We start from the raw sequence: 144,179 nt of genomic DNA, 5'->3' as shown, positions 1-144,179 counted from the left end.
ATAAAGAGAGATGGAATTTCTTCCAGATTCTTAGAGGGGTGAAATTAAAGAAGTGAAACCAGCTTTCCTATATGACTTGAGAAATCATTCTTATTACTTAATAGTCACATTTTCTATGTGCCGCAATGCATTGCTCTCCTGTAGAGAAACTAATGGAAAAGGAAGGTTACTGGCAAATGACAAAACAGGTAACATCTGGTAGAAAACTCATTCATCCACTTTTCATGATAAGCTGTTCCATGAGATCAGTTTTATGCTTATATAAAATGAACAAAACTGACCATTTGCCATCTTGTGTGCTTTCAGGTCAGTGCCGCCATTCACATTCCTCTGGCCAAAACCAGGGTAACTCACCAGGGAAAGGAACATGGCTCTCACTTTCCCCAGGCTCGTCATCACCTTCCATTCTTGAGGGGATCTATTTGGAAGGAAGACATCCTTCATCTTCCAAAGAGAGGACAACACCCAGCAAAGGAGACAAACTTCTAGACTTTGACTTAACTGATATTCCCAGGAAAAGGCTTAGGACAATAGGAAATGGCAAAGCAGTAAGAAACATGCAATTTAAAAATAAGATGGATAATTCTCTGGGATTTTATCAACAGGATTTGTCTAAAGAACACAAATGTTTGAACTTTCCTGAAACAATTAAATAAGTTATTCTGAATATTATGGGGATGGTCTTTTAAGGGCCACCTAATAATTTTGTCTCATTTACCATTTTTCAGACAGAAGTACAATCCATGAAGCCAGTGGGGTCAAGTCTATAAGTTTGACTTCTAGAATGATTATATAATACATTTACTTTGACTGAGCTAACTGGTCACATAGTCATATTCACATGTTTGTATTTATATGTATTCTACAAACTCAATTACAAAATAAATTATGTTTACTTATTAAGGAATGCAGAGAATTAGCAGATTGTTTATAGTTATAGACCTCCTCTGATTTTTTAAAAAATTCTGTTAAATTTGTTGGGTTTAACATGTCTTTCTATTAGAAAGACATTTATTTCTTTTTATTTTTTTCAAGCCCAAGTAAGATTTAAATTTTGAGTTTTTCCTAGTTGTATAATGGGAAGAGTACTATATTTGAAGACAGAGGATCTAGGCTCAAACTCATTCTGATACTACATGGATGATCTTAAGCAAATCAGTTACTTCCTGTGGACCTCAGTTACATCATCCTTCAAATAAGACAGCTAGACTATCTAATTTCTAATGACCCCTATCATTCTAATGCTCTGATAATAGTTATTGTCTTAACCAACTATTATATGCAACTGGAAAGAAAAATCTAATCTTATTTTACTATCTGTTCTATTAGGTTCATCCATCATCTGTTTATAGAAATGGAACAGATATTATTTTTAGGGTAAGAATTCTCTGAAAAAATTATTTTATTCTACACTTGGTTATATGTCATATGTGATGATATGTACTTGGGATTGCAATGATCATGTATTTTCATTTGAAGATTTTTTTTTTATTTTAGCTTTATCTTATAGTGTTCAGGACTCAGAATTTTTAAATGACTATTTTTGTTGTTTTTAACCAAACAAAAAGTAGATCTTTTTTTGTCTTGTCTTAATTTTATTGTTTCTGTTTTGATATAAAGTATCATGGTATGGTTGCTCTAAGAGCAGAGGAGGACAGATCTACAATAAATATGGAGAAGGCCAAAGTATCTGTCATTAAACAGAGATCACAAAAGAAAAACAGGAAAATAGAACCACCACAGGCAGATAAGATGGAACAAATGCCCTATTTATACTCCCCCAACCAGGTAAGAATCATTTGTGACTTTGCATTAAGCTTTCAAAAAACTATTTGTCAAGTCATTGACACCTCTAAGTTTCTAGACTGGTTCTAAGATTTGGGGTAATTTGTTTAGTATAAAAGCATACAACCTAGACAAGGATGACTGATGTCTTATGGTCATTTAAAATAACAGTTTTAAGAGTTAAGTCCATTTCCCCTTCTTTTGTCATCATAGGAGGATTCACCATCTTTTCCAAAGAACTGCACGTTAGCATTAAAGGGACTCTTTCATTTTGAGGAAAACCTCCAAAAATTATATCACTGCAATGGAACTTCCTGGAATCCTTGGAGTCCAAAACCCAAGGTGGGATGCATAAATTTAGCTAAAGAATGTTCTTGCTTATACCTGCTGGAGATGCCTGTGCTTGAGGTGGTGGGTGGGGAGGGCAGGAAGGACATTAATATGATAAACAATATCAACATTAGTATCAAAGATTATGTGACCATTCAAATCATTTAACAAAAACTCACCATATGCCAAGAACTGTCTTAGGCACTGGGGAAGACATGAAGGTTAAATGAAGTATAATTCCTGCCCTCCTGGTACTTAGAGAAAGAATAAAATGCAAATACAATTATAAAGAACACTCTTACATGAACAGTATGTCAAATTCAGAACAAATGTTCTATGAGACCCATAATCTCATTGCCCTAGCAGGTTTTTTAAGAAAGTTGTGTGCAAGATGTAATATTTGAGTTTTACTCTGTATAATATATAGAAATTGATGGGAAAAATATTTCCCAAACATTTTTTCAGTAATTCACTCATTAATTGATTAAAAACATATTTAAACTTCTATATTGGTGATAAAAACCAGAGGAGAAAAGCTATAACCTATAAGATACTATCAAGTTAGATATTGCTGTTGCAGAAAACCACTCTTTCTAAAAGTGAGGAATTTGCATACTCTATACTATTTAATTAACTAAATGAGCAGGGGGCTTTCCTCCTGCTGGCAATGCCAGTAGACTAGAAAGGGCATGACTGTGTGAACATTGACCACTTCATTTCAGGAAGGGGATGAAAGAACCTGTCCCACTGGATGGAGCCATCAAAACAACCACTGCTACTCCTTGATTACAGAGCAAAAGGTCACCTGGAATGCAGCTGCTCGAACTTGCAGGGAACAGTAAGAGATCCTCTTGTTTTTTTTTTATTTTCATTAGGGTAGGAGGTCTATGTTTTCTTTCACAACTTAACTTTCATGGAAATGTTATGTATAACTTCACATGTGGCTTCTTAATTGTGGGTGGGTGGGATAAAGCAGAGGACCTAGAACTCAAAAAGCTTTAAAAAAAACAATTTTAAAAAATCATTTTAAATGTAACTAGGGAAAAGTATTAAATAAATAAATAACTGATTTTTAAAAAGAGATCCTCTTTTACTTTTTGACTTACAAATTCTTTATTCAGTTTTCCTTTTATGTATCATTCATGTGCTTATATGTGATGAAATATTTAGTCATGGATTTTATGGGGGAGGTAGTGGATACAAATGGATGGAGGTCATAACCTTCCTTTTGCTCTCAGAGGACTTCTGAATTCCCATCTCTGTGATGATCTAAGAATTGATTGGGTGTGATCTGACCCTCAGGTTCACGTACTCAGCTACCAGCCCTGGCCTTTCTTGGCAGTCCCTCCTCTCTGACAACCTTTATTCCTTACCACCTCCACTCTTGGCAAGTGGGGACAAAAGGAGATTTTTCTAGGTCATCAGTCTTATAGACTCCTGTTTTACTAGATAGGACTCAAGGCAATTTGATTTGAAAATAACATCAGGTGATAAATGAAAGACTTGTAGTATCAAGCTTGTGGCAGTGCAGAAAGCAGAAAGCAGAAAGCTAATGTTACTGAAATAAGAATGCTATAGAACATCATAAAGAGCCCTGACTAGTCTGCTATGGGATTACTATGATGATTACCCCCAGTAAGTTTCTTTATGAAATAAGGAGGTTGAAGTTAGTGGCTCCTGAGAACCTTCTCAGCTCTAGATAAATAATTCTATGACCCGCAGATGATGGGTTTTTTATGTTTAAGGAATGCAAAATTGTTTCAGCGCCATTGAGAACTCTCTATGAAAGTATCCTTCCTTAGCCATTTCTGATATTCTGTGGCATGGAGAGTAACTCTGGGTTCAAAAGCTTTAGAAGTAAAATGCAAACCCTGGTCTATTTGCATAGCAACTCTTAAAGGATTGTGATCTTCACCAGAAAAGGGAATGCTCACACCTCCAAAACCACAGAGATTTAGAAGAATGAAGTGTTACTGGCTCTCTTGTCCACTCCTGACACTCTGAGAACAGGGTCAGTGGAATGCAGCCAGATCCTCATCCTATTAACTGTGACTTCTGGGAATGATTGGGTAGAATGAACAGACTTGCCCCTCATTAAATTTTCTTTCATGTCCTACCTATCAGCCAAACCCCAGCAAAAGGAGGCTTAGGCTTCTGAATTGCCTTGTTACTGCCAAGGAGGTAGATTGAAGTGAACCCAAAAATGTTTAAAATATATATCCTTCTGGCACTTGTTGCTAAAAGAGGAATAAAACATTAATTTTATTTTCCATTTATAAATAGGGAGGAAACATGTCATAGCTTTTTTTCCTCACCTCATCAAACTCAATGGACCATTTTCTCTGAAAAATCGGAAAACTGCCTTAAATTTTCTAGAAGAGCCCCTTTCCACTTTCCTGGTCTTTTACACCTTCCTTCTTTCCATTTAATCTGTAAAGGAGCAACACTGGTCTTCTTGCTGTTCCTTGCTCATGATACTCTCTCTTCACATATTTTCGCTGGCTGTTTCCCCTCAATTCTTGGGGCAAATGGTAGTTACTTATGATTTCTCTCCTCTAGGTATACCCTTTTCCCCCATCTCTGGTTATGGAAATAGTGCTTATCTTTTTAGACTTACATAAGGTCCAAGAAGTTTTCTTACATGAAACCTTCTCCAATAATCCTAGCTGAAAGTGCCTTTTCCTTCAGTAAATGTCTCTAGTTCTCTATTCTTTTCTCGAAGAACTCATTACATACTGCCTTGTATTTGAGATTATACATACTCTCTCTCTCTCTCTCTCTCTCTCTCTCTCTCTCTCTCTCTCTCTCTCTCTCTCTGTCTCTGTCTCTCTGTCTCTGTCTCTCTGTCTCTGTCTCTCTCTCTCTCTCTCTCTCTCTCTCTCTCTCTCTTTCTCTCTCTCTCTGTCTCTGTCTCTCTCTCTGTCTCTCTGTCTCTCTCTCTTAGTAGACTAAAAAGCCATGGGCAAGTGGCTCATTCATTCTTTATACCTCAGAATGTTTATTATCAGACCTTGTACATACTCAATAAATATTTAAGAGTAAAACAAAGCTAAGTGGGTAGAACACTGTCAGGAACTCAAGAAGACCCCAGTTCAAATTTGGTCTTAGGTACTTTACACTTACTTGCTGTGTGACACTGGGAAAACCATTAGTCCCAATTGCCTTGCCAAAAAAAAAAAGAAAGAAAGATTCAAATCATAAATTTGTAATTTACTTGCTCATGTTATATATTAACATTCTCCAAAATCCTGTGGCAAATATACATCATTTAATGGTCCCAGTCTTCCACTGACCCAGGATTCTGTGAAGGTAAATAAATATCAGATCTCAAATCTTAGGTCAGCTAGAAAGTCTTGTAAAACTAGAGAGCCTTTGAAGACTGCCCAAGTAGACAGTGGATGGCTGTTATCTGAGGATCAACCTAAGTCAGATTGGAAAGACTTGCTACAAGACACTGAATCATTTAATCTCCACAACTCCCAAATGTGGTCTGTTAAGTTTTAGCAGGAGGGTTATGCTGAAGCTATCTCATAGGGCTCATGTCTATTGGTAAATAATGTAAGCATTTCTTCAAAAACCAGTAAATAAAAACCAGAGCTTATGTATTATTTTGTTTATTGGCTAGACATGAGAAAGTAATGGAAAAAACTTAATAATACAGATTGTACTTAAAAATTATACCATGAGTATATATATTATATATATATGCATCTATATGTTTATATATATATAGATATAGATATAGATATATGTACATCTATCTATCTGTCTTATCTATCTACCTTCCCCTTGTCCTCAGAACTGGTTGTTTAATGGTTATCAGCAAAATCTTACTTAGAGAAGTTGTGATTTTTATTTGTTCAAAGAATACTCATACTTAACTCACAGGTCCTTGAAATATTGAACAAAGTTATGAAATAATTTTCTCAATTGCCCTGCTAACCTAATTATATCCTGAGGATTGGAAAGACCATCTGTCAACTTCATTGTAATAAAATTTGTATATAAGGAGCTAGATGTCAGAGTGGATAAATAGATTATTGGACTTGCAGTAAGAAACACTTGATTTTAAATCCTGTGACCTTGGGTAAATTGTTTAACTTGCTTCAGATTTCAGTCTTTATCTGTGAAATGAAGGTATTAGACTACATAACTTCTAAGACCCTTCCAACTAGAAATATATAATATTGCAACTGTCTTTTTCAAATAGTAGAGTATATCTATCTCAAGATACTGGTTCACTGGAAATTTTTAAGTATAGGAATGCATTTCTTCTGAATTTCTTTGTCATAAGATGTGGGTACTTGGAGAGCCTTGTCTAGAGAGGTCATGTAATGCTCAAGTTTCGTCAGAACAGGAAGCCCAATTTTAACCTTTGACCCTAATCAATTTGTTAATTCAATTCAACCCTTGACTTCTACTATATTTTCTCCCCATTTCAGTTTCTTAATGTATTTTTATATCAGATGGGAAGGATACTGGAGACAGAATTCTGAATTTGGAATTGCTTGGATTTATGTACTATAATCTTATCTGGTCATTTCCTATAAGTCTATTTTAGGACTAGAGTTAATCTGATTATTAACCCATCATCTATAAAATTTTATTTATTTATTTATTTTTTACAAATAACTGCTTTGCTATCTAGAGAGCAATAGATTGATAATAGTTTTCCATTATCTTTATTAACATGGTTTTGATTGACTTATGTCAAAACATCATTCATCCTAACAGCATGAGTTGTCCCTCCACCAATGCATATTGCAACCTCTCTATGCTTTAGTGGATGGTCACTGAGAATTACCAAAGCCACAATTATTTATTACTCTGTGGCTAAGGCAATGATAAGCTTCCTTGGCTCATCACGTTACAAGGTATGGGGAATTTTTCTGAATCTAGGTGATCTTCCCACCGGAAGCTCATAGTCCATTCATGGACCTTTTTTGAAATCATTCCAATTTGGCATCATGTGCTGGATCAGGCCTTCCATGGCCGTAGCATTCAGTGATCTGTGCTTGCCTCCAAATTTTAAAAAATGAGGCATGCGAGTTCAGAGCATTGTAGTTCAACCTTCAAAGGCATCTTTCAGTGTCCTCATTTTTATAACTCAGGAAATTGCAATCTAGAAAGGTATACTTAAGTGAAGGCTTGTGATTTTTTTTCTGCACTTAATAAGTAGGCCATCATCATCATCATTAGAGCAATAACTTGCATTGACATTTTTTCTTGCTTGGATACTATAATGTAGAAACCTTGCATATGTAGAAATGTCTAAAATGATGTTTTTATCTGGGTCTGTATTTAAACACTGAAACTCAAAAGAAAAGAGTCCCTCACGATGGTGATGTCCTCCAGGTTAGGAATGACATTGTACTGACTGCATCAAATCCTGGAATAGTGGGGGACTTCCTTACTGAAATCCATTGTAACTCAAAAGGTCAGCCAATGATCCATTGAAGAAAATGAAAGAAAAATGTCCAAAATACAAACTATAGTAGTCAGTTGTATAGCTAGTCCATTAAGTTTATATATCATTACATGTATCTTGGACATTTATCTTGCTATAGAGGCTCAAATTTGTCTTAGAAATGATTAGAATGAAGTGAATTGCATTTGCTAATTGTGTACTGCGCTGTTAGTGAATTGTATAGGATGAAAAGATATGAGTCTCTATCAGAAGAGAAAATCCCGTATCACTGATATCATGGTCCACTGAAATAAACACAAAGTAATACCTAATTTTTGCAGAATTTAAAAAATCCAGCAATATCTTTTACTTAAGACACAGAGAGAACCAGAAAACAATTTTTTAAAAAAGCTTTGGAGCACCCCACATAGGAATCACAAAGTTCTTATTCACAAATTCATACATTTTATTTATAGGAAAATACCCTTTCCCTGGACCTTTTTGCCTTCACTTTAGACACAATTCTAGTAAACATAGATACTGACTTTCGGATCTCAGAGTAGATAAGAAGAGGAAATTAGAAGAGTGATACTATATACAACTTCAAGAAGTGACATCAGATATATTGACAGGAAGGATGTACAAAAACTACAAAAAAGAATTTAGAGAATATAATTATCTACTGCAGAGGTTTCTAACTGATCCCCAGGGTTTTCAGAAATTAGATGGGGGAAATTTTTTAATAGCTCTTTATTTTTCCAACTACATGCAAAGATAGTTTTCAATATACACCTTTGTAAAACCTTGTGATCCCCATTTTTCTTCTCCCTTTCCCCCCTTCCATAGACAGCAAGCAATTCAATATAGGTTAATTGTGCAATTTTTCTAAACATATTTCCATATTTTTCATGCTGTGCAAGAAAAATCAGATCAAAAGGAGGAAAAAACACAAGGAAAAAAAAAGCACTTTGATCCACATTCAGTTTCCATAGTTTTTTCTCTGGATGTGGATGGCTCTTTCCATCACACAGAGTATTGGAGATGCTTTTAATCACCTCATTGTTGAAAAGAGTCAAGTGATGGGGGGAAATTTCATCTTTATTTAATATAATTGGCTTCCTTTTAATTATATGAATTTTATTTTATATGTTTAAAAACATTCCAAGAAAAGGTCTATAGACTACACTAGATTGCCAAAGGGGTCCACAACATAAAAAAGACTAGGAACTCCTAATCTAGAGCCATTTAGAGTAGTGTTAAGAGACCTAAACACTTTGCTAGTCTGATGTCATTTCTGTATTACATAATAGTTAAATAATTAATGTTTATAAAAATGAGCTTGATTCATTGAGAGAAAGTTAACATGCATTAATATATTCTATTTAAGAAACAGACATGTCTAATATATTTTCAAAAGGCTCCCATCCAAAATGGTTAAATTAAAAAATATTTTGGCACTTAAATAGGTATATCCTCAGTTCTTCAAAATTGTTCCTTACCCTAGAGATCCAGATAGTTGAGGTTTTATGTGGAAATGAGGGCTTGTAATCTCAAACAGAAAATAAAGGTTTGTTTGGGGCTTTGTTTATATGGGATCAATGGCACTGGAAATTTGACAGTTATTCAATTAATGTGATAGATATAAATAATAAAATTGCACATTTAGAGCCCAAAGAGATTTTCTTTTTGGTAAGGATAATGGGAGAGGAATCTTAATAGTTCGGTCTGGTTTTGAAATTGGTCAGACTAACTGAACAATGGCCAATTCACCATTTCGATTTGCTGATGAATTTCTAAGATAAGTAGTATTGTCTTACCTTTAAATAATTAATGTAACCATGAAGTTTCTGGTTTCTGATTTTCCAGAGATTTTAAAAGAATCTGTTGAACAGTCATTTTATTGTAAAGGCACAGATTCAATAATAAAATATATTAAATGTGAGGACCTCATCCCTGTCACCACCACAGCTGGAAAGACTATTTAATATTAAAACACCTGGAAAGAGCTTTGAGTTGATTTTTTTTCTATCACTTTCACTCACATATTCCATGTTAACAGAAATATGTCTTTTCCCTAAGAAATGTTTTTTCTTTGATTCTGATTCTTTTATTTCCTTTTGTTTGAATCTAGACATCAAGGCAACCTAGCAAGTGTGTTTACAAAACAGCATATGCAGTGGTTATGGGACTTCAGTGGAAGAAAGTCATTTTGGATAGGCAAGTATCCATGGGTTCTTTTAAAATGGATTGAAACTGTATTAAGTGCTGTAATATAATATTACATCTTAATATGTAGAGAAGGAAAAAAACACCATTGGTGGACAAACTTATGTAATTTGTGGCTTATAACTAGCTCATTTCTTTCTCCTGATCAGAAAAGTAGAATAATTGTCTTTATTAAATTCTTTGGGGAAAGTATGATTTCCACAGAACAAAAGATGTAACATTTCCCTCCAGAGATTTACCAGTTGGGGAAGTGGAAAGGGTATTGGAACTTACTGGCAAAGGCATCATTCAAGGTGAGAAAGCTGAGAGGAATGACCAAGAAGGAAGTGTGATGACCCTGGGTTTCTGCCAGTTCTGCCATTAACTCATCATGTAATCTAGGATAAGGAATTTTGATTTTCTGGGCCTTGGTTTCCTCTCCTGTAAAATTATCTCTAAGGGCCAAGGTTCTTCTTCTTCTGGTTCTAAGGAACTTCAAAAGATTCTTTTAATGCTAAAATTCTTCATGAACTTATACAATTCTCCTTGTATAAGGACAGACAGTCAAAAACTGAGAAATTCTCACATCTATTAAAGTGAAAATTTAGTAAATCAAAATGGTCTCCCATCTCTGAATTCTACTAACTATAATCAACATGTGTCAAGTGATATAGGTTTATAAAATACTTCCTTTACAACCCAATTGGATATTTAATGCAAATACTATTACCTCTATTTTGCTGAGGTGGAAACTTAGACTCCCAAAGGTAAAGGAATTATTCATGGTTACAGAACTAATAAATGGGAGACCTGGGGCTTGAATCCAAAATTGGGGGGACATCAGTATGAGAAAAGAATTCAAAGTGTAAACAAAAAAGATATTACATATCACTTTTCATTTGAGATATAAAACCAAGACTACCATTCATAAGTAAAATGGAAGAAAACCAAACATAAATTCTATGTGCTATATGCAATGAAGAAAATGTTTCCAATAGAGTATAAGAAGTACCTTTTGTCTGTGGTTCAGGGCTCAACATAATTTTTTAATACATAATCTATACAATAAACAATGGTCTTGAAAAGCATCTGTTCCAAAAAGAATAAACAAATTTGACATATTTCTTTGTTTTGTGTTAGGCTTGAATGACCAAGAGAATGCTGGTCGTTGGGAATGGGATGGAGGTGAACCTGTAACCTTCACAAACTGGAGGAGAGGACCTCCCCCACATTTAAGGAAGAGAAAGAACTGTGTTTTGGTGAAAAAAAGGGGAAAGTGGCAAGCTAAAGACTGCAGGAAGGGTAAAGCTCACAACTATGTATGTGCCAAGAAACTATAAACATAAGTGACATTGGAGACATCCACCGGAGCTCCCTCACAAACTGATTTTTTTTCATGTATAATTTGTAGTGTTTTTGAATTTATATGTTTAAAAAATCAATGGCCAAGATTTAGGTAAATTTATTTCCTGCGGACTTTGAAAGATTTCTGTAAAAATGAATTGTGACTGCAAAGTTTGGTCAATAAGTTTCCTTCTTACCTACCCCCATCTTCCACAAGAAAAATCCCAACAACTTTGAACCTTATCTTGTACTCATATCCTTCCCATCCCACTCAAACAAAAGATCAAAATCTTATAAGATATAGAATTTTGTTAATTTAAGTAGAAACTACCCCAGCCTTCAGTCATTTCTGGCTCCTTACCCTTCTGCTGTCTGGCTTATGGTTTCATTGCCCAACTTGGGAAAGACTACTATGAAACCTGTATTGCAAGTTTCTTCAAATAGATCTGTCTCTCTACCAATTCAGCTCCAGTAAAAACCAATTACACCACATAGACAAAAATTGAATAACAAGGAGAGAATTGGATACTTTTATCACCTTAAAGGGTGAGGTTGAGAGTAGGGGAACAATAGGTTAAAAAATGGTAGTTCTCAGAGTAATGAGTAATAGTTGAAAAGAAAGATTGTAAATGTTTGAGTCATGGTGTATGTGCTTCTCTGAAAAATCAGAGTTATTTTGATCCTGGCTATGAGCTCATATAAGAATATAGGTGTCAATGGACTAGTCTGCCAATTCTTGGGAGGACTGTGCATCATGTATCAAGCAAACAGATCAGTTTTCTGAAAGAAGTGTTAGTTTTGGTTCATTCCAAGGTAATAGTTTGGTTTCCCTATGCAGAGCTATAATGAAATTGAACCCACATAGACTTCTCTTTTTTGATAGTTGTGCCAATGATTGGCTTGTCTCAAAAATATACATGGTCTTTGAATAGACAAAAAAGCTGTTTCTTCAAAAATAATAGATGACCATATGATTGGTCAAAGATCCTACTTGAACACAATTCTCTTATAAATCACATTGCCAATTACCCATGATCTCTGAAGGAATCTTGATGCAATGATGAATCCAAAACGTTCTGACCTGGTTCTAGATATGCTATTGGATAGGATTTACCTACATGTAAGTACTATAGCCTCAAAGTGAAACATGTCAATGATGATAGACTAAGTAGAATTCTTAACAAACCACATTCTTTTATTCCCAAGATTCTAAAAGAAGTTTCAAATCATGAAAATTTTGCCTCTAAATGTTTTTTTTCCTTTTTATCTTTTCATAATTACTACAAAATATGTGATTTGCCAAAGTAGTATAATTTTGATATCAACATTTTTTAAATTTAAATTTAAATCATACTATAACATAAATTTTATAAGAGCAATGAATCAATTAAACTGATAATTCTTAGATCAGGCCCAAGCCCTATTTGTGCCCATAGAAATATCATTTTAACAACTAGAAATTTTGCACTATTTTCATAATTTGCCAAAAAAGATACCAGATCCTCTATTTTAACTCCTAGACAATGCTATGGCTCAACTCTCTCGACTAATTTTCATCTGAAACAATGGTATTAATTTGAGTTGTTATAAGAAAAAGAATCTGGTCAAACTTGGATCTGACAAGTACCATTCCCTGGTCCATGATCTTCTAATACATGAGAAATAATGACTGTGAAACAAAGAATATAAGGATTTTTTTATGTAAAGGGTCAAATAGTTGGAAGGACTATATACACATGAAGAGAAGTGAATGTTCAGTGTGAACATCTCCGCATATCTATCCCAGAATTCATGAGCTGTTTACTTGGAATTAAAGAATTATTGCTGGGAAAGAATTTAGAAAACAAGGTACAAACTGTATGGTCAACAAAGTTTCTTTGTTAAATTTCTATTGCACATATATCAAATAATTATTTTAAAAGATATTTAATGAAAATGTGAATGTTTTCAAAGTGATACAATGTGCTGGTTTTTAATAATATCCATAAAAAGTAGAATGATTTTGAAAAATCTAAATTCTTTCTTGTGCCTGTTAAACTTTTTGGTTACCAGACATTTAATTTAGTGATCATAAAAAGATTTTCATTTCTTGTTTAAATTATTTAAATGCAATTAATTCAAACCCAGTGAATAAAAAGAAATCTCACTATAAGGTCATAAATTTAGACCTGGAAAGGACTTCAGGAGCCATCTAGTCTATGCTGCTCATTTTGAGATACGGAAAGAGAATTTAAGTGATATTCCAAAAGCTCCCAAAGAGTAGAAGAGCTAACATGGGGTAATAAGATTTGGAAGAAAAGGGAAAACTAAGTGTAGATCATCATTCATTTATTCCTCAGAATGGGCTTGAGATAGGGAGAAGGTAGGAATATTTGACCCTCTACCCCATTCTTTATGAAATATGTTCTCTTAACTACCATAGTAGCCACTCTTGGCTTGGGGAGATCTTGAGGGAAAGGAGAGAGAGTAGTAGAAAAAACAGAGTAAAGTATTAAGAAGGAAAAGAGAAATGTAGCAATTACTAGAGTATCCAGGGGGAGTTTCAGGAAAATTTAACAGATAATTCAGACTTTAATTTGAATTAAAGCCCCCTATGAAAGAACTCTTTCCAAACCCAAACACTGCCTCAGGAAAAATAAAAATGGACTTTGTCATTCTGTGTCAACCAGAAAAGAGATGTGACAGAGTGTTAAGAGAACTGGCCTTGGAACCTGGGAGACCTGACTTCTAATCTGGCCTCTGACATAGTCACTGGTTGTGTGTCACACAAGTTACTTAACTCTACAATACTCTAATCAAGTGTCTCAAGCTCTAATTTGCAATGATTCTGATGTAGATTGTAAAGAGAGTTTCCTTGTGCAAGAATTCCCAATACCAAGAAATCATAGATCCAGGCTCTTTCACTATCTTGTTTCTACAGAGAGAGAGAGATAATTTTTAGAGTTCTTTACTAATTTGGGGGAAAAACAACAACAACAGCACATTTTGGTTAAAAATAGACTTAGAAATATTTAATCACTGCTTTCACAAGGGTGCTGGAAAGGAATGAATTTATTTACATTTATCTTCATGTTTACACTTTTTTAATACAACAAATAAGGCAATGGGTTTACTTTCATGGATACTGATTCTAGATAACTGAAGTCACAGATTGGTGCTAATTCTATTTCTGTAATAAAGTAGCATGCTGTGTGTACTATATTTACTGTTATTCCAAAGCTAATAAAATCTATGTAATTAATGGTTATGGCTGATACTTCCTTTGACTTTTCATATTAATAAATTTTTTTCTGCAATCCCATATGTTAAGACAGAAGAGCTTCTATCCCTAATGACCGCATTTAGGACTCAGTGTATAAGGAACACAGCATATCCTTTGGTCATTTTTTTTTCTATTTAGAACAAATTTGAATTGTATTTGATGCAAATATGACATAGTACCATAATACCAAGTGCTGAATACTTATGGGAAGGTGAACTGGTTTCTCAGACCTCAGTTTCCCATTATTATTTGTCTAAACTGAGAAAAAAGTATTGCACCTCGTTCTTCCACCAGACTTATTGCCATTGCCACTTTCATTTCCCACCATTTACCTCCTTCCTTAAGGAATTGAGAAATTGGTCTCAGTTTCTCAAAGAATTAAATAACAATGACAGCAGCAACAGATACCAAATGTTTTTTGCCTCATGAGGCTTGGGAGCAACTAGGTATTTTAAACTGTAGATTCTCTGCAGTCCACTAGCTGAAATGTTTTCAAACAAGTCTGGATTGACTTGAGAAGGTGGTAAAGAAATTGATGTCCACTCCCTATAAGATCTGATTCAAGGAATTAGAAGAGTTTAGCCTGAAGAAGAAAAAACTTAAGTGAAGCTAATTATTATTTTAAGTACTTGGAGGGCTATCATGTCTAAGAGAGATAAATCTTGTTCTTTTCAACTTCAAAGGATAATAGAAGTTGCAGAGATATAAGTTTCAAAAGGATAAGAGGAAAATATTCCTAATATTGTTGTTTTTCGGTTGTTTTCCTCATGACTCTATTTGAGATTTTCTTAGCAAAGATACTGGAGTAATTTATGATTTCCTTTTCCAGCTCATTTTACAAATGAGAAAACTGAGGCAAACAAAGTGAAGTGACTTGCTCGACATCAAACAGCTAGTAAGTGTCTGAGATAAAATTTTAACTCATTAAGATGAGTTTTACTGATTCCAGGACTGGTACTTTATCCACTGGACCACCTAGCTGCTAATAGTTAAGGTAATGCAATAAGGTAATTAAGGTAATGTGGTACAGAATGCATTAGAAAGAAATGAGGTCCTATTACTGGAGGCTGAAAAAGCAGCTGTTATCCTAATTTCAGAAAGAATTACTGCTTTGATTTGAGTTTGTCTAGATATCAGAGATTCCTGCTAGCACTGAAATTTCATGATTCTATGATTGTAATTTATCATTCATTCAATTCAATTCATTCAATAAGTATCTATTGATCATCTTTACTCCTTTGCTAAGTATTAGAATACTTCTGGATTACAAAGATGAACCATTCCATTCAACAAACGTTTGGTAAGTGCCTACTATGTGTAAGGAACTAAGGAAGGCAGAGACAAAAATAAGAGACTCTCCCTTCATGCAACTTATTTTCTACTGAGAAAATACACCATAAGTATACATATACAACAATCTCAAGAAGCTCTAGCATCAACTGGAACCATCTAAAAAGGCTTCTCACGTGAAATGGTAACCAGGCTATTCAAAAGCACTAGGGATTCTAAGAGGCAAAGATGAGGATGAGATATATTACAGACACAGCATGGAGCTGGAAGGTAGTATATGTTGTAATTCCTGTATCTGGTCAGAAAGTCAGCTGAATTTTAATCCAAGTCTGACCACAAATTAGCTTATGCGTCCTAAGTAATAATGATAATAATAAATGATATCACACATAAGGCTATACCATTTGCACAGCGTTTTCTACAAATTATCTTATTTAATAATTTGGGTAAGTCACAATTTCTCTAGACTGAGTTTTCTCATCTGTAAAATATGAAGTAGGTTATATCTTAAGTCTTTTCCAAATGTATGATTCCATGACTTTAGAACAGGAAATGAATATGGTAGCTTCATAACTTCCACAGACCTTACTTTTTATTCTCTAAGTATGTGTTTTATGGATCTTATATTCAGCTTAGCAATAAAACTTAGTCTATTTTAATAAGACAGAAAGGAATAAAATTCAACCAACACTTTTTGTACAGGGCTTGTGATAGTGACATTTTCCCAAACCATGTAATAAGCTTTTATTGTCTCTTTTGTTTCAGAATCAATTAACCAATGCATAGACAGCACCTACTATATGCCAGAAACAGGGCAAGATGGTGGGGATACAAAAGGAAAAAGGAAAAGAACAATCTCTACTGATAGAACTTCACTTTCTGTCAAGAAGAGACAACGTATACATATATAAGTGTATGTATGATAAATGTATACAAAAAAATCAAAGAAATACAAGATAATTGAATAAAAGGGAAAAGTGCCCCTTGAGAGGGAATAAATTCTAAATAGTCTCTAAGCATTTATTAAGCACTTATTATTTTTTCAGGCACTGTGCTAAGTATCATCATAAAAATAAAGACAAAAATATAGTCCTGCTTTTCCTGAGAGAACAAGGGAAAAAACATGCAAATAAATAGATGCATACAACATATATGCAGAGTAGATAGAAGGTGATCTCATAGGTATTAGCAGATTAAAAAGTTAAGGAAGATGAAATCTGAGTTAAGATTTAAAGAAAGCTAGAAAAACTAAAAAGTGAATATGAGGAAGAACATTCCAAACATAGTGTTCACTACAAAATCATCCAAATAGGAGATGTTTCCTGTATGTACAGGGCAAAGATCAGGCCAATGGAACACATAGAGGAGTTCAGACATATTTTATCCCATTTTATTGCTTTCTGAACACTCTGCATATTTGTTTTGTCTCCTTTTAATAGTCTCAAATGTGTATGATTCTATGGTTTCACTCACCTCTTTCCTATATCTAGAATGTCCTAACTCTCTGTTTTCTACTCACAGAATTCTGAAAGACCACTAGATTAGAAAGATTAGAACTAGAGGCCATAGGTTCCAATTCCAGATCTGACATTTTTCTAGCTAGTTAATATTGGACAAGTAATTTAAATTCTTTGAACTTTAGTTTACTCACCTGTAAAATAAAGGGATTGGACTAAAAACATTTTAAGATTTTTGGTCGTATAACTATGTTACTATAATCTATAAACCCAAATAAAATATTACTTCATCCAGGATGTTTTTCCTGATCATCCTCAGGTTTTTCTCTCTTAGAGCCCAGATGGCCCTTAGTTGACATTACAATAAAACCTTTCCTTAGAATCAAAGAAGCTCAAAGTTGGAAGGATACCTAGCAACTAGATAATACAATGGGTAGCAGGCTAGATATGGACTCAGGAAGAGCTGAGTTCAAATTCAGCCTTGGATACTTTACCAGCTGTGTGATCATGGGCAATTCTGCCCCAGTTTCTCATCTCTACAATAGACAAAGATAGTATCTGCCTCCCAAGGCTGTTATGAGGCTGAAAAAAAAAAGATTTGTAAATTTCCTTATAAATTCTTTTACTTCACTACAATGCATTTATCTTTTGATATTATATTCCCTGACTTGCCTATACTTTCTATGAGGGCTCAACTTTGTTTTTCCCTAGTGCTTAAAAGTGTTCTGTACAGAATAAGCATTTAATAAGTGTGCTGACTGTATGATTGAGCAAATGAATGAATGAATGACTTTGAATGACTGAGGATTTTCAAGATAGATATACTAACAAGGAACTGTGATTAGTATTGAGGAAAATGTCTTCCTTACCTGGAGATTTTATGGTTCATACGATCCACTGGGATCTGTTTGTGGTAATTCTCAGCAAATGGAAGCTTTCTTAGAATCTCACATTTGTACCAAACTGATCCAAACTTCCTCAAATATGGCTGCAGGTTCACTAACTCTGAGCTAAATTTCAGGTTTACAGAAGAAGCCAAAGTTAACTGGAAAGTTTTGCTTTGCTTTCAAATTTCCTTCAATGTTTTTCATAGCTTGTCTCCTACCACATTATTTTTAAAAATTCTACACCTTAAGTGAAGGAAATATATAATATGTTAATATTTACATTATAGAAACTTTAATAATATTCATTTCTGCATGAGCATTGCCAGGATAGTCAAGCCAACTTTTTATTTATAAAGACTTGAAGATATAAATCTGAATGAAAATGCTTCATAAAATGACATATTAATATTTTTTTACTTAGCTCATTGAATTATTATAAGAGTTCACAATATGGTTTTTCTAGCATCTTTTGAGTGCTTTGGAGAAAGGCTTATCAAGGTAAATACAAAGAATGATTATTTCTAGCTGTTCCCCATTACTTCCTTGCCCTCCCCCATCTGCCCTCTATTTTGGCATATTTTCCTAACATTCTGTCCTGCATTTGGCCCTGAATCAGTTGAAAGCTGTGCAAGTTGTTCTCTCATTCCCATCTGAATTTTAGTTTAGCTGTGGAACTGTTTTCCATGTGCTCTTAATCATTTGTCCATGTGTTACAAGATTAAAGGGACAATGTATTTTGCCTGAACAGGCTTCCTTGTACATGCATGGGCCTGATGAAGTAGTGGAGGTCTTTGGGGGTCCAGTGGGAAAGCCATGTAGAGACAGGTGCCCCTGAACTCATGACAACTGAGAACACTGCACTTCCATCAAAGAAGTGACAGAAGTTTTTCAGCTACAAAAAGCTATGGTATCATTACCTTACATTTCAAAGGACAGTAATATTTGGCAGGATGCTACCAGGATGGTATCAGTTCATTGACTTAAGTGGGACAATGTTACCAGTTTCAGAAATGGAGCCTCTTAATATTTAAATAATTCAATTAAATGGATATTTATTAAGTACCTATTATGGGCAAGGTACTATGCTAGATAATGAAAGAGATTTTATATCTATCAATTTCAATAATTATATTTTTATTATTTTATTAATATTTGTATTTTAATTAAATTAAATATTTAATAAAAATTTTATATTATTTATATAATAATAATTTTCTATATCTGTCTATATGTCTTTATATTTATCTATCATCTATCTATCTACCTATTTATCCTTTAAAATCCAAAACAGGTGCTACTTTTCCCAGCAATTTTTTCTGATCTCATAGTCAATAGCTATTTACCCCTTGAACCTCATTATTTGTCTCATGAACTTTTATATTACTTTTAATCCTACTGTGTATTTGTAATATTCCCACCAACCTCTCCATGAGAGAATAATATATATCTTACCTAAATTTTGTATTTATTTCCATGACCCAGAACAATATTTTGTCCAGTGATTATTTAATAAATGTTAGTTGAATTGAATTGGAAACTAAGGCAAATACGGCATAGTCCCTAGCTTAAGGGGAACTTATAACCTAATGGAAAATTGTTCTGAGACCTTAGCTCAATAATAATTTTAAAATTGAATGCATATCCTTTGATGAACTATTGCTAACTGACACTACTAATGATATAACAATTAAGCCTGCATCCCAGAGAGGTCTAAGAAAAAAAGAAAAAACCCTACATATTTAAACCAGCTCTTTTTGTGGTGCTAGGATTGGATAGTGAGAGGGTACCCATCAATTATAGAATAGCAGAATAAATTATAATATGTGAATGTAACTGAATATTATTGTTTTATGAGAAATGATAAAAAGATAGTTTCAGAAAAACCTGGGAAGAATTATATAAACTGATATAGATCAAAATAATCAGAACCAAGAGAACAATGTATACCATAATAATATTGTAAAGACAAAAACCTTTGAAATATTAGGAACTCTATTCAACACAATGACCACCCACAATTTCAGAGGAGTCATCAGTTCCTGATGGGTCCATACCTATTGAATTAACAGGACACTACATAGAAGTGATGATGAAGATATAATATCTATCTATCTATCTATCTATCTATCTATCTATCTATCTATCTATCTATATGTATGTGTATATATATTTTTGTATGTATAGTAGACTTTAATGTTTTCCTCATATTTATCCTTGATCTTTTATATTCAATTTTCTAGTGAGTCCTGGTCTTTATGTTACAGATACTGAAAATGTTTTGTTTTGCCAAATGTTCATTTTTTCATGACTTTGCTGAATAATTATCTCATTGATCCTTGAGACTCAAGTGAAGTGTAAGAAATTTGATTTGAGATAGAAGAATGGAAGGATCATTTGAGGCAGAAGTTCAGAAATAGGGCAGTCATTTTTAATGAATAAGTAGGATATATAGAATCCTACTTACTGACTCCCACCTCAAAGGTAACACACTAGGAAGATTTCTCTATCTGTAATGAAAAACCTCAGAACTCATCTGGAAGAACTGCTCTTCAGTAGCATCATCACAGAATTCAGCAGCCCACAAGCACCAACCATGGAGGTGGTAGGAAAGAAAAATGGGTAGATATGACTGTCTATAGACTACCAGATCCTGAACAAAGGAATTAAGATAGATCAGATCAACACGCTTTCTCTATTAGGCAGTCCTTGGGTTCATAAGCAATATAGTGGATATATTCTTGGATAATCTCAGAAATTGCCAAATTACAGTATCACTAATCCATTCAATATCTTCCCCTAAGTAAAGTTTTCCCATGAGCTAATTCCCTGCTCTCAATTTTCAACTATAAACTCATCATTTTTAATGCCATATAATTTCTTAGGAGAATCAAATATATAAATAAAATAAAGAAATGTAAACACTTAAGACAAAGCATAGAAGTTGCAGTGGGTTCATGATAACCTTTATTTTTGAGAAAGCAGGGCTGCTAACAGTACTTCCTTAACCTCCACTGTAAATAGTCACAATTGCTGGTTTAGCCTGATCATAACTCTAATCCACTGCTCTGCTACATGTTCATATTCTCTGTTATTTCTCTATGGTTCACATACTCAAAAGCTTGCATTTTACTCTAGCCTCTTAGTCTTCTAAAATGGAACCTCCATGTTAAGGACCATGCCTAAGTGAAGGGGCAGGTGGATTCTCTGAGAGCCTCCACAGCTGTGAATCATAAAATCGGAAGGGGTTGCAAAGAAGCCTTCGAAGATGTTCCTTGTGGATGGGGAATGAAATAAGTTGGAGGCAGAGGGAAGAGGAGGGAGGTCAGAAAGCGCAATTGCTTCTCATTCTCCTTGTGTTATCATCATCCTCTCACATGAAGAGATCCATTCTACAGGTCTGAGTCAGACCTCCAGCAACCACTGGCAGGTGGCTCCCATATCACAACACCTCCATACTTGGGAAAAAATAATGGAACCTTAAAACAAACTGAACTCTCCAGAATTATCCAAGTTTTCTTTAGGATGTTTGTTAACAAAGTAAAACCATGGATTCTCTCTTCTTCAGAAAAATCTTTCAAGATCTCCATGGTAATCTTAAAATTACAACATCAATGTCCAAAGTCACTGAAATATTGGTATTTGATTGGTCATTGATAATTTCAAATGGTTTTTGGCATGTTGAATGGAATTATGAAAGAACAAGAATATGAGTCAAAGAATATAGGTAGATGTGGATGGCTCACTACATGCATCATGAGAAGGACTTTTTACCTCAATTAGATCATAGGATCATCATAGTATCAAAATGATGTAAGACGTTACTATAGTGCTTGAAGGTTTGCAAAATGCTTTCCTTACCAGCTTATGAAATAAACACAAGAATCCTTATCACCATTTGACAGTTAAAAAAATCAAAGAGACAGCTAGGTGAATGGAACTTAATCAAACTTAATTAGATAGTAATCATTAAACCTCAATTTGAACTCAGTCATACATTTTTTGTCAGAAGATAATATATTGAATGAAACTCACTAGATAATGACATGCATCATAGATAAAAAATTTAATGTGTTTGTTGAATTAAATGATTTGGAATTGCTTGGACATGTAGGGGAGGGGAGTGCAGTGCGTTCCAGAAGTTAGAATCAAGGCAGACTTAGAATAAAATTTGAATTGGGGAGGAGGGGCAACAAAGGGGAAGGTGGGACAGGAGGAGTTAACATGAAAACACTAGAAGCCTGAGTCAGTATTTAGTCATGAAAATAAAGTGAGAGGGTGCCAAAGTGAATGTCAATGACTTCACAATTTTGCATAAGTTATTTGAGTTTACAGTAACTAAGCTATTCAAGCATCAGTCATTTGTTCCTGAAGTGTAATAATAGATGTACATAACTTAGGCACACCCCTAAATGAAGTGACACTCAAGGAATATTTGATATTTGAGAAGACATTCTTATAGAACAATGGGAGATCATCTCACTGCTCCATTTAAAATCTCAAGAATTTCAAACTAATTTAGGGTACCTAAACTACAAAGAATTAAATTAAGTGGGAAGTGTTTGAGGTCAATCAAACTATTGTGGTATAGTTTTTAATCTTTACTTCTTGTTGACTTATTATGTGCCTTGTTTTCTTTGAGTAGTTGTTAAAACACATTATAGAACTATTTCTTAGGATATATATGTGTGTGAGAGAATGTATATATAATATATATATATGTATATATATATACATATAAAAGATACACATAGTATAATATACACATATGTAGAGCTAAATTATAACTATGAATGACAAAATACTTTACATAGATTATCTCATTTGACAATCATTTGTAATTTCATATCACATAATTTGCATATATTTGATTTCTAACAAGCTGTAAAGAAAACACTATTGCTATGATTAAATTTTATTTATATTAATATATTAAATATGTGCAGATATGTGACTTATTACATGCTCATATTTATACATATATATGTATATACAGATATATATATACATATATATGTATGTATAAGTATATGTTTCTATCTATATCTATCTATCTATCTATGTGCAAACACACACTTTACTTTCCAGAATTGTATACTTGCTAACTTCACAAATCATGTTTCATCTTCAGATTTCTAGTCTCAATGCTGTGCAAGCTTCCCCACAGAAATGTAATGCGCTTCTTTCTTATTTCTGTCTCTTAGGGTCTTTAGCTTCCTTCAAAACTTAGCTCAAATGCCATTTCCTCCATGAAATCTTTCCTAATCTCTTCAAAACTGAGTTGCGGGTGGGGGAGAGGCAACAAATGACAGTATTTATTTTCTGTATATTTCATACCTACTCCATAGAATCTAAGCTTTTTGAGGGCAGAGACTGATTTGCTTTTATCTTTTTATCTGTAACACCTAGCACATAGTTTCTGATGCAGATTGTAATCCACAATACCTACTCATCACATGCCATTCTCATCTATGTTGTCCCCTAAGTTCACACAGGGAGTCTACCAAAAGTGCTAAATTCTTTCTTTACCTTTTCCTGCCATCAAAAATAAAATTCCAATGAGTATGAACCACTACATAGCATTTCCAATCCCTCTGTTTTTGTCCACTGCATTTTTTATTTCCTTCACAAGTTAATTGTACATTATTTCAAAGTCCAATTCTTCTTGTGCAGCAAAATAACTGTATGGATATGTATACATATATTGTATTTAATATATACTTTACCACATTTAACATGTTTTGGTCTACCTGTCATCTGGGGGAGGGAGTGGGGGGAAGAAAGGGAAAAGTTAGAACAGAAGGTTTTGCAAGGGTCAATGCTGAAAAATTACCCATGCATATATTTTGTAAATAAAAAGCTATAATAAAAAAAGAAATTGAAAAAATAATAAAAATAAAATTCCAGTGGAGCTCAGGAGATGTCATTCTCCCTGCCCATCTAATTACCCATAATATATTCTGCTTCTCAGTTCTTTAGATGTAATATGTTGTATAGTTTAATATATTTAACATATATGGGACTACCTTCCATCTAGGGGAGGAGGTAGGGGGAAGGAGGGAAAAAGTTGGAACAGAAGGTTTTGCAAGGGTCAATGTTGAAAACTTACCCATGCATATAATAAATACTATAATAAAAAATAAAATTTAATTTAAAAAGATGTAATATGTTGGAGCCTGTGCATACTCATCATGCTTCTTTTCATTGCTTTTCATATGACATTAATTTTCATTTCTTTAGAGATGAGTGTATAATAGACTATTAAAATATTGGTGTTAAAAATTTGGACTTTAGTTTCTAGTAGATGGTTGGTGCTATTAACTTTGTGAATAGTCACTTTACATTTTTCCTATCTAGAATTTCTCATTAAAAAAGTTGCCTACCAAAGATTTTATTGCTCACCAAATTGAAAATCCTAAAAATTAAATGTAAGATTAATAAAATTGAATGTAAGAAAACCATTGAATTAATAAATAAAACTAGAAGTTGGATTTATGGGGAAAAACCTAATAAAATAGAAAAATATTGATTAATATGATCAAAAAAGTGAGAGGAAAATCAAATTACTATCACCCAAAATGAAAAGGATGAATATAGCCCTTATGAAGAAGAAATCAAAGCAATTATTAGGAGTTGTTTTGCATAATTATATGCCAATACATTTAACAGTTTAAGTGAAATGGAAGAATATTTATAAAAATATAAACTATCCAGATTATCAAAAGAAGAAATAGAATATCTAACCTATTTTAGAAAAAAAAATTGAACAAGCCATAAATGAGTTTCCTAAGAAAAAAGAATCAATAGCAGACTTACAGATGAATCCTACCACAATTTAAAAATCAACTAAGTTTAATAAATTAGTTGGAATAATAGGCAAAATATTCTTACCAAATTCCTTTTATGAAAATAATATAGTGTTGATACCTTAACCAAGAAGAGCAAAAACAGAGAAAGAAAAGTATAGACTATTAATGAATAATGATTGCAAAAGTTCTAATTAATATGCTCTGAGACTATAACAATGTGTCATAAAGATGACATGGTGATGAAGTGAGATTTATACCAGGAATGCAGGGAAGGTTTAACATAATGAAAATTATTACTACAATTGATTATCAATATCAAAAGTAATAAAATCATATGATCATATCAATAGATGTAGAAAAGACTTTTGATACAATACAACACTCATCCCTTTAAAAAATACTAAAGGGACAGTGGATAGAGCACCAGCCCTGAATTCAGGAGGACCCAAGTTCAAATCTGATCTCAGACATTTAACACTTCCTAGCTGTGTGACCCTGGGCAAGTCACACACACACACACACACACACACACACACACACACACACACACACATACTAAAAAGAATTGTTATGTATGGATTTTCCCCTTCAAATGATAAGAACTAGAAATCTCAATTAAATCAAAAGAGAAAATAAAAGTGTCCATCATCACACCAGTGTTATTCAGTATTTACTAGAAATGCTGACAATAGCAATAAGAGAAGAAAAAGAAATTGAAGGAATCAGAATAGGCAATGAGGTAATAAAACTATCTCTTTGCAGATGCTGAGATGATATACTTGGAAAATCCTTGAGATTCTAATTAGCTAAAACAACAGTTTTAACAAAGTGTCAAGATATAAAACAAACCACATAAATCATCAGCATTTCTATGCATCACCAACAAAACCCTGGAAGAGAAATAATTCTAGACATATAAATGGGAGTATATGCAACAAGAAAACCTCAGAAATGACATGGATATAATTACAAAATATTTTTATACAATTGAAATCAGATTTAAATAATTGGAGAAATACTAATTGTTCATGGGTGGGCAGAGCCAATAAGTTAAAAATGACAATTCTATCTGAATTAACCTATTTATTCAATACCATCCCAATTAAACTACCAAAAATAATTTATTGGACTAGAAAAAAATGATAATAAAATTGATATGGAAGAACAAAAGGTCAAGAATATCAAAGGAATTAATTTTAAAAACATAAAGGAAAGAGTATTAGTAGTACCAGATCTTAAACAGTAATTATTAAAACTATCTGGTACTGAGTCAGTGGAAGAGAATAAGCGTAAAATATATGCTAGTAAATATTTATAGTTACCTTGTGTTTGAGTAGGGCAAAGATTTATACTTTCAAGATAAGAACTCACTATTTAGTAAAAAAAAAATTTTGGGGAAAATTGGAAAGTAGTTTGGCAGAAATTTGGCATAGATCAATATCTCACACCATTTGCCAAGAGGATCAAAATGGATATGACTAGATATAAAGGGAGATATCTTAAGAAAACTGAAAGACCATGGAACACATTACCCAACAGATTTGTGGGTAAGAGTAGGGCAAAGATTTATACTATCCCTTCTTATTCATATAACAAATTCTATTCCTGGCCTTTATTTTATGCCTTTGTGAATCTGTCATTTTTGTAATATTTTTGGAAAGCAACATATCATTGAATTCAAAATTTTAATCTGCTGTCAGTTTCCCTTTTATTGGTGAATTTGTTTTATTCACATTGTAAACAATAATTACTTGTATATTTTCCTTCTTCCTTTTTTCCCCTCATTATCCTTTTTACCCTATCCTTATCTTTCCTCACTCCTCTACTTTATTTCTACCTGATTCTTTGCTCTCCTATTCCTTAACCTGCTTACCCCTCCTTTATCCTCTCCCTCCATCTTATCCTCTTTCCCTCTTATTACTTTCTGAATTTTATTTTATTATTATTTATTATTATAGATTTATTTTACCCTTCTAGAACTGCTTGATTCTAGAGCTCTATGAAAAACATGGAAATTTTTGTATGAAATAATGAAGAGAACAGAACCAAGAAAACACAGTATACAGTAATAGCCATATTATTTAAAGAATAATTGTGAAAATCAAGTTATTCTGAGCATTATAAATACTCAAAACAACTATAAAGGGTCTGTGAAGATGCTATTCACCCCCAAAGAAAGAACTGATAAATAGAAGTACACATACTATGTTTTATAGATATGTTTATATATCTTCATCAAATGGTGTCTCTAGTGTGGGATGTTGAAGGAGGGAGAGAAACAGCTCAAAGCCTAAAATGGAAGAAAAAAATAATTGAAAATTTTTTAAATCCAGATTTTATTGTTATTGGAATGTAGGTTTTAAAAAAAACTCTACATAACTTTATTTTTCCTCTTATAAAAAAGGCATAGGGTGAGAAAAAGTTTGGAGAAAAGATTGATCTTAAATCTTTTGTTTAGATAAAACATTTCTTAATCACTTATGAAGTAGTAGGAAATATGAAAACCAGGAGCAAAATTGTGACTGGGCTAGCAGTGACGTAGGGAGGGCTTGCTTAGTCTTGTGGCAACTTCAAGGAATGAAGAAGGTAGGGTTCATAGATAGAATGGAAGGGAAGAAGGATTGAAACCCCATCTGTTCTTAATTCTTCCACCCCTCTGAGAAGAAAAAAAATGAAGGATACTAGGAATTCCCTGTGAGCTTTAGTTTGGGGAAAATCCAAGTGGCAATTGCTCTGAAATCTACTGGTTTTCTCCTGAAAACTTCTCAATCTGACTTCCTTTCTATATTGATGGAACTCCAAATTTCTTTATGCCTTATTCCTTCCCACACTGGAAGCCCCTTTTAGAGACTCACTCCGTTCAGGAATTTATCAGTACTCGCTCTATGTCTATGATTTTTTTGACTGTGATTCATTTTTTAACTTTAAAAATCACAACTCCCTAAATTAACTATATCATAAGGATGGCTTTTGTTAAAGCATAACTCTTTTCTAAGTTATTATATGATTTTAATTTTTGTTGTTTTATTCTTACAGTTGTAAATCATGTAAATGCAAATTATTAGGGGAGCTCCTCATTGCTCAGCTCCAAAATAACCAAGTTAGTACAGCTCTTGAAACTGTTTCTTTTATAATCACATTTTCCTAGTTTTAAATAAAGGATCTTTGATTCTTTGTAACATGAAATTGCTCTTAGCACTAGCAAAGGCATTATTCTACCATAACAAAGATTCAAGTCACCAAATCTGTTCAACAGATGATTTTACCTCCCTAATAGTGTACACATATTTTAGCAGTTTATATTAAAAGTTATTTTTCTACTCATACTAAGTGTCAAAACGTTCATCTATAGTAGTAGCAATAGCTACTTCCTTTGAGAATAGAATTTTTTTCCTTTATATCAAATCACTTTTCCCTTGCCATTTTCATCATTAGCAGCTACTTAGCCAAAGAGTCTTAAAGAGACAGATTACTTCACACCTAATTTGCAAGGTTGATATGATAATCAAATGAGATTACCAAATGAATGCACTTTGGAAATGAAAGTGTTATAATCCTGATTTTGTCTTCTGCTGTCCTCTATATTTGTTCAGCTGTGTATATATGTTTATGTATATTGTTGTGCTTTGTCAAAGAAGTGGATGATGTCCAGGTGTATGGAGTTGTAGGCTTCTCTTCTTATTGGCACCTGTGAGTACTGAATAGACTTTCAAATATCGACCTATAAAAGATGTAAATTAAACGGGGCTGGGAATAAGGACTATGAATTTCAGATGTACTGAGCTCTATTGTTCACTTTTATCCTTCCTATTAAATGTTATCCTTTTCAGCCTTCCTTCTAGGAGAGAACCAATGACATTGAGAGGATAATGCTTTGACTTTTATGTGAATTAGATTTTTAAGTGAGAGATAATTGCACAAAGTTGTCAACTTCACTCTTTGATGGCTCTTTGAGGTCAAGGACAGTAATTCATTTTTTCTTTGCTTCCTTAACTTCCAGCACAGAATCTTGTGTATTACAGTAGTTGCTTAATAGTACTTATTGAATTGGATTGGATTGGACAAGTGGACTCTTCTTAATTTGAATTCTTTAAGAAAAGGCTTAATCATTCCTTAGCATATTGTAGTATATTCTTGTTCAGGTACATATTGGATTAGCTGGCCTCTGAAATTATGTAAAAGTGGAGAAATCGTTCTTTTGAATTGCTTTAATAAATTACATTCTAGTCAGAGTTTCTGATTACATTATATCTAAATGTATATATGCAATGTATATACAAGTTATGTATATATGTATTATATATACAGGTATATATTATATGTGTATATTTTACTTATATATGCATTTTATACATATGTATAATTACGTGGGTATATGTTAGTCTGTATAGATGCATAATTATATTAGTGGATATGTATAATACATGTGTATATTAGTTTATATATACATATATATCTTTATCCTTTTATTGGTATTAGAAAGATAAATTCTTGAATATATACACAAACTCTATATATGGATATATAGATATATATTATGTATATATGTTTATATATTTATTTTATACAGATCTACATAATGTGTATGTATGACTATAATCAGTTAAGTGTGTTGAACCTGCAGTCAGGAAGACCTGAATTCAAATTCAGCCTCAAAAACATATTAGCTGTATGTAATTCTTGGCAAGCCACTTAACCTCTGTTTGCCACAGTTTCTTCATCTATAAAATGGAGATAATATTAGCACTTATCTCTAAGAGTTGCTGTGGGGATCCAAAGAAGCAATAATGTAGAATGCTATGTACAATGATCATTTTTTATGAGCAAGGAGCAAGCAGACAGCAAAGGGGAAGGAGCACTGCAATTAGACCAAGAAACCTGAGTTCCAGTCAATTTCCTGGCCTTGGAATGGATCTTTTCCATCTCAGAGCTTTAGTTTTTCCATTTGTAAAATGAGAGAATTGAAGAATAAAATGCCTAAATCCCCTTCTAGCTCTAAGATTTTATTTCATTATTTCCTGCAGGCACAAAAGCCGGAGAAGCAGTTGCCTTGTTGTGCTACTGTCATATTATGGTTGTTGTTCATTTGTTTCAGACTACTGAAAACCCCATTTCAGGTTTTCTGGACAAAGTTGCCATTTGCTTCTCCAGTTATTTTGAGGAAACTGAGGTGAGTAGATTAATTGACTTATCCAGGGTCACATGGCTAGTATGAGTCTGGATTTGAACTCAGCTTCTTCTGAGTCCACTCTCTAACCACTGTACCACTTCTCTGTTTACTATTGGTATAAAACCACTACCAATACAGAATATCAGGGCCTCTCTTCTCTGTCCTTAATGTGCAGCTTGGTGCCTAATTTCAAATGAATTAAAAATGAAAAAAAATGAATTAAAATTACCTTTGATTTGAGATCTTTGTGGGAGTGTGTATATGTATGAGCCTTTGGATTTTGTGATATTCCTCAGAAATAATAGAAGTTATCTTAGGGTTTTTCAAAATCAGTGTCAGGAAGTACTGCAAAAATGAATGAGACAGATTAGTGCTGATTGTGAGTAATCCTAAAGCAAGATGAATTATGAAACCGATGCTTTCTAAACTCTGTTGCTAGTCCAGGAAGCAGGTTTATTAGGCTTATTATTATCAGGGCTTCTTTACTCTGGAGCATCAAGTACTAATTGCTCTAACATTTGTGTTATTCTTTTGGCCCTAATAACTTCTTTGATGTTTTCAGATGCTTCTCCCCTCCCCCTTCCATTTGCTTTTACTAAATTGGAAAAAATCTTAATGTCCATTAACTATGGATCTGGGAGCTGATTTTTTTTCTCTTTTAGGGAACTACAAAATCGTTGTTCCATTTTCTTGGATAATTAATAATAAACACATTCAAGTGAATTTATTAACATGAGATGGATATAGTAATGAAGAATGATCTCTCTTTAGCAGTACAATATTGGTTGAAAATGTATTTTTTTAATATTTTGTTGTTGTAGTCAAAGAAACTTGATCCTTTAGAGTAAAGATGTCAAACAAGCCACCTGTGGCTTACAATGCTTCTGAGGACATGGAGATTAAAATGTTCCCTCCAGAAGGGCACCAATTTGTGATACAAAATACATGACTGCAACATATAATCCTTGTTTTCAAACCTGAACAATATGTTCCAAATGGACTTGCTAAGTTGGTTTTCAGTATTGAAAAATGAGACCAACTTCTGGAATTAAATTGAATTTAAATCATATGTAAGTCATAAAAATATCATTTTTAATTTATCATAAAATTTAAATATTTAAATCATAAAAATTTAATTAACATACATTTATATTACATAGAGAATACTGTACTTGGCTTTGTGGGAGGTATAAAACTTAAGTAAAACTTTGAGAGGTGCCATGACATTGAGCTGGTTTCAGAATCAGAAAGACTAGCTTACACTGGTAGTTCCATCTTGGACAAGTCACTTAACTTCTCAATTCCCCAAGTAGCTCTCTAAAAGGGATCCATTGGAAATCAGAGAACCTGAGTTCAAATATGAACCTTGCTATTTGTTACCCTCTATGACCTTGGAAGAATTGCTTAATATATTAAGCCTTAGTTTCTTCAGCTGTCAAATAAGGAGTTTGAATTAGGTAACTCCAAAGTTCTTTCCACCTAAAATATATGCCCCTATGATCATCATGAAGTTTACCAGGGATATAACCACAATATATAATATTATACAAAGTTCATTTGAGAGCTAAGGAAGACAACTCAATAATTTATTATGCACCCACGGTATGCATAGAACTATGCTGGTGGGACAGAGATAAGTGACAAAGATCATGCTCTCAAGGGAGTTACAACCTATGGGGGAAATGACAAATACGTAAGAAGCTATAATATCTTTCAGCATAAGGGAAAGTATTTTAGTTCTCGTTTTTATTAATAACTTCCTGAAAAGATACATAGGAAAAAATTATCTCCACAATGAAAGTGGATGCTGAATTATCATGATAAAAAAGGAAATGATCTGTTGTATGACAATGGTAAAACATGGTAATAGAAAGGAAGAAGGAGAAAGTCAATTTGTGGAATTTATTTTAATGTGTAAATCTGTTTGTCATTGGTGAAGATGAAGGGATTCAACCTTCAGCAGTCTGGCATCCAACCGGACCACCTCACTGAATTTTATTCTCTCCAAGATTACCAATGATCTCAGCTCTTAAATCTGATGATTTTTCTCTCAGTCTTCATCTGCTTCAAGCTCTTGGCAGCTTTTGGCAAAGAAAACATCTTTCCTTAGTTTCCATAACAATGCTCTTTTCTGATTCTTTTTTTGGTCTAACACCTGCTTTACTGTGTCTTTTGCTGGAACATCATTCATCTCATTCCCTAATCAGAACCAAGTCTACCAAGGCTCTGTCCTGAGGCTTATTCTCTTTTTTTTCTATTATTTATTCTTTTGGGAATCTCATTCACTCTTATATGTTAATAGCAAACTTTCAAACTCAGAACTAGCCCTAATATCTCTCCTAAAACATAATCTTGTATTAAATAGCTATTACTGAAAATCTATACCTGGATAACTCATAGATATCTCAAGCTCAACACGTCCCAAGATGAACTCAATATTTTACCCTCCCACAAACTTTTCCTTCATTCAAACTTTCTTATTTCTATTGAGAGTATTATCATCCTTCCAGGTCCCCAGACTTGTAAACTTGGGAGTCGTTTTTAGTTCTTCTTTTCTCTTTACCTCCCATATCCTATCAGTTGTCACATTTTATTGATTCTACACTTACAGCATCTCGTGAATCTATCTCCTTCTCTCTATTCATATTATCATCAACTTATCAGAACTCATCACCTCTCACCTAGACTATTGCAAAAATCTTTTTCTAATGATCTCTCTAATTTTCAATGCATAATCCACCCATCTGTTAAAAATAATCTTCCTGAAGCAGACAGGCCATGTCATTCCCTGTTTAACAATTATCCAGCAATCGTCCATTGCCTCTAAAATAAAATACAATCTGGTTTTGACCAACTTTCTCAGGTTAATTCCAAGTAGTCTACGCTCTGAAAAACTACTTTGCTCTTTTTTTGAACACAGTATTCCATTTCATAGATCCATTTCTTAGTACATGCTATCCTCCATGTCTGGAATTCATGTTCATCTCACCTCTCCATCTTAGAATCCTTAACATCCTTCAATGCTCAGCTCAGCTGCCATTCCTTAAGGCACAAGATTTTAGCTTTTTAAAAATTATTATTTTTAATGTCAAAGCCCCTTCCAGAAGTTTGGTGAAGCTTGTTGATCACTTCTTAGGAAAATTATTTTAAATATATATAATAAAATACAAAGAAAGCTATTACATTGAAATACAGTTATCACAATATTTTAAAACAAGTTCCAAGTCCTTCCTGCCTTAAAAAAGCTTTTATCTGATGTTCTGAATTATTAGTGATTTCTTATTTTTAAATCATTGTGTATTTTCTTAACTATTTCTTACATTCAAAGAATCTAGAAGGTTGTTTTTTGCTTTTATCTTTGTGTGCCTAATGCTTAGCCCTATACTTTGGATATAACAGATGCTTAAAAAGGATTTATTGAATAAATTGTCAAATAGGAGAGAATGGTCGAGGAAAGAAAGAGAACCGGAGACTTGAAGCAAAGTTTGACAGGCAGAGATAGGAAGAGAGGCATGGATAATGTTCATAGGGTCGAAGAGAAGGAGAGGAAATTAAGAAACAGCCTGTATTTTCATTTGGGTTAAATGTAGTGTGAAGGCAAGTAACAGAAGAAAAATCTGGGAAGACAGATTAGAGCCAGATTATGGAAGAACACACACAATTTGGTGATATTGTTATGTCTGATCCCATGGGTATTACTATTCATGGGATTTTCTTGGCAAAAATGCTAGAGTGGTTTTCCATTTCCCTCCTCCAGTGGATTAAAGCAAAACCAGACTAATAGCTAATAAGTGTCAGAGGGTAGATTTGAACTCAGGCCTTCTAAATTCAGACCCAATGCTATATCTACTGAGCCACCTAAATGCATCCTGGACAAAGACCTTGGTTTGCCTAAGGTTATACAGTTAATAAGCATCTGAAATTAGATCAATCCCATGCCCCCTCTCTCTGTCTCTCTGTCTCTGTCTCTTTTTCCCTCTACATACACACACACACACACACACACACACACACACACCTATATGTGTGTATATACATACATATATATGTATGTTAGAGGAGTTTATATTTTTATCCTAGAGGCAATAAGACTACAGGAATTGATTGAGTAGGAAAGTCAGATAGTCAAATCTGCTCTCAAAGAAAGTACTTTATTGGAGAAAGTCTTTAGGCAACAATAGACACTCAATTAAGAGTCTGTTTCAATAATCCAAGAAAGAGATTATAAGGGACTAGGGTAAAGTAGTAACTTTTTTGAGGAGAGAAATGTAAAACTTTGGCAATTGATTAAATTTATAAAGCAAGAAAAATGAGTTAAGGGTAATGCTTAAATTATAAAACTTGGAGAATGGTGGTGACAGAAATAAGGAAGTTTGAAGGAGATCAGGGTTAGGGGGAAAGATGATCAGTTTATTTTTGTACATGTTCAATTTATCTTTGGGACGTCCATTTCCAACTATCAGGCAAATAAAGCTCAGCAAAGAGAATAGGACTAGTTGCATAGATCTGGGAGTTATCTGCACAGAGATGGTAATGAAACCCATGGGAGCTGATGCTGTTGCCAAGGAGAATACAGGGAGAAGAGAAATGTTAGTAAAATACTCTTTCTTCAATATCACAATAATATATTTAGATATGTCTGGTATTTTCATGATTAAAAAATTCTAATTTTCTCTCTCTCCCTTCAAGTTGTTTTAAAAATGTAAAAACATTCATTCAAAAAGCCCACCTTGCAAAGTGTTTCCTGAGAAAAAGATAATTGATTCTTGAGCTAGTTCTCAACACAGTCAATACGTAACCAACCAGCTGTTGGTAACACTTCTTGTTTATAGTATGGAAAATAAAGCCCAACAATCAGTTAATTGAGCCAATAAACATTTTAGAAATTCCCTTAGTTCCTAGACAATAGCTAAACAATGCATTGAAACTCTTCAGCTAATTACCCCCTAGGTAATAGGCTTTCACTAGGGTCTTCAAAAATACACAAACCACTAGAAAAAAAGCAGGAAGCCATTAGCACTTCATAATTGAAGTCAACAAGAAATCTGTTTATTTTGCTAGACACTAGGCCACCTGCTTTCCCACTATCACCGAGGAAGGATTATATATAGCCACTTCCTCTTTCTAGTCAAAATCCACTGGACTGTCTGAGTCTTTCCTTTTCTCTTTGCTGTCTCAGAGATTAGAAAAATAACTTGAAGGAAAAGCATGTATCTCTTGCTGCTTCAGCTGCTGGTGATGTCAGGTCTGGGAGAGTCAAGGCAACAAATGCTGCAAAACCGGAAGAAGAGAAGTCAGGATCCTTCCCATGCTTCGAGTGATCAGGGTCTTATAGCACTATCAACAGATGTTTCAGAGGAGGCCCAAGAAAAGCCAGATTTGTTTGTCGCCATACCCCACCTTATAGACCCTGAACTGACAGAGGCTCCCAGAGATCAAAGAGAGATGTTATTCAGGTTCATGTATACTTCTGAGAAACAGAAGCCAGAAAGACATCTGGAAACAAGAGATCCTGCTAGAGAGGCCTTCAAACCGAGGATCCCAGCAAATGCTGAGCCTGATGGCAGAGAAATCGAGAAATCCCATCTCCAAGAAGAAGCACAAAAATTCTGGCACTACTTCTTGTTCAGAAATAGCTCAGCTACACAGGAGGTCATCTTGCCCATCAAAAGCAACGAAGTTTACCAGGAGACCTGTAGAACAGTGCCCTTCTCCCAGGTAAGTACTAGAATGAAATAGAGGATCTTAGAATTGAGTTTACCTGGCCCCCACATGCTTGCTTCCTTCTGAGCTCATAACTTAGATCCTTACTCTTAAACCGAAGTCTCTTTTAAAACAGTGACTATATATGTGTATGTGTATGTATACATATGTATAGATAGATAGTACCAGAAGCACTCTGTAACTATAAACTCTACATAAATGAAAATTGTTACTGATACTATTATTTGTTATTAATACTATTCTCTCATCAATTTTCTCAGATACTTTCCAGCCTCATTTAATGCAGGACTAATTGTATAGTGATAGAAGTGACAATGGTGCCAAAAATGTTAATAATTAGCATTATTAGAAATGGATTTGATTCCCTGAGCTCTTTATTTTGGTCCTCAATCATAAATCGAAATCTATTTTAAAATGACAACTTTGTTGAGACAATGCATATGAAATTCTTTTGTAACTATGAAACTATGTAAATGAAAACCATTACTATTATTATAATTATTCCTTTATCAATTTCCTCAGAGGCTTTCTAGTGTTATCTTGATACATGGCTAATGGTACAAAGGTAGAAATTACAATGGTACCAAAATACTAATAATTAAAATTATTGGAAATAGACTTGACTTTTCCTTTTGTGTCAAGAAGAGAGGAGAAAGGACTTCTATTTGTATAAAATAGCAGAATACCTCCATACTTCCAACAGCTCCTCATTCCTGTTATGTGAGCTAATTCATGGCTATCATTCCTAGTCGACATTATAAAGATAAAGTCAGTCTATTATCTTCTTCCTATTTGGGTGCCCTTATATAATGAATACTAAATTTAAAATGAGAAGTCTGAGTTACAGATGTGACAGGTTGGGAAGCAAGTTCTCAAAGGCAGGGATGCTGAACTGGAAGCAACACCATGCAGCTTAAAATTTTATAGTCTAGTAATGGTAGCCAATTAAGCAGACAGTATTACAAGGTAATTGACTGTAGAAGGCAGTTAAGCATTCTGCCTGAAAAGACAAGGGTATGTAACAATGACAAGTCAATTATGAAATAATAATGACTGCTTTGTTGCCTGTGTACAATTAGAAAAATTGCTCATAAGAAACAGGCAGTCGGATTCCCTTCTCAACTCTTATTTTGAATCTATTGCTAATTAAATTAAAATGAAAAGAATCCAATATTTCCATATTTTGAAGGACACATAAGGCCAGATAGACAGGATCATGTGGGGGCAAAATATTATCATCTCAGTGGGGATTTCCATGTATTTACAACATCTCTGCCACATGGTGAATTTACAAGCTCTTCAAAATAGAGGAAAATGAAGCTTGTTATTTTTTAAGCTTTAAAATTATGTTATAAATTAGATAATAGAATATTTTTGATTGGTACCCCCTTAAATAAAAAAAGTAAATTGTCTCAATATATTTAGTATTTCTGAATGTGTTAAAAAGACAAAGTAGTACATTTCTTTTATGTTAACTATCTTTCCAAAGGCTATTTTTTTAAAATTGTTAACTCAATGGAGAAAGCTTTTTTGAGCAATAAAGTGTAAGGGAAGTCTATTTGAAAGCTGACATGAAAGGCTTTTGAGATATGGGTCTTTATTTCTCTGTCTTATATCAAAAGAGTTTTTAAAGCACAGTGAAGCTATTGCTAGCTAGGAGATCTATGTTAAAATGAGTGAAATTAATCAGTAATTGAAACCCATTTGCCTTTTTAGACAATCCTACATGATGACTGTGAAAAAGTAGTCATTCAAAACAACTTATGCTTCGGGAAATGTCGGTCTCATCGTCTTTCTGAGGCTACGGCTCATCATCATGCCTTCTGCTCCCACTGTTCACCTACCAAATTCACCACAAAAGAATTATTGTTGAACTGCTCTGGACCCCACCCTGTGGTCAAGGTGGTGATGATTGTGGAGGAATGTCAGTGTAAAGTCAAGCAAGTTCAAGACGAGGATCATTTTCATTTTGACTCTCATGCATAAAAACACAAATGCAATTAATCTGTTCAAAGATTATTTCGCAAATTTGGAGCCAATACTCCCTCCTCTCAGAAGCCAAAAATGAAACAAACTGGCCTTTAACATCTGTAACAACAGGGAGAACCCACTTATATTTGGCTTTGTCAATTAACTTAATGTTTTCTTTCGTGGAGATGAGGAACTACTTGGTTGGTCTCTAGTTTGGGGTCCTTCCTATCTTAAGTTCTCAGTGTCTTCTTTGAGGAGACTTAGTTTGACTTTATGGTTTCATATTTCAACCAATATGATCTTTTGTGATTTGCAGTTCACACATTGCTGCTTGTGTACCAAAAGTAATTTGGTGTATATTTGTATATATGTCTCTGTTTACATAGTTCTGAACCTGGGGTCTTCAGACCATAGATTTCAGGGGGGTATGAACTTAGTTGGGAAAAATGCATTTTTGTTTTCATTAACTTTTGGTTTTCTTTGTAATCCTAGATGTTTCAATTATGCATTTAAAAACATGATTCTGAGAGGCGATCCATAGGATTCATCAGAAAGGATCTGACAAAAGAAAATTGAGAACTCTTGATTTTCAATTGTTCATTCCTGCTAATAAGTTATAAGCTCTTAGAGAGTTAGCTCTGTTTTGTATCTCTGGTGCTATCATACGGTAGGCATTTAGTAAATTCTTCTTGAATTTAATCAAATATTTAAATTACTAACTCTAGTTAGTGGCAACCATATGCCATAGGTAAATAAACAGTAAATCAGAGTAAATTTTTGGTTTTTAGAGGCAGCTATGTAGCTCAGTGGGTAGAGTTTTTGGACTGGAGTCAGGAAGATCTGAATTCAAATGCACAAATATATTTATTAGGTGTGTTAACCTGGGCAAATAGCTTTAACTCTGTTTGCCTTAATTCTTTGGAGAAGGAAATGGAATACTGCCCCAATAGCTTTGCCAAGAAAACCCATGGACAATATTGCTATGCTATTTATTATCCATGACTCATTGAGAGTCAGACTATTGAACAGCACCACATTTTTCCAGGTTTGGATGAATATTTTCTTCTACTGTAGAAAATCTAATCTGTGAATCATCGTTGTGAAGTGATACAATTATAAGTCATGTAAACCCAATAAAATTGGGAGAGGGGAAATGACCAGTATTGGAATCCGATGCATGTTGGAAAAATTTGTGACAAAATTTTAAGCTTCTCATTTTACCATTGTCTAAAATTGTTTCTTTTGAGATAAAAAGATCCCAAAATCCTTGAATTTAACTATCACATTTTTATAAATAATCAAACTGAAACTCATACAGGTATAATCAGGGCAGTATTTGAACACATTTATCCTGATTTTCTGTCCAAAGAGTAATTTCTCCAGTGTCTCAAGCTTATTGGCCCTGTCACATAAAACAGCATTTAAGTTCCAAATTCAGGAATTTTCCAGTAAACCATGCTACTTTTTCTGTGGCATTTGTAAAATAGTCCAAAACTATGTACTTAGTGCTATCATCCTGCACAAAAATTTTGACTTATCACTTTCTGTTCTTTCATATTTTATTTTTGCTCTTATCTCCCTCAGTCTGTTTTTTATGATATTGATGGCAACATGTATATATACTCTGTGTAATAATTTTTTGCTTTCTATAATATATACTTATTGTACAGCCATTCCCAGAGTACTGACTTGTCTTTGAATTTGAGAATGATTGTTTATATTTATATCTTAACGAATCTCTGATATCTTCAATGTGGGTATCCCTTTCATTACTACAGATCACAATGCAACCATGCCTTTTCATCTTATACAAATTTTTGTCCATGTTCTCCCACGAATACTCCATAGAGGATTATGCAGTGAAGACATTTCTTTATGTTTTTATATTTTGCAAATACTAAAGCAATACATGACTAGTTCCCTTCCTTTTCTTTTAGGTGGTCCCTCATGATATTCCTCACATAACAATTGCACATAGAACATAACCAGAAATTTGTTGTGGCCTGCTTCTATAGATCATGAATCTCATCATTGCTACTTAAAACACCCTTGATTTCAAATTTTTGAAGAATGTGGTTTTCTAAGAACCACATTGAAAAATGGCTTTTGTCTCAGGGAGCAACTTGGGTTTGTGGGAAGCCCTTTGCAATTTATCAAATCCAAAACAACATTTTCTTTCCCTTCTATTTAATTCTCCATCTTCCATGCTTGTTCCAGACATGTATTCATATATTTCAGTTAATACTGATGTACTAACTCAAAGGATTGTCTAACCATACTACTATAAGACACAGTTTGTACAATAGATAGTTTTTCATATATTAATTTTTTTCTTTGTAAATTATTAAGCCAAATTTTTTTTATTATTCATGGGTCTCACTGACTGTAGTATCCTAAGGCTTGGGGGATAATAACACAATGTCATCACAAACATGAATACTGAAGCATCCCAACATTAATGGAAAAACCTCTCTTCCAGTTTTCATCTATGCTTTTATCACTGACTTTATCTTGCCTTCATCTCATTTCTCAAAGAATTAATTTGATTATATAGATGTTTTTTGTAGGAACCTCAGGAATTAAATTGGCATAAATTATGATAAACTACCCTAGTATAATGGCTCATCAGTTATGTTTTGTTTTTATTTTTAAATAAATCAGTTTATACTTTTAGCCTAGTTACTTTGTAACTGAAAAACTAACAAGTCTTACAGAAAAAAGTCAGTGCAATCAGACAGAATATATTTTATAACACATTTGCATACGTATAATACTCACAACATGGCTATACATGTGACATTTATATCTGAAAATATTACACCCTTTGGTGTCCAAAGACAATTTAATTGGCCAAGATGTGATCATAAGGATAAAACTGTTCAGCGTTAATGACCTCCCAGCTGGTCAATATATTTTGGTGCCAAAAGCTATTGACCAGCTGTCCAGTCTTCTATTGACTGTGCCTGATAATATGGTCCATTCTCAGCCAATTGGATCATGCTTTTGGTTTCAAAGACCTCCACTCCTGCTTGCATATGTGTATATCTCTTTCACTAGCCTTGCAGATAGATTTTTGTCCCCCAATTTTATGCCATATTTGATTTTTCTTTTTTAATAGCATATCCTTCACTTGTATTTAAAAATCATAAAATGGTTTAAAAACAAATACATATTGATTGATTGCCAAAAGCAAGATAGTTTTGGGGATAAAGGATGAATTAAATACAGTTCTTGTTTTGATGTAGCACATAGTCTTATGAGAAAGAGATGAAACTAATTTACATAGCTATAATACAAAGAAAAATGGGATACTACAATGGTGAAATTTTGAGTTTAGAAGAAGGAGAAATTATTTCTGGCTTGTTAAAGATGGTTGCCTTTGAAAAGGTCCTCAAAATATATGTAAAAGGTAAGCATTTTAGGGGAAAAGGGCAATGTGAGCAATCACATAGAGGTTGGAAAGCTCATGATCCATTTGGGAAACAACAAAAAGAATCCAATTTGGCTACCAGGTAGAATAAATGTAAGGCAATAGCATGAAATACATCTGGAAAGAGAGAGACCTAAGTGCTAAGCTAAGGAGTTTGACTCTACTTTGTAAGCAGTAGGGAACAATGATATTTTTCAAGCAAGACACAATAGTACTATGCTTTCAACATTAGGGACACACAAGGGAGAAATAGAAGTAGTTTGAGCCTAGAAGACCTGAGTTTAATTACTCTGGCCCTAAAAAGTTACATACCAGGTAAATAAAAATAAAAATGGAAAACATTCCCCATTCCTCTCGTATTCCACTTATTTAAATTATAATTCTGACATTCAAAGCATCATCAAGCATTGGCCACCATATGCCTTCAGCATAGATCTGAGCATTAGGAAAGTTAATCTGGTTGCTGTTTAAAGAATGGACTGAAGAAATAAGAGTATGGTAGAAGTTCAATTAAGAAATTATTGCAATAATCTAAGTGTGTGACAATGAGGACCTGAATCGAGTGGTATGAAAAATGAGGAAAATACGATAAGCATTAGATATTAGGCAGAGGTTTAATTGATATGACTTGCTAACTAGTGGAATATGTACACAAGATTTATCAGAATTGATTTTGTAAGCAATAAGTACAGGGAATGTATATGGGAGTATGTTGTGGAGGTGAAAAGAACAAATCTTGGCAATGGATTGCAATATGGAATGAGGTAGCATGAGGAGTTGAGAATGACTTTAATATTGTAAACCTGGGTGGTTAAAGAATGGCAATGCCCTTAATAGAAATAGGAAAGTTCAGAGGAAGAGAACATTTTGGAGGAAAGATAATGAATTTTATTTTGGAAATGGTGAGTTTGGGCCACCTGGTAAAGAGACAGAAGAGAACCTACTAGATAGAGAAAGGGAAGAAAAGACATAACAACTTTGCAATTTGCTCAGTTAGGGTCATAAGAGAAGGTCTCCTAGAAAAGGACACATATACTAAACCTTAAAATGAATAGTATTTTATAAGGTAATCATAGGGAGGAGGGGGAAAGTGTTTTAACTATAGGAAATAGCATAAGGAAAAGGATGGAGAAAGGAAAACACAAAGTGTATATTAGTTTGGTTGAAATAAAGGGTTTATATATTGAGTAGTAGAGGGATAAGGTTGGGAAAATAGGGATCTGATTGTTTTTTTAAAATTTATTTTAATAGTTTTTATTTACCAGATATATGTATGCATGGGTAATTTTACAACATTGACAATTGCCAAACCTTTTGTTCTAATTTTTCCCCTTCTTCCCCCCCACAGATGGCAGATTGACCAATACGTGTTAAATATGTAAGAGTATAAATTAAATACAATATATGTATACATGACCAAACAGTTGTTTTGCTGTACAAAAAGAATCGGACTTTGAAATAGTGTACAATTAGCCTGTGAAGGAAATCCAAAATGCAGGCAGACAAAATTAGAGGGACTGGAAATTCTATGTAGTGGTTCATAGTCACCTCCCAGAGTTCTTTCACTGGGTAAAGCTGGTTCAGTTCATTACTGCTCTATTGGAACTGATTTGGTTCATCTCATTGTTGAAAATGGCCACATCCATCAGAATTGATCATCATATAGTATTGTTGTTGAAGTATATAATGATTTCCTGGTTCTGCTCATTTCACTCAGCATCGGTTCATGTAAGTCTCTCCAGGCCTCTCTGAAATCATCCTGTTGGTCATTTCTTACAGAACAATAATATTCCATAATATTCATATGCCACAATTTATTCAGCCAATCTCCAATTGATGGACATCCACTCTGTTTCCAGTTTCTGGCCACTACAAAGAGGGTTGCCACAAACATTGCACATACAGATAGGGAACTGATTATAAAAGTATGGCAATAAAAATATGATAAAGATATGGTAATATGGTAAAATATAATGGTAATTGTCTAACAATCACCTACAGGGCGGGGGTTGGGGAAGGAGGGAGGAGGGGGATATAAGCAGGATGAACTTTTAAGATCAATCTGCACTTTCTTAAATCTAGAAAATCTATAAAACAGTGTCAAGTCCAAGGTTTAAATGTTCACATTAAGCCAATTTAAGCTGGCTCCAACACATTCTTGCCTATAGGGAATGGAGAGCCATGGTAGATCCTTGAGCAGACAAATGACTAATAAAAAATATAGGTTTAGGGAAATGAATTGGCAGTGATTTGTTGTGCAGATTAAAGAGGGGTAAGGCTAGAGCCAATTGGGAGACTAAACTTTTTAAACATATAGTAGTGCTGAGGTAGTTAAGCTTTTTCTAATTTAGAACCTTAAGGTTAAGTGGAATAGCTGAGTAATAAAACTTTAAGTAAAGAAATGATCTGGTAACCTGTAATTCTTGTTCGCCAAAGGTGTGCCTCCCTAAATGTATCCCTACTCATCTACCCTTCTTCCCCGAGGGGACCAGAGATTTTCATTCCTTTGATTTTCCTCTTTCTTTCCTCTGACAGGAACAAGCTGCCAATGATGCATTCGTTGGTAGGAACATGAGCCAATATCCTTGAGGGAGTATTGCCCTTCCCTTTATACCAAACCATGGAAAGATCTGTTTTTTTACCCAACCTCCAAAGAACAAGAATTTCCAGTAAGTCCTTTTTATTTTTACTCATCATTACATCACTTTAAGAAATCCTGAATTCTGCCCATCCTTCAGGCAGAAAAAAGGGGACAAGCAGGCTCCAGTATTGATCCCTAAGTCACATCTGGGCTCACATTCTCTCTTCTCACATTCCCATTTCCCACAGAGAGATGCTCTGAAAGAGAAAGGATTTGGTTCCATGGCCTTTATTATACTAACTAGTATCCAAAAACAGGAATGAGTAACAATCCATACTTTGGGGGAGACAATGAGATAATGAGAATAATAATAATTATTAATATTATTACATTATTTGTATTTATATGGAGCTTTACAATGCATAATACTTTACTCACAGCAATCCTGGAAGGCAGTGTTCCATTCTTAGCAACAGATGGCAAGGATATAGTATTGAAGAAAGTTTCAAATCCAAGGATGTCAGAAACAAGTAATTCTATGTGTTCATTCACTCAATCATTTCCAAATATGGTTGTGGCTTCTAGTTTGCTTGCTGACAAAATTATTCAGTGGAAAAAGTTGATTTTGTTGTCCCCTTGCCCTGTTTTCAAACCTGCCCTGTTTCTCCTTGCTCCTTCTAATTCAGTGTCCTTACACCTGTAGCTGTGGAGGATTCTCTAGTATAAACTTTTCCTGACTTTCTTCCTTACTAACCCACATTTACCTCTTTTTTTCTTCCAAATCACTCAAGATTGTCTGCTAAACAATGAGTCAACCTGATATATAATGATGTTACTCTTCAGTTAATATATATAAAAAGATCTGGAATATTTAAACTGAGTGGTGGAAATTTCATGCAACATGGCAGGCTAGTGGAGAAGATATTTTGGGAAACAGATGGCACTTCTGACACTCCTCAAATCATATTTTGTAGGTAGGCAGGCTAGGGCAAGCCTAGGGTGGATTTCACAAAAGATGAAAGGCCTGGTTTTCATTTTGCAAGGAAGAAGGCACTCATTCCTTTTGGCTCACACAGGCTAAGGTAAAACAGACAGGTCATACAGCTTTCTTAGGGATCTCCCACGCATTCTTTAACTATGAGAAGGGTAAAATGTCCCTCCTTCCCATTGGACAACATCAAAGAAAACCATCCTGTCTCATTCTTACAATCCAAATTCCAGTGATTATTATGAGTGAAGAGAAAACACATCATTAACAATAAAAAAGGTTTGTGAAATAAGGTTTATCCCAGGAGTCAGTGATCAGTACCCTCCTGTCATAATTAAAGAGTTAAAATTAGAGCACAGCTCCATGCTTTAGGGGAGCTGTAAGAAATAAGAATCATGGGAGTTGTAGTGCAACACTTCTGTTGGCTTTCTAATATTGTCCTCATAAAATGGCATCAGCTGCTGCTACACATGGTCTGATTTTAGCATGCTGATTTAATATTTACAGGGTGCCAATAAAAGATTTTCATGATGACAGCTGGTGGCTCCCATGACAATTCATAAACAACAACACAACACAGTGCCCAGGATGCTCTAGGAAAGGGTCTGTCACAGAATATTTTTTCATAAGCCATGCAGACACACGGATTGTTTCCTGGCTACAGGTTTTCCCTTCTCCCCCAAACCTGGTTTCTACAATGCTTTCCTACTTGCATGCATAATCCCTGGCTGCCATAAATCCCTAGGTTCTTCATAGAACAGAAAATGGGAAAGGAGCAGAACGGAAAACAATCAGTCTGTTTGCAGGGAGAGAGCTAAGCTTAAGACTGGCATCTGTGGGAAATTACTGCAATGACAATGAACAAATCTACTTTATTCCACACTATTAGTCAAGGAGGAGAAAAACAGAAATTCAGTGTATTGGGGAATAGAAAGTCAAGACAGTAATAAAATCTAAAAAGCCATTCTTGTCTCAGAGGAAGTAGGGTCTTCTTCCCATGGGCCCAACTGGATTGTATCTTTATGTCAGAGAATTTTAGAACTAGAAGGACTCTTAGAGATAATTCTTAAACATTCTTGGTTTGTGACTCCTCCTCCTCCATTTTATATAGAGATGGAGGGATAGGGAAGGGCTCTGTCCAAGCTGACATGCTGAAGACCAGAATCCAGGTCTTTTGGTCCCATGCTCAGCCCCCTTTCTCCACACTACGCTGTGTCTACATTCATTGCTGCTTTTGTCTTCCATGGCACTTTGTCCTTTTCTTCTCCACAAATATTCTCAGAAATTAGTTTAGATTTATTGTTATTACTATTGTTAGAGTCAATTGAATTTAGGTGTCCTCATCTGTAAAAAGTGAATAGTCATAGTACCTACCTCATGATAGAAATACTATATATATAAAAATGAAAGCAGTTAATGCAATGACATATATAGATGCATGTACAATGTAATGTGCACACAGACATGTGTACACATAATACATACATGCATGCAAAACATATGCATGTATATACTCATCTCTGTGTACATAATGTAGTCATGTACCCATGGATATATATACATGTACAATATACATACATGTACAAATGTGTCGTTACACATGCATCTATATGTGTGTATGTATAGACATATATAGGAATGTATGTATATATCAAAATATATATGTAGAATACATACATACAGATAGATATACATACACACATACATACATACATACACAGATACACATGTTTGTGTGTATATACCAAGCAAGGCAATGGCTTCCAAATATGGAACCAAGTGACGTCAAAGGAAATTCATGGTGGCCTGTATTTGTCCATGTGTTATTCGTTAGGGGATAATATTACTTATGTACCCCCCAAGAGGGTAAGGTGAATTAGTACATTTGGAAACTAGCAGAAGTTAATTTGCTAAAGTGCTTTAGAATCATAAAACACAGCAATAAGTGCGGTGATTATTTCCTCTGGCACCTGGGTTTTTCTTGAAGTACACGTGCTGCCCTTTGAGGTTATTTTGCTCCCTTAGCAAACATTATCTCCACATGAGTGATGTGGGCTGTCTCAGTGGTTGTTCTTCCTTTCCACATCCTTTGCTCGCTCAGATCACTTTCCTATTGCCTTCCTTTTTGTGATAACTCAGCCAGGCTTGCCAATTCTTTTCTCCCTACGGCCTGTTGGCCTCTTTAGTAGTTTTTCCCAATATCCACTTCATGCCGTAGCCTTTGCCACATGATTCTGTTCCTTACTAAGGGGTCAGAGCAGAAAGGGCCTCTTTTCACACATTTATTGGCATTCAAGACTTTAGACTGGACCAAAACACCATTGTCAATGGAAGTTTTTGATTTTCATATAATAATATATAGAAATTATTTGATATAAAGAAAACATATAGAATATTATTATTAGAATATATATATACATATATATATGTATATATATATAATACAATATGGAACTTTATTTGATTTTTACATAGCAATATAACCCTAACCCTAACCCTACTAAATGCTAGGCTCTGTGCTAAGTGCTTTACAATAATAATCTCATTAGATCATCACAACCCAGTGAGGTAGGTGCTATTATTATCTTCATTTTACAGATAAGGCAATTGAGGCTAACAAAAAGAGTCCAATGACTTTCCCAGAGTCACACAGCTAATAAGGATCTGAGCCCAAATCTGAACTCCGATCTCCTTTATTCTAAGCTTAGCATTCTTATCTGTTGTACCATTTGGTTTCCTCTGACACTGGGGAGTGAGCTTTCCTTTTTTTATATTTCTTTAGAGTACTTTGGATCGTTTCCTTTGCCTCATCATACTCTAGCTTGTAATGTGTATGCGTATTTCATATTCCCCTTAGTGGACCATAGCCCTCTAGAAAGCAGGTAGAATGGCATCCTTCATCTTTGTATTCTCACTGTCTCATGTAGTTATTTGTACATAGTAGGTCATTAATAAATGTTTGTTGAATTGATTTTTTGGCTTTTAAAATTCTTCCTACATAACTGGCCTTTTCCTGACTTTCTAGTCTTCCTGATCTTTATATATAACTTGGTCTGTTGCTACCTTTCCATCCTTTTTACATCTTATTCTCCTTTGCAGATTCTGCTACTGAGTCTATTAGCCTCTTTGCTGTTCCTTGAACAACTGATGACAGTCCCAACTTTGAATGTTTTCACTGGCCATGCCATGTGATTGGAAAATCCTCTTTTCTGCTATCATCCTTGGCTTCCTTCAAGTGTCTCTTTTGTGGAGGCTTTATGATTCTTCCTCAATTTTAGTGCCTTCCATCTGTTAATTGTTCCTAGTTTGCCTGTATATCATGTTGCTACATGGTTGTTCGCATGTTGTCTCCCCCATGAGACTGGGAAGTTCTTGAGAACTACTTTGTCTTTCTTTCCATCTCCTTCCTGGAATATTAATTAATAAGTTCTGCTTAACTGAATGAACTGAATGGTCTTTTTTTTTTCCTGTCCCATTCTCACAGATTTGAGTAAGGGATAATTACCTCCTGTATTATCAAAATAGACTCTACCTGTTTATTTCTTTAAAAAAAAAAAAAAAAGGCTTCACATGTGCCTTGAAGTTCTGTCTTTTCTCATTATTTTCTCATTAATAAACTGCAATCATTGTCTTGTTCAATACTCTGTCCTGCTCCCTATACTTCAAAATGGTTTATTCATTCATTTGTATGTAAATTGTGTGGTATATTGGAAAGAACACTGAATTTGGAGTCAGATGACCTGAGTTATTTGATCCTACTTCAGACCCTTATATGTGACCTTAGGCAAGTCACTTAACCTAGTTCAGCCTCAGTTTCTTTACCTATCAAATGAGGGGAAAGCACACACCTAAGGGGGATTATTGCAAGGATTAAATCACTTGTGTACAGTGTTTTGCAGACCAGCTACTACTACAACTAACCTAACAGTAAATGACATAATGTATATGAATTGCTTGGCAATCATTAAAAGAGCTGTATAAACTTCACTTATTAATTAATCTAAGCTCCACTCAGTTGCTAATAATTTTCCTAAATTGTAGGTCTGTCCATATCCCTTTCCTCCTCCTCCTTCCTCTATAAATTACAATGGCTCTCAAATACTCTCAGGACGAATCTTTTTTTGAGTAGGAATTGTTTCATTTTCACCACCTAACACACTGCCTTACACACAGTAAGAAGTTAATACCTGTTAATTGCTTAGCATTTAAGTCTTTAATACCTGCCCCCTTCCCTGCTTTCTTTCCCTCTATATACCCAGCCACCATGGTACCCTTGCTGATTTCCTTGTACATATTTCATCTCCTTTCTCTTACCTTTTGCATTTATTGTCCCTTGTATCAGAAAATGGATCTGCTGTCTTACCTCTACCTCTTAACTTGTCTTCCTTTAGAACTGAGCTCAAATTCCACCTTCTGCAAAAAGTTTTCTCCAGTCTTTTCAGAAATAGTGCCATCCCCATTAAGAGTACCTATCATCTACTTTCTCTCTTCAATGTATGCAGTTATTTACATATTGTCTTCTCCATTGGAAGATCATTTTTTGCCTTTCTTTGCACCCTCATTACTTAGACCTGTGCCAGGCACATAGTAGGAAATTAATAAATGCTTATTGATATCTTCTTTTTTATTACTTAGAAGATTTATGATTTCATCAGTTTGGATAATCCTTTCACTGATGGAAAAAACTATCCTATACCTTACGAGATAGTCTTCACAATTGCTAAGGAAAATATTCTACATTTGTTGTCTGAGCTTCCAATCTTTTCCGTACTTAATTCTTCAGATAGTGGACAAACATTCTATTACTGAACCTGGGAGATATCTACCAAAAATGTGTGCTACATTGGCATACCCTTTCGAAAATTCAGGTTCTCCTCTACACTAATGTAAATATTTGGAGACCAACTTTAATAGAAGTATTTCACTTTTAGTCTTCTGGGGCAGTCCCTTGTAGTCTCTACATAATCTTCCAGTCTGCCCTTAATCTAATTTATGAAGTAGACTATTTCATTTTAGAAAGATAAAATGATTGATTAGAATGATTCATTTTCACTTACTTCCCCTGGACATTTATCAATTTATTTATTAAGATCTGATAAAGCTGTATCTATTTGACTGTACTCAAAAAAATCTAGAAATTAATATTTGCTTGTTTTTTAATTCTCTTTTCCATTTCACTTACTAGCAAAGGACAACTGATAGGGAATAGAAAGTTTGAGGGGTAGAGTGTCCTTTCTTCCAATGGAAATCCCTTTTCAGTCACTGATTCATACCCTGGAACTTTTGGAACTGCACCACTTTTGAAATCCCAAACTCTAAAATTTCCTACTTTGGTATTAGAATAATCCAAATGTTCTGTCTCTGCTACTCAATACCTCCATGACTGCAGGCAAGTTGCTTTACCTGCATGACATAGGTATTTTTGATTTGAAGATGAATCGGTTTGAACAAATAACTTCTGAAGTTTATTCTAGCTCTAAATTTATGGTCCTATGAAGTATCTTTTCACATTTATCAGTCCCTCACTGCTAGTGAAACTTGCTTTTCCTTCATTTCAAGCTCCAATTTATTGTCTCCCCACAGACTACTGGCTCTCATTCTGAGTCTCTACCAGGTGGTTCTCACAGTGGAACATTTCCCATTTTCTCTCCCATGAGAATATAAATTCTATAAGAAGTATTCTTCTTCTTCTTCTTTGAATCCTCAGCTCTTACTACACAAAAAGCATTGAATAGATATTTGTTGATTCATTTTTACTAATAGCATTGATTCTCTGCCTTCCTCCAAAGTAGATGATCTACCTTGCCAATGCTACACTTTGGATAAGCTCCACCATACTGTCCATGGCAACTAATCAATACTGATTAAACTTTGGACTGCCTTGATGTTAGACAACAGCAATAAACCAATTTCTCTCCAAACACCATGCAGGAGCACAGTAATTAAATTAATTTCTGGTTTGGGGCATAGGTTAAAGTTCCTCATTTAATTTATCAAGAATCAGAGTAGGAGGAAGTAGAAAACAATCTTGATTGCTCTTATTTTTTCTATTTCCGGGTAAATATTAATTTGTTAATAATCAGTTTGCAGTGAGTCACACACATCTTGAAATAGAAGGGAAATTTGGAAAAGTATGCATGTAAGAGACATATTCCTCTCCTATTTGGAGTTCTTTTTTAAAAAACACTTCTAATCATCATCTAGCCCTACTTATTGAATACATTTGATAAAACCCAAGACAAATATTATAAATAGGAAAGCTCCTTAAAGAACTGATTTATGTATGAGACAGGAGAGTATACAATAAAATGAATACTGGACTTCTGGTCAAAAGACATAGATCAAATCTCTGTCCTGTTTTCAGTTTCTCCTTCAATAAATGGAAGATTGAGAGGAATATAAACACATGCACTAATTCAGAGGGTACTTGTAAGTGTCCATTCATTGGAAGTCAGATATTAGTGATTCTCCATTTTTTTTCCCAGAAAGTAGATTTTCACCTTGCATAGGCTGAGACAAGAAAGCTATGTAAAATTCTTTAGAGAGAACCCCCCCTACAAATTGTCTCTCCTAATTCTTACAATCTACCCTCTGTTTATTATTTTATTTTTTTCTTTTAAGGCAAACTAAACTACAAATCCCCAGTTGCATAGTTTCATATATTTAGGATTGGGAGAAGCTTCATGAATCATTTAATTAAGATGAGACGGAAACTTAGAGAGATTAAGTTACTTCTCCATCACATAAGTCATAGAGCCACCACTTTATTAACTGTGTTAGGATCTTATTATGAAAGGCAGTCTTTCCAACAAAATGGAGTCTTTGAACAGGGTATGTATGAATGAGGGAGCTGAGAAATCAGTTTAGAATGTAACCAAACTCAGATTCAATCCATCCATCATTCAAATATTTACTGATTTCATCCTATATGTGTTGCTTCCACCACTTGTGTATAAGCTATTTGAGGATAGGGACTTATTCTATTTATTTCCCCAGTGCTTAGCACAGTCTGAAACACTTATTGTTTACTTGTTTTCAGGCCTCTCTGCCTCCCTGTGACCCTATTCAGGGTTTTCTTGGCAAAGATACAGGAGTAGTTTGCCGTTTCTTTCTCCAGCTCATTTTATTGATGAGGAAACTGAGGCAAACAGAGTTAATTGACTTACCCAGGGTCACACAGGAAAGCAACAAGTGCTTAACAAATGCTTCCTTCCTGCCCACTCCTATTCCACACCAGCCAAGATTCTCTGCTAAGCATAGTACATACAATTTTGGCCACATAAGAATTTTTAATTTATTAGCTAACTATAGTCATAACTTGGTGACTATTAAACTAAAATTATAAGTTCAAATGGATGTTTGAGAAAATAAGCATAGTACGAATTTAGGGAAGGAAGAAATTATTATGACTAGGTTAGCAGATAAATGCTTCAGGGAAAAGATGAAACGAGCTAAGCTCTGAGTTATAGGGAAGATTTGGATAAATAGAAAAGAAGTCGGGGCAGAGCATATATTTAGAGAAGAGTGCAACTTTAAAAAAAGCAAGAGGTGCAGCTAGATGGCGCAGTGGATAGAGCACCAGCCCTGAAATCAGGAGAACCTGAGTTCAAATTTGATCTCAGACACAACACTAACTTTGTGACCCTGGGCCAGTCACTAAACCCCAATTGCCTCAGAAAAAAAAAAGTCAGAAATATAAAAGGCAACATTGAATAAACTAGCCATCTACAGTGGAGGATTTATGTTAAAAGGTCAAGGATGGGAGAAAGGTTGGAGAAGTAGATTGAGAGTCAAAATGTTTCAAATTTATTATGCTTGTTATTTTCATCTACTACTGAAGTCTCTAAGGCTCAGCATTAGCTCAGATAGGTTCAACCTCCCTCCTAAAGTGGGATGGACCTTTCGAATGTCCAGTTTAGTTTAATGAAGATTGTACCAGATGAGAAGTGAAAAAAAATTTCAAATTTTAAAAGACTTTTGATTTCATTGAATGTGAATACCCTCACCATTGGTGCAAATACACTAATATATAATTTCCATGAGTTTTTGTAGCCAAACTAATTATCAACTTTCAGGTAATGAGGACTTCAGACTTGTCAAAGCCAGACGTCTATAACAGCTATGTAGTTCATCCTTAAGTGAAATTCAGATTTCTCGTTAGGAAAAAAAAAATCTAATAATGAAATTGCCCAAATATGGAAAGGACTATTTAAGGGGGCAGTTGGTTCTTTCTCATTGGAGGTCTTCAAGCAAATACTGATAACCATTTGTCCAGGGAATTAGAGAAGGGATTCTTTTGGTGATGTGTCTTGGATAACGGAACTGCCAAGATCCCTCAAAACTTTTGACATTCTGTGATTCAAAGCCTTTCTAGGTGGGTTCACCTGATGGAACTTTCACTTCCCTACCTTATCCATTCATAACCCACAGAGACTGCAATAAAATATACCCAAAGAGGTTATTAATGAAGGAACCAGAAACCCAGGAGAAACCACTCCTAAATCTCAGTGCCTTCCCTTCCCCCGATTTACCTTGCTTGTACATGGATATTTGCCCTTTGTCTCTCTATCGGATTATGAATTACTTGTATCGAGACTGAGAAACGAGAAAATCTGGGTGGAATAAGTTGTGAAGCTCGTGCTCTGAACTGGGAAAGATTCACTTCTTGGTATAGGGCAGAAGTGGAGTGGAAGAGTGGACGCTGTGTGATGTTGGGGAATGGAGCCAGGATTGGATTTAGCGGATCGAGCTCGATTTCGGACTCTGCTCTTTCCTCTCCTGTATGACCCAGACCAGGAGATGATGTCCTCTTCTGTAAAAGGAGGGGAGACGCACAAGGTCATCCCCGAGCTCCCTTCCAGGCCCAAATCCTGTGATGCTCTAAGTCTTAAGGAACAAGAAGCAAAAGAGGGTCCTGTAACTGGGTCCTTGGAGATGATCTAGTTTTTAAGTCATTTTACAGATTTATAAATGGAGGCACTGAAGTCCAATCAGGTACGCGTTTGAAGTGGAAGAGAAGCGATTTTCTCTCCAAATCCAAAACTCATCCCCATGCAAAATTTACCTCAAAATCCCTAGTGCCTAGTACCGTGGTCTGCACACCATAGGCGCTTAATTAATGTTTTTTGGATTGAATTACCCAAAGCAAAAGTTACTTTTCGGGAATGTAAATAGGGAGGGGGTGATTGTTGAATGTGAAGTTGGGGACATCAGAGGGGGGGTTGGAATGGTGGGAGAGGTAGGGTGGAAGGTCGATGGGGCTGGGGGCGCCTTTCCCTCTAGAATCGCGTTTCCTCTCATCTCAGGACTCTTGGCCCTTGGCGGACTCCGTCCCAGGCTCCCGGCTCGGAGCTCCGACGGTTGCGGCGGCGATAGCGGCGGCTGCGGCGGCGGCGCGGCTGAGGCACGGCCGTCCTGCTCCCCGAGCCGAGCGGCCGCGGCGGCCCGGTCACCTGCCGGCCCGGGGCAGGGCCTCGCGGAAGCGGAAGAGGGGTGTGGACGCGGCCAGGGCGGCGGCGGCTGCAGCAGCAGCAACAGCAGGAGGTAGACGACTGCGGAGAGCGGTAGGTGGCCGCAGGAGCTGCCGGAGAGGCTGCCCAGGCCGAGGGGACGCGGCCCCCGGTGCCCCCGGTGAGTGCGAGCTAGGCGACCGGGGAGGGGCGGGGACGAGCGGGAGATGGGGGAGGCTGCCTCTGCGCCTCCTCCCGCGCTCCCCCACCCCGCTTTGCCTCTGGGTCCCTGTTCTCTCTGCACCACCTGCCCTGTCTGCCCCCCGACTCTCCCCCCGCCGTCCTCTCTGCTCCCCAGTCCTCCTCCTGCCATCGTCCTCTCTGCTCCCCCACACAACCACCACCGTCCCAGCTGCCCCCCAACCCCCCCACTGCCCTTTGCTCCGCTCTGCAGTCCTCCCCCCGCCGTCCTCTCTGCGCCCCAATCCTCCCACTGCCCTTCTCTCCGCTCCGCAGTCCTCCCCCCGCCGTCCTCTCTGCGCCCCAATCCCCCCACTGCCCTGCTCTCCGCTCCGCAGTCCTCCCCCCGCCGTCCTCTCTGCGCCCCAATCCTCCCGGGCCCCTCCTGCCTTGTGTCCCTGCTGCCCCCTCAGTTCTCTCGGCTCCTCCTTCCTCCTCTGCCCCTCCCGCCCTCCCTGCCCCCCCAGTCTCCTGCCTGTTTTCTTTGCCCCCCGTTTTTCCTGGGCCTTTACTGACTTACTGCTGGTCTCCTCCTTTTCGGGCCCGCCAATCTTATTCCTTCTTTGCTTCCTTCAGGGCTTGACACATAGTAAGCACTTAAACGTTTATTTATGACCGAATCTGCCCTCTATTCCTCCTCTGCCTGAATCCTCTTCCTTTGCCTTCTTTTTCTTACCTCTGTCCCTGATTCCCATTCTTCTTGTTTCCTTTTTCATTTTCTTCTTCCTCTTTATTTCTTTTGTTCCTTCTTTATTTCTTTCCTAATCCTTCTAAGATTTTTTTTTATTTATTCTTCATCCACTGTTTCTATTCTTTTATTCTCCTGCCCCTCCTTTTCCTTTTATTCTTGTTCCTTTTCTCATTATGAGCAGCATTCTGATTCTTGATACTCTTTCTTTTAATGTATTCCCTTTTCTCCAGATTCCTCTTCTTTCTTCTGATTTTTAATGTTCTTGATCTCTAAATTTTTTTCCCTCATTCTTTTAAATTCTTCCCTTCTTTTTGCCTTATTCTCAGATTCCTTTAAGTCTTCCTGTAGCCTCAAACCTGGTTGGTTGTTTCTCCACCTGTCAAAGTAGCATCCTCTTGCTAGAATCATTTCTCATTCTCCACTTCATCACCCATTATTCTTTCTCTTTGCATGTGTGTGTGTGTGAGAGAGTGTGTATATTATGTCTCATTTCTTTTGCTAATCTGTCCTGGCAGTTACTTCCCAGGATAAAATTTTATGCCCATTTTCTTCCTTTTTGTACTTTTAGCTTCACACTACTTCTTTTTCCTCCAGCTCTTAGTTCCTTGTGTCCCTGAACCTGATGTTTGTTATTATGGTATCATTCCTGAAGAGAGGTGTAAAATTTTCGAAAGGCTTTCTTTTCCCTCTTCTTTATACATAATTTTTGAGTCTTAATTAAAATTTAAAAAGTTAATTGTCATCTGCTTGCCCTACCTCATTCTTAGAACACTATTGTCTAGGATTGATTGAGTCAAACTCTGGAATTGAAGATAGCAGTTGCTTATTAGTAATGGGACAGCCACTCTGAGTCTCAATTTCCTCATCTGTAAAGTGAATATAATTATACTTGGTCATCATCGGATCATGAGGACAGTGTCTTGTAAAGTACAGAGATATATAAAACGGTATTATTATTAGTGGCATAAAACCTCTCAAAGAAAAAATGTTTTTATAGATGTCATTTGGAAAGATGATTTTTTAAAAATTAATAAAGACATGATGGAAAGAGGATAGACTAGGTATTGGTCTGGGTTTGGTTTGGATTTAGTCACGTTAGTCCTTGGGGCTAAAAGTTGGACTATGAGCTCTTAGATTTTCTTATTCTATGGTTTAATTCAACTGCTTTGGTAGACCAGAAAATTGAGCACTTATAGCTTTTGAGTGACTTGTCTAAAGTAGTACAGATAATAAGTAGTAAAGCTGAATGATTCCTATTCCTTGAGTTCCATCATTGCTCTTGCCACCGCATCACATCTACTTCTCATGCCCTCTATAACTCTTCATTTATCCATTTATCTTGAATTTAATCTTATTCTTTGATATAAATCACAGCCAGAAGTTCTTGCTCATTAAACCTTGTCCTGAAGTTTCAGTTAACTTGTTAATTTTCCTTTCTGCTGTAATACACATACACATTTTCTCATTCTTTTTAGGGGCTGGTTTTCTTGAGTTTAACTACTTCTTGGGCAAAGTAAAACTGTCCCCATGATGCCTATAACTGAGATCTGTTTAATTTACCAAAAAGTAGTTGAAACATTTTGAAGACATTGCTTAAAATTGGATTTGCTCATGCTCTGAAAAATCGTCTGCAAAATTTTTCATGTTCCTCTCGTTCCTAATACCCTGATAAAAATGTATCTCTTAGTATACCACCATTGTGAAATGATAGACTCTCAGAGGTGGAAGGTAGTTTGCAGAACTATACCCTTGTTCCAGTACTCTGGTTAATAAAACTTAGTTTTATGTCTTACTAGCCATGTGAGCTTAGTCAGGTCACTTACCCTCTCTGAGCTTTAGCTTTATTATGTATAAAATGAGAAAATTGCTACTTTGATTACACTTTTTAAAATAGAATATTCATTAGTTTTATAAACTATAAAATGCCATTTACTATTGTTTTCAGGCTCTTTTCTTCAAACTGTGGCCTAAACTCTGCCAAATAATGATACCATAATAACAAACATTCAGATCTAGCTTTAGATTTTACAAACTTTTTGCATACATTATCATAATTTGTCCTTATAATACCACTGTCACATAGTATTATGAATTCAATTATTCTCATATTCATAGATGAAGATTCTGAAGTTTAAGAAGTTAAGTGACTTCCACAGGGTCACACAGCTAGCCAGTGCTTGAGGTGTTTAAAGTACTTAAGGAGCTGACCTCAGCTCAGGACTTGATCTACTCTACCAATCTGCCTCAGGTAAGGTTCACAGAAGTCATTGCAGTGACTTAGTATTCAAAATGTCCCGAATTGATATGAAGAAGAAACTGATTCAACTCTGGTAGTATGTTATTGAGTTTTGTTTAGAGTTTATATAGTAGGTAAGTCAATGTAAACTTTCTTACCTGAAATAAACATCTTAGTAGTAGACAATTTTAGTTTCTGGTTGGGTATAACAGACTGAACCAAACTATCTATTAATAATGCATTGGTAGACTGTCTCTGAAAGTAAGGGAAAGTACATTAAAAAAATTATCTTCAAAATGCTAATATAATTTTTGGACTGTTTATAATCATTTACTTAGCTATTGATACTTGAAAGAATCTTTTTTTAGCAATCAGTGATTAGACTTATGGGATGAATTGAATTATCAATCTTGAGAGTTTTAATATACGTGAAAGTAGATAAAAACAAATTGTAGGTAAATGGACAGCAGGTTCTCCTTCAAGACAAGTAAAGGAATTGACAAGAGTTTTTTTCATTTTGGGTCTTAAGGTAACAAGAAACAGTTTTAGGAGACAGTGTTTATTATAGGATGAATTTGTAAAAAGACCAGTATAGATCAGTTAATCTATTAAAAAGCATTTATCTGTGCCAAATGCTGTCCTAGGCACTGATGATATAAGTATGAGAGTAGAGAGCCCCTGCCCTCAAGAAGCTTATGTTCTACAGAGAAGTTAGTATGATATATATTAGTGTGTGCATGAATATATATATATATACACATAATCAATATACAATAATTTTAGGGTTCGTATGTGGGGGCTTGGTGATCTGAAGGGCAGTCAGGAAAAGTATCTAAAATTGGTGACACTTGGAGCTGAGCTTTTAATGCAGAATTATTGTAGCTTCTTAACATGCATTGAAGAGGATGAGCAAATTATGTCATGCAAAGATTGGCTTAGGAAAGGACAGTGAAAATCATGATCCTTGTATTAGAAATGAGATTATCAAAGATTTTGTGACATTTGTAGACTATGTGACATGAATGTCTTTGAGAAGAGAATTATGGATAAGGCAAATGCCAACAAAGCAATGAAATTAACTGTATCTTTTAACAGGCAGAAATCTGATTACCAATGTCAAAATCATTTTTCCAAATCATTTATGTGAATAGTCAATTATTTATTGACTTGTTAAAGAAAATATCAAAATCAGTATCAAAGTAGAAGGAAAAAAGAAAAGATATAGCCTATAATTGAGATTCAACAAAAATTAAAAGTTTTAAGGGGATACTTTAGGGTGCAGGAAATAAATGGTGAGCCTGCAAAGAATCCTTAGAAGAATTGGCCATAGAAGTAGGGAAAGAAGTCAGAGAAAGTTATGTCATGAGAACTCAGAGGGGAGAATAATGGGGCAGATGGTCATATACTATGGAAAGCTACAGAGATATCAAGAAGAGAACTGAGAAAAGACTTTGTAATTTAAATATTGGTTATCTATGAGAGAGCAGTTTAACTTGATAAGTGTTTTCATAAGCCAGATTGAAAAGGGGAGAGGTGATAGTGAGAAGTATGGTAATGAAGACAATGAATGTGGTTGTTGTTATTATTATTATTATTTTCTACAAGTATGGCTTTGAAAAGGAAATTTTTAGGATAAGAATTTGAAATAATGGCAGTTTTTGGAGATAGGAGAAGGGAGAAAACTGAAGGGGAATATAGTCCTGTATATATTTATTATAGTTGTATAATTGGGCAGAAGGTAGAGAAAAACATGTCAGTATATAATTTCCTAAACATTGGTGATTAGGAATTTCAGAGGAAATAATGAAACTTTTTGGCAAAATTACAAAATTTAGTGATCTGTTCTTGACTGAGGTTAAAATCTGTACAACTAGTATTTCCAAAGAACTTTTAACTACTACTTCATTCATTCTTGTGAGACATGATTTTTTGTTAAAACAATAATAGGTTTTCATGGAGAATTGTTATTGAAGATGGATCCATTTGGTCAGATATAGTATTAAAGAATGAAGAAAGAAAAAAATTCCTAATTAGTGCTAATTACAAGTAATTGTCACCTCAGCAAATTTGCTATTGGTAAGTTTTTACAAGTTAGATATTTACAGTTTTCAGTTAATTATTTTTGTACTCTTTCTTGATCAGAGTCATTTTTGATTAGGATTTTATTAAGATGAAGACAGAAAAAACAACTGAATGGGAAGACAAATGATACTGTGGAAATAAGCAGAAAGTAGGAAAAACAATACAGGGTGCCCGAAAAGTCTTAATGTAACATTAAGCTTTGATAATTTAAATATAAATGTTACAAACTTTAAAAATTTTTGAAAACTTAATTATTTTAATTTATTTAGTTTTTTGAAATTTTTAATAGTAGATTTAAAATATAAATTTTAACGAGACCAGGTTCCCCGTTATTATTGCATTGTGTATGAGACAAGTTTTGGATGTCATTTTCTTCCATTGGTAGAAGAAGTCCTCTTGTTTGACTATCGAAGTGAATCGTTCTTTCTCCTTTAGACTTTTTGTCTCAGCTTCTTCATCTTTAAATGAGATGAAGAAGGAAATGGCAAGCCACTTTTTTTACTCCCTCTCCCTCCCTTACACAAACCCAAATGGGGTTATGAAGAGTTGGATCAGACTGAAATTATTGAACAAAGTGAGGATTACAAATGTAGTCCTTTCAGTCCTTAAGCTGTAGCTGATTAAGGTTCTAAGTTCAAAAATCAACTAATGTAAAGCAAAGACAGTAGTTATATTGAATTTAAAAAAAAAATCAATATTTTAAATAATTAACATATGCAATATTTATTTGAGAAATTTGTACCATTTATACTTCTAGGATTACAATAGGTTAAAACTGCACTTAGAATTTTGGGATATCTTGTGGTATTTCCTTAGTTCTCTGCTTACTTTACATTGCCTCAGTTCATGTCTTTCTATTCATCCAATTTTTCTGTTTTTATTTTAAGTTGACTTTATCATTTTAAGATATTAGAAATTATGTATTTTAATCCAGATGTTGTGAGTTCACTGTCCTAGATGATAAAAATAACTATTGAAATGTTTACCTTTATATTCTATTTTTGATGGATATTTGTTGACCTTGTGCTAGTTTTATTTAAGAATTCATTTTTACCTATGTTGCTTTCCATTGTTTTATGAAGTATTATTACTTATAATCTTATGTTGTCCTCCTCCAATGTGTTTTACAAATGAATTTGTGTTCCAGAATAGTTGCCCTCAGGTGCCATGTCTCTATGCTTGGCAAGTATTTGCAAATGTAGCTTTTCTGGGTTCTTTTGGTCTGTCCATTATGGTGATTGCTTTGCATTCACTAAACTTTTTCCAGAAAGAACACTGATCAATACTTTATCTTTTTTCCATTTCCCATTATTTAGCAACTGACTGGGTTATGTTAAAAATGCTGAAATTGTACTTACTGTCTTCTCGTATTTATCTTTTCTTCTAATTAGCTGTTCGTTTTTTGATCTGAGGAGAATTTGTTGTGAAATATGGTTCTTTGAAAAATCAAAAGGAAAAGATCTAGTCATTAAGAAGAGGTCAAATAATTTGTAAATATTTGCGCTAATTTCGAAGAGTTAAACTGTAATTTTTTGTGTTGTAGTAATTTACATGTTTATGAAGTGAATCATCCCATTACAGTATAGTGACCTGATAGCAATCTTATGAAATGTTGAAATGCCAGTTGTGTGCCTACTAGTTAAATAAAAGTTTGAATTATAAGCTCACCGTTTAATTTACAAATTAGTATGTTGGAGTCATAAGAGCTAATGAAAGTATTTTATGAATGCTACTTCTGCTTGACTTGCTTAAGATGAGCTTATAGCAGTGTATTAAGTTCTGGTTGCTGCCTAGAATGTGTAATAGTTTCTGTTTAGGCACTGGCCACGCCTAATAGATGTTAGCTGTGTGGAGAGACTTTCCAAATTTGCCTGTTATATGTTTGCTCTTTTAATCTCATTTAGAGCTGGTGGAGGACAACTGTTTCTTCTCATACACCCAAATTAGAAGGATTATGCTGTGCTATATTCAGCTAACCAGGTAATTTTTCTGTGTGCCATTTTTTCCTCCTCTTTCTTTTCTTTTTTATTAAATTTTGGTCAGTTTAAAACCTTTCTTGTTTCCATGCTATTTGAGCCAAATAGAAAGTGATACATGAATGCTATTCACTGTTTTGTGGGGTTTCTCACCTTAGTGATAACAAACATTTGCTTTTCTATAGACATTCAATTCAATCCAATTCAATAAGAATCAGAATGGATTAATTTCACTGAGAAGGCTAAGTTCTTCATTAATTTTATTTACCTGTAATTTTGCTGATTTGAATGTCCTCCTATTCCTGATGATAGTGAATTTAAGAATAGAAATTAAATTAATGTTATATTTAGTTGTTAGGAATATTATTAGATATTTAAATGTAGAGAGAAGTCAGCTATCAATCCCACCCCCACACATTTGAAAGTAATTGAAACTGTTCTTTGAAAGAACTTTCTGAAGCCTGATTTTAACATAAAAGTGAATAAGAATATTTAAAAAATTAATATGCTTAAATTGTTTTTACAACTCTTTGGTATTGATGCTATCTTGTACATAAATTTGTGTTCAATTAATGATAATACAGAGCAGTTTCAGAACTGATTTTAATCAGATCAGCATATATTTTAGCCTTTCTTATATAAGGGTAGTAAAACTGATGCTTGTTTTTTGAAGGATTAGACACTGTTATTATTTTTAGAATGAGCATAAATGTGATGCTCCTCTTAGTTTCCAGTATTTTACTAATAGTTTTAAAAATTTGATTGGTTGAGAAGATTTTCATTCATATCATTTGTATTTTTTGGCTTCATCATTATTTATATTTTAAATCAGAGTGCATTTTTATAAAAGAATCATTTGCTGTCCATCTAGAATAGTTGCTAGCTTTGAAATTAATTGGCACAGGCCTGCAGATACATATTATATAGTTCTTCATTTGATAATATCTTCAAGTGTGTCAGCTAGAAATATAATTGTAGAATTCCAGCCCAAGACTCTCTCTTCACATAAATATTGTATTCCACACAAAACTCTTGAGATTATTTACTTATATGCCAAGAATTTAATTTTGTAAGTTGTATCTATGAGTTGTCTTAATTTATTTAATTTGGTACCATGCTTCAAATAGAAGCATCTAATTTCCAGGTCAACCAACATAGTAATAAAGCTAAATATAAAAAAAAAAAAAAAAAAGAAAAAATTAATAGGAGCTTTCCGGTATTGATTTTTTTACCTATTTCCTTTCCTTTTTATCATTTTTCATTATTACTCCTATGAATCTAAATCTAAATTTCTCTTAATTTGAAAGGAAAAGTTTTAAGCAATTGTCTTAAAATAGTTTAATTATTAAAATTTTAAAATAATTTTATACTTATCAGATAGATCAGCATGGTGTAAAAATTAGAGAATTGACTTCAGAGTCAGGGAGATGTGGGTTCCGACTGAGTGACCTTGGGCAAGTAATTTGTTTCCAGTTGTCACACAAATATTATGAATGCAAAACAGTTTCTGATCTGTGTTGATAGGTTTCCTATGCCAGTGAAATTACAACCCTTGCTCATACTCAACCCAGCTCCTTGAAAAAAAATGCTGATCAAATAAAAATTGTTTACTGCCTTTTTCCTCCTGCTTAGTGGCAAAGTTAGGAGATATTGATCCTATTTGTATTTATTTTTCAAAAGAAAGATTAAATAATAAATATAGAAAGATTTTGATGAATAGTAGAGCAGAAATACTATTCTACTTTTTTTCACATATAATCTGTTTTCTTTTTTCTCCTTTAGGATCACCTTTCCTTGTTGACTAGTAGTCATAAAATTTTACAATGGGTCTACGGATTCACTTTGTTGTTGACCCACATGGTTGGTGCTGCATGGGTTTGATTGTCTTTGTCTGGTTATACAATATTGTCATAATTCCCAAAATTGTCCTCTTTCCTCACTATGAAGAAGGACATATCCCAGGCATATTAATAATATGTAAGTTTACATGTCTTTTTTTTTTTTTTTTGCCTTTATATAACAATCTTTTTCTCCATATAAATGCTTTTGGTTAATAATGCCTTTGTGATTGCCCTACTGATAGTATCAGATTTTTAGCATGATGTAAGAGTTAGAAGTCTGGATTCAAAGGTAGGAAAAAATGATTTCAAATGCCACCTTGTACACTTGTAGACTGGGTGATTCTAGGCAAGTCATTTAATTTCTCCAGGCTTCATTTTCCCTATTTGTAAAACAAGGGGATAGAGGCAGGGATAAACTTTTGTTCCCTTCCTTCTCTCAATCTTTGATTCTAATCTTAATAAATTTCAATACATTAATTAGATTTTAATTTAATTGCTTTAAATTAAGATGTCAGAGGGAAACATCACTAGAAAAAAGAACTGAGTGATACACCACTACTCATGATGGCATTAGGCAAAATTTTATTTCTTTGAGTAGGCTTTGTTTTCTTTAAAAATGAGAGAATTGGGGCTGCTCAGTGGCACAGGTCCATCAGCCCTAAAGTCAGGAGGACCTGAGTTCAAATCTGGCCTCAGATAGTAACACTTTTTAGCTATGTGTCCCTAGGCAAATCACTTAACCCCAATTGCCTCAGGAGAGAGAAGATTGAATTAGATCTCTAAAGTCCTTTTTTAGCTTCAACATTCTTTTATTATAATAATATTGAGATTGGATAGACTTTGGAATAGCTTGTGTAAGTTTGGGAGTCTGCATAGAAGCTTTGTTCATGACAAAAGAGTAAACAGAATCCTTTGAATTATAGAATGTTTTAAAAGAAATATGATTTTTATTATTTTGCATTCATATATATTATAATAGTGATAAATATGAACACATTTACATAGTACCAGATTTGCTAAGTGTTTGAAGCAGGGACTCAAAAACAAGTCTTCTTCCTTTGATATCTTTTTGCTAGGGGATGTATTTTGACTTTCAGTGAATACTTAAAAAGTTTGTTTTGTAATATTTTAAAGATTTCCCTTTTCATTATTATTTAGATTATTTATTTGTTCTAGTATATCAAATTTCTTAGGTTAAATTTTACTTAGGTGAAATTAGGAGTGTTTTTGCTTATGAAGTTTTCCCCAATGGATGGATGGATAGCTGGATAATTTATATAAATTCTTTTTACTCATTAAATGGTGCTACATTCTGTGAATGTTCATTGGAGCTCTGTGGTTTGTATTCTTTGTTTTTCATATACTTGAGTTCTGGGATTATCATTTTCTTATTTTCCTTTATCTTTTTTTCTATTTGGAGATAAGTTGGTGACAGAATTATTTTGGAAGACCTGAGTTTGAATCTAGACAGTTACTAACCATATAATCTTGGGAAAGCCACATAAGTTCTCTACCTCAGTTCCATCATGTAAAAAATGAGGAAACTGGACTCACTTGGTCTATCAACCAAATCTCAAAATCTTTGAGCTTTCTTTCTTTTTTGCTTTTTTTGTATCATATTGTGCTCTATTATCTAGTAGTTTCAAAATAAACCTATTAGTTTTATGTGATTGGCTTGCTGATTCACCTACTTATATTATTATTTGTGGAAATGGGAAATGTATACAAACTTGCCTGATTTTGATAAAGAGTATTTACAGAAGCTACAAAGAACAATTAATAACAGAAAGACAAATCTACGTCATGAAAGATGGAGAAATTTAAAATCTAACCTGTATCTATAGCACATTTCTAGCACCAGAGGAAACAAGCTGTTGTAAATATTTCTAATTTTTAAAATTTTTTTAGCAGCTAGAGTAATCTCGTAGGCACTGATACACAAACATTGTTGGAAAGATTTTTTTCATATATTTATTTATCAAATGCCACTGTGTTGGTAATACTTTCTATTGAGATATTTGGTTTTGTGAAACTTTATTTTATTCTTATAATAGATTTTCTGAATCTGTCATTTTACATTTCATTGTCAATTATAGCCTCCTATGTATGTCTTTGGAAAATTTATAGGTTCTGAATTTCTCTACTTTTATGTAAAATCATATAGAATGCTATTATTTGAGGGGCTTGTAAAGATAATTTAATACAGCCCCTTCATCCATCTCATAAAATATATATATGTAGTGACAAGTTACTCTTTTCAGATAAGCAAGACATACTTTTTTTTATTATCCACACTATTTGTTTTAAGTTTGTATTATAATATATTTTTGCTACAAGTACTAGTATCTAAATTCTTGTCCCTCCCCCCAAAAAATTTGTTAATAAGATTATGAATCCCATCTCGGCTATGGTTTGGATTGGTACTGTACATGTTAATAGACAAGGAAGATTTGAGGAGGGAGAACTTAACCTGGGATCGGATGATCAGAAAAGGGTTCCTGGAGCAGGCAGTACTGAAGTGCTTATAGGATAGGTGAGGAATTTATAGGCATTTTTAGGGGAAGAAAGCTTCCAGGCTGGTAGAAGAGGCACAATAAGTAAGCCAATTTGTCTGGAGTAGATAGGTTATATTGATGTCAAATTGAAGATTACCTCTAAAGTCAGGGTAGGGAATGTGGATGTTGTACACTAGGAAATGGAAAACTATTGGAAATCTTTGAACAAGATTTGAAATGATCTGAATCATATGCTGGATTGGAGTAGGGAAGATTCTAGAAATAGAGAGATTCACATTAAGCTTTGGTTATAGTGAGGCATGAGATGATAAGAAATATATTTGAGACTGGGTAATGTGGATTAACCCTATATACTGTTAACATGAATTGGTCACCAAATAAAACTTGTATCGATATGTCTTTTTGGACTGATATGTCTTTACTTCATTTTCATAATATATCCTAAAGTACATTTTTGACAATGTAAATATAGTTAGTAATAAAGTAAGTGGTTGTCTGTTTTTTTTTTTTTTTTTCAGTCTTCTATGGTATTGCCATGTTTTGTTTGGTGGCCTTGGTGAGAGCCTCAATAACTGATCCAGGAAGACTTCCTGAAAATCCAAAGATTCCACATGGAGGTATTCTATTCTTCAGAAATATTGTACTTAATTCCTAGCTGATCAACTTTTTATGATGTTCTTATTTTTATTTAACATGTGATCTTGATTTTTTTTTTATGTCTTTATGGCATAATCTTTTCAACCGTTCCTCTTTCCTCCCAGGCTTTAGTCTTCTGAAAAAAATAGAATTAAGCAAAAACTTTTATCTGCGATAAGGACCACATCTGACAATGTATACAATATTATTATGGTATTTTAATCTGGTAGTTCTCTATCTTTTTAACCAAAAGGGGAAGGTATATTTCACCATTTGTTCTCTACAACTATCATTGTTTTTCTAGTTACTCCATTTCTAGTTATTCCATTTGCCTTTTTATCTTTTTTTTTTTTTTCAGTTACTTTGTTGTCAGTGTTGATACTATCCTTGGTTTGGCTTATCTCACTCTGCACACAGTATCTTGCTTTTTTTTCCTCCCTGAATTACTCATATGTTTAATATTTTGCTTCATACTTTATATATGCTATAATTTTCAGCTGTCCTTCAGTAGATGGACACCAATTTTACTTCTGTTTTTTTTTTTTTTTTGCTACCGCGAGAATATTTTGCTGTATATAAAACCTTTGTTTCTGTATTTCCCCTCTGTAATCTTTTCCTAGTTGTGGAATCAATGAGTCAAAGGGCATGAGTATTTTGGTGATATTTCTTACATAATTTCACATTTGCATTCAGACTTGTTTAGATCACTTCATAACTCCACCAAGGTGTATATTTTTATCTTGCAATATTACTTTTTGCTATCTTTGCTTGTGTATGTGATATCAGATAAAACTTTTAAGTTGTGTTAGTATATAATTCTCTTATTAATAGTGATTTAGAGTCTCTTTACATGTGTTCCTTTATAGTTTGCAATCCTTTATAAAATTATTCATTTTCTTTGGTCACTTGTCTATTAGAATGCCTCTTGGTGTTACTTTTTTTCCCCCCTGAGGCAATTGGGGTTAAGTGACTTGCCCAGGGTCACACAGCTAGGAAGTGTTAAGTGGCTGAAATTAGATTTGAACTCAGATCCTCCTGACTTCAGGCTGGTGCTCTATCCACTGCGCCACCTAGCTGCCCCAGTGTTACTTATTTTTTGAAAGTTCCTTACTTATCTTGTATTTAGTAATATTTGCTGAAAATATTCCCCCACTTTATCATTTCTTTTCTGATTTTATTGCCTCTATATGTACAAAAGTGTTTAACTTTTGTAGCTAGAAATATCATTTTTCATGAACTCTTCTGCCACTTGTTTCTTTAAGAATTCATCCTTTAGCTGTAATTTTAAAAATTACTTAATTTCATTCTCTTCTAACTTGCTTTATGATATAATTTTTGTATTAGGGTCATATTTGCATTTTGAACTTATTGTATTGTAAGATGTTGATCTAATTAATTTCTAATGAACTAATTTCCAGTTTTCCTAACAATTGTTGTCAAAAAGAGAATTCTTCCTTGATTAACATGTTTTTGGAATTGTGAAACACTGTGTTACTTTTTTCAGTTGCTTCTGCTTCTTACCTAGATTATTAGGATTTTAAATTAATCAGTGAATCAATGAACAAGCATTCATTAAGCATCTGTTATGTGCCAAGTACATTATTGGGCTTTAGGAAATATATTTTAAAAAATTAAACAGTCCTTGCCCTCAAGGATTTTATGTTCTTTAGGAAGATATAACACGTACATAAACATATGCAACAGAAACCTATAAATGCAAGATATTTTCAGATGGAGGAAGAATGTAATAACATCTTGGAATTAAAAAAACATTTAATATAAAGATTGAAGCTTGACCTGATCTTTGAAGGGAGACTAGGGCTTCTTGGAGGTAGTCAGGAAGAAAAGTGTATTATAGGCTTGTCTTTACAAAGACTAGCCTTTCTGATACTGGTTGCACTCTTACTCACATCTCCTGAGAAACTGGTTGTAGTGGGTGAATTGGAATATTCCTTGTTCCCTTCTAGGCTTTTCCCTTTGCTGTCATCACTCAATAATCTCTCCTTTGAACTTTTATGTATAAATCTATCTTCAATGTCTGCCCCTCCTACTGGGGGATTTCAGTGTATATATTGATAGCCTCTCAAACACCCTAACCTCCCAATTCCTTCATTGTTTTTCATGATTTACCCTGCCATTGCACTATAGTTACACACAGACATTATCCTTTCTTCCTTCTTGCCATCACAAGTTTTATACGTCTATGTTTATGACTCTGAAATTCATTTACCTGGTACTAATCTGTTGTCATTTCACCTTTTCCTTTGCCTTTTAACTCTGAACCCTATTTTTGTCCTCTGTGTAACCTCTAATCACTCCACCCCAGTTCTTTCCCAGGCTATCACCCTTAGCTCTCTTTGTATTCTCTTCCCTTCTCTATCTTAAAATGTTGTTGAACCAGTTTATCTTTATACTGTCTACTTCTCTGAATCCCTTGCTGCTTTATCCTATCTTGTCTTGCCAAATCATAGCCTTGGTGGACTCCCACTGTCTTTTGGTTTTTTCCTATGTGTGTGCTGCTAATCACAAAACTAAGCTGATAGTATCCCTTACAAATTTATAGGACATGATTTCAACCAGAGTCAAGTCCTCACTGCAGCAGGACAATGCTTTTATTCTTCCCTCATTGATTTACTGACCTGCTTACCACAGTTGTTTTTCCAAATCTTTTCATCTCTTCTCATGCATCCCATAGCATCTTCCTAACCTGACACTCTTAATTGACAGTCTTGCCTCATATTTTGCTGAAAATTAAGACCATTTTTAGAGAGCACCTTCTTTTCCCCTGTTCTACATGAACATAGTTGAGGAATTTCTTTAACTAAAAACTCAAAGTTAGATGTGGTGGTGTATGCCTATAACTCCTGCTTCTCAGGTAAATGAGACAACTGAGCCTTATTTAAATTAGATAATATATATAAAGTGCTATAAAAATGCTAGATTTTAATATATTACAAGTTTATGTTCTTATTTATCATATAGATGAACTAGCTAAGATCTTTTGGTTATAATTACTAATATTTTTATCATTTATATATGGATATTAAAGAAATCATCCAAGATTGAAGCATTTTATTTTAGCCAGTCAGTCTCCATTTTGCTGACTAATGAGTGATTGAAAACACTTCACTAGTGGTGGTTGAAAACATTTGAGATTTAATTTAAATCTTATGTTCAAAAATACTCAGTTTGAATTTTAGAAGTGATCTATTATCTGTATCTCAGTTTATCCAGGAATTTTTGCTACAAAATTTTTAGCAGAATTATTTCTATAGGGGAGAAAAAAAAATATATATATACATATATATATATACACACACATTTTTTTAATATTGTCACAGAACTCTATGATAATAATCTATTCTTGGAAAAATAGAAAAACTTATAGAAGAGGTTCTTGACTTTGTGTTTGCTTTTATTGTCATTCAATCAGCTTGATCTGTATACATGCAGATATTAGTTACTAATTCAGAAAATTCTAAAGTACCTGATTGATAGACTAGATACCTATTATGGATTTTTTCAAAAGTTTCAGATTTTATTAATGACAGACTAAAGAGAAGTAATGTTGAAACATGCATATGTACTTTTGGCCTAGAGTGATGAAGTATGATTGCAAAGTGAAGTATTTACTGTCAAACTTGGCCATTTTTTGGTTTGGCCAGGTTGTTTTGTCTTGCTTACTTACATATCTTGGTTACAACAGAGGATTATATTTGTTGGAAGAAGGAGGAATCAGTGGGTGCTAATGCTAACATAAGAAAAGGCACAAGTACATTTTTTTGCCATGAAAAACGGGAAGAAATGATATTTAAATATATAAGATAGGTTAAAGTGGGAAATGATATTCATGACTTTTTGAAGTTCTGGTTTTTTATTCCAATCTCTATATCCCCAAATCACCCTTTGCTACATAAGGGTCTTGATAGATGGAATTTTTTCCTCATAGCTACATATATATGTTAGGGGACCTCAGTGAAAAATTATTTTTTACCTTCTACAGCAGTGATTTTTTAATAGAGTTTAATGTTTTTTATAATGTCTTGAATAACTACTAGGAGGATTATTAAGTAATTAACTTTTAGTTCAAGCAAAGAAACATCCTGTCTGTTTAGGTATTTATGATACAGACCACAAAATTATAAGCTTTAATATACCAATGCACATTGCATAGTAGATTAACTGCTGGATTTGGAATCAGGAAACTCTCGGTTCAAATTCTGTCTTAGACAGCTAATAACTTTGTACCCCAGGATAATTCATTTAACTTCTTAGCCTCATTTTCCTTATCTATATGAATCACATACTTGACATGGTTGTTGTAAAGATCTGAGTTAACATGTAAAAACCCTTTGCCCACTTTCTGTTACATTAATGCTTATTGTTGTCATTATTAGTAATTGTACCATTGATGATAAAATTTAACATTTAGACATTTTAGAGAATTAGCTAAAGTTTTTTAAAATGATGTATTTGTGACTAATTTTAAGGAGACATAAATGAGTCTCAATCTTATGTTATTAATTTTAATTATTTAAAGTTGAGCTTTTCTATTGTGTCATGTAATGTAACTTTTTTATTAACATAGGAACTGATAGGAACTATGAATTTAATTATTAGTTAAAATAAACATTTAAAATTTCATATAAAAGTAGAGAGTTTTTCACTCTTGGTACTGATAAAAAAGCAGACTCCAATGAGGGATACATTGTATCTACATTGTTTATGTCTTCTTCAGATACATCTCTAGCAGAATATATATAGTATTAGAGAGGTTTGGAGAGACTTACATCAACTGATGCTGAGTGAAATGAATAGAACCAGAAGATCGCTGTACACTTCAATGTTGTATGAAGAGGTATTCTGATGGAAGTGGATATCTTCAACATAAAGAAGATCCAACTCACTTCCAGTTGATCAATGACAGAAACAACTACACCCAGAGAAGGAACACTGGGAATTGAATGTAAACTGGTAGCACTACTGTCTTTCTATCCAGGTTACTTATACCTTCGGAATCCAATACTTAACGTGCAACAAGAAAATTGGATTTACACACATATATTGTATCTAGGTTATATTGTAACACATGTAAAATGTATAGGATTGCCTGTCATCTAGGGGAGGGAGTAGAGGGAAGGAGGGGATAATTTGGAAAAATGAATACAAGGGATAATGTTATTTTAAAAAATTACTCATGCATATGCATGCATACAAAAAATTTATAATTATAAAATAAAAAAATAATAAAAAATAAAAACTAGGGCAAAAATTAAACTAAAAAAAATATATATAGTATTCAATGCTTCTTGTTTATTAACAATTTTGGAAGCTAAAATAAGTTATATTTTAACATAATTAGTTACTATGAAGTCAGTTTCTTCCTGAAATGAAGGACCATCAATAAAAAAAAACTAATAATATTTTCCCCAATTACATATGAAGACAATTTCCATCATTCATTTTAAAATATTTTGAACTTCAAATTTTTCTCTTTTCCCTTCCTAAGACTGCAACCCTTCTTTTTAACTGGTCTTTACATGGTATATACTATGAATAAGAATCATGGAATACTGTAGTATCAAGAACCGAAATTGAGTAACCCTAATAAAAAAGGGGTAGGCTTATGTTGGCACTAGTAAGCTGTAACACTATGTAACGAATGAGGAGAACTATTATAAAGATTTCATCAGAAAAATGTTCAACATAACTAGAAAATATAAAGTGAGTTGATCATATAGCTGACATCCCTAACTTCCATCTAGGTTGATTCCTTCAAATGCTAGTGTTTTCTAGTTTTTATTTTTCTTGCATTTTGTGTGTACTTATATAGGTATATATTGTCTCTTCTGATAGAATTTAAGTTTCTGTCTCACTTTTTCCCCCCCTGAGGCAATTGGGGTTAAGTGACTTGCCTAGGGTCTTACAGCTAGGAAGTGTTAAGTGTCTGAAATCAGATTTGAACTCAGGTCCTCCTGACTTCAGGGCTGGTGCTCTATCCACTGCGCCACCTAGCTGCCTCTTTTAAAAGATATTCTTAACATAATGCCTGGGACATGGTAGATTTTTAATGAATACTTGCTGATTATTTGCTAAACAAATAACTTTAACTTTGTTTTATTGATATTTACACAGTATAAAGTACACAAAGAAGGCCCCTATCATATTCCTCATATCTTCTCTGTCACATTAGTGGGAAGATATGGATGAGAAAAGTTTCACAGCATAAGCAATCTTTTTTTCAAAGGAATATGAATATGATTGCGATCACAGATTTACTGGATTATTGGAGAATCAAATCTATTAATGATGTTAAAAGATTGACTTCCTTTTACTTTGATTCTTTGTGAAGAACTTTGTAGTCTTACTTATTAAGAAAATAGCAGTTGTAAGCATAATTATTATTAATTTCTTGAAGATTTTTGGTGGGTAGAAAGAAGTTGTTCACTTTTATTAATGTTGGTATCTTTTTAATCTCTTATGGCTAATGTGACTAGATAAAATTTAGTTGGCTTTGTTCTTTGACTCTTGTTCTGTCCCCTGAGCTAAAAAAAAAAAAAAAAAAAAAAAAAAAAAAGTGAGAATTAAAAGAATAGAGATAATGGTGAATAAAATTTCAAAATACAATATTCATTAGAATAAATGACACTTTTATCTCACATTTTCATAATGATGCTTTGCATCTATATATCATCTTGTATTAAAGATTGATATGTGAAGTGATTTCTTCCACATTAATATTGTTAGGTTTGTGTTGTTATTGTCATTGCACCAATGAGAAAAACTGAGGTTTTTTTTTAAATGGTAAAATAAGACTATTTAGTATAGATAAAAGTTCATTTCTCTAAATACTATAATAAAAAAGTATCCTAACTAGTTGGATAAGAGTATTTAACAAAAGAGTATTTACTCTGTTTCAGGCCTTGTACTAAGTATTGAACAATCAGATTTAATATTGGCTTACAAAATAAGTTTTCAAAAAGCTTATGTCCTAACTGGGGGATGTGACTCACGTAGGGAAATTGTGTCAAGAAGGATATTTCGTTTTGAGAAGTCACTGAGTTGATTTAACAAATATGAATCTTTTAAAAAATTTTCTATTTTTTTATTATATCTTTTTATTGACAGAACATATGCATGGGTAATTTTTCAACATTTATCCTTGCAAAAACTTCTGTTCTAACTTTTCCCCTCCTTCCCTCTACCCCTTCCCCTAGATGGCAGGTAGTCCCAAACATGTTAAATATGTTAAAGTATATATTAAATACAATATATGTATGCATATTTATACAGTTATCTTGCTGCACAAGAAAAATAGGATTTAGAAAGGTAAAAATAAGCTAAGAAGAAAAACAAAAATGCAAGCAAACAGTAACAGAAAGTGTAGAAATGCTATGTTGTGGTCTACACTCATTTCCCAGTATTCTTTCACTAGGTATAGCTGGTTCTGTTTATTACTGATCAATTGGAACTTATTTGGATTCTCTCATTGTTGAAGGGAGCCACTTTCATCAGAATTGATCCTCATATAGTATTATTGTTGAAATGTATAATCTCCTAGTTCTGCTCATGTCACTTAGCAACTGATATGAATCTTTATGAAAACAACAGTAAAGTTGATTTGACTACTGTTCCAGATAAGAAATGGAAAGGGAGGCAAGTATGTGTATGGACTAAGACAACTGGCATGATAGGTTTGGGGCTAGATAGATATATCAGAGGTTATATTTATAAAAATGCCTTGACTCAGTGCCTGTTTGTTTACACATGTTTATTATATAATTTTAATTATATGTAATGTAATAATTATACAAATGTTTATTATTGTGAAAGCAGTATATAAATGCTTATTCCATTCTCTTCTCCTAAATAACAGTAGGCTTTCCCCACTCAGAGTAAGATTCAAAGAAAGAGTCCAGTGAGTAGCTTAGCTTTTCCAGGGCATGAGGTTTTGGAATTCCTTAAAATAGTCTTTTAATTGATCTCCAAGTCTATTATTTCTGATTTTACCAATCCAACTTTCACACAGTTGCCAAAATTTTGTAAATACATTATTGGTCTTAACCTATTATTTCACTACTTGAAAAACCTTAAATAATAAAATATGAACTTTTAAACCTATTGATTAAAGTTGTAAGATCATATATCTACATATCTAGCCTTAATTCATTTTGCTCTTCTTCATGCACTCATGTTTCAGACTAGACAACTATTTCTTTCCATATTTCATCAATCAGTCTTATGATTTCATATAGGCCATTCACCATGTTTGGAAAGCTGTCCTTATTTCTCTGACCATTAAAATATTCTTCCTTCAAGGCCCAGTTCAGATGTTACCTCCTCGATGAAGTTTTCCTACTCACCTTGATGAAACTGAGCGCTCTCCTAAATTGCTTACAAATTTTTTTTCTAAACTCCTTTTTCTTATAAGAACTAATTTCTGTCATATTTATGTCTATATGTCTTATTAGATTGTAATGTTTTTGCGTCCAGAGACTGTCATTTTTTATTTAGCATCCCTAGTGCTACAATGGTCCCTTTAAGATCACAATTGTTTGATAAATGTTTGTAGAATTTGAGTTAATTGATGTATCTTAGATAAAATACTTGAATAACAAAACTCTTTCCCTTAACTTGGGAGATGACCCTTAATAAGTTCTTTATTAACCAGTTAGAATAAATTCCATACAGAATAACACTCAACCTGATTTTTCTTATCTGTGTCCTCATTAAGTGTCAAAGGACTTAAAAGTGAACAGTTTTTATTGCATGGTAGGAAGAAGAGCTGAACTGTAACTTAACTGTGTAATTTGTAATTCTTTATAGGCATCATTTCAGTTACTACAATAAACATTTCTACTTCTAAATAAAATTCATTGACATTTTCAAGCTTCCATTAAAACAAAACAACAGAAATATAGCCGATATAGGATAGAGGTGATATCGATATGTTATTTTACTTCTTTACTAATAAATTCAAAGCATTTTAAATTATTTGTTCATTACAGATAGAAGAGGAATCAGCTGTTTCATTTTGCAGTTTTGTAGATTAGAAATATAATTTTATGAATATACTCATTTTAATAAAATCTTATAACAGTAAAAAAGCTTGTTATATCAGTTACATAGAGTTTATCATTGGATATTACCTCTGTTACAGATTGTCACTCAAGCAATTGGGATGAAGTAATATTTATTCTGTACTAACTCTGAATGACACTATCTATCTTATTTTCTGCTATCTCCTTCTCCTTTTACTTTCATCAAAGAGGTATATGGATTGATTAGCAATCACACTGCCTATCTTTTAGGATATTCTACATATTTATAGATGAAAATAAGACTTTTATAGACCTCTTAAAATATGTTTTCTTATGAAAACTTAATAATAATTGAAATTGAAGTATTGTCATTAAATTCAATTTTTTTTTTTGTAGAAAGGGAATTTTGGGAATTATGTAATAAATGTAATTTGATGAGACCAAAGCGTTCCCATCACTGCAGCCGATGTGGTCACTGTGTTAGGAGAATGGATCATCATTGTCCATGGTAAGATAAGATTAATTCATTTTTAATCACTCTAGATTTTGTTAGATGTTTGTTTCCTCATTGACTTGTTAAATTTTCCTAATCATTTCTAGGCTGGAAAATAGGATGAGTTCTCTGTTGATAGTAGACAGGCAGTATAGATAATGGAATGAACAGTTCTCCTTCCTTTTCTAGATTCCCCCACCCCCAAACAATGCCTTTTTCTGCCCCATGAGATTTATTTTTCTCATATTAAATTTTTATCAAAATAAATATCTTGTTTAATTTAGTTTGAAAATGACCTTACATACATCATGTACAATTCTTTTCTACATCTAAAATTCTATCATTTACTGAGAATTGTAGCTGGGGAAGGGATTGAGTACACAACTATGTTGATCTTTTTGATCAATAGGGGGCTCTCTTGTAGCAGCTAAACACTTGGTAAGCCTTTGAGCTTCATTTTTTTAAAACTTGAAATTTTGAGGGATTTCTGTTATAAAAATTTTGAAAAATCTGTGAAAAACAAGGAATTGTATGCAATTCTGTTTTCTTTGTATTACTCTACATAAGCATTTGTACTTTGGCATAAATATGTCTATGTATATGTAAGTTTGTATATATTAGTGTGAATACATATACACTCACAAATTTATATGAATGCAATTAAGTGTACAAAAAAATACAAGAACTGCAAAATGTATGTGGTATTATCAATGATTATTCAGAGATTGAGCCAAAGCTGATCTTGCCCCTTTACTTAACAATAGAAATAAAATAAATTGATTTTGATAACTTGCCTAAAAATTGACTGGACAATGTCTACAAAGTTAAAACTTAAGTTGAAAATTTACTGAAATTAGAAAAAATGATTTTAAAAGGTGTTGAAAATATATTATTATAGTATAAAATCAAAAGTTTGCCTAATTTTTCTGATCTGTGACAGATGTCAATGGTACTTTTCCCCCCAATGTAATAAACTGGGTTAAGATAAAACAGATATCATTATCCTCTGAGAAATCTAATTTTAAGTGCAGTTTCAAATCATATGCATAAAAGTTAACTCTAATTGCTTCACACATTTGAGTTTTAGTTCCTGTTCAAAGAAATGCTTCTGATTATTGAATAGGAAAATGTAGAAAATGTGCCAACTTTAAATTCTTTCTTTAAAAAGAAAACAAAATTTCAGCCTTGTGGAGAATAAAAAGTACAACAAAACCACCCATTTGTAAACTTTCTGGACATTAGAAAACAATGTTATTTTTTCAGATACTGAAAAAAAAAACTCTTAATCTTGGGTGACATAATATCTTTATTTCATTAATTATAGAAGTGTAAAACTTATTCTATATTTGTAATCAGTTTCTTGGTATGTGGGAGAGTGTGGAGGGCAGTAAATAAAATAAGGATACTTCATTTAGCCATTTTTTTGTTGAGAGCTATTAAAGCATTCAATATGTAAGGCTATATAAGTTTATCAACTGGCATAAATTTGGAAGAAGCGAGTTAGAAGAGAAAACTATTTTGAGAAATCATTCCAGGGCTCTTTTATTTCATTTAGCAAACTTAAGATTAAAAGACCAAAGTTCAAGTGGCTCTTTGATTTTACTGTCTTTATTCAGTGTAAGTATTTTAGGTTTTCATTCTGTCAGATGATTAATAAAATCATTTCTTTATAATCAGACAGTAAGCATATTACATGCTTATTATGTGCTAGGCTCTGTACTAGTATGTGTTGTGATTATAAAGAAAGGCAAAAAATATTCTCTTCTCAAGGACTATAGTCTAATGGGAGAGACTACATGGAAACAACCATGTACAATGAAGATACTTCATTTATTTTTATATTTATATGTATAAATGTATATATGCATTCAATACATGTGATCTATAATTTATCACTTATATATGCACACAGCACACATGCATGTTTATGTGTATTTATAAACATACATGATTAATTGTACATAATTAACAGAGGGAAGGCAGTGTAGCATTAAGGTTAATTGGGAAAACTTCTTGTAAAAGGTGGGATTTTAGTTGTAGCTTAAAGAAAGACAGGAAAGTCAGGAGGTAGAGATGAGTAAGGAGAGGATTTATAACTTTCTAAGTAGATTCCTTCATCTGCACAATCCTAAAAATAAATGCTACAGACATTGCCATCTAAACTGTTTAGAAGAGGAAGTAGGGATGAAACTAGAAATATTTAAAGCACCAGGATTTTAAAATCTTTTGTTAGGGATGAAGATTATACATATATACACTCTTATGCAACTTAGCACTTTACATTATTTAATTTATTTATTTTAAATGCAAATTTAATGCAATAAAATTTAATAAATAAAATTTAAATTTTATTTTTTTTAATATTTTATTTTTAAATTTTATTGTTATTGTGGGCTGTTTCTATTAGCTTATTCTATATTTAGATTAGAAAATGAAGTTGTGGAAAATTATTTCCTTCTCTAAAGGAACAGTCTAATATGATAATTCATCAGGAATGAGATTCTTCAATATTAACTTCTGTTATATTATTTCCCTCCCAGAGGCTAACAAAGTAATTCTGCTTTAATACGGGGAAATAATTTAGAATTATTTATCCTATTGGCCTCAGGGTCTTTGTTGGAGTATTAAAAGAAATTGAGTGATTTTTACACTTAAAGTGCTACTGGATAGTGAAAAAATTAGCTAGATGTTTTAAAAATTGGAAATGTTTAAGATTAAAAGTAATTTTGTTCTAAACATGAAACTCTTATCGTTTTTTAAAACTGCATTTTGGAAATGTTTGGGGTTAGCTTTTTAATAGTAGCAGGATTTTAGAAATATTTCTAACTAGGAGGAAAAAGATCTAATGAAGATATGTTATAATTTTTCCTATTTTTTACGACTTAGGGTATGTTATTTTTATTAGGAAAATGAGTCAGAGTGAATCACTTCTGTTAGGCTGATGAATTATTCTGCTTATAATTTCAGGGGAAGTTATAGTGTATATTATATCTAATTAATCTTGACCTTTATAGTAATTAAAATGTATAATTGGACTTGAGCTTCATAATGGTTAATGTGTTTGATGTCAAATTTTTGGAAAGCTTTTCAGATTTATATTTTCACATGAAATAAGCAGTTTTTCAATTTAACTTTTTAGATATATTATTCAGTAAACAAATGCATTTAAAAATAAAATTTCAAAGGGAATTAATCACAAAATTAATGCTATATGCTGAAATCTCTACCATCCCTCATGATCTTTTCATCCCAGTTTCCACAAAGTAAACTATGGGTAGAACAATTTGTTGTTAAGTTAATCCTATTTTAAAAAAAAATAAAGAACGAAAAAAATTTATTTACCAAAATAAGAAAAATTATGTCCAGGTTTGGCAATGTGCTTTGATTCCCAAGAAATAAAACTGTCAAACAACAGTTCTGGAAAAGTTACTTTTTTCCATTAGATTTGCCCTTTTTTAATATTCATTATATTGGAGAAACCAATGATTCTAGTCAAAAGAATTAGATTATAATCTTGCTAAAATTAAATTATCTTACTGTATGACTAATTCAGTTTCTCTGCAAAATGGAAATGAGGCCTGCCTTGTTGACCTCATTGTATCCTTGTGAAATAATGTATGTGAAAATACTCTATTATTATTTGAGTATGAAATACCTAAAGTACAAAATGCTCCCCAACTTTATTGTCATTTTGTATTGTAGTTTCTTATATTTTCTACTTCCTGTTTCTGTTGAGTGGTTCTAGCAATCATGTTTAATTAGAATAAAGGTAAAATTATAACTTCTTCTTGGGCTATGTTTCTGATCATTTCAAAATTGACCTACTTCCACTTTTAAAATTTAGTTTTTCATTTGTTTTTGTTTTTTCCCTCTGCAGGATTAATAATTGTGTTGGTGAAGATAATCATTGGCTTTTTCTGCAACTATGTTTCTACACCGAGCTTCTTACTTGCTACGCATTGATGTTTTCTTTCTGCCACTATTACTACTTTCTACCGTTAAAAAAGCGTAACTTGGTAAGAAATTCCTAAGATATCCATAGGGCAGCTATATCCTACAGCTATTAGAATGTGTTTTTTTTTTAAATCTAGAGGATTTTTAAAAATCTTTAAATGGAATTTGGGTTGGCATGGCAAAGGATATTGCCTTACTCTTAAGTAATGTATATTAAAATAGTGTTGAGATTATCTGCACTCTATACAGTGTTATTTATTAGTTATTGCACATAGCACAGAAGCAATGGATTTGATAGAAAACATAGCTGCCTTTCACAGAAAGGAAAAATAGAGTTGGATACTTGCTTACTTGCCTTTTGTAACTCGACATTTTTTATGTAATGTAATGATGACATGGCTTAGTGGATTGAGAACTGGAATATCTCAGGATACCTGAGTTCAATTTCTACTTCTGGAATATATTGATTTCATAATCTTTAACAAGGCAATTAACCTTTCCATGCTCTAGACAACTCTTTAAATATTTTTTTATTCCCATCCCTACCCCCATTTTATTCTCTCCCTTATGTTGCCTTTACCTCTAGCAGGCTTTCTTCTTGCAGAAAAGGTAGAGGACTCAGTCTTATGCTATATATCCATGGACTTTCTTCTCTGACATATACTCTAGCTCCATATCTATGCACCTACTACTCTACTTTTTTATTGTCTCAAAATATATTGATTCATCTGTAGGAGAATTGAGAGGTTTAGTTCATGGTGTTTTATTTCTGTTCATTCACCTTCACATCTATTTCTTTAAAATTCTGCTTTTATTTTTATCTTGTGTGCTTATTTAAAAAACTCTTAGTCTTTTTTGTTTACTCTCTATATTTTTTTTGTTTTTCCTTTCTAAGGTAACCTTCAAACATTGGGATGATTTACTTTATTTTTATTTTTATTTATGCTTTTTGTTGAAGCAATTGTGGTTAAGTGACTTGCCCAGGGTCATATAGCTAGGAAGTGTTAAGTGTCTGAGGTCAGATTTGAACTCAAGTCCTCTTGACTTCAGGGCTGGTACTTTATCCACTGCACCACGTAGCTGCCCCAATAACTTACTTTATTTCTTATTCGTTCATAAAGTATTTAAGTATTCCAGCTCTATTTACTTCTCCAGCTTCCTTAGAGAGTCTCCAATTTTTGGTTTCAGTTTTTTTAAAGTTTCAATTTTTTCTGATTTTCTAATTCAGCTTTATTTTTTGCATTAAGAACTATAAAATTTGACATATATTCAATATTTATTTCTCATTTATTTTGTTTCTGTTTTGAACCACTTTTTGAATTTTCTTATTCTTTGATCTCTTGGACTTTCAAAAGATTCTGTGTTTTATCACTCATTGGTTTTCTTTTGCCTAGTATTATTTGTTGAGAGTTTAGTAATATCATCGCAGATTTAGTACTCAGTTCTTTCTATTTTCTTCTTGATATTTATGTTGTTTGAGCATTTTCCCATGTTTTACCCATTTTCTCACTTATTTACTTACTTTGATTCGGCCTTCTTTGCTGGTGGATACACATGCCTAAGGCTGAGGTATAAAATGCCTCAACCTTTTTCTATTTAAATTTTTTTCTCTGAGTAGTCTATGATATGATTGGTTCATTTTTTTTCCTTCTTCTTTTCTTTAGATTTAGAGTAGAATGCTATTTCTCTGCGATATTGACTACTTTGGGTCCTGAGACCCAATCTGATTTTCTTTTTGGGGCTAATCTTAGTGTCTTATACTTTTTGAAAGAAGAAACTATTCTAGACATAGCCCTTTTAGTCTTGGGATCCCTAGCTTAGGGAATTAGCAGAAGGCAGCACATTTTCTTGTCATCCTTCCTAATTTAGTGACTGGTTAATTTGTGTCTCCTGATTGTTGCTAACTAGTAGGTAAGATTGGATGGTTAGGGGTGAGGTATTCCATCAAAGTCTTTGCAAAGAGAGGTCCCCAGTATAGACCCCACATACCAGTTCATGGGTCAGTTTGTGGTCCCTGCCAGAAGTGCAGATTAGGGGTTATGAGTGAATGCTTTAAGGATTATTCTCTCTAATATTGAGTCATGAGGATATTATCTGGTTGTAATTCTTTTTTTGTCCTGTAATGTATTCAGCTATAATTTACTGCATAATGGGGGGGGGGTAGATTTAGTGCTTTGGGGATATTTTTAAATTGATGGGGTCTGGGGAAAATGTCTAGTCTGTCATCTTATTGGTCTTAAGACCTTTGTATATATTTATTTATCTGCATGATAACTCCCCTCATGCAAAGGAAACGATTCAAGAACAATAACTGGTAAATTTTTTTTTGTCTTTGTATCCCTATTACACTTAGCAGAATGCCAGACAATAGTAGATACTTAAAATTATGTCTTGCTTGGTGGTAAGTATTTGGAGAAATCTATAAACAGAATGGTTTAAGAGAATTGGAGAAATTATTTCTAGGTAAAAGAGAATAGAGAATATTAGGAAAGGCTTCATAAAAAAGATGGACCTGAGCTGGGCCTTGAAGGATAGGGAGGATTATTTAATTATTTCAGGAATAGGTATAGAGTAAAATGGAGCTTTTTTTGTTTTGTTTTGTTTTTTGGTGAGGCAGTTGAGGTTAAGTGACTTTTTCAGAGTCACACACAACTAGTAATTGCTAAATATGTAAGTCCAGATTTGAACTCTGGTCCTTCTAATTCTAGGGCCAGTACTCTACCCACTGTGCCATCTAGCTGCCCCTAAAGGAGAATTTAACAAGATGACATAGGTAAAATGATAGCTAATGTAGTTTAGACAGAATATAAAGTATGTAGAGGCAAATAAAAAGGCTGGAAAAGAAGATCAGAACAAGATTATTGAAAACCTAGTCAAGTGGATGTTTTCTTTTTTTTTTTTTAATTGGGTAAATAGTAGAGAAGTTTTGGAATGAGAAGGAGGTGTTCTCACTTTAAGATTATTCTGGGCCTTTTTGAAAGCTATAAGGAAGATGCAAAAGGAGGCATGGGAAGACAATTACTTATGCTCCTGAGACCTGGATGAGGATGACAGCAATGGAAAAGAGGAGGAGAAGAGAGAATACTATTGCAAAGTTAGACTTAATACCACTTGTTAAGTGATTAATATGGAGGATAAGCTAGAGGGAAGAGGCAAAGCTGACACCTAGGTTCAGCTTGGGGAGTTTTGGAGAGGAAAATATTTTGGAGGAAAAAATTAGAATGTGAGTTCCTTATGAGTAAGGATTATTTCATTCATTGCATTTGTATCCACAGTTCTTAATAAATATTTGTAAGGTGATTTGAGTTTAGTTTGGTCATATTTAACTTAATATAATTGACTTCAGGAATCCCAGTAGAGAAAATTACATAAACATTTTATTGTTGGAAATAGGTCAAGATTAGAGATATAGGTTTAGTAGTCACTTGCATATTTCCTTATTAGATGGTGTCACTATATTATCCTGATTTTCCTTCCAACCCTATGATTACATCTTTTTTATTTTTCAATATCACACCTTTTAAATATGGGCATTCCACCAGATTCCATCCTTAACTTTTTTTAAGCTATGCTCTCTTTTCCTTTATGCATGTAGATCAATCAGTAGTCATTTATCAATCCCTATTATGTGCCAGGCACAGTGCTAAGTGTTTTTTACAAATATTATTTTATCCTGAAATAGGTACTAGTATTATCCCTGTTTTACAATTGAAGAGACTGAGGCAAAGAGAGGTTAACTGCCTAGCCTATATGATATTTAGTGAGCATCTGAAGACTTGACTTCAGGTCAACCACTTTCTCCACTGAACTCCCTACCTGCGTTCAAGACAGTGTCTTTAAGGAGATTGGCAGGAGAAGAATAAAAAAAAATGATCTAATTCAATTTATTTCTAATTGTGAATACCAGTTAAACTATCCTAGAACTTTGCTCAATTGAAAGTAAATTCTTCTTTACATTTAGTTTATCTAAGAAATCTATTTAGAAGGGTGTCTTTATTTGACTGGCAGAGACCCTATTATAAAACCGTGGCATTTATGTTACCCATTGAATAAAACTTCCAGAAATAATCTTATCACAAATGTTTTCTTTTCATTGTCTGGTTCTAGTTATTTGGATGCTTCTGCTTCTTCTTCTTCTTTTTTTTTTTTTTTTGAGTAACTTCATTCTAAAAACTAGCTTTTCCTTCATCTCAATTTGAGCATATGTGCAAGGCAAATACATATAAACTGAATCGTGCATGGAAAATTTTATAGTTTGCGAGACTTAAATATATATTATATATATGTATTTATATATATATGTATACATATATATATAAATACATATATATCTCAGAATAGTCTTAGGATATATTATTATTATTATTTAGTATAGTTTATAGAACATAGCATTAAACTTTTCATTTTTATGTTTTAAATTTATTTTTTACAAATTTATCCTCTTGTTATTTAGAAATCAGTGGGAAATTGATGACCTTAAAAAGGTTAATTATAATTTCAGTTCATTCACAGACCATGTAGTCTTCAAATCAGGAAAACTGAATTTCTCAATGACTTGTTGAATGATCTTAGGCAAGTCAACACATCTCTGTGTTTCATATTCAATATGAGTACACTTATATTAATCTCCTTTTCCTCAAATAGATGTTAAGAATTAATAATTAAATGGACGTTGAGAATCAGTAAGAAAATGGGACAGTTTCTGTTTGACAAAGTGATTTCTTGGATATAGGATATTTCTAAATATGTATGATTCTTCCAAGTCATTATATAAGTATCTAGATTCTAATTAACATAATGTGGTAAATTATTTTTCTTTTTATATATTATATAAACAGTAAAAGGATCTGTGATTTTTGCCATAAAACTGTTCATTCTAATTTTCTTTTAAGGCCATATTGTGATTAAAGACCAACCACATAAAAACTAGTTACTTAAAAAAACCCTATTTGTATTGTTCTGTTGTCTACTTAACAAATAGAATTGGTGGCTGCTGAAAAGAATTAGATTCTTATTTGACAAAGAAAATCACATTTAACCATTTTTCCAAATCTTAATATCTTATATTTAAATGACTGAGGCTGATTGATCGTAGGATCATAGATTTAGAGGTAGAAGGGACCTTGGATAACTATTATTATAGAGAAATTTTGTTTTTTGTTATAGGCCGTTTTTTGTTGTTTGGTTTATTATTATTTTTTGGTCTTAGTATATATTAGAAAATTATTGACAGACTTTGTGAAAAATATATATGATATTTTAGAGTGTCAGGTAATTCTTTGGAAATATGGTTTGTGATTTTAATGGTTTACTAAATTTTTAGACACATTTAAATAGTTGGACCCATACCTTATAGAAAACTTCCAGTAATCTCCTTAAATATATTTTCTTTAAAGATAAAACAAATTATATGGGGTTGGGATGGGAATGAGCAAGACAGTAGATTGAAACAGTTTAGAAATCATTTGAAACATTCACTTGACTGACTTATTCACATTAAATTTAAAAAGCAACTATTCTTTTTTTAAAGTGATGTTATTTGTGTTTAAATATAGATCAACTAATGTGGTTGATAATTATGCTTTTAAGTTCATGTATTGAATAGAGGTTCCTAAATGAGTACTTCTGAAAACTCTGTATTGAAGAATATTTATTTTTTCTTAACAGGACCAAATGAGAAAAATTTTTATTATAGTCTTATTGACTTTTTGGTAAATATGTAGATAAACATGCCTTGTCTAATATACATATTTGTTTTGAGGATTAAATGTGAAAACTAGAGGCAAAAATGCTTCGTAAAAGAAAGAAGTATACAAAAAGTAAAGAAGTATTATTAATACGAATGGTAGAATAGGCACAATGGTAAAAACTCCTTTTCACAATCATTTTTAGGATATTTAATTTTAAATTGGTCATTTCTGATTGACTTATTTTTATATATAGGGCAACTTACAGGCTAGCTACATTTCTGATGCTCAAGTTAGGATTTTAGAATAAAGGACATGATGCTGATATTCAGGAAAAGGAAAATAAACATGGTTTGGGATCTCAGCCAACTCTTCTGCTAGGAAGATATTGACATTATTGTCCTCATTGGCTGATTCTAATAGCGTTGCTAGGGACTTGGTGTCAAATATAACTGGCTTACAAAGAAGAGAAGCAGCAAGAAGATTTGGTTATAATTAGCATGGAATTTAGGCAAATCTACAAAATTCATTCTACTCTGAATTTCATACAAATTATTCTTAAAGTACATTCCAGAGACCCAAACATGCTTACCTTTTATATTTATTTCTTTTTGTTTGGGCCAGTTTTTCTTTAATCAGTTGATTTTGTTTACTTAGCATGAATAAGAGCTTGTATTTATTGTGATATGGAAAAATGGGTGAAATTACTAAAATAAATGCTTGACCATCTGGAATTTTAACATCATGTTGGCATGTTAGAATAGTTGTGAAATTATGACTGCATGCCATCAGATTTATTTGTATTCTTTAGGTATATGGTGTAGGGAACAGGAGATAAGGATAAAATATTATTTTTAATCTTTTGTTAAAAATTTGTTTTTTATATTTGTGTATACTGAAAAACTAACATCTGAGACCTCAACATTTCTTTTTCATTTCATTTCCTATTTTAGTTTAAAAGGATTGAATTACAAGTCTTAAGTATGTAGTTAAAACCCTATATTGTATGTCTTTGCCTACTCAATGCTTAGTGTAATACTTTTATGGCATAGGCATACAGTAATTATTTACATTAATCAGGAGTGGCTGATTGATCTTGAGTTTCCATTACATATGGTAGGGCTGTGGCAGTGGAGTGCCTGGGTCTTGTGGGATAGTATGTAGAAAGGGCAATGAGCTCTGCTTCTCAGCACTCAAGTAGGTCTGACCCATTTTCTTCTCTCTGCTAGATCATTCTGCCCCAAGAGGTCCATGTATCAGCTTATCTTCCAGCCACTGATTTGGCTTTAACGTTGTATCTCCATGCTGGACTAGTGAGAGAACCATCAATTATTTTATTCCTGGGTCTTCTCTCAATTCCCTGTCTATTATGATGGACTAATCACTGGCTATTGTCCTCTCATAGTTGCTGGGAGCTTAGACAGCTTATTACTGATTTTTTATCAGAGATATGTTAGGAAAGGAGGCAGTGCAGTTTCTTGATGCTTTCACCTATTCCACACTACTCGTTATTTTAGCTCTCATGATGTTGGCATCTACAATGTTATTGTGCTGTACATAACATCTGACCTCTTTACTATCTTCTAGAGAAAAGAGTCTAGTAATTGTAGACATTACTGATGTTAATTGCACATATTATCAAGATTGTAAATTGTCAAGACTTTCCAAACTCTCAGAAGTTCAGTATTGTTTCTCTTCTCAGCCTGACTGAGCTGAAACCATGAAAAGAAAATTTTCTTTTCTTTTTTTTTTTAATAGGAGAGATATTTTTGGGAAGAGTAGAAAGTGAGTAAATGTAGTAAAAATAAAGTCATTTACTCATTGTAATAAAATAACATATTGTCATAAAGTTAAAATTGGTACTTCTTATAACTCACATTAGAAAAATTGTACTTAGGTTTTTGGACCTTGCCTGACAAAGTAATTGTTGGTTGAAATCAATGTGGAATGAGGATCTAGCAGCAGCTATGAGAGATTTAGTCCTCTAGGGGGTGCACGTTCATCAAAAGTCCATTTTTGTATTTAAGTAGCCATCTGTATAGATAGAGTCAAGAAAAAAGCTGGGTGATTATTGACCTAGAAGTGACTTATCTTTATCACTGTAGTTGTTAGTATTAGCATGAATTTCCTCTTCTTTGCCTGTAGTAGACAGAAAGGATAGGCTGATTATCTTTAATGCTGGTTTTTATTTATTTAAAAAAATAAACATCTGACTAAAATGTTCTTTTGTTCTTACATGACTCAGTTTCTTTTTAATGTAATTAACACAGAGTTTTTGAGCCCTCTTTTATTAGGAAGATGGATATGTTTGATTTCATTTTACTTTAAAAATTGTATCTTTAATCATCCTGCATGAATATTCTTTTAGCTCAGAATTTAAATATTAACATTTGTTTTAACTAAATTATATAAACAAACTTATATAAATGTATTTTTAAAAAGTTGCACAGAATAAATATTTGTTTTTCATTCAGAATTGAAATTTAAGCCTTTAATTTAGCTACACTATATTAATCTTTAGAATTGGCAAAAAGAACTAAAAGCAGGAAGTAAAAATTATTAATACTTTTTTATATGTGCATTTATGAAGGAAATGCCAGAATTGGGATGCATGAAACTGAATTACATAAAATCATAATTTTTATGTTCTTAGTTAAATTTTATGCTATTACCTATAAGATGTAGTTGTCATTTGTTGGAAGAAATGAAATGGGTTAACTATTTCTACTGTAGACAGTTATGGTTTTTAATATGTCCTACTCCCTAATCTTATGAGGAAAGAAAGTATAATGTGAAATGTTTCTTTTTTAAAAAAAAAATTAACTGAAATAAATTCCTTTCATCATGGAATTTCTAAAATTCAAAGTTTTCTTTACTATATATTTAGCCATAAAATTAAAAACTTTTTCCACAACTACATTCATGGAGATATCTGATTAATAATCATTGTAACTTCCATTAGCTGTTGCTGAACTATTTTGATCCTAAGGTTTCATCAAATAATAGTAAAGTGAAAAGTGTTCATAAGGAGAAATTAACTTGTAAAAGTTATTCCTATAATCATAGAAAGTAGAGGTTGAAATAATTTACACATATACAAAAATTAATTTTAAAAAATCTTGGAGACCTAGTAGTCTAATATTTCTAAAGTGAAAGGATTATTAATAGAAGACTTCTAAATGTACCTTCCTGTTCTTAACTCAATGATCCTGTGATATATGAACCTATGTCTACAGCTTTTAGCTTTCTATTATGGAAAATGTAGACGGTGTAGAGCAATGAACATTTATGAATTGGCTTAAAAATTTGCCATACTATTGCTATTAGTTATGTTAGCTACTAGATTTACCATAGCCATAATTTAAGTGTTATTCTCTGAGTTGATTGCTCTTAGTGACATTGACACAGGATCATTGAAGTAATGATCCTAGCTCTTAGATACCCATTGAGTCCCAGTGGTTTAGTTAATAGCCTTTTATGTTGTATTAGAGTTTCTAAAACTAGTCAGTCAGCAAGCATTTATTAAGAACTTACTGTGTAGCAGTCACTTTCTAAGTACTAGGAATATAAAGAAAGGCACAGTGTCCTTACCTTAAAGGAGTTCACATTCTAATGGATGGGGTGCATTTATTTATTACATATATAAAATTTATATATAGAATAGATGGAAGGTGTAGCTAGATTCTAGAGTATTTAGATAAAATGTAAAAAGAATGGAAAGGTACAAAGGGACTGGGCTGTTAAGCTCTCTAAAAGCCAAATATATAAATCTCTTGTATGTATGTGTATATATATACACATACATATATACATATATATACATATATATGTATATATATACACATACATACAAGAGATTTTATAAAGGTATAATTGGCAGAACTTGGCCACAGATTAATGAGTAGGAGTAAGGGAAATGGTTAAAAAGGGAGGCGTCAAGGAAACACCTTGGGAAGGTTAGTGAAGGGAGGAAAGGTTTGGTGGTGGCAGGGAGTTCAGTTTTAGACATTTACTATCCATAAGTAATTTTAAGATGTCTAAAGAATATCTGTTTTGAGATGTTCAAATATAGAGTTGTAAGATTGTCAGAGACTTGCTATCAGAGAAGTTAAGTCTGAATAAATAGATTGTATAAGGATGAGAAGTGAAGAGATCACCCATCAAACAGAATATTCTAGAGGGAGAAGAGAAAAGGGCCTAGGCCTGAGCCTCAGGGGATATCACCCTTAGAGGGCAAGGCCTGTAAGAAAAAGACAAAGTAAAAACAGTCAGACAAGATAGGAGACTAATGAGAAGAGAGCCTAGAGAGAAAAGAATATCACAGACAAGGGGGGGCATCTAATGCCATCAGAGATTACAGAGTTCAAAGTGATGAGGATTGAGGAAGAGGTCATTACATTTGTCAAGTCAGATTTGGCAAGAGAGAAACAAAGAGCTAGAAGACCAGAGATGTTCAGGAGAATCAGTTTTATGTTGTAGAAAGGGCATTGAACTGGGAGTTCAGGATCCTGTCCATATCCCCACCTCTCAGACTGCTATCTGTGTGGACTTGTATGACCACTCTCACAGGACTGTGAGGATAAAACATGATACATATATACATATAAAATGAATTAAAAACCTAAAAGTACTAATGTTCAATTATTATACAGTCTGTTTCTCCACCTTCTCAGTTTATATTCATGGAAACTATGATCCATAGAGATTAAATGGCATTTTCTGTTACATAGTGAGTAAGTCAAAGTCAGGATTTAAACCCAGGAATTCTGACTCCTAATCTACCATTTTGCATATTTTTCTTTGATGATTCCTATGTTTATATAAATGCATTTTTTCTAGTATCCTATGAAGCTCATCTTGAGTGATCAGCTGGGAGTGAGGGTCACATCTTTAATGCTGTTTGCCACTGTAGAAAATAAACATTAATTGAAGTCAATATTCTAAAGTCTAGCAACTTTAAGGATAGGATTCAAGCTGAATAGAAATCATTGGTAGCATTATTGGTAGTAAAATTTGAGCTTTACTCTAATGTGCTCATTTTCTTTTTTTTTTTTTTAATCACTTTTGGTGATCTTAATTATCTTAACAAATAGTTGTAAAACTATAGTGTTGTATCAATAAGTTAGCATCTTTATTTCAAGAAAAAATAGACAAGGCTGATGTGATATACTTTTTTTTGTGATATACTTTTTAATCCATGTTTCAGAATATAAAGGAGTGTCAGTTGGCATGTGTTTACAATATTTACAATGTAGATATCTAAAGATTTGCAGCAAGATATTTTCTGTAAAGATTTAGAAAACTACAATATAATCTTAGCTATTATAGCAAACATTATTTTGTCCTATGTATGTGCTAAAAATTGTAAGTGTTAGTAAGTGATTTATTTAATGTTAGTAAGTGATTATTGAGTGGATCAGGTTACTTATCTTTCTGTCTAACTTGTAGCTCTTAATACACTCTTAGTCTATATAGGCATAGGTAATATTACATATAGTTTGTGGTATGTCTACTAGGTAACTTCAAGTCAGAGGTACAGTGGTGTCTAATGAAAATATGTAAATGACCTCCCTCCATTAATGTGCATCTTTTGTGGTAGAACGTGTGATAGAAGTAAGACTTCTGGTGTCTTTGATTATCATCTATCTGGCATCTTGTAATAATGGTGAATGAAATACTTCTTTTTTACTATCCTTAAATCATGTTTCTTCAACCTACTTCCTTTTCTCTTATTCTAGAACCAGAATAAGTGGACCTGTATCCTGTTTTATTGATTAATAAATTTCTAGAATGTATTATTAAGAATAGCTAACCTGTATACTTACTGTGGGCTGGACTTTACAAAGCAAAGTGCTTTACAGTTATATGTTATTTAGTCCTAACAACAACTCTTGAAGGTGCTTTTATTATCCCCATTTTGCAAATGAGGAAACTGAGGCAAACACTTTAAGGGACTTGCTCAGGATGACATAACCAGCTAGTGTCTGAGATCAGATTTCAACTCAGATTTTCCTGACTATAGGCCCAGTATTCCAGTCATTGTACCACCAGGAAGCCCTTAAAGGAATGGTTAGGTGAACTTCTAAAGAAGGAAGAGATATCACAAAGAGTCAATAGAGCTTCATTAAAAATGCCAGACCAGATTTCTTTTTTTTTTCTTTTTGATAAGGTTATTAGATTGGTAAGTGAGTAGAATACTCTAGAAAGAAATATAGGCTAGATGATATTTTAGTTAGATTTAGGATTAATTAAATAGCTGGACTCCAAAAAAGCCATTAATGATGTGATGTCAGCTTGGAACAAGAAGTCTCCAATGTACTTATCCCATGGATTTGTACTTTGCTTTCCATTTAACATTTTTATGTCTTGGATGGCATGTTTTTATTTTTAGAGGAAATAATAGGTAACAAAATGACATTTATCTTTGTCTTTTCCTGTCATTGTAGCCAGTCAGAGAGGTATGAGGTGGGACTTTAGAGTTGTTTTCCTTTGCATTTGTCCAGTGTGATTTAGAGCAGTTTTTTACCTGCCTACAGATGGCTTAAATTTCAACATCTGAAAATTGTTCATATCTTTTGGTCAGGTCTGATTATTACACTCCCTTTTGGATTATTGATACTATCCTGATGACCAGTTCCCCCAAGTCATAGTTTGTTTCATGGCCTCTGCAACTACCTCTACAACAGAATTAGAACCTAAAAGGATCTTGACAGGAGTAAACAAATCTAATGAGGTAAAAGTTAATAGGAATAGCTATAAATTAGTCTTGGGTTAAAAAAATTAAAAACTTCAGTTATAGGATAGAGGAAATACATGGCTAGACATCAGTTCATTTGAAGAGGAACTGCAAATTCAATATGAGTTAACAAGTGATATGGCAACCACAAAAGCTGATACAAAGTTTCATTAAGCTGATATTGGTGTATAGTAATACTCCTACTGTTCTCTGCCCTATGTAGGCATTCTATTTAGCCTTAAGGGCAACATTTTGAGAAGGAATTGGTAAACTCCTTATGAGAATCAGTTGAAGAAAGTGATGATAGTTAGTCTGGAGAAATAAGATACAGGATAGAGAGGTAGAGTGGAAGGGTTGCTGTTTTAAAATATTTAAATAATTTTCATGTGGAAGAGGAATAAGACTTAATCATCTTTGCACCAGAAGCAGTCTAGGCACATGAGATAGAAGTGGCAAAGAGGTAAATTTAGGCTTGATATTAGGAAAAACTTCTTAACAATGAGAATTATTGGAAAATAGCATGAAACAATTCAGAAAATTATGGGTTCTGTTCATTAGAGATCTTTAAATAAAGATATTAATGTATCTACTCCAGAGGATTCTTATTCAAATATAGCTTGGCCTTCTTTTAACTGAGATTCTGTAATTATGATTCTGTGACCATGTGTTTATATTTCTTTCTTGATTTGGAGTGAGTCGCAACATCACTGGGTTTCAAGTTATTTGAACTTAAATAATATGAATTATTATGTTTGCAAACACAGACTATTATGGTCTTTATAATAGAATATTTTATGCATTCCCTTACGTGGACTAAACAGTCTTTCACTGACAGCTGTGCCTCTTCATGAATTAGATACTAGTCTACAATTTTAAAGTCTATGACATTAGAGCATACAATCTGTCTGGAAGTGTGGAGAGACTTAACAGAACATTTGCCTCCAAGTGATTTTTTTTTGGCTATAGCAATTCGTAAAAAAGTTCTCTTTGCCATAACTACGTTGCTCTTAATACCTTTTCAGGTATTAAGAATTAAAGAATACACTTTTAGTAACCTTTGTTGCTAATAGCTTCAGCACAAATTTCTATCCAGCATAAAGGAGAATGGATCATAGAATCATACATTTAGAACTAGAGGGAAACTGATATATAATCTAGTTTAAACCCTTTCTTTTATAAAGAAGGAAACTGAAGCTTAGGGAAGATTGATTAGTCCAAAGTCTTGTGAAGGTCAGTGACCAAGACAGAATTCCATAGCCATGTTCATTTAATTATAGAGCCAGTTTATATTTACTAAGTAGCTCTTCATTTTTGCACAATTTTTGTCTGCTGTATAATTTGAAAACTTTTTCAAATTAATCTCACTTTTTTATATGTTAACACAGTAGAGCTTAATGCATAAGATAAAATATTGCTTTAAAATTGTCAGCAAAAACTTATGATTCAGCTACTTTCAGTGATTCTTTATATTACTTTTTAAAGTTTTTTTTCCCTTTTTCTGTTCTTTTCAGGATCTTTTTTTAGTTAGACATGAATTGGCAATAATGAGACTAGCTGCTTTCATGGGAATAACTATGTTAGTTGGAATAACTGGACTCTTTTATACACAACTAATTGGCATCATCACTGTAAGTATGACAAAGTTTTTTTTGACAAGTTTTTTCCAAGGAAAATAACTGTGAATGTTGATGAATGAAAAGCTTTATGTAACTTACATCTTAAAAATTAACTGTTTTCCTTATTAAATATATATTTCATAGATTATATTTCTAGGATAGAGTTACTTGAAAAAATAAATTGGTGGTAAAACATCTTAGTAAATAATAAAAGATTATTGATTCAGTTGTCCAATAACTTTTGATTATCATTGATAATTTATTTCACTTAAAATTGAACAATTTAAAGTATAAATAGTTGTTGATGGTTGAATTCAGAGTTGTTAATTATTCTGATAATTTTTAAGTGTGTAATTTCCTTGGTGATTTTTTTCCCTGTATGACAAGTTTTTGTTTAATTTTGATTTTTTTTTTCTGTATAGCATGTTTTCGAAAATGCTTTTCCCCTTCATTTATTCAGCAGTAATTTTAAAGTCCTTCTATATGAAAACAATGTGCTAGATATTAGAAGTGATCAGAGATGATTAAGATGCTGTTTTGGCCCTGATAGAGCTTAGAGTAGAGAATATAAGACACATGAGCAAATACACAATGTCATATAACACTTGTACCACAAATTAGAAAATGAGAAGCTGAGACAGATATAAAACCTCTTACTTTGATCACAGTTGCCTCTTGGATATTACAAATTCTATGTCTCAGAGGCATCTCAAACTTAAGCTATTTTCCCTCTAAAACTTCTCTAGACTTCTCTATTTCTTTCAAAGGTATCATTATCCTTTATTCTCCCAGGTTGGTGACCTTGGCTTTACTCTTCTTCTCATGCACTCCATATACCCACTAAGTCACATATGGCATATATGAGAATTGCTATATATTACCATTTCTAATTATTTCTTGCTTCTAACTTGTTCTTTCCACTAACCCAGCTACCACCTTAGTTCTTACTTTCTTATCACCTCACTTAGATTATTGAAACATCTTCCTAAATGGACTACCTGTCTCTTAGGTCTCTTGCCATTCAAGTCCATCTTATAGATCTCTATCAAAATTTTTTCCTTAAGCATTGATCTGACTATGTGACTTTTGCCTTAAGGAACTTCTTATTATTTTTAAAATAAAATATAAACTCCTTTATTTAATTTTTAATTCCCTTCACAACCTGACCCCAGTTTTATCTCTCTAGTCTCTTTAGACATCACTTATTTTATTCAGTGATTCAGCCAAAATGGTCTTCTCTTTGTTTCTCGCACGTGCTAGCCTTGTCTTCGTACTTTTTCTTTTCTTTTCTTTTTTTTTTTTTTTTTTTTTTTTTTTTTTTGAGGCTGGGATTAAGTGACTTGCCCAGGGTCACACAGCTAGGAAGTGTTAAGTGTCTGAGACCAGATTTGAACTCGGGTCCTCCCGAATTCAGGGCTGGTGCTCTATCCACTGCGCTCTTCATACTTTTTCAATGGCCATCCCATGTTCTTTTGATACACTCCTTTCTTTTCTTCTCCTCTCCAACTTAAAGAAGCAGCACAGTCACCATATTCTTCAGAAAGTCCTCATACAATTCCTGGTGTCTGAAAAGTAAAAATAACTGGAGCAGAACTGAGAAATTTCTAGGTTTTACATTAGAAACCTCTGAGTAGCACTATATGAATATTAGATGTAAAATTAGTAGAGAGGAAAATATGAGATGTTTTTAGATAGAAGAAATTGAATGAACTAGTACCCTGAGATTTGATTTAGCAGACTGACTTGAATAAAAATACTAAGTTCTGGAATAAGGAGATGAAAAAAGTTTGAAGGGAAATTGAAATATATGTTGGAAATAAGTTTGAATGAGCTATAATAGTAATTATTTTGTATCTCAACCTCTAGATGTTTTACTTGGACAGACTAGTCTTAAAAGATTAGTAACTATTGTTCACATCATGAGAATTTAAAATTCAAATTCCTCTTATGACTTATATTATATTTACTTTTTTAAATAGTAGAGTTCATAAGGAATAGTGGATAGAGTTCAAATCTATGAGCCAAGGACATCCACTCTGACAGATATTGTGTGACCTCAGGCAAGGCATTCTTTGTCTCAGACAATTTCCTAGGATATTTCTCCTAAATCTTCATGAATGGAATTCCCACACCAAGAATTCCTGGACAAAAACCAAAAATTCTTCAGGTACTCTTGCATTTTTAAGTAGCTAAGTATTAGATTATCTCATATGCTTAAGTGTTGAACAATAATAAAAATAGTGTTCCCTTCAGAATTAAGAGATGTGGTTTCAAGTTCCACCTTGGATACTAGGTGTGTAACTATGTGCAAGTCATTTAATCTTAAGTTTTGGTTTATTTAACATTAAAATATGAATTATGTTACTTCAATTACCATCTTTCCAGATTGTTTTGACCTATTTGGTCTCTTACTAAATAAATAAATAGATGTGTGAAGCAATGAAAATATATAATAGTCATTCTTCAAAGTCAGTTTCTTACTTTCTGTAAATTTTCATTATAAATAACCATTTGATGCAAATCAGAGATTATTCCCTTGGTATAAAAGCCAGAGAATACTCTCTCTCTATAGTTAATGGAAGATAACAGGGTAATCATTTTGGCAGTGATCCTTTGATGTCATTATATGACCCAGCAAAAACAGATTATCTGTGACCCAGACAAAATAATTAAAAATTACTCAAACTTTAAAATAACAGATTTACTAATCTCCTTTCCAAAGTTAAAAAAGGTCTGTCTCCACATAATGCTGCCAGATGTTTCATTTTATCTGCATAGACTAATCTGAACCCCAGTTTTAAAGGATTACCTCTGATTATTTTAATGTTTAAATATTAAACAAGATTCAGGTTCCATACATTCTTATTAAAGCTTAGTAATAATTTTTTTACACATTTTCAAAGTAGTTTGAAAATCACATTATTATGTCCTACAAATGTATTATTAATCTTGTGTACTGGTAATTATTTCCACTTTGTTATTCTATTTACTTTTGAATTTTTTCTATACTTGGTATCATAGAACTAAAGCTGTGACAATTTGCTGATTCTGTTTAACTATTATTTACTACTTCTGATAATGTTTGATGGCTGTTTATCTTTGTAATTGGAACCCAACAATGATGTTCACAAAATGATTAATGCCATCAAGCTTTTTAAAAAAATTAAATGCCATTCTATATACTATACTGTCATCATGTGTCAATACTATTGAATGTCAATCTTGAAAATGTAGGATGGATTTAATAGCTATTTTCTCATTTGCTGAGGTAGGCAAGGAACAGTCTTAACAGCTTGGGGGGTTTGGTAGTCAGTGGCAGAGCAGCCTGATGATAACCTATCTAGCTTTTGATAGCTATCTAACTTTGTTTTCTTAGTTTTCAGGGCAAAGTGAAGTAGATGTAGTGTGCTATTAATTCTGTCTTTTTTGTTTTTTAATACTTTTTGAAGTGATTAAAAAACAATAAAGTGTTTAGTGGCTATTTTGTTAAAACCTAAATTTTTAGAGATAGATAAATTTTTAGCATTTTAATTTCATCTCATTTGGAAAGGCTCTCTTTGGGATTATTAAAGATGGTTTTATTTCTTCTTAACTCACTTCAGAAGAGAATCATCTATTTCTGTTAAGAGAAATAGTAGTTGATATCTAAAGAACTCAGTAAATATTTTCTTAAGAAAACATTAAAGATACTATCTTTTCACAAATGATTCAACATTGGCTTTGACTTTTCATAAGTGGGCTATATGGATTTTCATACATCTATACCACATATGCACATTATAAATCTTCCATAATTAAATTTGCCCAACTATGCCATAGAATTAAGGTGGTAAACTAGCAACATTCATTCAAAATAATCTTTATAAATTGTGTTGGGGATGTTGAATCCCATATTAGCCATGCAAATATGAAAATATATTTAATTATGTTAAATATAGTTTACCTGTGCTATTGTGAAGCAGTTCTATACAGTTCTTTCATCTAAAATTGTAAAAATATGGGACTAATAGATTGTGGAGTATTTTCATCAACTATGTTTTCTTTCTATATAAAGAAATTTTAATTACTTCCAAAAAAAGATGAAGTAGGGCTTTTTATTTTTTTGTGTATATCAAAGATCAGAATTTTCTGTTTTGTTCTTAAGTCTATTTAAATTTAAAATGCTATATAAAGTAATATGCAAAATAATTAAAATTTTTTCCATTAAATTGCCCTGTGAAAAATATAATGGTAAATATTTGTATTTTGAAGGTTTTTTAAAATAATATGTGTATTTGTAGATAAATTATAGCATAAAAACTTCACCACACTTTATGCTATAAAAGTCAGTAAAGGTTGAAATTTTTAAAATCTGTTTTAAAATATTTGTTTATTTATTTATTTATATACTATATATATATGTCATATATAATATAATCTATTAATAATTATTACATATTAAACATTTCTATAAACAGCCATATTTAAAATGCTTTTATTTGCTTTATGTGCTAAAAAATGTTTCTGATTATATGATAACTAACATATTGCACTTTAAGATATGCATAACACTATACATATGATACCTTATTTGAATCTCACAACAACCTCATGAAGCAAGTGTTCATATCTCCATTTTGCTGATCAGCAAATTGAGGCTCAGAGAGATTAAAGTCACATAGTATTGAATTTGAACCCAGATCTTCTTTATTCTACATCTAGCACTCTATCCATTGCACTATGTGTAGCTACCTGATTAACAAATACCTAGAATAATCAAATTCATTTATTTCATTTTAGTTTTAAAGATTTCTTGTAATAGGTTTAAAAAAAAAAACCTTAATGAATTGGATAAAAGCTTTTCTGTAAGAAAGCAAAAAAAAAAAAAAAAAAAGAAAGTTTTCCTTTTTAAGTTTTTTCAAATGCTGTTTTTTAAAAAAAGTGTTGAATGTGAAATATTTATTTAAGAGTGAAATGACTTTATTCTTGTCTGTCATTACAGACCTTTTATCAAAAAGGTTCACATATTTCCACTGCATGATGCAGAGGATACTGTGCTAGATTTGGAGTCTCAAAACTCATTAAATCCCAAATGTCCCACTTAGTACTAATCTTTGCCGAACAAACAACAAAGTTTTTAATGCTTCAATTTCTTCATCTGTAAGATGAATAGATTGGACTATACAATATGGAAGTCCTTCCAGCTCTTATTCTGTGTTGTAATGGTCCTCATCAATTAATAAACAAGTATTTATTTACTAAGTACCTGCTTTGAGACAGGCAGATATTTCATTATTAGTTATATGATTTTGAGGAGGCATTATCAGTTCTGTGCCATGAAAGCATACTAAGCCTTTTTGCTGTAAAAAAAAAAAAACCAAACCAAAACAACTTCCTGTTTACCACAAGAACATTTTTAATCAAAGGTTGAGATGTGTTGTAGTTTTTTTTTCCTTTGAAAAAAATTCTGAAAATAACATAATGTTAAATCTACATCCTAAACTTTATTTATCATTATTTTAACATCATCCTCTTCAGATCCCATTTTTTAAGATCAGAATCAGAAAAAAAGTACACAAGAAAGAAATTCATCATGGACAAAAGAAATAAGCCAATGTTATATATTTGATGTTTTCATGCTTAATTTCTGGAGGAAAAAAAACATTTTTTAAAAAGAAACCTTTTAATGGGCATTACTATATTTTTGTCTTTTTCATGTTTTCCTGGACTTTGCATAGTGTCTGGCACTTAGTAAGTGATATGTATTAAATTTATTAGGTACCTACAAAATTCCAGATGTTAGTTTAAGACACTGAGAAAACAAAGAGAAAATGAAACAATATTTATCCCCAAAGAAATTTAAAATGATAATGAAGAGGTGGAGTATAATTAGAAAAGTCCTACTATAAGAAATGACACCTTAACTTAGCAATAGAGGAGTTAGGGTTTTTAAGAAGTAAAAGAGAGTAAGGGAAGTATTTCAGGAATAAGGGACAACCTACATATTCAAAGACATGGAAACAGGCAGGTGAATGTTGTATATGGTGACCAATAAGAGGACCAACCTGTCCAGAACATGGAAAATATAAGAGATAATTTTTAAAATTTGAATTACTATTTTAATAGGAGGTTTTTATTTTTCAAAATACATGCAAAGATAGTTTTCAACATTGACCCTTGCAAAAACCTTGTGTTCCAATTTTTTTTTCTCTCTTGTTGCTTTCTCACTTCTTTAGATAGCAAGTAATCCAATATAGGTTAAACATGTGCAGTTCTTCTAAACATATTTCCACATTTATCATGCTGTACAAGAAAAATCTGATCAGAAGAGGGAGAAATGAAAAAAAAGCAAGCAAAAAATGACAACAAAAAAGGTGAAAATGCTACGTTGTGATCCATATTCAGTCCCCCAACCCTCTCTCTGAATGCAGATGGCTCTCTCCATCACAAGGTTATTGGAATTGGCCTGAATCAGTGCATTGTTGAAAAGAACCAAGTTCATCACATTTGATCATCACATAATCTTGTTGCTATGTACAATGTTGTCTTGGTTCTATTCAATTCATTTAACAACAGTTCATGTAAATCTTTCCAGGCCTTTCTGAAATCAACCTGGTGATCATTTTTTTAAAGAACAAGACTATTTCATAGCACACATATAATTTATTCAGCCATTCCCCAGCTGATGAGCATCCACTCAGTTTCAGTTTCTTGCCATTATAAAAATGGCTGCTACAAACATTTTTACACATGTGGGTTCTTTACTCTTTTTTAATGATCTCTCTGAGGTACAGACTCTAGAGAGACACTCTGGATCAAAGTCTGCACAATTTTATAGCCCCATTTGAGCATAGTTCCAAATTGCCCTCCAGAATGGTTGGATTAGTTCGTACCACCACCACCAATATATTAGTGTCCCAGTTTTCCCTCCAGTATTGATCATTATCTTCTCTTGTCAAGTTAGCCAAAATGAGAGATGTAAAGTGGTACCTCAGAGTTGTCTTAATTTGTATTTCTCTAATCAATGGTGATCTAGAGCATTTTTTTCATATAACTAGAAATGGATTTAATTTCTTCATCTGAAAACTGTTTATATCCTTTCACCATTTATCACATGGAGAATGGTTTATATTCTTATAAACTTGAGTCAATTCTCTATATATTTTAGAAATGAGGGCTTTATCAGAAACCTTGGATATAAAAATTTTCCCCTCAACTTTTTGCTTTCTCTACTAATCTTGTCAGCATAAGTTTTATTTGTATAAAACCTTTTTAATTTAAAATAATCAAAATTATCCATTTATAGTGTACTGTAGTTCTTTGGATATAAATTTCTTCCTTTTCCACATATCTGAAAGGAATACTATCTTTTGTTTTTCTAATTTGTTTATAGTTATTACTCTTTATGTCAAAATCATGAACCCATTTTGACCTTATCTTACTATAGGATGTTAGGTGTGGGTCACTGCCTAGTTTCTGCCATACTATTTTCCAATTTTCCGAGCAATTTTTATCAGATAGTGAATTTTTATCCCAGAAGCTGGAGTCTGGGCTTATTAAGTCCAAGATTATTATAGTCATTGACTATTGTGTCTTACGAACCTAACCGATTCCACTGATCCACTACTCTTATTTCTTAGCCAGTACCAAATCATTTCGATGACCACTGCTTTAGCATATAGTTTTAGGTCTGCTACAGGTAGGCTATTTTTGTTTGTATTTTTTTTTCCATTAATTCCCTTGAAATTCTTGACCTTTTGTTCTTCCAAATGAATTTTAGCAAGTTATTATTAAAATATGATAAATAGCTCATAGATGAAAAAAAAAACAGTATATGATACTCCAAATATGATATTAGGGGACAGTTTTTGTCCTCTCTTTATACTGTGAGCTCCAACTTTAAAGGTTTATATTTTCTTATTTTCTTTCAAAAATCATACTTCCTCATTCTCAGTCAGTAAACATTAAGTGCTAGCTCTGTGATAGGCATTGTGCTAGTAAGTACTGGGGTACCGAAAGAGGCAGAAGACAGCTCCTGCTATCAAAATATTCTTGGGGGAGACATAAGCAAACAAATATATACATATAGGATAAACAGCAAACAAAAGAGGGTAGGAACTAGAATTAGGAGCAATTAGGAAAGGCTTCTTGTGAAAGATAGGATTTTAGTTGAGACCTACAGGAAGCCTGGGAAGTCAGTAGGCAAATTTAGGAGGTAGAACATTTCAGGCATATGGAGTAGCCAGAGAAAATACCTAAACCAAGAGATGGAGTGTTTTGTTTGTGTAACAGCCAGGAAGGAGGCCAATATTCTGGGTCAAAGAATATATGGTGGGGAGTAAGATATAAGAAGGTAGAAGGGGACTAGTTGACAAATGTAAAGATGAAATCAGCAGCCCTTGGCAAGAGTTTGGACCTGCTTGGAGGAGATAAGAGATAGTGAGAAATTGAGAATAACACCTAGTAAACCCAAGGAACTGGGAGGATGGTATTACCTCTTATAATAATGAAAGATGGGCTTAGGGAGAATATTTAGGGGGGAAGATAATGAATCTGATTTTGGACATTTTGAGTTTAAAATGTCTACTTGACATTCAGTTTGAGATGTCTGGAAGGTCGTTGGAGATGTGAAATTTGAGATCAGCAGAGAGATTAAGGAAGTATGGATACATTTGAAAATCATCAACAGAGATAGTAAAATCCAGGGGAGCTGATGAGATCACCAATGAAGTAATTTAGAGAAAAGATTCATTTATTCATTGAAAATTTAGAATTAGTGAGCATAGTAGAGTTTGTGTTCAGTTTTTCACAGGCATAAACTTTGTAATTTAGTTTATCTTTCAGGGAAAAAATGAATTTCAGTGAAAATGCATTACATTTCTACAATTATAAGATCACATATAAAATAAAATATAAATACTGTAATAATATATTACATAATAGAAATAATATGTAAATGTATTTTATTCATTAACTATTAAATCTTGGTTCTTGATGTTGTTCAGTTTCTTATCTACCATGGATAGTAGTTTAGTTAAATTAAAAATATATCGCAGAAATTATTTTTTAAATCAGAAACTCAGAATCTAAGAGATCTAAAACTAATTCAGTGGTTATATGGTCCAAACCATACTTGACCAAGAATTTCTTCTGCAGTATCCCTGAAAGTAATTGTCCAACTTCTGCTTAAAGTCTTCTAGTGTTTAAGAACTCAACTGCTTGTCAAGAAAACTCATTCTACTTTTAACCAGCTTTAATTGTTATTAATAGTTTTCATCAGCTCCTAAATTGATATCTATAAAGTATATATCTGACTATATATGGCCAACCTTGCTCAATTACTTTCTATCACCTAGAACCACTCTATTTGGGATTTAAAGCACTTTACATTCTAGCTCCATTCTTTCTAGATAGATTTTATATTTCTTCTTCCTAAAGCACTATTGATTGTATTTCAGCGAGTCTGTCTTCTTGCTGTCTCCATATCTAGAATGTTCTTTTTCTTCACTTGCTGCCTCAAATCCTTAGCCTTCTTCAACACTAAGTTCAAGTACCTTCCTCTCACATAAAGCCTCTCATCTTCCCCATAATTATTTTATATTTATATTTAACTTTTATTCATTGATGTACTTACCCTTACCCAATTGAATATAAGTTTTTCGAGGACAGAAACAAATTAATTTTTGTTTTGATATTCTTTGTGACAGGAACAGTGCCTGAGATAGATACCTAATTAGTGCCTATTAGTTTGAGTTGAAATTCAAGTCTGTCTCTACAGTTTCTATTCTTTTTTTCCCCTAGTTTTACAATCTGTGACCAAGAAAACCACATTTAATTCCCTTTCTATAATACTTTTTTCAAATACTTGATGACAGTTATCATATTGCCTCTACATATTCTTTACTCCAGAGAAATGTGGAAGCAATTAAGCACCTATATTTTTTTTTAACTGATCTTTGTGCATTGTGTTTTACAATCCATTTACCATTGTATCTTTTCTAAAATTTGATGGCCAGAACTTAACATTGTACTTTCATTGTGACTTAGCCAAGGCACAATAGAGCAGAACAATTATTTCTCTCATTTTGGGTATTATCCTTGTCTTAATGTACTCTCACAATAGCATTAGCTTTATTTTTTTTTCATTTATTCCTCCAACAAACATGCATTAATTATGTACTGTGTGGTAGGTTCTGTCTTAGACACTGGGTATACAAAAAGTGAAAAGGCAGAAACAAACCCAACGTACTTAATTAATTGATAGTTAATTGGCAATATTTGATTTGAGCATTAGTTTCATGATCACAGACAAGTCACTTAATTTTGAAGAAAATTATCATTTCCTTCATCTATAAAATGGGTGTGATAAAACCTTTAGGGTCTGCTTCACATTATTATTAAGGCCAAATGAGATAATATTTTTAAAATATTTGGTAAATTTTAGCTATAATATTATTCTTATTTTGTTGTTATTACCATTTCATTCTAGTAGAAAGAAAGAGATATTCTGAAGGTGTCAAATTGTTCTTTTTAAAAAAATATAGCTTTTTATTTTCAAAATACATGCAAAGATGGTTTTCAAGTTTCACCCTTGCAAAATCTTGTGTTCCAAATTTTTCTCCCTCCTTTCCCCTCACCCCTTCCCCTAGATAACTAGGAATCCAATATAGTTAAACATGTGTAGTTCTTTTAAACATTTCCACATTTATCTTGCTGCACAGGAATAATGAGATCAAAAGAGAATAAAAATGAGAAAAAAAGTATAAGCAAACAGCAACAACAAAAGTGAAAATACTATGTTGTGATCTATATTTAATACTGGATGCAGATGGAGATTTCTCTCCATCACAAGTCTATTGGAATTGGCCTGAATCACCTCATTGTTGAAAAGAGCCAAGTCCTTCACAGTTGATTATCATATAATCTTGTTGCTATGTACCATGTTCTCTTGGTTCTATTTACTTTACTTAGCATCAGTTCATGTAAGTCTCTTTTTCTTCTCTTATTGTATTTCTAATACAATATTAAATAGTAATGAGATAATGGGTAACCTTGTTTCACCTCTGATTGTATTGAGAATGCTTCTAGTTTATCCCTATTACATAAGATATTTGCTGTTGGTTTTAAATAGATACCACTTATCATTTTAAGTAAAATTCCATTTATTTCTATGCTCCCTAGTGTTTTTAAGAGTAATAGATGTTGTAATTTGTCAAATGCTATATCTATTGATACAGCCATATGATTTCTGTTTGGTTACTGATAAAGTCAATTATGCTAATAGTTTTCCTAAATTAAACCAGCCCTGTATTCCTGGTATAAATACTACTTGGTCATTACTATATTATCCTGGTGAGAAGTCTCTTTAATCTCTTTGATAATATTTTATTTAAGATTTTTGCATCATATATTATTCTTTTAAAAATATTCTAGAGGCTTACTGTATAGAAGAATAAACTAGCCTCTTTTTGTAATTAAATAATAATATTAGGATGTAAGCTCATCTTCTGGAGACTCACTGAAAATATCTAGGACAATTTCAGCAGCAGACAGGTTAAAAAGAATAATGTATATTTTCCATTAAGTTTTTATTTTCTTCCAATAAGTCTTTATATTTTTTTAAAAAATTTTTCTACTTAGTTTACTATTATAAATATTTATTATAGCATCCTTCTTTTAAAAGTTCTTAAATTTTTATAGATCAAAGTTATGATGATCATCCATAGTTTTTTTTTATATAACGATGTTCTGATCCCATTTTAGTTTACTTGCTGAATTTCTAAGGTTATTTAGGGATTTATATTTGGAGTTCTAAGATTTTCTATCTATTCAAACATAAAGGACAGTGAGCTCTTGCCTTATACTTCTAGCTACCTGATTGCATCATTCTAGGTAACCAACAGAAGCTAAATTGTTTGCACCCAATGAAAGCTTGCAAAATTTTGTTATGTAATATGTATTGACCAGTAAATCTGGACTCCTTAAATTTATTATTAGAATTTGCTGTAGCAATAATTCAATCCTAAATTTTTTTCTTAAATTCCTCTATTTTTATAAACAAATCTTTATGACTTAGAAATTTATTCAGTCCTTTTTTGTGGACATATTGATTGAGTTCATGTGGATGTTTCTCATGAAGTACCTTTTCATTATTTTCTTGAAATTTAATTGTTTTATGTGCCATTTAGAAAGAAACTATTTTTCCCTTCTCTTGGGGAGAGAAGTTTTTTCTGTAGCTGCTATGGAATGATGATCCCTGAATTTGTTAATTATCATCTATTTTACCAAGCTAAAAGTATATCTTGGTTAAAAGTAGTATCATGTATGTATTGTTCTAAATGTGTTCATCCCATTGATCTTTGTCTTCAGGATACCTATACTTGAGACATTAAGTCTTGTTTGGAGAAGACTAGGGTGTTTTCTAATGTCACTTTCATCTATTGATTTAATTTGGTTCTAGATTTAAATTCAAAGCCTTTAGTTTCTGTTCTTATTTGGTAAAAATTCAGAATTTTATACTTAATTGACTTCAAATAAACATTTTGCAGTTGATCTATGTAATTCATATGATTAATGTTTTATTACTGTTTCCTCTTTGATTTAAAGGCTATTATATATGCTTCTGTTTGAGAATAATGATAATGAATTCAAATATATCAGAATCATACCATATTTATAATGTCTTCCTGACAAAAAAATACCACATTTGTCAATTATTGATACTTTTGAGTTGGTGGTATGTTTAAAATGGAAGAGTTTTCTATATGAATATCAAATGTTACAATGTTTTTACTGCTTGGATCTGTTTTGTATATTTTCATTATGATACTAAATGTTCCACTCAGTCAAAGGCTTGTTATAAAAAAGATAGTTAATAATGTAATAATAAAGATAACCCTTATGCTATGTTATGACACTTTTGACTCTAAATGTCTTGTCATTAAATCAATAGATGAATTGTTCTTCATTGCCAGGAACTTTAGCATGACTTTTTTTTGTTTCTAACCAGTAATTTTTGCTGATTTTTTGAAGATAGTCTATGAATACTTTGTATTAAATACATAAAAAAGTTATTATCCCACATTTGCAGGGGTCACTTTTGATAATAAATATGGAATATGCCCTTTCTTGAGAAAGATGGGATCTGATTTGTTATAGAGAGGAACCTGGTAAACTATTTTGCTATTAATTAGTGTGCCATTCTGAACTATTTGAGGCAGTTATTTTGGATCTTATCTGGCCTTGCCATTTTGCTAGGGGGTTGTCACTTTGCTAAATGTAACTTTTTTGTTGTTTAATATATTAATATTATGCACATTTTGTTTCTCATTTGATCTAACGTGCATTTTATTTGTATTGGATTTTTTGTGATTCTGTGTGGGATAAGAATTTTCTACATTCTCCCTCAGAGCCAATTTCTCACCTCTGATTACTTTTCAAATCTCTATTTTTTTAATTGATGAAGAATTGTTTGCTGTGTTCCTTTGATTCCTATAACTATAATATTGTGTTCTCTTGCTTTCAAACACTGATTATGGTAATGGAGAATTTTTAATATGCATTTTTTTCAACTTTCTTTCCATATGTTCCTTTTTTTTGTTTGTTTTAAATTCCATATTTTGTTTTCCATTAGTTATACAGCTAGACATTGATGCAACTTGATATCTTTTTGCTTATCTTCATCAGCACTCAAATCTTTTCTATTATGGTCGAATTTTATGTCTATTCTTGGTAGTATTCCTGGGTAGTTTTACCAAATTTGTTCTTTTGATTTATACTGCTGCAACTGAAACATGTACCATTATATATAAGTCCTAAGATTACTCTCATTACCTTCCCCTCATCCTTTTTTGGGTCAAATACCGAGAGAAAAGGCATTCATAATGATTATAGCAAATATCAGCTTTGTAAAAATTACTCTGTCGTGGGGGCAACTAGGTGGTGCAGTGGATAGAGCACTAACTCTGAAGTCTGGAGGAGCTGAGTTAAATCTAGTCTCAGACATTTAACACTTCCTAGATGTATAACCTTGGGCAAGTCATTTAATCCCAATTGCCTCAGAGGGAAAAAAAGAATTACTCTGTTTTGGTGTAATAATAGGTTTGCTTATTGGATTTATTGTCAAGCTCAAAAAAATGCTTTTCACAATTCCAGTGTAAGTATGCTCATCTCCTTTCCAAAACCATTTGAGATATTGGTGCTATTTTCATCATCTATTTCTTTATTAAGTATATTTTATCCATAAAGATTTTCAGCAGATCAGATTTTAGTAGAACCATCTTTTCCATCTCTTATTTTATACAGTTTTCCTATTTTGTCTTGGGATAAAGTCTTGTTTCTTTCTTTTTAAAAATGATTTCTCTGTGTTTCAGGAGGGGCCCTAACTGACTCACTCTATGTACTTCACCTCTTCACCAGCTACCTTATTCCTTTATGAAGCACCATTCCTTTCTTCAACCCCCATCCTCTATTTTCAGTTTTCTTTTATGTGCTATTTTCCCATGTTTGAATAAAAACCCTTGGATGGCAAGAACTATCTTGGTTGCTTTTATTTATATGCCCAGCATTAAGCCCAATTCTTAGCCTGTAGTGATCACTTAAGTACTACATTGTTGTATGACTTAGAACTGAGGGTACTAGGGCCAAAAACAAAATATCATGTAACTGGTGAAATCTGTTCCTCTTCCTCTCATATCTTCATACCAATTCATATATACTTGTGATCTGCCTTGCTTTATTAGTTAGAACCATCTGCACTGAAACCTTTTCAACAGATATTTCTGATTTATTCCAGTGTATCTAGCCTAGTAACATAAAGGAACACTACTTGATTCAGTGGTCTCTTTTGCCAAAGTTGCTTTAACACAGTGATTTTGAGTAGGGGCAGCCTGCTGTCCTGACCCATTTATTTATTTATTAGATAATTAGATTAGATTAATAGGATCAATTATGTCATACCAGTCAAAATACTAATCCAATTGGTTGCATTGTCAGAGCTTAATCGGCCAATATTTCAGGGTCCTTTCTAGGTACAGCTATTGTAGCAGGCTTGGTCTAGACAGAATCCCCAGTTGCACATCATCCTGATTGTCATTCCCTTACTTTCCCATTGCCTCTCACCTAACTCCCAGCATAGGCTTTGAAGAGGTTGTTGTTATCATTATCATCATCATTGTTTGTGTAACCCTTACCTGGACTCTGGTGAAAGTTCTGATGAGCCAAAGATTGAAGCAGGTTAAAGAAAAGCCCCTCTATTTAGTGATCCATAGGTTAAATTAATTGTTTTGGAATAACCAAGAATTGATATAAAATAATCTATGTAGCAAGCACTCAGTTTCCAGGAGAATAAACTAAGTTCCACATTTATGAAGACCAGCAACAGGAAACCTCATTGATTATTTATATGCCACACACAGGCAGGCAGCTGCAACCTTTGTTTAGCACATATGATCCTTTGCATGCCATAAGCCAAATACAGGTCTGAGAGCTGTTGTATACCTTCCTATCAGGAATAGCAGCATTACTCTTTTACCTGTCTCTCTATAACAGTTCTTTTTCCTTAACCTACTTGAACCTCCCCCTCTTTTAGTTTAATTTGAAATTTAATATGTATTAAGTGCTTATGTAGTGTTCTAGGCCCTGCCAAAAACAAAATATCCCATATCTTCAAGGAACTTTACCAGGGAGGGAAGTAAATACAACATAAATATTAATTAATTTGGGAGAAGAGGAAGAAGTAAGAGAGCCACTATAATCTTAGAGCTACCTTTGAAGGGAAATCTCTGAAGCACTTGGACTTCCAAAAAATTCCAGTGAAGAGAGCAAGCATTATGGACTTGAAGTCATGGAAGTAGCTTACTCTATACAGGGAAGAGTAAATATAATAATTTGGCAGGAAGGCCCCAATACCTCCTTTAGATACTATCCTATCCATCTTCTTACCTAGAAGAGTCTGCACTGCTTAACTTCCTAACTTTGTTCTTTTCCTTTCTCAGTCCTTTGAAGTGGAAGGAGTGGAAATTCAGATATAAATGCTCTTTCAGAAATCATCTTGTCATTTGAAACAGCTCTCCTGGTATATAGAGTTATAGAGTGTAATGGAAGGAACTTGAATGACTTGGATTTGAGTAGTTATTTGGCCTTAGGCCAAAATGCTCCATCTTTCTTCATTTTAATTACTTAATCTATAAAAGGTCAAAAATTTTATTTAAAAAAGTTGAAATTTAACATTCTTGGCTTCATTCTGAGTTCAAATCTTGGTCCTTCAGTTTAAGCCACTTGGCTATAGATATATTGCTTGTTGTATGTGACATTCAGTCTCCCATCCATATAGACAAACTACACCTCCATGCCTGGAATACCTTCTTTTCTCACCTACATGTTATGGAACTGCTAATTACCTTTATTGCCCAGCTTAAGTACCATATTTTATCAAGAACCATTCTCCCAATTGCTAGTAGTTATTTCAAATTACTTTGTATTTGTTTATCTACGTTAAGTGCCATATTGCCCTCCTCCCCCAATAGAATTTAAGCTCTGTAAGAACAAGAGCTTGTTTCATTGCTTTGTATACCAAGTATCTAGTTTGTACCTGATATATAGCAGCCACTCCTTAACGTATTTATTGAATTCAGTTGAGCTTCTCTGAATATTAGTTTATCTGTAAAATGGAGATGATAAGTTTTCATAACCTATCTTATTAAGTAGGTAATGCTTTGAGGAGTAAGTTTTTGTAAATTAATATGCTACAAAACTTTATTTCTTAACTCCAAATTTCCAAATCTGATTTGTATTTCTTAGTTCCTTTTGTTCAATATTTGACATTTTTGACAATAGTCTTTTTATATCCTATTCTTCTTTTACTTCACAAGCATACCATCCTTTTGATTCTTCTCTAGTTTGTCTACCATTTCTCCTTTATCTCCCTCATTGACTCTTCTTATCCTTTACTTTTAGACATTCCCCCAAAATTTGTCCTTGTCCCTCATTTCTTCTCTAAATTCTCCACTTTAAATATTTCATCCACTCTTAGAGTTTCATTTATCAATTGATTGATTGATTAGTTAACACTTAAGACTATGCTTAATCTCACTCCTTATCTATACACATACTTTTGGAACTGCCTTCTTTATTTCATGAACCTTAGCCTGTCTCCAAAGAAGTGATTATCTTCTCCCCCAAAGTAACTTTTCCTCTTGATTTTCCTATTAACATGAATGAGTCACATTCTTTTAGTGGCTTTATGGTCATTATTAACTTCCTCCCTTTCCTTTATATTTGTCTTTAAGTAAGTAAGTAAGTAAAGTAAAGTAAAGCAAAGCAAAGCAAAGTAAGTAAGTAAATTAAGTAAATGTCTTTAAGTAAGACATTTAAGTCTTACTTAATGTGTCACCTAAATGTCCCTTACCAGTTCTCTGCTTTTCCTTGTTTATAGTTGAATGAAAAATAATGCCATATTCTCTTAGTTAACTATGCCTATGGGAACCTTAGCTACTTTTATTACCAGGCTACAACTATGATGTTCAACTATTGACATAATTGTGTACAAGTACAATAAAATCTCAGTTATATGGAACCTTCAAGGCGTGATGTTTTGTAGAGCTCAATTTCCCAGATAACCAATGGTGTCCTTTTAAGCAATCGATTTTTTTGGGGGGATGAAAACCTTTATTAAAAATCATATATTTGTTTGCCTTTTAAAGTAAATATAATTAGATATTTCCATAAACACTAGAGGTAACCATTATGAATATTTTATGTTATTTTATTAGATTGTGACCTTGAGAGTCAAGGACTTTTTTGCCTTTTTTTTTGTATCTTAGTACAACGCCTTGCACATAATAGCCAATAAATGTTTATTGATTGACTTACTGACTGACATTTTTTATTGATATACTTTTTTATAGTCTTCAGATACCTTTACAGCTTATTTAGATAGATATAGGAACTTTATTCCTCCATCAAAGTGATTTTTCCTAAAGGATAGATTCAACTATTTTACTTCCCTACTGAATAAATGAGTGGCTCCCTATTATTTCCTCCAGGATCAAATTAAAAAACTCTTCATAACCTAGCTATATTTTATTTCCTGCACAATATATCCAGTGATCCAGGCCCACTGGATGTTCTACAAACAAAATGTTCCCACCATCTTGATCTCAAGGAATTCTAGGTATCTCTGTACCATACTTTGAGAACTGCTAAACAAAACTTTTTTTTCCTCAGAAAAAATTAAAAACTTTATATTGGGGAATCATCAAAATTCATAGAAATAGCTAATTGAATGATTCAGTCAAATTGTAAATATTAAAATAGTTGTTTTCCACATTGCAGTCTGTAATATTCTCTTGTGACATGAACTGGCATAGAATTAAACAAACAAACATTATTCCAAACTACAAGCCTTAAGTTTCATCTTCCTTTCTTAAATATTTTATTTGAATTCAAAACACTTTATCCCTTTAGTCCAAAATTTGGCATATATTCCAGTACCCTGGAATATAAACTCTTTAAGAGCAGGAATGTCCTTCTTTGTATCCCTATACTAAACATAGTGCTTAACATATAGTATGTACTTAATACTTATTTACTGACAGGCTTAAGAGAAATCAAATGATTTATCCCGGGGGTTCACAATGATAGTGGTAAAGCTGAAATTAGAATGTTGATCTCCTGATGCTAAGTATGAAGCTATTTCTTTAACAATACATTGATTCAACACTGGAGGGAATGTGGAAAATTTGGGATATTAAAGCAGTTTGTGGAGTTGGTTGCTAGTCCAGCCATTTTGGAAAGCATTTTAGAACTATGCCCAAAAAGATGATAAAACTGCATACCCGGTGACCCAGAAATATCACTATTAGGATTGTATCCCAAAGAGCTCAAGAAAAGAAAAAAGGATAACTCTTTTTATGGTGGCAAAGAATTGGTAATTAAAGGAAGGCCCATCATTTAGGGAATGGCTGAACAATTGCTGTGGTATATGATTGTGATGAAACATACTATTGTTCTATAAGAAGGCAGAACATTTTCAGAAAAACTTGGGAAGGTAGATTCAAAGTAAAGTGAGCAAAACCAGAAGAACATTGTAGAAAATAATAGCAATATTGTAAGGATAGTCAACTGTGAAAAATTTAGCTAGTCTGATTAAGATAGTGATCCAAGATAATTCCAATAAAAAATGTCATCTACTTCCAGAGAGGTGATAAATTCTAATTTCTACAGATTGAAACATACTTTAAAATTTTTCCTTACTTTTATTTTATTTTGTTTCGTTTTGTTTTGTTTTTTTTGACAACATGGCTAATATTTTTTCCATGACTCAGTCTCTGTAATCCACATCAAATTGCTTGCCTTCTCCAGGGGTGGTGTGACAGACAAGAGGGAAAGAATTTAGGACTAAATATTTTTTTAAATGATTGTTAAAATATTTAATAAAATTTAATAAAATATTAAAATATTTAATAAAATTATCAAAATTTTAAAATACAAATTAAATACAAATTAAAATTTAAGTACATTGATTCTCCCTTGGTGTGTGCTGATATGTTTTGCTGTATGTATTTATTTATGAAATGCTGTATTTATTTATTTATAAAAAGTTAAGTATCTTTAGTACTTTTTTCAGTTAATCACAATTTATTTATTAGTAGGCTTACCTATTTATAATATAAAGAACTTCTGAATGCTAAAGGTCCTTTTTATTAATACTAATGGAAAGAGATAAGAGAGAGGATTGATCTTGAAACTACAAAGAACTTGACTTTTATGTTGTGACCTCATGTATCATTGCTGATTTTGTTTTATTCTGCAACTTGACTAGAGAGGCCATTTCATATCCATTCCCAAATATAATAGTTGTAAAAGTATTCCCATTGTAAAATAAGTAAAAAAGTTATATTTTAAATACATTACTTTACCATTTTAAAAGAATGTTATTATTGCCAGAATGTTTAAATGTAATTATTATAGAGTATCTAGTTATAAAGAATGTAGTAAGAGAAATATATTTTGGTAAGACAAAGAAGATTGAGGTAGCAATTAATGACATAAGTAATTCTTTAAGCCATAAAAGTTACAATAAAAGATGATATTTTATTTAAATATTTTAAAATTACATTTTATCATAGTTCATCTGTATAATTACATACCTGTTGTGTACAGATTGCATATCTAGAACCTAATATCTATTTACTCCTAGAGAAAATTTATTTCAAATGTTGATAGCACAGGAAAAAATTTATTATAATCTTTTGATAATAAGTTTTAGATAGGAGTAAGATATATTCTATATGAAGATTGATTGTCATGTTTATCAGTGTTATTTAACTATGAGATTGACCAATGATTGAATAAATATCTGAGGTATTTTTTGTTTCATTTTATTGTTAAAATTTTTACTGTTAACTATCTCTTTATGATTTTGTTTATAATAGTTTCTCTTTTAAAATGCAGTTATGTTTTTCAAATTATAGTTATTTTCTGCAGAAAGTATATTTTATTATATTTTAAAAATACTTTTCAGGGAAGAAATTTGTTAAGAGATTACTTATGTTTTTACAATGTAAAACTTAAAATGTCTTATACATAAATATTTTATTGTAATAATATTACATTGATTCTATTCTTACATAAACCACATTGAATAGATTGCATTTCAAAAATCTATAGTATCTGGATTTAATTGGTTTCAGTTTATGGAATTATTTTATTTTATTTTTTATCTGGAATTTTTAAGGCATTGAAAACAGTACAAATAGAGAATAAAAAAGATTTTGAAAACTTTGAATACTTTCTAATTTTACTTTTCAAAATTTCTTATAGGATACAACATCTATTGAAAAGATGTCAAATTGTTGTGAAGAAATGTGAGTATAAAAGTTTCGATCTTTAAAAATTTAAAAGATTAGCAGTTTGAAAGTATGCACGTGGAGATAGAAATGACAGCTTTTTCTTGTTGCCCTGCCTGAGGTCTGAGCTAGAAAAGCTTATCTCTAGCCCTCCAGTTGTGATATTTTTAATACAGAGTAAATACAGATGATTTTCATTCTTTATCTAACCAAAGTAAGCTAAATTATTTTGTCCCCAAAGTACATCAAAAGACAGTTGCTACTGTGTTGTTGACACGCATTCTGTTAATCGTGAGATTCTCCTCTGCTTCAAAAGTTGCCCTCGGTTGATTGACGACCCAGATACAATATCTGGTATCCAGAGTTAAGTCTCAGCTGCATGCCATAATGAAAGAAAAGCTGTATTTGTGATGCTGGGACACAATTCATCAGAGTCCAGTAATGGATCCCCAGCCAACCTGCATTGTTTTAGCTGACTGAAGTGCACCATGGGAGTGCTGTCTTTCACTAATAATGCTGTCTTCTGTAGATCGAGGCCCCGAAAGCCATGGCAGCAGACCTTCTCAGAAGTTTTTGGCACTCGTTGGAAGATCCTGTGGTTCATTCCTTTCAGGCAGAGGCAACCACTGAGAGTTCCCTACCACTTTGCCAATCACGTCTAAACAGATGGATGGTGGGCACAGATGGGTCCTCCATGCTGGAAATGCGTTACAGGTTTTATGATAATAGAACTATGACAGTCTTCAAGTCAATTAAAATCCACCCACCAATCTTAGGCATCATAATGTGCCCCAGGCTTTATTTTAATAGTGATCTTGATCCTGTTGTGGGACTGATATAAGATCTATATTTAAGTTTTAAAGCGTGTTTACTTTCAAATTAGCTTTCTATGGGGATTTCTTTAAACTCATTTGTTGTTGTTAAACTCAAAAGGTAATGATTGAGATGAACTTATTATACACAATTTCTTTTAGTACAAACTATTAGTAACTTTATTTTGTGAAAAATTATGGGTGTTTACTTAAATTCTACATTTTCAAATGGTATGACCAGATCTGAACTTCTTCAGGGTTACTTTTTTTAAAGCAGTCCTTATATGCAGATTTTCTTTTCTAATGTAATTGTAAATCTTTAATGCTCCTTTTCTTTATACAGCATGATATTAACTATATAGCATACCCCTGAAAACAGGCAGTGTATTTTATAAGAAGCAGATTTCTTTCTAATGGTCTCCATATTTTTCCTACTTCCTTCCCATAAAAAGGTCTTTTAAAGGAAAGACTTAAAATTTTCATCTTTTAAGTATAACATTTCAAAAAAAAAACAAAAAAACCCCACATTTTTACTACAAAGATTATCACTCTTGTGTTGATAAAAGATGTTTAGGGCCAAGACCCAAAGGAAATATGTGACTAATAGACATATTTTCCTGTTTTCCACTGAGATTTGTTTTGCTTATTTGTTTCTAGTAATTTACAATAATTTCATTTCTACCTTTCCTCACATTACAGTTCATACATTTGAAAATATCAATTTAATTTTAATATATAATATGTAGTATCTAAAGGAATATATCTGTGCAAAAATAGACTCCTAACTTTCATCTTCTAATAGAACTAGAATTGCTTTTTGAGTGTTTATATTTAAGAATATTGAGCAGTGAAATATTTTTAAGGTGTTCTTTTATGTATATTTACTGTTGTTATAGATAAGTAACCAGTTTCTGGCTGTTGCTAAACAGAATTTGGTTGGCTGACTGAATTGTGGCGTAAATATTATTTTGTGGTAATTGAGATTCTTATTGGATATGGCTACTGTTAAGACATGGTTTTCATTGGGAAATTTAATTGTTTGCAATCTTTATTTGCCTTTCTGATTTCACCAAACTAAAATATGATAATAATGGTATATTTGAAAGACAGATGTTTTGAATACATTTGTTTTATTATAGCATTCAGAACTTTTTTTAAAATCACATTATTTGACTTACCTGTTTACTTTCTAATTTGTTAGTTTTTTGCTTTCTTTTATCTTGTTCAGATAATTCTATCTGAAAATCATAAAATAGAAATTTGGCATAGCCTGGAAATTTTATTATAGACTTTGCTTTGAGATGTTGTATATAGCTTTTAAAAATATTCTGTAGTAATAGAATGAGAACCCAAAAATATTGGCACCATGTTTTCATGATCTGAATATAGTGCTTTAAAAAAATTTTAATGTAAAAAAGTAGCAAGTGAAGATATGTATTGGTGCTTACAGGGTACATAGTTTAATATAAAAATTAACTTTATTGCTCTTGACCAATTGCTAAGATATCACTTATAAAACCTATTTTAATACAGAATTCATGTGAAACCAGGCAAATAATTAGGATTCTCTACATCCTATATGTTATAAATAAGGTACTGATTGATAATTGGACACTTGGAGATATGAAGCCAATTCTAGCCATCATAAATGTCAAAGCAGGACCATAAGGAAGCAATGATTCTTTTGGAGAATTCACAAATATAGGAAGTAGGTTATATTTATGCTTTGTACACTGAAGGGAGCCTCCCTAGAGAGGGTTTAGGAGCGAGTTACCATTCCCACTGCTAAACTAAAGCGAAGAAGCCAAAGAGCACTGCCTTCTCCAAGGACAAGGGTTCAGGCTCACTGAGATCTGGGTTAAAGGAAGTTATGTTATGTTATCTTTTAAGTATAACATTTCAAAAAAAAATAATCTTATGTTATGTTCTAGAATAGAATTGAAAATGCAAAAAGAAAGATCTCTCACTCCTTCCTTCTTCTTTCCTATTCTTCTGTCTGTGTAACTACACACTCCCCTGGCCTTAACACTGTTTCTGCCAGACCCACCGACCGGGCAAGGGGTTACATGATTTATTTCAGGAGTAGATATATGACATATGTATGTATTTGTATATGTGTATTACCTGCATACATATATGAACATGCAAAAGTTTCCGCTTCAGCATTCCCAAATTACGTAATTAGCCCACATTTATCCTGTGACTCTTGATATTCTTCTATTAGAGATAGAGCACAAACACAGATGTTCCTTATGCGCCCTCTTTTGGTTAACTGGTGCAATTGTATTTATTGGCTTGAGAGATCTAGTTCTTTTACTGTGGTTGTAAAAACTAAGGAACCAAACTTTTTCAGTGATGGAAAATTTTTAACAAAAGTGTATAAAGAAAGTTCATATATATGAACTTTCCTTGTCAGTTTCCTTTTCATAAGTTATTCTGTCTCACTTAAATATATTTAATATTATTTAGTAATTTTTCATTATAAATTTTCAGTTAATATTACATGGGAACAATCATGATTTTTCTTTTGAGCTGTATTACAGTATTGAGAATTTTTTATTTTCAAGAATTAGAAGAGTTTTACTTTACCACAAAGTACTAATACATGGAGGATCTATTCATTAATTTTATTTAATAAATCTATTTGAGGGAGTTAAAGAGGAATACTGCTTTTGCAGTTAATCAACAAGTGGTGGCATTCAATACTTTAAAAACATTTAAAGGATAATTGTTTTCTTATATCTTTTAAAAGTCTATACATTTAATAAGAATTTATTTTTCATTTTTGTCTTTAGTTTAATACCTTTATCTTTAACATTCAATTAATTTATTGTAAGCTTTATATAAATATTAAAACTCTATTTATATATGTTGAGAACTGGAAAAGAATTACTGACAGTGGAAAACATGATGCCTTTTAAGTATTATGGCTGAGAGACTCTGCATGTTGCATAAAAGTAATTCTTTAGAAATACCTCATTTTTTCAATTAATTAAAATGTGTCAAAGAAGATATGAGTCCCAGAAAAGTCGGTGAAAATATGGAAAATAAAGTCTTTATCTTTTTCCAGTGTTCTAAAAATTGGAAACTAGGCCTCCTGAGTAACAAAATTTAGCTTTTTAAAAATGTGCAGATTTACTTAATGTAAAATATAGTGTTTAGCTTAGTGTATACATATGTATATGGTACTTCACTGAAGTACTCATAGTACATTATGTCCAAAATTTAGTTTTAAAATACTAATAAATTATCTTTCTAATATTAGAAATCTGTCTGCTTACAAACTATGCTGAAAAATCAATCTGGTTGACATAAAGAGTTTAAAATTTTGGTTAAATCTTTCATCTTATTTTTTTCTGCAGAAATCATGATTTACTTTAAAAAGTAACAAGTACTGAATATGAATAGGATTTTGATATTAACTTAGTAAGTTCTTTTTTGGCAGAAGCAAATTTAATACCTTTAAAATGCCGCATCAGTGATGACTTTAGTGATGGCATGTTAATTACAACTTATATTTGTTAAACTTTTCCAAGTCACTTTTACACAAATTACTAGTTTTCAAAAACTATGTACTTGTCGACTCTATTATTTCTGAATTTGGTTCATAAGCTTTGTCTGATTACTTTCCCAAGCAGAAAGAATAAACTACTTTATATAATGGCAGTACAAACAGATTTTAAGTTATTCCATTGCTCTTGCATGTATAGGTGTTAAGATTTGATTCTGTATCAATGATTAAAATATATATGCTGTTATAGAGAATAATATGCCCCTTATTTATACTGCATTAATATTAGCAAAATTACTGATCTTTCTGGGATTTTTTTCTTGTTTGCTTTTTCTGGATGTCCTGTGTGACCAAGTTACCAGACTCATTTTATTGTCATAGTTTGTGTAGGCTTTAAACATCTGTTTGAGAATGAATATTTAGATTAGAAATTACTTAGAATTTTAATATTTAGGAACATCACATAAAACACTGATGAATACAACCATCATTTATTTACAGTTAGATTTTTACCTGGCTTTCTGTGAACTTTTTACTATTTGTTTATAAAATATCTGCTCTTTGAAAAATGATTAAGTATTAGCGAGTATATATGTAATATTTTTTTATTTTTATTATGTAGCTAAATGGTTAAAGGATACTAAAAATAAAAAATATTACATATATACTCGCTAATACTTAACGAATTTATTCTGTTGAATTCCAGAATCCATTTCCAGTTTGCTAAATTGAATTATCCATTCTAGCTGTCCATTCTTCAGAACACCATCAAGGTGTTCTATAGAAAAAACTGGGAAAAGAGCAAACTTTCTAGAACTATTGTGATCATTAATTGGTTGCACTACATACCTCATTCAATATTGGCATCTCTCCTTCCACTGAAATGTTTGGCTGTTTAGCATAGTTCTTCTGGAAAGGACCCATTTAATCAGACTTCTGCCTTTTATCATTCTCTGGAACACAAATGCATAATGGCATTTAAAGCACAAGTTTATTTCTTTGATCTTAGATGTTGTAATATAGTGACCTAGCAATTTATTTGTGCAAATTTGGATCAGGAATATCATTGATGAAACTGTACAGAATGCTACAACCTTTTTAATAGTCAGTTTAAACTGCCTGTTCCATCAAGGCTTTTTGCCATGACTGTGAACAAGTGACAATTTCATGATTTCTTTCAGAATCCCCCCCCCCCCAACATATAGAGGAATCTCTAATGAGTAATGAATATTCTTTCCCAAAAGAGAGTAGAAGGGTTGGGGAAATCAACAGTAAAGAAGATAAAAAGTTTATATCATCAATAATCAGCTTCTCAGTCACAAGTTTGTCTGTAGTTTTCTGTCTCACTAAAGAATTTAGTAATTTTACTCACTATGGAATCTCTTTCAGTTAATCCTTCTGCAGCATATTAAAATTATGAATTACCAAGCCAAATAGGTTTGTTTTATTACTCTATGGTACTTAAGCAATGAATAAAAGAAAGGACTTCTGCTAGTACTTTTTCATCCCTAGGCTGTATTGACTTGCTGCTGATAGCTGCTTGACTGTCAAAGTTCTTATTGCATGTGAACTTTTTCATTTTGGTTAAGATATTTAATATGAGGAATTTCTGTTGTTGTTTCTTTCCAGTTGGATCCAAGTATCTTTTAGAAATTGTTTTACACTTCAGACTATATTGTTATGATGTATTTCTTAATATGAATTATGAGGAATAAAAATAATGTGAATTTTGAAGCTATTTTAAGAGAAGAGCGTGTTTCACAAAGTTAGATAGGGAACAGTGAAACTTTCTCAAATGCCAAGGGTCCAGGTTATATCCTTGTCTAGATACTTTTTCTGATCATTCATATGAACTCAACAAAAAACTCTTGTCTCTTGTTCTGACAGAGGTAGAGTCATTGGTTTAGAAACAGAGTGATTACTGCTTACATTCCCCCCCCCCCGATTCTCAATACCTCAGAATCCCTATTCCCTTTATATATTGTAGTAACATTATAAGAAGTTTGGACTGTGGTTATGAGAATTACTGAGCATTCTGGGAGAGGTTTGATATATTGCTAATTTTATACAAATTAACATGTGGAAAAATAATATGTTTTTGTGTCTTGGTTTACTCTGAATAAATGTAGAGTTTTGTTTGTAGAAATGTAAAGTCAAAGCATACCTATGAATCCCAAGCATTATGTATTTGCCCATATGCTTTGTGTATTATTTTAACCTGATAGTACCCATTGTTTCCCAACCTCAACCACTAAGAGACATCCTGGTGCTACTTGCTTAGTATTGTGCATCTGATATTTTTAGCTCCTGCACCAAAGAGTTGAAATGTTTTGTTGTTGTAGACTGAAAGTTTTTTCCCCTTGTGTGAAGTGACTAAAATATGTTTAATTTTATAAAAATTGATTTTAATGTCAGATCAGTTTGTATAACAGATCCTAATTTATACTCATTGTTGCATTGGCAAAATAAATTTTAAATAGCTGTTCTTTGGACATTTTCCCCCAGTTAGGCCTGATAGTGATAAATGTGATATATGTTTTTGAATTTAATTTAATTATACTAATGTAAATTTACTACCTTACAGAGCAATTTAACGAACTGCTTTTAAAATAGTAGAAGCTTTTCATAAAAATTATACTTCACTTTTGTGTATATGAAGATTCATTTTTATTAAAAAAGAACCATATGCCCTAATAGACCTCTATTAAATTAAGCTGAATCAGTGTTGTGCCATCCAAAGTTTTTGCTATCCATAGTTGAAGGTCACCGTGAAATTATACCATTTGCCTTGCTATTAAGGACAAAAATAACATTATGCTCTTTTTTTAAAAAGGCTTATGTTTCTCTAAGAGGTACCCAGGTGTGCCTTGAGTTTATATGAAAATGGTATTTGAAAATTCATTTTTACACAGGATATAAATTTGGGAACAGTTATTGACTTTATAGATGGAGTTACAGTGGAGTCCTTAGTGTGAATGCTCTTAGTACAGTGCTTTTCAACCTGTGTTCTCCCTAGCCTTGCTATGTAAGAAAGGACTTCTGTGGAGAAAAAAAAAAAAAGTAGGGTCAGCTAACTGACCATCTTGTCTCTGAAAAAGGGGCAGGGCCATGAGTCAAGATGTGGAAGAGAGAGAGCCCTTAGTTATAGGAGATCATAATAGTTTGAGTGAGCTTTATTGACTTGAAATGGAATGTGGTCATGTATAAGCCAAGTTTCAGATATCCCCAATATTCCATTCTACTCCAACATAATTCATGTATTAAAGTAGCATCCTGTGCTCCACAACAATGTTCCCAATATAACATAATTATTGTTTTCCCTGTCTTCTTAACCTGTCCTTACCCCCAAGAGTGTTGTGCCCGGCATGTATTGTTTCTTTATGAAAGGTTTCTGGGGCCAAATTATTTTAGAAAACAAAACCTTCATATATTGAAAGATGTAATTTGTTTTATAAAAATTAGATGATACATACACTTTTAGAACACATTTATGGCATAAAAGAGGTATATTGTAAATTAAATGAAGATGGCATTCTTTATGCTTCATCCAACATAAGTCATTACTTGAACTGGGTGAGTACCCATTTTTTGTAGGATTATTCCCCTTACTTTCTTTCCCTCTCATTAGTCCCTTAAAAATTTCAGCTGAAATGCTAAAACAGTCAGAGAAGTTTATATCAATATTTATATTAATAAACTATAGACAATCACATTTAAAATTATGGTTTACATTGTTCTTGGTTAAAATTAATCTTTGCTAAATATAGGTGTAGTTTGTAGTATTGCGTGATTTCCCCAAATACCTATATAGAAAAAAAAAATTTATAGCCTTGAATCGGAAATACAAACAGAAGATGTGAATTAGAAGCATTTTGATAGAATCTTGATGTCAAGATACAACAAAATTCTAGGACAAAGTAAAAGCAAACACTATTAGGTCTCTCCAGATTTCAACATTAAGTAGACTATGTTGACACGATGTTAATTCTAAGCCAGGAGATTTATGGCTGAATTGTTTGATGTGCCCTGGGTGAGTATGATGATTTGGGCTAATGTTGAGTAATGCAGTAGAAATTGCGCCATAATAATATAGACGGGGAAAAGACATTCCCAGACATTAGCAAGGGTACTTTAAACCAGGAGAGGGATAGGGTAAGACTAAATTGAACTTAAACTCATGTGCAAATTTAATTTAAAGCAAGAGAAGAAAGGTCTCTGTCATGGGGACAGAATACAAATTGACCAGTTTATTTAACCATACCTTATGTCTCTAGAATTTGTCATTTTTTTCTAAATCCTTAATACCCTATGCCATTCAAATGTAATTGAGAGATTTTAGTAATAAGACCAAAAATGCTATTCTGCAAAACAGAAAGTGTATGTCCACTTGTTGTGTGCATATTTGGCATGTACTTTTGAGACCATGTTTTCATCTTTTCTGTTCTCTGAAATGTCATACAAAGGTCCTGTTCCTAAAATCTCTTTAAAAAATCATTTGTCAGTCTTGTATAAACATTTTGTAATACATTTTATTGTAAATTTATATATGGTTTTGCTGCTTTATTGTTACTACTGTAACATGATTGTTATAATAGGGCATTGTATAATAAAAGTCTGTGCTGGCAATTACTTCTGATGCTGATGATTAACAAGAGAGACATCTTGTCAGAGACAGAGAAGTAGGGAAAGCTGGAAGAGGGGAAGGAACATGGATGAATCTACCTGGGATTTAGTTGTTTAAGTAAGCAATCTGCACTGGTTCTTTAAATGAAAAAGCAAAATATGTATCTACCTTATGAAAAATGATTTTTTGTATTTTGTTTTTGTTTTATTCATGTAATATTTCTATTTTTCTTTACAGATTATTTTAATTTAAATTGTGAAATTTTTACTTCTATTGAAATGTATTATGTATTGTATTTTTAGAAATATTATTTTTAAATAAATATTTTTAAAAACAAAATTGTAAGGTTTTTTCCAGTGTCTCTATTTATTTAAATCAGCCTGTAGAGTCCATATTGTAATGCTTCATGTCTGATGTTTATCATTTGCTTTTTATACTGATGGCTCTGCCTTCTGAGGATAATTATCATTAATAAGGAAACGTAGAATATTGTTGGACCTGTGAATCCTTAGTTCTGTGAGGAAATAATTTCTTTTAAAAAATTACTTAGCCAATTCTAAATTTATAAGTATGTTAGATGATGGAAAAAAATACCAATAAAAATTCTTTAAAAAAAAAAGCAAATCAAAGAGAAACTAAGCCTTTAATTTTAGACTTGAAATTAATAAAAATTATACTTGAGCCTAAATATGCTTTGAAGAGTATCCCTTATAGGGATGCTTCAGTGTTCATCTCAAAGGCACAATTTAGAGCAGCATGGAAAAGTTAAAATAATAACTAGTTCTGAATGAAAATGTTAAATATCATCTTTTTTTTGTGCAAAAGACAGGGTTATATCTTAATTTAAATTTCCCTAAGATTTTGTGAAATTTTTAACAAAAGATTAACTGCTTTAGTTAGTTATTACTTAATTACTTTAAAATTTTATTTCCTAATCTTTGAGTACTTATATAATATAGATCAAAGCTTCTTAAACTGTGGGTTGTAAACCCGTATGGGTAACTGAATGTGAGGATCATGAAGTTTTATGGTTTATTGTGAGCGAATATTTGATTTATATATCTTTATTTCTAGGGTTGTGTAAAAATATCTTGGATGAAAAGGGGTTGCAAGTGCAGAAAATTTTAAGACGCCTTGATATAGATAAGTGTTCACTCTTTTTCTTTTCAGACCAATTTTCCACATAGTTGCTAAATATAATTTTTGTACAGAATAAGTCTGACCTCATCAGCCTTCCACTAAAACCTTAAGGACTTTTCTTGACTATAAAATAAAGTCTTTAAGATTAATTTCCAGATTCTGGTCCCATCTTACCTTTCCACTTTTATTCCATTGCTTTTCATGCACATTTTCCTATCAAAGAGGCAATTCTGTGGCACAGTGGATAAGACACTCAGCTTGGAGTCAGAAACCCCCAAGTTCAAATTTAGCCTTGGACATTTACTATATGATTCTGGATAAGTTGCTTCTTTGCCTCAATTGTCTTTACTGCAAAAGGGAGATAATTGTAGCTTATCACACAGGATTGTTGTATCAAATGAGATGTTTGTAGAGTGCTTAGTATGGTTCCTGCCATCTATCTATTTATATGTAAACAGGTATATTTATGCATGTATATATGCATACATTAGTGAACTAGTTATTCATATTCATGAATGAGATACTCATTTTACTGTTCCTTTCTCATCAAACTGAATCACTACTTCATTAAACAAGACATTCCATTTTCTGTCATCATTCTCATCCCTAGAGTATATTTCCTCCTCACTTCTAGAGCCTTTCTGAAACCCTAACTTTAAGGTTTAACATAGGTGCTACCTCTTTCATAAAGTTTTCCCTTTAATTCTCTTATTAATTTGTATAACTTTGATCTGTCCTCCAATAGAATAAACGTTTTCTTGAAAGAGAGGAGTTATTATTTCTGTTTTGACTCGAACTCATCACCAAGAATATAGTAGGTGTTTTATAAATATTGAATTCCTTCAACACAGATAAAGTTTGAGAAATGTTTATAGTCAGCTTATAGAATACTAACCAAATTGTCATTGTAGTGTAAGCTCCTTAAGAACTTGTTTAGAAAACTCCTCAAAGAGTTTGCCATTGGATCTTCAGCATCTAGCCTGTGGGTGAGCATATAGTAGGTGACTTAATACTTATTGACTGATTATCACTTTTATTCAGAAGTATTCTGCCTGTTAAGTTCTGGTTTACTTTGATAACTCATGATAATAAAAAAAAAAACCACCTAAGCTGTACCCCCTTTTCACTTTTTCTTCATTTTATGTGACATTGACTTGTAATTATGATTCTTTGACTGGAGGTATAAAAGGGCAATTAAGATTGTAAGTGTGGGTGTACATGGGTATGTGTGTGTGTATATTTAAAATGTGTATGTATGTATATCAGGAATAAATATACAATATTTATATAGTATCCATGTATAAATGTATATATGTACATATGTGTGTATCTCATGTGTACAAGCTAAATATAGTGTGTGTGTGTATATATAGTGGGTGTGTAATTTATATATGTATTTATATATAGTATCTATATGTGGATATATATGTATAATTGTGTGTATGTATAGTGTCTGTACAATCATGTACATTCATATAAATATATAGATGGAGATGTCTATGTATCTATGTATAGACATGTATATATGATGTATATATGTATATAAAACATGAATATAATGTATATATGTGAATATAAAGCTATAGCTATATAGATTTTTATATCTTTATGCATACATACATACACACATACACACTTATACTGAGAGAGAGCTATATACATATATATATCCACATATTTTTGTTGTTCAATCATGTCCACTTCTTTGTGGCCCCATGGATTATATATGCCAGACCCTTTTTTTCCCCTGAGTGTTGTCCAAGATTATCTTCATTGCTTCCATCACGCTATCTATTTCATTCTCCATGCTCCTCTTCTCCTTTTGTTTTCAATCTTTTCCAACATCAGGGACTTCTCCAATTGGTCCCATCTCTCTTTATGTGGCCAAGGTAATTAAGTTTCAATTTCAGTACTTGACATTCTAGTGAAGTCTGAATTAATTTTATAAAGTATAAAACAGCCATGTATAGACATATATATGTATGTTATACAAGAATATGACATACACATGCATAAATACATATCAGTATCATAGAACTAGAATTTTAGGTTCACTTGGTAACTAAAGTAAATGTATAATGAAAAGGCTCCATAAACATGGGGATGGAACAAAAGGGAAGTAGGATGAAAGGAAGCAAGGTTCCGTGAAAAGAACACCTAGGTTTTAATTCTAATTCAGCTATTTATTATTTGAGACCCTTCTAGCTCAAAATATGAAAATCCTATGTCCTCAAATTTAATTAAAAAAAAACACACAAACTGTTATAAAAGTGACATTGATTTCTTATATATATTAAATCAACTTGTAAAATTATTTTCAATATAATTTTTTGTCTCAAGGGAAATGTATTTTTTAACCTAGAATTGTATAAAATCTTTAATTTGATTTAATTATTTGCAATAAGGGGGGAGTTGAATGGAGGCTTATGTACAATTGAAATAATGTGTATCTTTCTGTATTTTGAAATGCTTAAAAAAGAGAAAGAGCGCCTTTAAAGATTTATTGGGTTGTTTAGCTTTTATGTGAGAAGACAAAAACTGAAAATCCATGCTAGTGCTATGAGCCTACAAATTCATTTGAGAAGCTGCCAGATACTGCAGATGAGCAAATGCATACAAACGCTGCTGTAGGCTGACCAATTACCCATATGAGCAGCAATTATATTAGTGTGCGAGGGCAATTGGAGGGAAAATTGGACCCTGTGGACATCCAGCTGAGTAAACAGGGCTAAGGAAGGATGGAGGATGTGTGTTAGTTTGAATAAAATACATTTAAGCTAATTAAAAAAAACAGACCAGAACTTGTATCAGTCACAGCACATTCTTTGTATATCCTCTAGTCTCACAATATTTTTCTCATTAGGTTTTTCAAAACAAAAAAAAAATCTTTTTGCTTAAAGATCAGGCATATGAACTGCTGTGTACATTGTATTGCAAAGCCTCAAACAGGGTAGAAAATACTGAACTATGTCGAATAGACAAATTGAAATAGACAGGTGCAACTAAAGTCATAAAATGATCTTTCCCACTTCTAATGTCTGCTTGGTATGATGCATAAATATGTAACCAGGTAGGGATGACACTCATTTTTAACACCAACAAAACTCATTCCAGTTTTTAAATAAAGTTACTATTCTTTAAAATACAATTGTTCTCTAGCACTAACCTCTGCTGATTCTTGGCAAAACTAATGAATGAGTGGCTCTATTGAGAATTTGAGATAACATTAGGTTTCGTAGTTTCACTCTGACACCATGGATGGGTAATCTTTGATGAATTAGTGATGACCATTTCTAGTTAATGAGACATGTTCTTCTATGAAATGCATAAACTGTGTGCCAAGTGCACTGTCAATTCTATTTAGCAGGTTTATATTTTACTGACTGGTAAAATGACCAATTCTGAAATTTCTTTGTTTCTTTTTTGCTCTTAGGACTAGAAGTCTGTTTTCAAGAGCTCTCGGGTGTTCTAAAATATCTGAAATACACTTACCATGTGAAAAATGAAGCAAAAAGTAAAAAGTATTTTAAAATTTAATATGGAGTGATCCACCTGGCTTCCCATATTAAACATGATACAGCCTATAGGTGAACATTATAAAACCATGCCTTTCAAAACTCATCTAGAAGCAAAATAATTAAGATATTACCATTTTAAAACTACAGGAAGATTTAGTATTCATCTTTTAAGCTCAAAAATCTATATTCTTAATAGAAAATGTATACTAATTAGTCAGTAAGCATTTCTTAAGTGTCTATTATATGCCAGGAATTGTAAGTGAATGAAACATTAAAATAAATAGAAGAAACTAGAAATTGATTTTTGGGCATGATGATACAGGAAAACCAATTTTTAAAAAATAATTCATTGGTAAGAAGCTCTTGAGGATCTGATTTTTCCACTATGGAAAATTCTACCATTTCAGCAAGTTTTGTTTTAGAGAGTTGCCTGAGGGCAATAAAGGGTTAAATGTGAAACTTGGTTTTTATAACTCCAAGACCAGTGTTCTGTGTATTCATTTAAGCTAATAGCATTTAATATATGTTACTATAATAAGAATAATCATATACTATTGGAGCTTGAGAGACGAGAATAAAAAAAAGTTAAATCTCCAAATAATCTAAAAAACACACAGTTAATAATTTGACTGTCACCAGACTTTTAAAATAGTATATAATAAAACAGCAAACACAGAATTTCCCCCCTTCTATTCAGTGTCTTGATAGAGATATTAATGAACAGCTATGTAGCTTAGATATATTGATTTTAGGAAATGGGATGGGAAGAAAAGGAGTGAAGAACAAGTGAGTTCTAGATAGTCCTGAAATGAAATTATTATCTCTGAAAAATTGAATGGGTAGTATTCAGTGGAGGCATGGGCAACAAAATAAGTGCCCTGACCTTAAAAACCTCTTAAGCTTTTTAATTAATTATTACTAGACAGAAATAGGTCTTTTATTCTTTTTTTCTACTTTTAATATAGTCTTTCTAATGTCTTAAACCTTTGTCAAATTATTGTAGATGAATGTAATATAACATTACTTTGCTGTAAGAAACAATGAATATGAATAGAACCACTGGAAGACACATGAATTGATACAAGATGAAGTAGCAGAAACAGGAAAATGTTTCAGAAGAATTACAACAATGTAAGTGGAAAGAACAACAATACAGTAATCAAAATTGAATGTTCCAAAGTTCTGAGTAAGCTGGTCCTGAAAGAGTAGTAGCAAAAAGCACCTTTTCCCTTTGCTCTCCTTCCCCTCTTCCCCTCCCCCACCCACATCTTTTTGCAGAGGTACAAAACTTTGGGTATGGATCATTGTATGTAATGTCAATATTTTTGATATGGTTGTTAGTGTTGCTGACTACCCCCCCCTTTCATTTTTTTTAAAGGATGACTTTCTGAAAAGGGAGGTAGAGGACATACATTAGGAAATAATAGGTAATATGAAAATAAAAGATTTTAACAAAACTCATTTGTTACAATTTTAAAATAATAAAAAGATGGCAATTGCTTTTATAAATACTTTCAGTTAGATTATAAAGCCCCACCAGGCTACACATACGCAAGATACACTTATGCTTGTGTGTGTGTGCATGTGTATATATATATATATATATATATATATATATATATATATATATATATATATATATATATGTGTGTGTGTGTGTGTGTGTGTGTGTGTGTGTGTGTGTGTGTGTGTGTGTGTGTGTGTGTGTGTGTTATGTTTACAGATAACATATAGATAACCTTGTTCATTGTAGTCATGGTTAGTCTACATTTTTGCTTGCCCCATCTCTGACTCCTTTGCCTATTCTTCTCTTGCCCCTCACCTGTATATTGCTTCTAAGATTTTGACTTTGATCCTTTTCTCTCCCTATACTCTTTCTTGGTTACTTTCATGACTTCAATTTTTATCTTTATGCAGATTTACTCTAAATCTATATCTTTGCTCCTAAACTCTGCATCATTTTTTTATGACTGCCTAAGAGAAGTCTCCATAAGCATATAAGTAGCTTAACCTGAATATCCTCCAAACTGATCATCTTTCAAAATCCAAGCCTCTTCCCAGCTTGTCTTTTTCTGTTAATAGCATCCCTATTCCACCAGCCACTCCAGCATATAACCTTGGAGTCTTCTTTGATTTTACTCCTTATACCATCCAATGAATTACAAAGTCTTTTGATTTCTAACACAGCAGCCTAATTCCCATTCATTTCATTTTCATTCCCAAAATAATCACCACAGCACATCATTATTTTCCTCAGCTAAACTATTATAATATCTTAACTGTTCTGGTCTCCATCACACTGGTCTTTCCTAATTGTTCTTTCCTCCTCTCAAAATGCATTTCTATTAATATTCAAATTATCTGAATACACCACTATGATCATTTCTCTGTTCTACCTAATGGCTTAATGGCTCTCCATTTTTTAATGATAAAGTATAAGCTATTCTGGATATTTAAAGCCTATTATAGTCTATCTCCATTCTTCCTCTCTAGCCATGCCTTATCATACTATTCCTCCTTTTTAATTCTATTCTTTAATCAGGATTCTATCCTTATTATTATATTGCCATATCCCTTTCTCCCACATATATATTTTTTCTCAGTGTTTATCCTGTGCCTACAATGGATTTATTCCCATTATCCTGCCCCTAACTCAATCTATATATTCTCAACTTTCTTCCATGACCACCCCAGATCACACCCAGACCCACTCTTCATCATGAAGTCTTCTGTAGCCTTCCTTCCCTTAGTTGAAAATGATATAACTCTCTTCATCTTTTTTACTTATTTTTGTCAGGATTTTTTAAAGTTAATCATACTTAGGTATATTTAATATAATGTTATATAATATAATATAATAAAATGTTTAATATAATAATTCACTTAGGTAGTGGTGCATATATTTAACCCCATTCAGTTGTGAGTCCCTTAAGAACAGAGATTGTGTCATATTGATCTTGTTTCCCCATTTCCTGGTCCAATACTATAGGATAGTGAGCTTGACTTTCAATTCCTGATAAAATTCTAAATCAGATCATTAAAGAAATGATTGATAAACATCCAGAAAGGGAAAGTGATAAATTCAAAAGGCAAGTATGGCTTCATAAAAATATATTATGCCAAAACTAACCTCATTTTCCCCTTTTTGGACAGGATTACTGAACTAATAGCTGAATAGAATGATATGAATATAATTTACCTTGATTTCAGCAAAGCTTAAAAAATAATATTCATATAATTCTTGTGGCAAAGGTAGAGAAATGTGCTTTTAGTGGCAATACAATAAGAAGGATATAGGTTTTAGTTAGGTGGTCCAAATCAAAGAGTAGTTGGTAATTATGCTATATTAGTGAGCAAGTTGCCTCCAGTATAGTGGCCCAGGTTTGTATTTGGCTCTGGGTTGTTTAACCTTTAAATTCATTGACTTGAACAAAGATATCATTGATATATTCATCAAATTTTCAGATGACACAAAGTTGATAGGTATGCCTAACCCAGAGGACGGGTTAGCTATTAAATATCTGGTATTAGGATCCAAAAGGATCTGGATAGTCTAGACCAGTGGTCCTCAAACTTTTTAAATAGGGGGCCAGTTCACTGTCCCTCAGACTATTGGAGGGCCGGACTATAGTAAAAACAAAACCTCACACTCTGTCTCCTCCCCTCAGCCCATTTGTCATAACCCAGCCAGCCGCATAAACATCCTCAGTGGGCTGCATCTGGCCCACTGGCCGTAGTTTGAGAACCCCTGGTCTAGAGCATAGGGCTAAATCTAATAAAATGAAATTTAAAAATAATGTGTGAAAAATGTCTTATATTTGGGTTCCAAAAAAATTCCTCTGGAGTGGTGCAGGTTGTGTTTAGGTAGTACTTCTGAAAAAGTATGTTATAGAAAGTATTTTGTATATGGGTTGGACTAAATGGTCCCTGAGGTACCTGCAATTCTCAAGTTTTATTATTCCAATCTTAGAATTTTTGCAAATCTGGAATAGATAAAACCTTAGAGATTGTCTTAGTCTAGCTCTTATTTTACAGAAAATAAAGTTCAGAGAAGCTAGAAGCTTACATTAGTAAAGCTTTAACCTATATCATCTTTCTCTGTCCTCCTGCAAAATAACTAGGAGAACTATCATTGTCCTCATTTTAGTGCTGCAGAGACTGAGATCCAGATAAATCAAGTGATGTGGGAGAAAGGAGAAACTGAAAACAAGAAACTTGAATTTAATTCATAGGAAAATTTCAGAGTGGCAATATAATGCAATAGAGTGTTGGATTTGGATTGTCTTCTGCAATAGAGTGTAAATTCCTTAAGGGCAGGAAGTGTCTTTTTCCTTTTTTTATATCCCCAGTACTTACCACAGTGTCTGACACGTGGTAAATGCTCAAGAAAACTGATTAATTGATTGATTGAATCAGAAGATCTAGATTTGAATAATGGCTCTTCTGCTTTCCAGCTGGTCAAATCACTTAACTTCTCTAGGCCTCATTTGAGGGGTCTGTACTTGATACCTCTAAGGGCCCTTGATATAAAGATATAGATATATAGATATAAAGATAAAGATACAAAGATATATATATATATATATATATATATATATATATATATATATATATAAAGCAGATGTTTTGTAATAACTTAGAAAAAAGTGATCAGAAGGATCTAGAAAGAGTTCATTAAGAACAAGTCATGCTCAATTCACTTTTATATTTTATATTTCTTTTCAGTAGCATTATTACCCTAGTTCATAAGGATGAATATAATAGACATAATCTATCAACAATGTCTAAAAGCTTTTCTTTTAATTGTTCAGTTACACGAAAGGGTAAACATAGCTTGACAGAAGTTTTCAGAAAAAAAAAAAAAGATTTGGGAATTTTAATTGATCATAAGTTGATTTTAAGCCAAAAGTTTGTGATGACTGAAAACTAATGTAATTTTTGGCCATGTTAATAGAAGTTGTGTCCAGATCAAGGGAACCCCACTATACTATGTACTGTTCAGACCATATTTTAATTTGTGTTCAGTTATGAAAACCACATTTTAGGAAGGACATGTTGTTGTTTATCTTTAATATTTCAAAGATGACCAATAACATTATGGGTGATGTACTGAAAAGGGCTCAGCAAGCCTTCATACCAAAGGTGCTGGTTCTCTCTTAACGCTCTATACACCTCCGGTCAGGATTATGAGTAGTATTAAAAATGTTATATGCAAAACAACTGAAGGAGTAGGTTTGTTTAGAGAAGGGAAGAAGCAGAGGGTGAGACATATAACCATCTTCAAATATTTAGGGCACTATCATATGAAAGCAGGAGCAGAGCCAAAAGCAGTGGAAGATATTTAAAACAAGAAGGATTTCAATTTCATATATTGCTTCCAATAATTAAATCTGGCCAGCAATAGGAAAGCAATGAGAAGCAATATTTAATAAATGTTTGGTAGTAGGGCATTGGGGATATAGACAAAAATGAAACAATTCCTACCCTCAAGGGTACTTTCTTTAAGAATGGGGCTGCTTCCACGAATCAGTGAGCTTCCAGCCCTGGAAGTTTAATAAGAGAGTTGGATTTAAAGCTGTAAGGGACCTTAGAGACCATCTAGTCCAATCTTTTCATTTTTATAGATGGAGAAACTGAGTCTTGGAGAAATTAAATAACTTGTGTGAGGTCACATAGCAACCCTTAAAGATCTGAGAGGGGTTGAACTTTATTAGTCCCAATATGAAAAGAGGTTAAATTATTTTCTTGAAACCAGAGGCTAGAACAAATACCTCTCAGCCTGTGGTTCTCCCCCTCTCCCCCATCTTATGTTCATTCTACCTCCATGAATCCTAAAAACACAAACCAGAGTGCAGCATATAATAATAATAGCAGTCACTGTGCTAATAAAAACTTTACAAATATTATGTCATCGAATCCTCACAATGACATTAGGAGGTAAGTGCTATTATTTTACATTTTACAGATGAAGAAATGGAGGCAAATAAATACAAAGTTTAGCAACTTGCTGAAGGTCATTTAGTGAATATATGAGACCATTTTTGAACTTGGGTCTCACTCAAAACCTAGAATTCCATCTTCTGGGATACCTGACTATATGGTTTTATCCTGTTTGCTCTCCAAAGAAAGAATGAGACTACTAAAGTCATTCATAGTGTGTATGTGTATGTGTGTGTGTGTGTGTGTGTGTATATGTGTGTGTGTGTGTGTGTGTGTGTGTGTGTGTGTGTGTGATAGTTCTTGGTGACCCATAAAAACAATAAATAGGAGACAATTTACCACAGTTGTGCTAACCCATCAGCCTTGAAATGTTTAACAAATGCCTTTTATAAACCAAAGCATTTCTCTAAAGTCATCTAGTTAAAGTGACTGGCTACCATATTCTTTGTGTACAATCCGGAATATCTTAAGGGGAATCTTACACTCTGCCTCACCCTAAATTCTAAGATGTGATATCTTCCCTTCTTTAATAAGGAAATCAGGTACAAAGATATTGTCTTTCCTTGTAGTGTTTAGAAAGTGTCAGCAGCAGCAACCCTGTGAAGAAAGAGAAAGAAAGCAAGGGGTTTAGAATAGAGAAATGGGAGAGGGTTCTCTTACATCACTGGGGCAACATTCTATCCTGACTCACTCTAGGGAGGATTTTAAAAATTAGAGACAAGGTCAAACAGTGGTCAGCTATTAAGGGATAATTTTACTGGAGGAGTTCCCCTTCTTGGAGAAGGAAAGGGGCCATGGAGAGTTGTATATAATCAGAGAAGTAATACTGCCCCAACATGTGTCTTTCCTTGCAAGGCCATTCATGAGAGGTTCTACTTTTATTGATGGTTATCTTGACTTATCTCCCTCTCAAGAGTCAAACATAGCACTTCCCCCTCCTCTAGCTTCTCATGGGAGGATTTGCCAACAATTCCATTCTGTTGCCTTACTTCAACAACTAAAGATATTGGAGAGTGGGGTACACTGGTTGTTAGTTGTATCTAATCTTAGAGATCAAGAATTCATAGGTTTTTAAGATATTAGTTTGAAAAATGGTCATAAATCCATTCCAAGTTGTGAAATAAATCACTCTCCATTGTATTTGTGATGGCCTGATTCCAATTAAATGTTAAACTTGTTAAAAATTAGAGACATTCTCTACCAGAAATGGTTAGCTTCCCTTCTGAAGTGATATTTCCCTGGAATAGGTTTATAAAGAAAGGATACAAATGAAATTAGTAAAACAACAGACAGTCTTTGTGAAGTTGCTTATTAAGAATAAAATTTAGCAGGCATAGTCTACCAGGAAGAGACAAGGAAGATCTTAAGATTGGCTAATGCATACTATTATCCTGACAGTATAGAATACTTAGGAGAAAGAGAAATAGGAACTTAAATGACTTGAATAAGTTCACATAACTAGTAAATATTTGAAGTCACATTTGAACTCAGGAAGATGAATCTTCATGACTCTAGGCCTGACAATCTATTTACTATACCACCTAGCTGATGAAATATTTCCTACAACTTTTTATACATAATCAACAAAAAAGAACTAAAAATTAAGATTTCCTTTTCATCAACTAATTCAAATACAACAAACATTGATTAAATACCTACTGCAAACAGATAACTAAAATAACAGTCTTTATCCTTATGTACTTTAAAAACTAATAGGCTGGATTCCTGTTATAGTTTGTATAACATATCTGGCAAAATTCAAGATGAAATGGACTCTGCAAATTTTTAATGTTGATCTTTATTATTCCCAGTTATTGAATTTTTTTGCCTGTTTTATAGCTCTTCATTGCAATTCACAAGTATTTGTTAAAAGCCTATGTTATACATGTTAAGGGCTAGAGACATAAACATAAATCCAAAAATAATCTTTCATCTCAAGGAACTTAAATTCTACTAGATGCAGGAGAGAGGATATACAATATATAAAGAGACTGATATGATCAGAATCAGAATTAGCAAAGACAAGCTGAAGATTTTCTTAAGGCCTCCCATCTGGGAAGATATTTCTCCCATGCCATCCATGAACAAATATATAAATGGAAAAATATTATTTAATAACTGTTTGCTATATGCTAAACAAGAGATTTAAATACTAAAGCAAGATAGAGCTTGCCTTCAAGGAGCTTACCTTCTAATAAGGGGAGATATATCTAGAGATTTTGCAACAGACAAGATGAATGTGGGATCAGTTGAAGAAGTGTGTCTGGTCAATGTCATACAGCAGAGGTATGACACTCCTGGTTTCTGATCTGTGGATTTCCTGCAGTGTTTCCAACTTGAGCTTGAACCAGCTTAAAATGTAAATGGAAATGTTTAACAAGATAAATAAAAATACAATAGCACATATATAATGTAACTTTTTTTTTTCTAAGTCAGTATGCCGCTTGCTTCCAAGAGAGATCTGTTTCAGTTTGAGTTTTAACTCCACTTTCAGAGAGGATATCTAGCAGAAAGTGAAAATAGAAGGATTCTCTATAGGTCAAGGGTTCTTAAACTTTTTTATGTCGTGGACCCCTCTGGCAATCTGGTGACGCCTCTCAGTGCTTTCAATGAGCTAGTTTAGAGAGTTAATAGAAGAAGGGAGGGAGGAAATAAACATTTATTAAGCATCTAGTATCTCTTAAGAGCCTCACAAATATCTCATTTGACTATTGCAACAACTCTGGAAGTTTAGTGCTATTATTATCCTCATTTTATAGATGAGGAAACTGAAGTCAACTGAGATTAAATGATTAACCTATGACCTCTGAAGCTGGATTTAAACTAAACTCTTCCTTACTCTCTTTTTAGAGCTTTATCCACTGAGCCACCTCAGTGCCTCTTGACAAGGGTTCAAATTAGATGAGGTTTGTATGAGTTGTGGTCTCTGCTGTGAGACGAAAAGACCAAGGATCTATGGAAGTGTTGCACGAAGCAACATAGTAATACAAGTTAACACAGTTTTCTCTTTGTCTTAAATATAGATGTCAAAAAATGAAAGCATGGTAATTTCAAGATGTTCTAGTCCAATTCTTATTTCCTTTTTAAATTCTAATGTTCATATAACAGTATCTTACTATTCTATGTTTACTGCCCCAAGGTCCTGGCTTCCAGTCCTTTGCATATGCTTCATCACTTAGGTAATATTTGGAAAGTGCTTTGAAGGAAATGGACCTAGAAATGTTAAGAAGAATTCCAGGACCCTGGTTTATTCAGTCTGTTCAGAGAGCCATATAAAGAGATAAAATGTTCAGCCTGCATTGTAGGATAATTTTCTCTGGCAAATTTTATGGAACCCTCATGAGTTGTACTGGAAATAAGTTGGGAAATAAAATTTTTATGAGCAATATTTATGCTAGATTTCTAAAAGAATAACTATTAATGGGATGGAATATTTTCACTCACTTGGGTGCAATAAAAACAGGGTGTTAGAAATTATGGATATGCTGCTGTATAATATGTAATATTTTTAATAAACCAAAGGGTTGGAAGATGGGGAGAAGTAAACAGGGCAGGGACCAACTTTAGAGGGGTTTCCTGTGAAGGAAAAGGGTCCTGGAGAAATTATTCAATCTAGAGAAGTTTCATATGAGGATTTTGACGGCAAAGATAAAGGGTGAAAAGTATGTAGCTCCAAACACTCTTTATTCAGTACACCTTATTGGCATTTTAAGTAGTTTGTCACCCTCTGAGTTTGTGCCACATCACAATCAACTTGGTGTCTGCTCAAACCTTAGCTGTCTGCCTGTCTCCTATATCATTCTTGCCTCCAGGATTAAGTAAAAGGGACACAGACCTTGGAGAGATAGTTTAGTAACCCTATTCAAAGTAGTGTTTTGAGAGGAATGCTTGGGGGAAATAGTCAGAAAGAAAAATTGCTATTAGGACTCTTGTTGATATGTAATTAAAAGCATTGTCTCCTTCAAAGGGCCTCAAATGATACTATGCATTAGAAGCAAATGAAGACACTAGAGCCAATTTGGTTTACTCTGATAGCTATTTCTTGAGTGCCTGCTTATAGTCAAGACATCATATTCCAAGATGAAGAGGAAACTGTACTCTGAAGAATTGGAGCTTTAGTACTAGGCAGATCAGAAAAGGCACAGATAAATATAACACAAGATTAAATGTAATTATTTTAAAAAGTCACTGGGGTTGAAAAGAGTTCTGATTCTGCTACTTATTATCAGTGGTCTTAGGCAAGCTACTTCTTTTGAGGTTTACTTTTTTCCTTAGTATGAGAATTTTGGCTCAATGATTTCTAAATTCTATTTCCAAGGTTAATTTCTATGCATTTGTACCTATTTGACTGTAGAGAATCAGCAGTGATATCTTGGAGAAAGGACTTGAATTGCCTTTGAGGAATGATATAACATGCTGGAGTCTTGCCTCACTCTCACAGGGCCAAACTTTTCCAAGGTTACCTAGGAGCCGGAGAGAATTGAGAAGTCTCTTTCCTCTGCCATTGGGTCAAGGTGTCTGGCTTAGGTATGTAGCAAATCCCCACAATGGGTAAGTAGATAGTAGATAAGATTACAAGCAGAAATGAAGGGGAAGGACATTATAGATAGAAGAGACTTCAGACTCAAAAGCAAGAAAACATGCAGGGGAAAAAGAAAAAAAAATTGGGAGGGAGGAGAGAGTGTGTAGGGGATAGTAAATACTTCAGTTTGGCTATAACATTAAACACATATGAAAATAGTCAGTAATATGCTGGAGGCAGCTCAACCTGGCTCAGAGGACTATATTGTTAAATTTTTTACATGAGCATTTATACTTCAGAAGTCAGCCAATGCCATAAACCAGGAATTGATTTATTGTTTCTTTGATTGTTAGGACTTTAGAAAGTAATAGAGAAAATGTTAACAATACAATTAAATTTAGAAGTGTGTTTATAGTTTTCCCCAGACAACCTGTTGTTACACATTTACCACCACATTCCTTTGAGTAATTTTGAGATAAGGTTAGAAAGACAGGAGATCTTTTAAGGGTCTTGAATGCCATAATGAAGAGTTTTAACTTTATTTTTTGGGTAATAGAGAGACACTAAAGATTTGATCAGTGGTGGAATGGCATAGTTGGAGTTATGATTTCAGAAGATTAATTTGGCAGTTGTGTGAAGGATGACTTAGAATAAGGAAAGGATGGAGATGGGGGGAAATAATAAGTAAAGTCAGTTAGAGACTAAGAAATAATCTATCTGAGAAATATCAAAACATTATACTTAAACCATGGTATTGGGAATGAAAAGGAGAGGATACACATAAGAACCATGTGACTTGGATGGGTCAAGACAAGGGAAAGGGAGGAATGCAAGATGAATAAGATTAGCCGTCTGGTTGAGGTAATTGTGGTGCCAACAGCCAAAGTGGCAATATCAGAAATAAGAGCTAGTTCGAATGAGAGAGAATGAGCTCAATTTTTTGACATGTTGAACGTGAGATATTGGAAGAACACTCAGGTGAAGTTCTCCAGCTGAAAAAAAAAAAAAAAAAAAAAAAAAAAAAAACTGGAACCCAGGAGGGATTTTGTAGCTGGACCTAAAGATTTGAAAATCATCTGCATCAAGCTGATGGTTGAAGTCACAACAGTAGATGAGGTGATTGAGGAAGAGAATATAGAGAGTAGAGAAGGGGTAAATGGATGAATCTTGCTGACAGTAGATGAGAGGAAGAGAAAGATGAGTCAGAAAAGGAGTGATAACAGTGATAATAATAGAGTACTATGCATAGAAGCTAAAAAGAAGAGATTATTAGAAAAAGAGAAGCTTGTTTTTGGTGTCAAATCGTAGAGAAGTCAAAAAATGTGAAGATTAAGAAATGGATTGTAGGCTTAGAGCTAAAACTCCATGGTCTATGACTCTTAACTGTCTCTTTATAGATTAGAAAACTGAGGATAAGAGAAATTAAGTGATTTGTACAATGCCATACATTGAATTTGATCATAAGACAACATTGGTAACTTTGAAAAGAATACTTTTGGTTGAGAAGTGGTAGTGCAAACCAGATTACAAGGAGTTTAAAGAGTAAATGGGACATAAGGAGCTAGAGGGAATGCAGATAACTATTTCAACAAATTTGATGCTGAGAGAAATGAGAAAGATGGAATGATGACTTCTGAAGGTTACAGAATTAAAAATTAATGGTTGGAGACTTGACAGATTTTTTAGGAGACCCAAACATAATTGTATATAAGGGAAGAAGATAAGAGACAGATCTAGGAATTGAAAATCAATTCAACAAATCTGCTGTGTACCGGGCACTGTTGTAGGCCTAAAATACAAATGGGAATAGGGAGGGGAGAAGGGATCAAGGATGTAGATAGAGAGGTTAGCCTTGAGGAGGAGGAAGGAAGGAATGTTTCTCCTAAAACAAGGAAAAAAGATATAATAAGGAACATAAAGCAATATAGAGATTTTGGTGTGAGGAGGGAAAATCCATAAGACTTAGTATTGGAAGGGACCTGACAGATAATCTAATACCTCATTTTACAAAATGAGAAAATTAAGTCCCAGAGAGACCTCTTGACTTTAAATCCAGTGCTCTTTCATTATTCCAAACTGTTTCATGGCAGATGGTTTCAATCTTCTAAGTAAAGTAAAAGGTCAAAGTAATCTGCTGACGTTAAATGAGGGGGCAAAAAGAAAGGAGTTGTAGAAGACTGGAAAAAAGTTAGGAGCAACTCCTCTGGGGCTTATGATGTCAAGGAGGATGAACAAGACTCCTGAGCAAAACTAAGGGACCAGCTGAGCTAAATCAAATTAGTATATAGTAGATCTAATTAGCATAGTTCGCATTTAGTTTTATGAAGGAAGGAATTTAAAATTTAGGGAAGAATGTTCATTCTTTGTCAGTGACAGCCATGAATCTTGCCCTTGTAATTCTGCATCAAGGTTGACCTAAGTACTGCATAGTAACTTTGTATTCTGAAAAGAGGAAAAGGAATAAGCATTTATTAAGTGCCTACCATGTAGCAGATACTATACTAAGTGCTTTAGTAATTGTTTATTTTCCTTCTAAAATGTAACCAATTTCTAAGTGTATGTGGTGTATGTTATATGTTATATATAATGTATATTACATGTGTTATACATATATATTATTAAAGAGAATGATAATTCTTTTGATGAGTAGCATTGTGCTAATTGCATCAAGACCCAGAATACTATGAAGTCCTTGAACATAATCTAAAAAGATTTAAAAGAGATAATTTGAACAATTCACATGGGGAAAAACCAAATAGATGAACAAAGCTTGCTGTCCAGGTAATGACCTGAAATTTGATGAGCAGTCCATCAAGTTAGTTCAATAATAAAATATCTCAGATGGGATATTTGGGATGTTTAAGAAGGATTAGAATCTCTGTTGTGAGAGCTTACTGAGCCTTTTTCAGGGATGTTCATCCACTATTGGTATCCATCTGGCACTTAATTCACCTGTGGCTCCAAGAAGCTGTAGCAAGCTCAGTCATCACATCCCATTAATCTATCTTGTAGACAGGCTAAACCAAGTTAAAGGTAACTGACAGACTACAAACAAATGAGGGGGTATCAACCCCAAGCATATGAAGATTTCCCTCAGTGTAATGAGTGGAAGAGAACAATTTGTTCCAATAACCATGAAGGCAGATGATAGTCACTATGGAGTGCTGAGAACCTAATCATCCACTGCATCCTGGACCAATGCCAGTCATCTTGATTCTGAAAGAGTCTCTGGAAGAGGGAGTGAGGCTGATGACTTTGTGTATGTCTGCATCATTCAAATCCAATTCACCCACAAGTCACGACATCACCCATGATGTCACTGGTCCTCTTCCAAAATGAAGGACAAATATCTCAGACATGGTAGACGGACCCAGAGCTAGGGCCAGAACTGAAGAGAAGACCATGCTGGACTGCAGCTAAGAAATTGCATTGTTTTCTTAAACTGCTTCCTAATACACAACCCTAGCTTTAAGTCAGTGTTCTCCTAGTAAAACAATATAGTTGTGAATCTCAGAACACCACAGTCTCTGAAAAATTAAAATTATAGTGGTTTTTAAAAGGCAATAGAGAAATACAAAGGAATGCTAAATTCCAGTGATGGAACTTGTACAGAAAATGGGATAAAATATAATTCAATTCAACTTGTCAGTCCCTTATTTTAAGCTCCTCTATGTCCCAAACCCCAGCCATCACACTCATTATTAATTAATCCATCTGAAGATGTGATTTGATAATTCATTCTTCTTATACTGAATGCTCCATCTCCTCAACAGTCACAACTATGAAAAAAATCCAGAAAAAGCAAGTTGTTAACACCAAAGTTCTTGGCACTGTCACATAGTTCAATATCAGAAACACATGATTTTAGGAGTGCAAATGACATTCAAGGAGCTGCATTGCCATCCTCTTTGCTACTGCTTCCTATAGATGGTAAGATTTCTATCCAACTGGTAACTTAAATTTCACAAGTGCTATCTCCTCTGATTAGAATGTAAGCTTCTGGAACATGGAATCGTATTTCTAACCCTTAGCATATAGCTTTGTATGTATTAAAGGCCTAATAGTGTTTTTCGACCATTCATTTTTATATAAACTATATAATTATATTCTTATATACTATATAAAAAGTAATACCAGTACTGGAAATTCAAAGAAGGTACTGAGAATTGTTTCTGTTTTCACAGGGATTTTCCAATGCATGTGTGATGAGAGCTTTCTGCAGATTGATAACATGGACTTTCTGAGTCCATTAATTTTTGAGCACTTGTTGTATACATAGCACTATTAAAACTGTGTTACCACGGTGATACCAGATTACTACCAGAATAGGTAATCAGTAGTTTCAGACTTTACATCTTAGAGAGCATAAAAACTAGTTCTTCTAATTCTAGTCCTTTCTAGTTTTAGTTCTAACATGATCAACAAGTTGAGACCAGTCCTATCAATTCAGAAAGCCTTCAAGAGAATAGACCTGGCAATTAACTATATGTTTTGTTTTTTTTGAAGATCAGCCTAGCTAAGTTCAGAGCAGCTCACTAGAAGATAGGATAAAGAGTTTTTTAGCTACTGCGGATCACAAAGAGACACTAAGGAGTAGAGGGATTGTGATCACTGGTGGAAGGATCCATAATAATGAAATCAGATCTCCTTGTAATCTGGAAATAATCTTAACCAAAATGAAGGGTCCTTATACTTTGATAATGCTAACTTCCAACTGTCTGTTAAACACACATCATCACAAAGCCTCAGCCAACTCCCCAAATGCTTTCTTCATCCCCAGATCTGTCTCCTCCCATGAAAACCATTCATTAAGTCTTACTAAATAGAACACTTGACTAATTCAACTTTTATTGTTTGTTCAGTCTTAGGCCTTTCTCTGGTTGGAAGAATTAATGACATAGCCAAGTGGTAAGAATGTAGAGATGGTTTGGATAATTCACAACTGAATAACCAGTCTTTGAACAACTGAAAGCATGTTGTATTTTGTGAGTGAAAAAAAAAAAAAAAAAACAAAACTCAAATCACCATTTTTTTGCTTAGTCCTAGATAACATCATAGTCTTATGTAACTGATTGTATCTGATTTATCCCCAAGAAAATAATATCTTTATGTCATTGTCTTACTTGGAAAAACAGCATAGCCTAATAAATTGATGTAAACTGTTTTTACCTTTTTTTGTATCCCTCGGACTTAACATAGTGCCTAGTATATAGTAGATACTTAATATATGTTTAATGATTGATTATCTCACAAAGTTAGCATGAGGAAAACACCTTGTAAAATTTCCTTAAATGGATGTATTTAAACAATTTTTGGGTCTTTCTCCAGTAGTGCAGATTACAATTTATTTGTGTGTATTTTATTAGCCAGTCAATAAACATTTAATTGATATCCTCCTATAATTCCCCTACTATTTTTCTTTACTTTCCTTTACATAGCTAACATTTATTTAT

The 144,179-nt window shown here is 33.0% G+C and overlaps 3 protein-coding genes across 3 annotated transcripts in view; all 3 read left to right on the top strand.

The window, feature by feature from the left end:
• Positions 1-14,318, top strand: part of FREM1 (FRAS1 related extracellular matrix 1) — a 146,001-nt gene extending 131,683 nt beyond the window's left edge. The window contains exons 31-37 of the mRNA XM_074282924.1: positions 307-548; positions 1,330-1,377; positions 1,621-1,788; positions 1,999-2,127; positions 2,838-2,953; positions 9,654-9,739; positions 10,868-14,318. Of these exons, the coding sequence (XP_074139025.1) occupies positions 307-548; positions 1,330-1,377; positions 1,621-1,788; positions 1,999-2,127; positions 2,838-2,953; positions 9,654-9,739; positions 10,868-11,067 (989 nt within the window). The 3' untranslated portion in view covers positions 11,068-14,318. The remainder of the gene's footprint in view (positions 1-306; positions 549-1,329; positions 1,378-1,620; positions 1,789-1,998; positions 2,128-2,837; positions 2,954-9,653; positions 9,740-10,867) is intronic.
• Positions 14,319-35,125: 20,807 nt separating this feature from the next.
• On the top strand, positions 35,126-37,845 carry CER1 (cerberus 1, DAN family BMP antagonist). Its single transcript, XM_074288606.1, has 2 exons — positions 35,126-35,661; positions 37,384-37,845. The coding sequence occupies exons 1-2, from the start codon at positions 35,152-35,154 to the stop codon at positions 37,651-37,653; spliced, it is 780 nt and encodes a 259-aa protein (XP_074144707.1). The 5' UTR covers positions 35,126-35,151; the 3' UTR covers positions 37,654-37,845.
• A 16,127-nt stretch (positions 37,846-53,972) lies between these two features.
• On the top strand, positions 53,973-116,016 carry ZDHHC21 (zDHHC palmitoyltransferase 21). Its single transcript, XM_074282923.1, has 11 exons — positions 53,973-54,267; positions 57,133-57,265; positions 59,201-59,329; positions 61,240-61,315; positions 63,094-63,288; positions 66,187-66,285; positions 75,742-75,853; positions 79,716-79,854; positions 93,727-93,843; positions 114,634-114,677; positions 115,189-116,016. Exons 5-11 carry the CDS (start codon positions 63,135-63,137, stop codon positions 115,319-115,321), a joined length of 798 nt encoding a protein of 265 aa, XP_074139024.1. The 5' UTR covers positions 53,973-54,267; positions 57,133-57,265; positions 59,201-59,329; positions 61,240-61,315; positions 63,094-63,134; the 3' UTR covers positions 115,322-116,016.
• Positions 116,017-144,179: the final 28,163 nt, after the last annotated feature.

The sequence above is a fragment of the Sminthopsis crassicaudata genome, chromosome 1, assembly GCF_048593235.1.
Source record: "Sminthopsis crassicaudata isolate SCR6 chromosome 1, ASM4859323v1, whole genome shotgun sequence".
NCBI lineage: Eukaryota > Metazoa > Chordata > Mammalia > Dasyuromorphia > Dasyuridae > Sminthopsis > Sminthopsis crassicaudata.
This window is presented reverse-complemented; position numbering and strand designations above follow the sequence as displayed.

Bases quoted from the DNA above. Each gene is read 5' to 3' on its own strand.
- CER1 (XM_074288606.1), top strand. From the start codon at position 35,152: ATGTATCTCTTGCTGCTTCAGCTGCTGGTGATGTCAGGTCTGGGAGAG. The intron at 35,662-37,383 runs GTAAGTACTAGA...TTGCCTTTTTAG, and splicing joins GAACAGTGCCCTTCTCCCAG to ACAATCCTACATGATGACTG.
- ZDHHC21 (XM_074282923.1), top strand. From the start codon at position 63,135: ATGGGTCTACGGATTCACTTTGTTGTTGACCCACATGGTTGGTGCTGC. The intron at 66,286-75,741 runs GTATTCTATTCT...TTTTTTTTGTAG, and splicing joins TCCAAAGATTCCACATGGAG to AAAGGGAATTTTGGGAATTA. The intron at 75,854-79,715 runs GTAAGATAAGAT...TTCCCTCTGCAG, and splicing joins ATGGATCATCATTGTCCATG to GATTAATAATTGTGTTGGTG.